The sequence below is a fragment of the Oncorhynchus nerka genome, linkage group LG4, assembly GCF_034236695.1.
Source record: "Oncorhynchus nerka isolate Pitt River linkage group LG4, Oner_Uvic_2.0, whole genome shotgun sequence".
NCBI lineage: Eukaryota > Metazoa > Chordata > Actinopteri > Salmoniformes > Salmonidae > Oncorhynchus > Oncorhynchus nerka.
In genome coordinates this window covers 87,033,345-87,155,240 of record NC_088399.1, presented here as the reverse complement: position 1 = coordinate 87,155,240, position 121,896 = coordinate 87,033,345, and the positions used below count along the sequence as shown (strand labels likewise).

General features: G+C 44.2%; 2 protein-coding genes across 5 annotated transcripts; one reads left to right on the top strand and one right to left on the bottom strand.

Annotated features, from left to right (window-relative positions):
* Nucleotides 1–6,533: 6,533 nt before the first annotated feature.
* Nucleotides 6,534–29,538, top strand: LOC115128719 (casein kinase II subunit alpha-like). Of its 2 annotated transcripts, XM_029658826.2 has the most exons (14): nucleotides 6,569–6,639; nucleotides 6,968–7,085; nucleotides 19,824–19,958; nucleotides 20,536–20,647; nucleotides 22,887–22,988; nucleotides 23,191–23,241; nucleotides 23,370–23,429; nucleotides 25,880–25,963; nucleotides 26,609–26,719; nucleotides 27,113–27,214; nucleotides 27,528–27,628; nucleotides 27,957–28,105; nucleotides 28,450–28,539; nucleotides 28,738–29,538. In XM_029658826.2, the coding sequence occupies exons 3-14, from the start codon at nucleotides 19,858–19,860 to the stop codon at nucleotides 28,848–28,850; spliced, it is 1,176 nt and encodes a 391-aa protein (XP_029514686.1). In that variant the 5' UTR covers nucleotides 6,569–6,639; nucleotides 6,968–7,085; nucleotides 19,824–19,857; the 3' UTR covers nucleotides 28,851–29,538. The 2 variants fall into 2 exon arrangements, with proteins under 2 accessions (XP_029514685.1, XP_029514686.1); XM_029658825.2 differs by lacking the exon at nucleotides 6,968–7,085 and having other exon boundaries at nucleotides 6,534–6,639.
* Nucleotides 29,539–31,323: 1,785 nt separating this feature from the next.
* Nucleotides 31,324–53,307, bottom strand: LOC115128720 (protein tyrosine phosphatase type IVA 3). Of its 3 annotated transcripts, XM_029658828.2 has the most exons (5): nucleotides 53,035–53,307; nucleotides 51,056–51,148; nucleotides 36,358–36,488; nucleotides 33,313–33,387; nucleotides 31,324–33,031 (listed from the first exon to the last, which is right to left on the bottom strand). In XM_029658828.2, exons 1-5 carry the CDS (start codon nucleotides 53,137–53,139, stop codon nucleotides 32,914–32,916), a joined length of 522 nt encoding a protein of 173 aa, XP_029514688.1. In that variant the 5' UTR covers nucleotides 53,140–53,307; the 3' UTR covers nucleotides 31,324–32,913. The 3 variants fall into 3 exon arrangements, with proteins under 3 accessions (XP_029514688.1, XP_064874069.1, XP_029514691.1); XM_065017997.1 differs by lacking the exon at nucleotides 33,313–33,387 and having other exon boundaries at nucleotides 53,035–53,223; XM_029658831.2 differs by lacking the exon at nucleotides 51,056–51,148 and having other exon boundaries at nucleotides 53,035–53,223.
* Nucleotides 53,308–121,896: the final 68,589 nt, after the last annotated feature.

Sequence of the window (121,896 nt, the reverse complement as noted above, 5' to 3'; positions counted from 1 at the left end):
CATTTTCTGTCTAAATAATGTTTACAGGTAGTTCATTTCAAAGACATCACATTTCATTGTGTTTAATGGTGTGGTATTTGCTAATCTGCTATTATACTACACCAGAGAATTAAAAAGTCCCTACCAGCAGTCCCTTCATTGTAATACTGTGGCTTATCTATTAACAAATTGCACAAAAATGGCATAATCAAAATTAAGAAACAACATCACCATATTGCCTTGCTTCAACATTTATGAAACAAATGTTACTGTCTGCCAGCAAGCTTCCCTATACTGAGGAAATGTTGCAAGATATAATAATTACCACTAGATGGAGGTGTAGGACAAAAGGTTCCAGCATTTCTCTGTTTTGGTTGGTTCTGAGTCATTGAAATGGATACACAGACTTTTCTGACATGAAAACTGATATGTAATTTCAGAATTTGTTACAATTGGTTTAGTCGGTTTGTATAGCCCTTCCCATAGGCCACTTATATTTGTGTCTGTGATTTTGACTCCAATCTACACTGAGAGGCAGTGATATCTCTCTGGTCTTCTCAGGAACACTCCGGAACATCCATGCACAAAACAAAACCTCACGTTATCCCAAGAGCAGGCTATCACAAAGGTGACAGGCAGCATGTTCTAGAACTAGTCATTTAACATCACTTATTTGGCATAGATTTGTAGATAAAACATGTTAATTCAGCTCATTCTAACAACAACAAATAATAAAAAACGTAACTTTCAGAGTGCACGGTTTACCTGTTTACCTTACACACAGTCGCCATAGTTACACCACTGTTGTACTTCCACTCTCTTGAGAAATTTGATTTATTTGACTTTCGAGTAACCAGTCTCAACCTGCCTGAGTTTACAAGTAAGTCTCGTGTCACAAGGGTGATTCAAATCAAATCAAATATTATTTGTCACATGAGCCGAATACAACAGTGAAATGCTTATGTATGTGACTCAGCTGACAAACAACCATCTGACCTGGGCTAGTCAAGACTACAAGACCCACCCATATTTACTGAGGACGATAGGTTGCATGCATTCCAATCATCCACTCTCTTCCCAACATGTGCACTTGCACACTCCCTGCCAGAGTCAGAACCAGGCCAGAGCTTCCCCTCTCCCATAGGTCGGACAACACACCCCTCCCCTCTCTACTGTGCTCACGGTTAGACTGGTCCGAGGAGATGGCGTTCATGATCTCTGTGGAAGAAGCAGAGAATTACCGTTATGAATGGGTATATTGACCACAGATTATAGATAAGACTAGGCTTACTGAGCATTGGTTGTAAAGAGTCAGACAATTTTTTAATATATTTTTTTACCTTTATTTAACTAGGCAAGTCAGTTAAGAACAAATTCTTATTTTCAATGACCGCCTAGGAACAGTGGGTTAACTGCCTGTTCAGGGGCAGAACGACAGATTTGTACCTTGTCAGCTCGGGGGTTTGAACTTGCAACCTTCCGGTTATTAGTCCAACGCTCTTAACCACTAGGCTACCCTGCCGCCCCATGAAGAGGTGATGATGCTCTTACCAGTTGGTGCTTCATCCGAGGTTGAGTCCTTATCTGTTTGTAAGAAAAGGCAGCAGTATGGTTCAGAATAAGACAGCAATGGGTCTTTCTTTACATGGGCTATTAATTGGAATGATTTTAACGTTGCACAAAGGTCAGCATAGAAGTTCAGCAAAAGAAGAACGTCGCTCAGACGTCTGTGATTACCTGTGGACATGGCTTGGGCAGCATGATCTGAAAGTATCACACGAAACACACAAGATACTGTAAATGACTAATTATTAACAATGAATTACTGTCTGCTAATGTTACTGTACATACTGTTTGATTCAGCAGCTGTGTTACTGTATTCAGTCATTATGCCAACACTTACTGCTATTAGTATCGAGGTCAGCTTGTACTAGCACAGCTGCCAGAGAGCAGAGGATGAGAAAATTCCTGGAAACAGAATTTCAAAAGAGGAATTTAAAACCAATTTTGCTCTGCAAATTGCAGACTAGATAGTATTTATTTATATTTTGTATTATTATATACACCCGATAGATAGGTGCAGTGAAATGTGTTGTTTTACAGGGTCAGCCATATAAGTACTGCGGCCCTGGAGCAGATTAGGGTTCTAAGTGCTGATCACTGGCCTTGACAGCTTCTCTATTTCAGACTCTTTCACTTTGGTACTCCATGCCTGTTATTTTAAGATCATCTGTTATTCTGAATTCCAATTTCCAATCAGACATCAAATCCTTCTAATCAACTGTCTGTTTGATGAATATTTCAGTTGAAGTGCCAGCCGAAGGACTTCTGAAATTGTCCACAACCTTTTCACATTGACCTGAGAGCGTACCCAGTTCTTTAATCAATGTAGCATCTTAATGGTGCATTTTAAATCAACGTTCTATTGAAAAACCCTACACTACCGGTCAAAAGTTTTACAACACCTACTCATTCAAGGATTTGTCTTTATTTTTTACTATTTTCTACATTGTAGAATAATAGTGAAGACATCAGAACTATGAAATAACACATATGGAATCATGTTGTAACCCAAAAAATGTTAAACAAATCTAAATCTATTTTATATTTGAGATTCTTCAAATAGCCGCCCTTTGCCTTGATGACAGCTTTGCACACTCTTGGCGCCAACCCCACCTTCATTTTTTATTTTATGTTTCATTGCAAAGGTATAGTGGCATCAAAAAGAGGTAAAATACGTAAAATAACATTCAAATTAAAGATGTAAACCTCATTAAAATCATGTAGCGTCCATTAAGACATGGCACATTCTGCATCATACATTTAATAACCCTCAAACATGCTCATAGTAATGATAATTGACTTACCTGGTCAACATGCCTTGAGGTTAGAGTCTGGATCCTGAATTGTACTGTAAAGGTGTCAATATTGCACTTCAACTGGTCCTGATGCAGAAGGGGGTGGTGATGTTTTTTATACCTATCCCAACACCCATTGGGGATGGAAGGAGGAGTGGCCTGCTTATTGTGGACAACCTGTGAAAGAGGAAAAAATGCTGACATACCTATTGGATTTCATTGTGTGGTTTAATGTAAGAATTTGTATGTCTCCTACCTACATATATTCTCTCAAAGGAATCTCTCATTACCCAAAAGGCACACATAAATATCACAGAAACCCTATTGTTACATGGGAGTATCTCAAACTTCCTTTTCCCCTCTCTTTCCTATGTGTGTTTTTTTTTTTTTATCTGAAGGAGACATTACACTACAGTCCCTTTAAAGTTCAGCCTCTACGCTACAGTTACTCTCTGAGGGGGTGTTGGGGACCTGTGCCAAGTAGTGAGGTCATAGTGGAAAGCATAGTGGAATGATTGCTAGACCTGCATCCCAAATAGTACTCTGTTCCCCATTTAGTGAGCTACTTTTGACCAGAGCCAATAAAGTAGTGAACTAAATAAGGAATAGAGTACCATTTGGTTCCCTGATGATGGGAAGCTTTGAACAGTCTCTGTCCAGATCAGACCACCTGGCCAGGATTACACTCACTACTTCTCCTGAGAAATGTGTGTACTTTCCTGCACTTGAGGCTAGTGGACAGCAGCATCTTGGTAGGGGGAATTCCCTGTTCCCAAATAGGGATCCTGGACTGGACTGAAATGTTAACCCAATTTAACAAGTAAGGCAAACCCAGACTAGGGGAAGGTCAGGATAAATGGTCTGATTTTGGGCCAAACAGTTGGTGAAATAAGGTTACAAGGGTCTGTTTCATTCTAACATAATCCTAAGGAGCTAGTATCCTTAGATGGGCTTGATAGGCTGAACCATGATTCTATCAAACTTAACAACAGGCTTAGCTTGGCACAGGCAGATTTGATTCATCATTTGGTATTCCTCTTCAAACTCTCTTCATAGCTTATACTAGTTTTTAAGTGCAGTGAACGTGGAAGTAGGATCTCGCCTTGCAATGCAGACTTTGTAGCCTCAAGGTAGCTTATATAGTCACGAGAGTTATGGAAAAGGGCCCCAGGCCCTTACTGACCTAAAGATAGCATATGCAGGCTTTTGATTCACAGATGCCAAATCCAATTGGAAGTCTGTTTTTTTTGTTCTTTTTTTAATAAGAATTATAAAGAGAGTCACAAACAAAATACATTACACACAAAATAAAATAACAGGTTCCATTTTCAGCAGCAGATACAATCGTAAAGTACAGTTAAGAATGATAACTTAGTAACAAATCCAATTGCATGTCTGATGTGTGAAAATGAGATAGCACTTTTTCAACAAAACCAGCTTTTAATGAATGAAAACCTTCTCCAGCACAATACAGATAGCAATTTCAGTGAATAAGTCAAGTATAGAGTAATAGTAGCTATGTGAACTCATTGCCCCAGTCTGAATACAACGGCATTACTCTCTGGAGAATAAAGGCAACTTTGAGCCCCAGACTGCGATAAAGTTTGTCTCATGTGCATCCAAAATAACCTGGAAAAGAACACCCCACTACCAGACAGCGTCGATTTCACAAGCTCATGCCGCTAAGACGAATGCCCTTGTAAATCCCCCTCCCATTCTCATCTCGTCCACCGTCGTCATCCGATCTGCCGGGTTATTTTGCTTTTTATCAGAAGGAACAAATGCTAATGGAAATGAATTGGCCTTCCTTAGACAAGACACGAAGTCTAACCATCTGGGTTTTACCTTTCCTGGCTTTCTATGGGGAGCCGATGCAAAAAGGAAGGCTCCTCTCCAGAGCAGAACAGAGGTTAGAGTGCTGATAAAGGGAGAACGTAGTCCCCCTGTAGTACAGTTACATCTCACACGTCCTCTTGCTTTGTTATTTAAGCCTTCTCCGGCCCAGGTATCAAAGGAGTCCTCTGTCTGCTCTCACTAAAAGGATTTCTCTCTTTAAATGTTAAAAGATAATTAGACGTTTCTCTCTCTCTTTCATTATGGAGCGGCTGATCAGGCCGTTTGGAGAGATCGTTTCAAGGCAAACATTGGCCTGAAAAGCCTTTGAAAGCTGGTAATGTCTGATTTACATGTGCATAGGGAGGAAGCCCATTGGGTGCACTGGACTACTAGGGTTCCAACCCAAGGACTGAAAGGACTGTGTCCTCACTTCACTGTACAGTAGGGAACATCGTACAGCAACAAAAAAAAGGAAGATTACCGCACTGTATATCAACGACGGGGGCAGTGAACCCTCTTGGGGAAAGTCCATGAGACTGTAAACACATTATAACGAACTCATTAACATCACTATTTTTTATTTACTGTTTATTAAACAACATACAGATCCTTGAGTTATTCTTGATACTAATGAAAAAATCACAGTTTTATTTTTCAAGACAAGACATAGTGATTCATCTCGACTTGATACATCTCGACCTGATACATCTCGACTTTCACTGTAATAATCTGTTTTGAATACGATGTGATGACATAAGAGCAAACACTCTCAGGTCTCCAGTGTCCTCTCAGATACTATTGAATATGATCGTTTGGTGCCCACATTGTAAATTGCCTATCAGCTGCCATTTCTAGAGCTCTCCATCACCATGAAGAATCAGACCCTATGACTAGCACATAACAGACAGGATTTATTCAAGTGGGGAGGGTATTGAATGTCTTTTTAATATCTAGTGTCCCACATAGGCCTAGAATAAACCTGAATCATGATGTATCGTCTTTATTGTGCAGAGGAATATCTATGGACTGTATCATTTATGGACTCACCAACTGTAATGGACAGTATAGATACGTAGGCCTACCTATCTTTCGGGTTGTGCTGAGTGACACGTTCAACACTGTTTATGAAGGGAGCACCTATAACGTTTGATATATGCAGACAAGTCAAGATTTTATATCAATAGGCCTATAGATTATCTTAAAAGTACTCATGTTGCCTTTATGGTACAGACAGAGACCACTTTGTTTAGGGGGAAATTGTGTTGTACAACAGCACTGGATTAAACTTTTATATATATCAAGGTCAGTGTAACAAGAACATTGTGCAATGCAACCACGTTCCAGACTACTACAGTCTGTCAACTGTCTCATCAGATAGAGTCCTCCATTGTCCTGACCAATGGACAGACTGAACACTTCTAACAGTTGAATGTAGGCCTACATAGGCAAAAACTTCATTCATTTCAGGATTTAATCTTATAAACAACTATATGTAATGGTGGTGTTTGGTTTTGTTTTGTGGCGCAGAGGATGCAGGTTCGATTCCCCGCTGGTTGGTACCTTGACTTGGATTGTTCTAAGCGAAGAAGAGGGGGTCAGAGGGTGAAGTTGCAGGTGGTTCAGTGAACCATGCTTGAATGATGTAATACAGTATGTCCTTGCCTGATATCTGAAGATTTGCATTAGCTCTGTGAGTGAATGCTTTAGCTTGGCGAGCTAACACAGTCTTGTGGTAATATAGTAAAATTTTAGTGTGGGGTTTACTAACATCTTTTCATGTTGTTGCATTGCCCTTGGCTCTGATCTGCTTCGCTGCTACTAGCCTTCTTGTCTATGTAGTACCCATCAAATGAGTGCTGACATGCGCCACCCCGAGGAGTGGAGGTCTTGAGTAACTGCCCTCCTTTATCGAAAACTGGTTGCTGGAGTCCAGTGTCGCCATATTGTCATCCCGAAGCTCTGAGAGGTAATATACTGTATATTTTAATCGATTTTACCAGCGTTTAATTGTCCCATTTCAAATAGAAAACATATGAATGGTTAGAGTCATTATCGTCTCGTGGAATGGATGTGATAGCTTGCTAGCTAACTTACTGTGAAGTGAGTTTTTCCCCGGCCACGGCTTGCTAGTGAGCGGCTAACTTTAGCCAGTTATAGTAAGCTATTTCTTATCGTTGTGGCAAGGCGTAAACTAAGGCATCAGGATAGAAATGACTATGAAATATCCTACTCACGTAGCTAGAATATAACACACACTAGCTTTAAAATCACTAAATGTTGACATTTTACTGTAGGGAAGCACCAGTTCGCTGGCTGTGCTTGGCTCATCGACTAATCCCAGACCCAGACTTGAGCCAGGAAAACCTGAGGCCTGTGCGGCCTTGTGACCGTGCGGTTATCAATCAATGAAAGGTGCTTTTTGGTAACGGTAACAAGAATACCACTGTGATGGGCAATGATGGCCTTAAATGTGCCTTTTAAAGATGTTACAATTTTTAAGCTATAGCTACTACCAGGAACTAACAAAGCATCGGTGAATGTCTATCTAACCGGCTAACTAGTTGATGCTGCTATCAAGTAGATAGCTAGCTACTAGTACCAACTAATATTGAATATAAATATATATTTAGGGATCTATTGATTAACTTTATTGTGTATTGTTGTAATCATTTAGTGCCTTGTACAGGTGAATGACCATATCTAGCTAGCTAGTTGGGTTTACATATTCACAGCTGACATTCTGATAAATGTTGAGTCAGTCTGAAGCTAAAGTAAAGAGGACATTTTGTTCGATAGCTACTGTAGCTAGCTAATTTATGCAATGTCTCTTGTCTTACTACTTACTACTGTTCAATTACAATAATACAAATGTTTGCTTCTAGAAGCCATTAAATCATATGAGTAATAACTCATTAATTTATTGAATGACCACAAGCTTGGCGCAAGCTCTGGCTACATCTTGTAGCTAATTGTATTACAGGGGAATTATAGCAAGGTAACTAGCTAAAGTTAGATATCACATTTTAACATGTATTTTTTTTGTCGTTTATCAGACGCTTTTACACAGAGCGAATTACAGGAGCAATTAGGGTTAAGTGCCTTGCTCAAGGGCACATCGACAGAGTTTTCACCTAGTCTGTTCTGGGATTCGAACCAGCACCTTGCACCTTTTCGTTACTTGCCCAACGCTCTTAACCACTGGGCTACCTGCCGCCCCATCTTTTTCAATTGCTCTCTTTCTGTGTTCATACAGACAGAGTAACTTCTGATATATACCTTACTCGCCCTGAGTAGCTCCTCTAACTACCATTCAAAGTGAAACCATGTTACCTGGACGGAAATATTTGTCAGCTGCTATGTAGGCTAGGTGTACTCTCACGGATCATGTCTGCCATGATCATTAGGCTAATTAATGCCCCTCTGTCTTTCTATTGATGAAACCCAGTTTTTTTGCCATGCTATCTCGGACTATGCCTATTCAATAATTTGATATTTAATTGAGACAGTCGGTTTCAAACTTTGAAAGAAAATTGAATGTAGCCTATGTTTTGATCTTGCCTAGGTCTCATACAGTACAGTCTAAAATACAGTACATTCTAAAATACTGAGATCCAGATCCCTTTGCATTGGTTTTTCCTTTGAATTTCTTGGGTATTTTAGATTTGACTCCCTAGCTTTATATTTTCCCGTTTTAATCTACGAGGTCAACAAAGATCTGCCGTTGAGGGGCTGGCACATGTCTTGTGACTGACTCATTTTGATAGAGGCATGTGACCTGAAGTTAGTTTAACCATGGTACTTACTGTTGAGCAAGACTGCTGACTTTAAGGTAGTGTGGAGACATGGGTGATTGTTGGAAGGGGGGTTTTGGAATTTCTGGAATGGTATTCATTCAAAAATGTTATGCTGCAAAACACAGTAGCTGTTGTTTCTGGTTCACCTCGTACAAATCAAATTTTATGTCAGATGCGCCAAATACAACAGGTGTAGTAGACCTTACAGTGAAATGCTTACTTACAAGCCCTTAACCAACAATGCAAGAAATTACAAAAAAAGTAAGAAATAAAAGTAACATAATTAAAGAGCAGCAGTAAAATAACAATAGTGAGGCAATATACAGGGGGTACCGGTATAAAGTCAATGTGCAGGGTTAGTCGAGGTAATTGAGGTAATATGTACATGTAGGTAGAGTTACTACAGTGACTATGCTTAGATAGTAGCAGTGTAGAAGAGGGAGGGCAATGCAAATAGTCTGGGTAGCCATTTGATCAAATTAAAATTTATTGGCCACATACACATGGTTAGCAGATGCTAATGCAAGTGTAGTGAAATGCTTGTGCTTCTAGTTCCAACAGTGCAGTAATATCTAAGAAATAATCGAACAATTCCCAACAACTACCCAATACACACAAATTGAACAAGTAATCTAACAATACCCCAACAACTACCTAATACACACAAATCTAAAGGGGTCAATCTGAATATGTACATAAATATATGGATGAGCGATGGCCGAGCTGCATTGGCAAGGTGCAGTAGATGGTATAAAATACAGTATATACATGTGATATGAGTAATGTAAGAATGTAAACACTATTAAAGTGCCATTGTTTAAAGTGGCTAGTGATCCATTTATTAAAGTGTCCAGTGATTGTGTCTCAATGTGGGCAGCAGCCTCTCTGAGTTAGTGATTGCTGTTTAGCAGTCTGATGGCCTTGAGATAGAATCTGTTTGTCAATCTCTCAGTCCCAACTTTGATGCACCTGTACTGACCTCGCCTTCTGGATGATAGCGGTGTGAACAGGCAGTGGCTCGGGTGGTTCTTGTCCTTGATGATCTTTTTGGCCTTCCTGTGACATCGAGTGCTGTAGGTGTCCTGGAGGGCAGGTAGTTTGCCTCCGGTGATGCATTGCACAGACCGCACCACCCTCTGGAGAGCCTTGTGGTTGTGGGTGGTGCAGTTGCCGTACCAGGCGGTGATACAGCCCGTCAGGATGCTCTCCATTGTGCATCTGTAAAAGTTTGTCATGGTTTTGGGTGACAAGCCAAATTTCTTCAGCCCCCTGAGGTTGAAGAAGGGCTGTTGCGCCTTCACCACACTGTCTGTGTGGGTGGAAAGTTTCAGTTTGTCTGTGATGTGTACGCCCAGGAACTTAAAACTTTCCACCTTCTCCACTGCTGACCCTTCGATGTGGATAGGGAGGTGCGCCCTCTGCTGTTTACTGAAGTCCACGATCATCTAATTTGTTTCATTGACGTTGAGTGAGAGGTTGTTTTCCTGATGCCACGCTCCGAGTGCCCTCACCTCCTCCCTGTAGGCTGTCTCGTCATTGTTGGTAATCAAGCCTACTACTGTTGTGTCGTCTGCAAATATGGTGATTTGAGTTGGTGTGCATGGCCACGCAGACATGGGTGAACAGGTAGTCTAGGAGAGGGCTGAGCACACACCCTTGTGGGCCCTAGTGTTGAGGGTCAGCTAAGTGGAGATGTTGTTTCCTACCTTCACCTCCTGGGGGCGGCCTGTCAAAAAGTCCAGGACCCAGTTGGGGAGAGGTTTAGACCCAGAGGCCTCCGGGTTAATGATGAGCTTGGAGGGTACTATGGTGTTGAATGCTGAGCTGTAGTCAATGAACAGCATTCTTACTAAGCTATTATTTTTGTCCAAATGGGATAGGGCAGTGTGATGGCGATTGCATCGTCTGTGGACCTGTTGAGGCAGTCTTCCGCATGCTCTGAGGCTTCAGTTTTTCACGATTGCTGCCATTTATCCATGGTTTCTGGTTAGGGTAGATGAGATGTTCAATAGTCTTATGGCTTGGGGGTAGAAGCTGTTTAGAAGTCTCTTGGACCTAGATTTGGTGCTCCGTTACCACTTGCCATGCGGTAGCAGACTAGGTTGGCTGTAGTTTTTGACCATTTTTAGGGCCTTTCCCTGACACCGCCTGGTATGGAGGTCCTGGATGGCAGGAAGCCTGGCCTCAGTGATGTACTGGGCTGCACGCACTACCTCTAGTGCCTTGCGGTCGGAGGCCGAGCAGTTAAAATGCACAAGTCTCTGTTAAATTTTTCTATTTTGAGGCGGCTTTGGTGTTTTTGTTTGAGTGGAATGGTCTACTTGTTTCAAGTTTTGGATTTGAAGCCATTGTGAGGCAATATGGGGTTGTGTTAGTGTTTCCCTTTGTTGCAGTAACGACAGGTTGAATGCCAGTTAGGGTTGGGCGATGTTTATTAGGATAGTTTCGGATATTGAAGATTATTGATGGCCTTTGCTGATGGTTACATCATCGTGATGTGACGAACGATGTTTAGCCAATTTCAACATGACTGGCACCACGCAGTAAAGAGCTGACTGGGCAGCCCACAGCGGGGCCATGCCAAGTGGCCTATTCCTTTGCTGTAGCCCGCATAAAGAAATATGGTAGAAACAATTTACAGAATGCAAGAGATGAATGTAAGCGGAGCTAAGATTTTCACTAAAGTGGCGCAAAATGTCCAGTCATTTATTAGTATTTTTTCTCTGAATGTCGGATGTTCTAGGCCGTATAGCTAAAGCCTATTTTATTTTTTATAGCGGACACTCCGGTGTTTAATTATTTAAAAAATGTTGTCTTTTCTCTACATTTGATATGAATATGACTTCAGTTTTTATTAGAGGTTGACCGATTAATCGGAATGGCCGATTTAATTAGGGCTGATTTCAAGTTTTCATAACAATCAGAAATCTGTATTTTTGGACACCGATTTGGCAAAAACATTTTTTTTACACCTTTATTTAATCTTTATTTTACTAGGCAAGTCAGTTAATTAAGAACACATTCTTATTTTCAATGGCGGTCTAGGAACGATGGGTTAACTGCCTCGTTCAGGGGCAGAACAACATATTTTTGCCTTGTCAGCTCGGGGGATTCAATCTTGCAACCTTACAGTTAACTAGTCCAACGCTCTAACCACCGATTACATTGCACTCCACGAGGAGCCTGCCTGTTACGCGAATACAGTAGAAGCCTACTACATTAAACTTATCTTATAAAAAACAATCAATCAATCATAATCACTAGTTAACTACACATGGTTGATGATATTACTAGTTTATCTAGAGTGTCCTGCGTTGCATATAATCGATGTGGTGTGTATCGTTGCTCCAATGTGTACCTAACCATAAACATCAATGCCTTAAGGTCAATACACAGAAGTATATATTTCTAAACCTGCATATTTAGCTAAAAGAAATCCAGGTTAGCAGGCAATATTAACCAGGTGAAATTGTGTCACTTCTCTTGCGTTCATTGCATGCAGAGTCAGGGTATATGCAACAGTTTGGACCGCCTAATTTGCCAGGATTTTACGTAATTATGACATAACATTGAAGGTTGTGCAATGTAACAGGAATATTTAGACTTATGGATGCCACCCATTAGATAAAGTACGGAACGGTTCCGTATTTCACTGAAAGAATAAACATCTTGTTTTCAAAATGATAGTTTCCGGATTCGACCATATTAATGACCAAAGGCTCGTATTTCTGTGTGTTATTATGTTATAATTAAGTCTATGATTTGATAGAGCAGTCTGACTGAGCGATGGTAGGCAGCAGCAGGCTCGTAAGCATTCATTCCAACAGCACTTTAGTGCGTTTTGCCAGCAGCTCTTCGCAAGCACAGCGCTCTTTATGACTTCAAGCCTATCAACTCCCGAGATTAGGCTGGTGTAACCGATGTGAAATGGCTAGCTAGTTAGCGGGGCGCACACTAATAGCGTTTCAAACGTCACTCGCTCTAAGACTTGGAGTAGTTGTTCCCCTTGCTCTGCATGGGTAACGCTGCTTCGAGGGTGGCTGATGTCGTTGTGTTCCTGGTTCAAGCCTAGGTAGGAGCAAGGAGAGGGACGGAAGCTATACTGTTAGACTGGCAATACTAAAGTGCCTATAAGAACATCCAATCGTCAAAGGTATATGAAATACAAATGGTATAGAGAGAAATAGTGCTATAATTCCTATAATAACTACAACCTAAAACTTCTGACCTGGGAATATTGAAGACTCGTGTTAAAAGGAACCACCAGCTTTCATATGTTCTCTTGTTCTGAGCAAGGAACTTAAACGTTTCTTACATGGCACATATTGCACTTTTACTTTTTTTTCAACACTTTGTTTTTGCATTATTTAAACCAAATTGAACATGTTTCATTATTTATTTGAGGCTAAATTGATTTTATTGGTGTATTATATTAAGTTAAAATAAGTGTTAATTCAGTATTCTTGTAATTGTTATTATTACAAATACATTTAAAAAAACGTCCAATTAATCGGTATCAGCTTTTTTGTCCTCCAATAATCGGTATCGGCATTGAAAAATCATAATCGGTCGACCTCTAATCCACAGGTAAACCTCCAATTGACTGAAATGATGAAATGATGTCAATTAGCCTATCAGAAGCTTCTAAAGCCATGACATACTTTTCTGTAATTTTCCAAGCTGTTTAAAGGCACAGTCAACTTAGTGTATGTAACCTTCTGACCCACCGGAATTGTGATACAGTGAATTATAAGTGAAATAATTTGTCTGTAAACAATAGTTGGAAAAATTCCTTGTCATACACAAAGTAGATGTCCTAACTGACTTGCCAAAACTATAGTTTTTCAACCTGTCTAGAACTAGCGGAACCCCTAGCCAACAGCCAATGAAATTGTAAGGTGCCAAATTCAATCAACAGAAATCTCATAATTCAAATTTCTCAAACATACAAGTATTAGACACCAGTTACATTTAAAAAAATCCTTAATCCAACCACAGTGTCCGATTTCAAAAAAAGCTTTTCAAGGTTAAGCAGAACATATAATGATATGTTAGGTCAGCAACTAGTCACAGAAAGCATACAGCGATTTTCCAACAAAAGATAGGAGTCACAAAAAGCAGAAATAGAGATAAAATGAATCACTAACCTTTGATGATCTTCTTCAGATGACACTCACGGGACAACATGTTACACAATACATGTATGTTTTGTTCGGTCAAGTTCATATTTATATCCAAAAACCTAGATTTGGCTTTGCCTCCAAAACATCCTGTGAATTTGCACAGAGCCACATATATTTACAGAAATACTCATAATACACATTGATAAAAGATACAAGTGTTACTCACAGATTTAACAATACATTTGTGGAGTGGTTGAAAAACAAGATTTAATGACTAACTTAAGCATATTTAAATTTCCGACTTAAACTGTATATGCAAATAGTAATCGCCGTATATGGATCTGTGCTTGGAACTGTGTTTAGGCTACAGTATAAGCGGCCGTGAGTAGGTGGGCTTGTTTTGAGATCAAAGTGAGGGCTGCATGTAGCCACCTGTGCACATTTGTTCATATTCTTCATTGCTGAATGAGTTATTGGCCCAGTTATAGCTAATTTCTAGTCAACGATGGGGGGAGCAGTTGCTTCCTACTAGAGCACAAAATGTGTACATTTCAAGCCATCTTTGAAAAGTGAGTCGGGTAAAGAGTTGTTTTATGCCTTAATTAAAACCTGTTGTGGCTAGGGGTTCCGCCGGCGGAACGTTTCAACGGCGGACAACACCCGTTGAAATTGCAGAGCGCGAAATTCAAAAACTTATTAGAAAATATTTAACTTCAATTCAATTTCACATAGAAAACAGTCACATCAACAACAAAATAATTCCTGTATGGTTGGTCCTCGGGGTTTCGCCTGCCAAATAAGTTCTGTTATACTCACAGACATAATTTAATTTTTTTTTGTGTTTTCTATCCAAATCTACCAATGATATGCATATCCTAGCTTCTGGGCCTGAGTAGCAGGCAGTTTACTTTGGTCACGCTTTTCATCCGGACGTGAAAATAACACCCCTGAGCCAAGAAGAGGTATTAAAGGGGCAGTGTTGTATTTTGAGACTGTCTTGTATTATTTTTCCCATACCATTTTATTTTGTAAAGTGGTTTCTTGTATCAAACACAACATTTTCAGTCACCTCATTGTCTGAAGGACAAGTGGGTAAACAGGGTAATGTCAAGCCCTGCATGTTTTTTTTTTCTTCAAAAGTCTCATGGAATGTAGGCATTGATCACCACACATTGGCTGCTACTGTAGGCTGAATGATAGAACTTCTATTTCCATGTTAAAATGTTACGCAGGGATGCAAACTAGTCACCTTTTGTCGAAATGTGCCATTTTGTATCCAAAATAGGTGACCTACGTGATTTGTGTAGATCCGATGAGAAAAGTGTAGGCGGAGAGGTCACTTTAGATCACTACTGGCTGTGAGCGAACAAGTGATGCACGTTTGGAGCAATACTGGCTGTATCCAAGGCTCAGCCAATCGTTCATATAACATCAGAATGCAGCAAGCGACTGAAGAGAGAAGAGACAACCAATTTGCTAGTTACAGCATCAGCGTGTGCTCTGGAAAGACAGCAGGGAGTGGAAAAGCAGTTTTCCAGTTATAGCAGCGCGTCCCCTGAACGATAACGAAGAGGTAGGTGAGAAGCCTGACCACGGAGACGGGGGTGAGAAGGTGATGAAGTGTACTTCATGAGGTGTAACTGAAAAATTGTCATTTGGAAAGTTTGAGGTGAGGGAGAAAGGATGGTGGAACAAGTATTGTTAGCATTGTTAAGTATCTTACTATCTGGATCGTATTCTCCGTTAGCTAGCCAGAGAAATGTTGAGCAACATTAGCCAACTTAACTTATCAAATAATTGAGTTTATGGTGTGAAAACTAGCTGGCTAATAAAGTCAGACAACATCAGATGAGCCAACGTTAGTAACCTAACCAATTCGCTATAGTATTAATTGGTATACGACTCCTTGCCCTTCCTCAAGTTATAACGTGTTAGTTGCTTACTGGACCCTGGCGATCTGTGTGAAATGTTAACTAGCTAACGAAAGAACCACTATCTGTGAACTGTTTTCACTCTACATTATGTGGTTAATTTTCAGAATGAGAGAATTAGGTGAAAATGAGGTGTTGCTTGTTAAACAAGTGGATTCAGGGATCAAGTGTAGCTGGAGCCGGGCCTGGTTTAAACTGGATGCCACTATAGAGGTGAAAGGAACACCACACACTTTCCCTCTTTCAATACAGTGGATAAAAGGGGTGTGCCAGGTGTTCTCTCTGTCTGAAAGAGATCAATTATGCCAACAAAGGGTCTCATGTTCTGCTGGCACATTGTAGAACAGTTGTCCACAATGTAATAACGTGCAGTGTAGCCCAAATATATGGCTTTTGTTGTGTTGAACTTGACAGTAACACTTTTGTGTGAGTGAGGGGGAATTATTACATTTTTTACTCGGTGAATGTTATTTTTGCACACATGTAGCCTTGTGCACTTGATCGATGTCTACTATAGTGGCCACTATAATAGGGCAAAAATACAATGTTTGTTTCATTCTATTTCTACTTTTTAAGATGTTTTCTCAAGTGCGATATTTAGATCTGTGTGGTCACAAGCATTCTATTATAAAGGCTGTCATGGCTAACTGCAATATTAGTGTATTGTTTTTTCTCAAGACTCGAGTGTCATTAATGTTAATTCTAGGCAACAAATAACATTGGATTGCTTTCTTTACATTTTTTAGCTGTGAGTTAGGTTCACATTAACCACTTATTTTACACACAGAGACTGGTCATGTAGATCATGTTCTTTGTTGTTTAATTAGTTAAAATCTGCATTTCCCCCTAGCAGGGTTTTTGTTTGGCATGTTTCAGTGCAAATAAAAAAAAGTCACCAATTTTCATCCCTGGTTATGGGATGTGTTTTTCTCCATTGCTTTTGATGGTAGGCCACTCTGGTAGGCCTACATTATGATCAAATAGCCACTGTAGCCTACTTGGCCACTGTTGAATTTTCATAGCATTCAAGTTTGTGCTCAGCAGACCTGAAATTTGCCCAGTGGTGATTTATTTTGTTGTCGTTGAGGGAACATTGGTCATCATGTATCTTATTTGTCTAACACGACTATCACACGCGCACAGCATGCAGAGCCTATTTTGGGTGGGATTTCTCCTGCAGCTCCTCAGCTGGTTGCTGCTGGAGTAATACATGTGCTTTCATTGCACAACAATTCTAAATGCAATCGAGGGTTAGAAACTTGGTGCCTGCTTAAAAAGAGCTACTATTTTTATTTCTTAACTGGTAATTGAAGCGCACCTCCCATTCACCATTCAGGTGCAGGCAACAGGCTGTCAGCAAGTCACCCACTACTTTACAATGTGAGCTGAATGCCGTATGCATTTTGAAAACATGCTTAATTGTTTGAAACCTGAATGTTTTATTTCATATTATGAGGCCTTGCCTTGCTTCAATGTAGCCTATAGGCAAAATCTGACCACTTGCGTTTCAAGTTTGGGGAAGCTTACAATTTATCTGACCGTTTCTACCGTTCTGCGTGCCAGTGATTTTCATATGCGCGTTTCCGTGGAACAGTTTCATTTCAATACCGATTTTGTTTCTCAAAATCATTGTCACGTGGTTAATCATAAAAAGCTGAATTAAAATGAAAAATCAAAGTCAACTAATGCGAGATCACCAGCTTCTGCCATACACTGTGATCCATTGGTGGCTAAAGAAATGAGCGCATGGAACTCATAGCCTATATGCAGGCAAATGCAGCAGTAGGCCTATAACTTCCATTGCTCTTTTCACACCGAGGATTGGTGATTATCGAGGGGGAGATTGTTAGTGACCCATTTGAAAAATCTTTCCATGTCGAATTTGGTCTGCGGGTAGGTTTATTTGACCCCCCCCCCCAGTTTTCTGCGCAAAAAAAAACATTGTTTAGCTCCAAGTGATTTTTATTTGGAAAATCTTTTCCCAAGTATTTCCACGCATAATGGACAAATGTAAGCAAGGTTTGAAATAATGTTTTTGTCAAATATATCTGTTTGGGTTTCTTGTGGTCAATTTGCAGTAATTATGTTCCGGCCCCCGACCAATCTGCTCAAGAAGAAATCAGGCTGCGGCTGAATCTAGTTGATGATCTTTAATATATTATAATTCGCAATGCATGATTTAAAAAAAACATACAAAATTCTACATTACCGCGCAGCAGTCCAGGTACTTCTATGCGTGCTGAACGCTGCAAACAACCGTTTCCTCTCCGAGATGGAGAACGGTAAATGTCTAATACACAAATTAACAGAAATGAATGTAACCAAATGACAGGGATTAACGTTACATGTAGTATTGGTGACATGAAATTAGGAACTTTTTATTTTTTAAGAATCAAAGGGCATATAATTCACACAATGAAATGATGAATGTTCAAGAATTGGCGGGAGACCACTCAGAAATTCTGGAGAGCGACTCGCCTATATCTTCAACACACCCCTCCCCTTGTCTCAACATTTTAAATTGTACTTGAGACATTTTCACATATTTTAGACAGGAGTAACTATATAATATTCCTATTGGACCCACCGCGATGCCATTTCTCTCCTGTTCTATTGGTTTTCATATCAACTTTCTTTCGTTGTCCCGAAGCCAAAGTCACAATCCTAGTCATGTTAGCAACCCATTCATCTTTAGGTTCCCCCTCTTTCTAAGTTTCTAACAGAGATTTTTATCTGTCACACATGGAACTGCTATAAGGTACACTGTTTTAGAATGGAATTTCCCCAGGTGTTCTGTTTTAGAATGGAATTTCCCCAGGTGTTCTGTTTTAGAATGGAATTTCCCCAGGTGTTCTGTTTTAGAATGGAATTTTCCCAGGTGTTCTGTTTTAGAATGGAATTTTCCCAGGTGTTCTGTTTTAGAATGGAATTTTCCCAGGTGTTCTGTTTTAGAATGGTGTTTTCCCATGAATTGCATTTTTATTGGCTGCTTCGTTCATTTCTGTTAAGATGCATTACCATAATGTAAATGTGATTTTGGAGCATACCGTGGGTGGACGACCTCGTGGATTCTGCACCCAATACATATGGGTCCAGTAAATGTCTCAAATGGCCGGTAAATTAAAATCTTCACGGTCACGTTGTCCGTCGCCACACTTTCCTAACGGAGACCCTGCAGCATACATCAGTTCGGTTTGTTTCTAGCAGAACTCAGCTAGACGAAACAAATGTATGTGCTCGCATAGCCTACTCCTTAAAGACCTTAGCTTGCAAATTTTGAAAAAAGCTCAGTTTGTCCCTTTTGAGCCACTGTAGCAACAACATACCCAGTAACACTTCCTCAAAATGGGCAGAATTAATCAAGAAATCTGTAAAAAAAAAATATATATATATATATTTTGCCAATGAGAGCTTAGTCGTGCAATTTTACATCTAAGATGTTCGGTGCAGTATTTCTGAAGTGAAAAAAATGGCATGAAATCTAGTCGTCTCTCATTGAATGGCAACAAAAACTTAATTGAAGAATTCCGTCCATAGTTCACACTCCTGGGAGTAGTACAATCACAGACAAAGGGGTGTAGACTTCGGCTGCCGAACTTCTTCAATTTTATTTGTGTGTATGAACAGCTGGAAAAAATCTGCCATAGACTAAAATGAAAATAAATTTCACAAAATGTTTTGACTGGGAAGCTAAGCTCAAGACCGCGCTACTCCCCTCCTCCCACCTTTTTAAAATGACATTGGTAGCCTCCCAGTTACCATAGTGTCAACACCTCGTAAACAGCTATTGTGTCTAGTTGCCTGGGGAACACAATGCATTCATTCTGTTGCTAGGTTAAATGTTGCGTTAACAAAACTTGTATGTTTTTTATTTCACCTATATTTTGTCTAGAGGCCATGTTTTTTCCCGGTTTATTGATTCAGGAGCTGAAATCCAATTGGCTCTGAGAGTAGGCCCAGTCAAATTTCCTGCAAAATAAAAATGTTTCCAGAGTAAATGCCCACATGGTGACCATTTGGAATGAGAGGCTGAGGCTCTAGGATAGGCTGTGATGACAAAAACACCCTGGTTTCATATCGCTCAACCTATAGTTGATATTATCTGGAGTCTGGACTCAAAGTAGGTCATAGGAGTCATTATGCCTTTAGCCATGTCGATGCAGCCAGTGAAGTGCATCGTGGGAGTTTGCCGGCTTCGCCACACTGGTCCATTCATGTTAAAGTGTGTGTGTGTGTGCTTCTCTCTCACTGTCCGTTTAATGAATTTCTATGGTTTTCTTTTCTCTCCCGCCCGACCCGCAGGTCCTGAGGAGAGAGCCGTTGCTTCCACCTGAAGATGTCTGGCCCGGTCACCAGCCGATCCCGGGTTTACCCCGATGTGAACACACAGAGACCCCGGGAGTACTGGGACTACGAGTCACACGTTGTGGAGTGGGGGTGAGCTGAGCTAGTCGTCAAGCCATCTGATTGGTCGGTGGCGGTAGCACCACACCCTTACCCTATTCGGTGTTGGACACAGCAGCAGGACCAAACAAATACCTCAAAAAAAAATTTTTTTTTTTGGGGGGTCCACAAAATGTAATGCATGGAATGGTCCTTTGGAGGAAGGGTTGTTGACATATATTTGTCATGTGTATATAAAAGCATAATTGACCATCATTTGTGAGGAATCACTACAACAGAGACTTATCAGGGTCAAGTTCAGCAGAGCGGGGCTGAACTGTGTGGAATTGGAATGTTCAGATAGAAATATATGAAGTAGAACAAACAATCTCTGAAATGTAGAACAAGGTGTCATGTGTGCTTTATTCGTGACATTTCTATCTGCAACATTCCACAACGTTTGCCTACTGAACATGGCCCTGGTGCATTGCAGGTCTAATCTAAAATGTGGAATGTGCCAGCTTTATCATCAGGTATCAGTGTTAACTATTAGTTGGGGGAATCAGGGCTCATCTGTGTTAACATTGTTGTGAATATTACTCATTGTTATATTTGTCTGTCTGTCCCTCAGGAATCAAGATGACTACCAGCTGGTGCGAAAGCTCGGCCGGGGCAAATACAGCGAAGTGTTTGAAGCTATCAACATCACAAACAACGAGAAAGTAGTCGTCAAAATACTCAAGGTACTGGCGCAGGACTTCACCCTATTGAGACCCAGTGTGTTTCTTTCAAATATATGTTTTGAATGTTTTTTTGACCCTTTATTAAGCTCTCTAGGGTGCGAGGGACGGTAGCTTCCCACCTGTCAACAGCCAGTGAAACTGCAGGGCGCCAAATTAGTAACAACAGAAATCCCATAATTAAAATTCCTCAAACATACATGTATTTTACACCATTTTAAAGATACACTTGTTGTAAATCCAGCCACAGTGTCCGATTTCAAAAAGGATTTACGACGAAAGCAACCCAAACGATTATGTTAGGTCAGAGCCAAGTCACAGAAAAACACAGCCATTTTTCCAGCCAAAGAGAGGAGCCACAAAAATCTGAAATATAGATCAAATGAATCACTAACCTTTGATGATCTTCATCAGATGACACTCATAGGACTTCATGGTACACAATACATGTATCTGAGTTTACATTGGCGCATTATGTTCAGTAGTTCCAAAACATCCAGTGATTTTGCAGAGGGCCACATCAATTCACAGAAATAGTCATAATAAACATTGATAAGCGATACAAGTGTTATTCACAGAATTAAAGATATACTTCTCCTTAATGCAACCGCCGTGTCAGATTTTTTAAAAACTGTTCGGAAAAAGCAAACCATGCAGTAATCCGAGTACGGCGCTCAGACGAAAAAATCAAGCCAAATTGATATCCGCAATGTTGGAGTCAACATTAGTCAGAAATAGCATTATAAATATTCACTTACCTTTGATGATCTTCATCAGAATGCACTCCCAGGAATCCCAGTTCCACAATACATTTTGGATTTGTTCCATAAAGTCCATTTATGTCCAAATAACTCCTTTTGGTTCGCACGTTCAGTACACAATCTAAACTCACGACGCGCAGGCAGGTCCAGGCAAAAGTTCAGACGAAAAGTTCCGTTACAGTCCGTAGAAACATGTCAAATGATGTATAGAATCAATGTTTAGGATGTTTTTAACATAGATCTTCAATAATATTCCAACCGGAGAATTCCTGTCTTCAGAAAAGCAGTGGAACGAGAGCTACCTCTCACGTGAACGAGTGTCACGAGCCTGTGGCAGATCACTGACTCAAAGAGCCCATAGAAGCCTCTCCTTTACAGTAGAAGCCTCAAACAAGCTTCTAAAGATGATTGACATCTAGTGGAAGCCTTAGGAAGTGCAACAGGACCAATATCCCACTGTATCTTCAATATCTTCAAAAACTACAAACCTCAGATTTCCCACTTCCTGGTTGGATTTTTTCTCAGGTTTTCGCCTGCCATATTTACATTTACATTTACATTTAAGTCATTTAGCAGACGCTCTTATCCAGAGCGACTTACAAATTGGTGCGTTCACCTTAAGACATCCAGTGGAACAGCCACTTTACAATAGTGTATCTAAATCTTTTAAGGGGGGAGGGGGGTGAGAAGGATTACTTTATCCTATCCTAGGTATTCCTGAAAGAGGTGGGGTTTCAGGTGTCTCCGGAAGGTGGTGATTGACTCCGCTGTCCTGGCGTCGTGAGGGAGTTTGTTCCACCATTGGGGGGCCAGAGCAGCGAACAGTTTTGACTGGGCTGCGCGGGAACTGTACTTCCTCAGTGGTAGGGAGGCGAGCAGGCCAGAGGTGGATGAACGCAGTGCCCTTGTTTGGGTGTAGGGCCTGATCAGAGCCTGGAGGTACTGAGGTGCCGTTCCCCTCACAGCTCCGTAGGCTTCTGTTATACTCACAGACATCATTCAAACAGTTTTAGAAACTTCAGAGTGTTTTCTATCCAAATCTACTAATTATATGTATATTCTAAGAATATGCATATTCATAGTTTAATATGGGCACGCTTTTCATCCAAAATTCCCAATGCTGTCCCCTACCCTAGAGAAGTTAAAAGACAGAGGGGGAGACGGGCTTGTGGGAGTAACAGTGGGAAGGCTGGAGTCAGGGGTGGAGCGTGTCTCTGCGGGGGAGAGTCATACATACATACTACCTCTAGACCACAGGCCCTGCAACTCAGACCCAAAGTTATTGAAGCTGTGGATGGGCTTCACTAAGAGATTGGCAGCTAGTCTTTTGCCTGTTATTTGGCCAATGACTGATGATTATGTATGGGCCATATAGCAGGGTTCCCCAATAGGCAGCCTATTTTAATTGTTAATTGACAGAAGCTCTGTCAAACATTCTCTTTGCCCAATCTCTCGGTCTGTTCTTCTCTCGTGCTCAACAGCCAGTAAAAAAGAAGAAAATCAAGCGAGAAATCAAGATTCTAGAAAACCTGCGAGGCGGCCCCAACATCATCTCACTTCTAGACATCGTCAAGGATCCAGTGGTCAGTTTCATCAACCTACCAATAATACATGCCATCATGCTGCTCGGTACATATCATATGACATTTTGGCTACCACTCTCGCTGAAAATCCAGCTGAATCTGGTATGAATCTGCTATTAAATGGTAGTTTATACTGATCATATTTGGTCTGTTTTTCAAAAGAAATTGTATAGTTTTTTTTAATTGTATTTTTTTATTGCAGTCTCGGACTCCAGCTCTGGTCTTTGAACACGTCAACAACACAGACTTCAAGGTAAGAAGAATCACAGTTGATTTTTATCCAGTCAAAATGGAAGCAGAAGCTTTGACCACATGCCTCTATTACTTCCCTCATGGTAGCATTCTGCTGAAATGTCTTCAGTTTTTCTTCTCTTTTTGCAGCAATTGTATCAAACGCTATCCGACTACGACATACGGTTCTACATGTATGAGATCTTGAAGGTAAGACCCCATTATTGTAACCTATAACTGGTTGTGCCTCCCAAATGGCACCCTGTTTTCTATATAGTGAGCTATAATGGAATATGGTGCAATTAGGGACACCGTCTGGGTGATTGAGACTGGAGCTTCTCCAATCCCCCCTGATTAAAAGCGTTATGTTGTTCAGGACTCCAGCTTTAAGTCGCAGCACTATAGAGTTGGGTGATTTATTAGGATAGTATCGGATACCGAAGATGATTGATGGCAATTGTCGATGGTGACATCATCGTGATGTGACTGCCAATTACAGAATGCAAGAGAACGATGTAAACGGAGCTAAGATTTTTTATTTTATAGCGGTCACTCTGGTGTCTAATTATTTTAAAAGCTGAATTTTGGCTAAAGCCTAATCCCTCCCGCCCCACACCTGCTGTTGCTGAGGGCCTCTCACTCTTCACCGTGGTGATCAGGACAGGCGAGAGAGAGGCGCCTCATATGGAGGAGATGTGTTAAAGACGAAGATTTATCTGAGTGGACAGGCCTGACACGTCGCGCCTCTCTCTGTGCTGCCAGCCACAACCCCAGCTCAGCACAGCCCATCTCCAGCCCCAGCTCAGCACAACCCATCTCCAGCCCCAGCTCAGCACAACCCATCTCCAGCCCCAGCTCAGCACAGCCCATCTCCAGCCCCAGCTCAGCACAGCCCATCTCCAGCCCCAGCTCAGCACAGCCCATCTCCAGCCCCAGCTCAGCACAACCCATCTCCAGCCCCAGCTCAGCACAACCCATCTCCAGCCCCAGCTCAGCACAACCCATCTCCAGCCCCAGCTCAGCACAACCCATCTCCAGCCCCAGCTCAGCACAACCCATCTCCAGCCCCAGCTCAGCACAACCCATCTCCAGCCCCAGCTCAGCACAACCCATCTCCAGCCCCAGCTCAGCACAACCCATCTCCAGCCCCAGCTCAGCACAACCCATCTCCAGCCCCAGCTCAGCACAACCCATCTCCAGCCCCAGCTCAGCACAACCCATCTCCAGCCCCAGCTCAGCACAACCCATCTCCAGCCCCAGCTCAGCACAACCCATCTCCAGCCCCAGCTCAGCACAACCCATCTCCAGCCCCAGCTCAGCACAACCCATCTCCAGCCCCAGCTCCGCACAACCCAGCTCAGCACAGCCCCAGCTCAGCACAGCCCCAGCTCAGCACAACCCAGCTCAGCACAGCCCCAGCTCAGCACAACCCAGCTCAGCACAGCCCCAGCTCAGCACAACCCATCTCCAGCCCCAGCTCAGCACAACCCATCTCCAGCCCCAGCTCAGCACAACCCATCTCCAGCCCCAGCTCAGCACAGCCCATCTCCAGCCCCAGCTCAGCACAGCCCATCTCCAGCCCCAGCTCAGCACAGCCCATCTCCAGCCCCAGCTCAGCACAGCCCATCTCCAGCCCCAGCTCAGCACAACCCATCTCCAGCCCCAGCTCAGCACAGCCCATCTCCAGCCCCAGCTCAGCACAGCCCATCTCCAGCCCCAGCTCAGCACAACCCATCTCCAGCCAGCAGTATTTATACCACAGCTGCTCCTCACGTGGCTGCTTTTCAACTGGCTACAGGAAAACCACTATGCCTGAGACTTCATGAGTTTATTATTATTCAGTTTACACTGTAGCCTGTATGGATGGATAAAAACCTGCGGGTTTTATAATTATTTCAATTGCATTTTTAAGCATTTACCCGTTGACTTGATCTCTGAAGACAATGGGAATAGACTTGACTTTTGTTTGTCCTCAGCATCTTTCTTGTGAAGACACCTGATGTTTAAAAAACAACAACAAACAAGGCTCTGAAAATGGCAGTACTATGGACAGGGTTCACTTAGGTTTGCTGCTCTACAACAGCTCTGTCTCAGACAGTGGTAGCAGCCTTGTTGATTCCTACTGCCAATCATGGGACAGAAAGCTGCAGATCTCCAGGAGCAGGGTTGACGAGAATCACCGGCCTATAATGTTCACGTTTCATCTGCTTTTCAGTAGGATTATTGTATGTAAAACTATGATACTTTATTAATAAAAGTCTATTTTAGTGATGTATAGTGTGTGTAGGGTCACATGCTGCCCATGGGAAAGCAAATCAATCATTACACCACTGATGATAATACCCAATAGGTGTATTAGCCAAGTGTTTTCCATTATGTTTTGGTCACTAGGACCTAATGCAGCCATAAAGATGACTCGCAAGGTCTTTCTCCACACTTAATTGGCTGGAATACGTTAGAGAGACCTGTTATCCACCTGTGAGCACCGTGGCTATGTTCAGTACGCACAAAACGCTCACAAACTGGGAGGTACTATCTGGACTTGGCCGATGAGAAATGCTTGCTTTTTTTGTTTTCCGTTGCAAAACGTTTTTCCACGGTGTGCCGTAGTGAACGTGAGCCAGTTGTCAGCTGTTTCTCCTCTCTGTTCACACCCTCAGGCTCTGGACTACTGTCACAGTATGGGAATCATGCACAGAGACGTCAAGCCACACAACGTCATGATCGACCACGAACACAGAAAGGTACTGGCCTATCTCTCCCTTTTCCCTCCCTCCCTTCTCTACTCTGATTGGCTAATGTACGTGTGGTCACAGAGACCAACTTATGGGCGGAGTATTGCCTGACAGTTTGCTGCTGTTGGGTTTAGTTGGTTCACAAAGCACTCATCTGTGATTGGTCCAATTGTGGCATACAAGAAATTTAGCCAATCGTTGACTAGCTTGTGAGTGTTTAACCACCACAGTAGAAAGCTCAACATGAATCTTTCCCCAATAGAGAACTACTCAGCACAACCCCTCTGAGGGGTCTAATGGGACCTTTTCATTCACTTGGTAGGAAAATTCATGTTGCCTCCTGAGGTAAGACAAATTTCAGAGATAGTCTTTGGTTTATTTTTCTAATATGATATAAAACATTAATCATATTTATTTACTAAGGTTCGGTCCCCCATTGTGACTATTAAACATAGAAATCTCATAAATTAATTGATAACTTATCTGATTCTGCATATACAAATGACAATTCATGCACTCCCCACACACACACACACACATTTTTTGACAAAGTCCTGAGTGTGTTGATTTAATCCATCTATATGAATATTAGTCCTGGCCGTTGGATTCTAATAATGTTTTCAAACTAACTGGATTTCATCTTCTGTCTCCTAGCTTCGCCTTATAGACTGGGGTTTGGCAGAGTTCTACCACCCTGCTCAGGAGTACAACGTACGAGTGGCTTCCCGATACTTCAAGGGTCCAGAGCTGCTGGTCGACTACCAGGTCAGTCAGGCGTCGTGCCCCATTGAACACGGCCCTGTTTTGTCAGCTTTCTTCTAAAGACGATATACTGTATTCCTACTGCATGATCTGGGGAACAATCGACTGTCGTATAGCTATGGTTCTTGGTTTACTTTCGTCCTCAGAAGATTGAATTAGATGCATCTGTTCTGTAAAATGTAGGTTTATGCCACATTTTATCCAGGAAATAAATCATGCAGTCAGAGCAGATGTCATTTCACATCTGCCCAGAACACTGTCCTGAAAAAACCCCCACTCAAAATGTAAAAGGGATAATTTTTTTGTTTTTATTAAAAATTCACCTCAATAACCTACATCTAATTTAATCTGAGTCTGATGTTTTGACACCATTCCCTGTTGACTGTCCCTGTATAGATGTACGACTACAGTTTAGACATGTGGAGCTTGGGCTGCATGCTGGCCAGTATGATCTTCAGGAAGGAGCCTTTCTTCCACGGACATGACAACTACGACCAGGTGAGAGCTCAGCCATCTTATCAAATCAACCAAACTATACATCAATCAATTGTATTTGTTTATAGATACTTTAGTTTATTTAGTCAATATTTTCTTAACTCTGCATTGTTGTTAAGGGCTTGTAAGTATTTCACGGTAAGGTGCACCTGTTGTATTCGGCGCATGTGATTATAACATTACTTTATTGTCCAATGGCATGTCTGCTGCTTTATCCCCTCTGATAGACAACTAGTAGTAGTGGTTCTAGTGATGTTCAGACAGCTGGGGCTGCCCTCTATTGTTTTATGCATGTCATGTCCTGTTTGTTTTGCAGCTTGTACGAATCGCAAAAGTCCTGGGCACAGAAGACCTGTACGACTACATCGACAAATACAACATCGAGCTAGACCCAAGGTTCAATGACATCCTGGGCAGGTAGGTTGGTCTCAAATCGCAGAAGTTGTTAGTGTTGCGTCTGTCTGTCAGTTTGAGCAATGAGACAAGGCGTAGAATCACAACGACTAGTTATTTTGGATGCAGTGTGATTTGTAGATCAGCGATTCTGCACATTCCGGCTGCAATAGTCAATCTAGTTCAGAGATTCTGCACATTCCGGCTGCGATAGTCAATCTAGTTCAGAGATTCTGCGCATTCCGGCTGCGATAGTCAATCTAGTTCAGAGATTCTGCGCATTCTGTCTGACCGTGAGGAGAGGCTGTGTCCATGTTGTGTTCTGTCTATGACCGTTTAGTCTGTTTCCCAGGCATTCCCGTAAGCGGTGGGAGAGGTTTGTCCACAGTGAGAACCAGCACCTGGTCAGCACCGAGGCACTGGACTTCCTGGACAAGCTGCTGCGTTACGACCACCACGCCCGCCTCACCGCCCGGGAGGCCATGGAGCACCCCTACTTCTGTGAGCTCCACCTCTTAAATAGCATACATACTTAACATGCATGGTCAGAGTGGAGGCCATTGATTCCTCCTACTTCTGTGAGCTCCACCTCTTAAATAGCATACATACTTAACACGCATGGTCAGAGTGGAGGCCATTGATTCCGCCTACTTCTGTGAGCTGCGAGTCATTCCTACAGTACTATATATACACTTCTTCCCATTGTTCACAGGAATGTATTGAACTCTGAGGTCACGGTTGTGATGCATAGCTGCGTTTGTGTCTGAAATATCTGCTGCATCTCTGTGGCCTTAGCTTGTTTTGCTTATCATTCATGGGCTTCTCTGTCATTCTCTGTCTGTCAGACCCCATTGTGAAAGACCAGGCGAGGATGGGCTCTATATCAGGGCTGTCGACTGGTTCTACCCCAGTCAGCTCCTCCAGTATGATGACAGGTAACAAACACAGGGTCTGATGATATGAGGTGTCTGCAGGGGTCATAACAGTATGTTGCTGTTCTGAAGAGATGATTCTACAGCTGGCCAAGGAGGACTGTTAATTATAGAAAATAGTATCAGTTCTTATGTGAATATTTTCTTCTTAGGGAAGACCCCAGACTCTTCCTCTGACCCTGTTTTCCTCCTCTTCTCCAGGCATCACTTCCATGTCCTCGTCGCAGCCCCTGGCTAACGTGGCAGGCTCTCCTGTGATCTCTTCCCCCAGTGCTTTGGCCACGCAGGTCCCAGCCGCCGGGGCCCAGCCCTGAAAGGTGCTCTCAGCCTGGGGCCCGGGACGGACCCACTGCCCCTGTCTGGCCCGGCCTACCAAGCCCAGGCAACAATCATTTTTATGTTGAGTATAACAAAGAGAGAGAAAAAAAGATATTAGGTTCCCCTTTTTTCTTTTACCATACAATAATTCTATATTGAGATCCGGGCGCACAACGAGAGACAGAAAAAAGAAGATAAAACAAACATTACTTGAGTCTGTGTCCGGATAAAAACAGTAGCTGCGTTCTTTCATAATGAGTGTCTAGAAATGCAACTACAATGTAGAAATGAAGCAAAATGGATAATAAAATGTATTTTATATGTCCCTAAAGTACTTTTGTTTGAGGTGGTTTTCTATGGGCCAGAGGTTGTTATAATTTTCTAGTCTTTTTGTTTTCTAATCAACCGTTAGTGGTCACATGAAATGACTCATGGGCTGCATGTAACACTTTTTGTTTCTTAAATACATTTTCTTCTGTTGGTCATATAGTTTCAACATTGAATTTCTCTCTATAGAACGGCACCCCCCGGTAGTTATTTTCAATGTTATCCGTAATGTTCTTATCACGAGGCATTTTCACAATGATTATGCTTGTTATTTAGTTGTGGCTATTCAAGGCTCATTGAACAACCATTTTGTACAAGAGTTAAGGTGACATTGTGTTTATAAAATGTGTTCAATAAGCCCATGTTGTTGTTTTTTACTATCCAGTGTAGTTTACTGGCTAGTTGAGACTTCACTGGCTCATTGTTTTACTTAAATGAGGAGTTGACTTGGAGAAAGTCCAGTTGGATAAATGATCATACACTTAGAGAAACCGAAGTCTGTTGGTGCTTTTCCGGAAGGTAAGATTAATTATTGAATCTTCTTTTGTACAATTTGAATAATTAAACAACCATGTAAGTATATATCAATGAGCCCAGGAATGGAATCTTTCACTCCGTAGCAAAAGGGTTATCATGAGTTCCAATTCTGAGATGAAATGGATTCATAAGAGTTATTGTGAGGCTGCAGCTCAAACAGTGGGCGAAGAAGAGTTTGCACTCAAGTCTCTGCTAACTTACTCAAATCTAAGGTAGGACTAGGGTTCAGTATCTGTCGGGTGGGGAAAAGAAGGGTTGTTCAGAAGGGATGTATTTTTTACTGGGAGCTACAACCTGAACTTATTAGATAAGTGTTTGTTTTTATAACAAAACCTTTGCTTTGGTGTACCCTACTGAATCATTACGCAGAAATCGCTCAGCCATGAACTGGTTGCAAAAATTCTAATAGTCTGCTTATTTTCAGTTTGCGATAAAACAAGTATGGCGTAGAGTAATTGTTCCATCTCAACCGCTGTGAAATATTTTCAGCTGTTTTGAACCTAGTGTACAAAGCAAAAATGTCACTTACCAGGAAGCATAGAAACAGATCTATAACTCACATTTCTATAGGGTCAGGTAGCCCAAAAAGTGACATATTGCAGGTTTAAGTGGAAAAGCCCTGGCCCACACGTGAATGTGAATATCACATTGAAAAGACAGATCTGGCGGAAAACTTGAGGTGGTGGTCAGGGACACATTGCTGATGCGATCAGGCTACTGAAACCACATACAGTGGCAACAACACTCCGCCCACAATAAAGGTGTGTTGTTGGAGCAAGAGGGACCTTTTTTCATGCCTAGCTTTTGAGGAATGTGTTTTGTGGCTTCATAAAGGCTAGCGGTTAGCTGGCTACTGCCATCAAGTTGTTGTCAGATTTAGCCTATTTCATTTACATACTGCATTTGAATATAGCGTGGGAAAAGGGCATCTAGACACTGGATGCATTTAAATATAGGTGTAGATGCATGACTTGTTCGGATTTCCATGATCAGAATACAAAAGCTGCATGAACTGTCAAGTCTAGACCTGGCGTTACAGTTGGGGGCATTCAACAGCAGCAGGGATGGGAGTCACAAGGAGGATATTGTTTTAAGTCTTCTGGTTCATTTGATACAGATCTCCTTTACTGAATCAGTTCTAAATAGCACCCTATTCCCTATATAGTATCCTACTTTTGACAGGGTGCCATTTGGGATACAGCCTGGGAATCGAAACCGAACAGTTTGGATTCCCAGGCTAGCCCAGAGTCTCTCCCATCTGGGCAAGGTTAGGAAGGGAAACATGGCCCAGGAATCACAGGGCCCTGGTCCTGCTGAAGTGGAAGAATGGAATATGAGCGTGGGCCCCTACACACAGTAGAGACTACCACATTTGAGAAAGGGATTCTTTCATCAATCAATCAAATGTATTTATAAAGCCCTTTTCATCCAATCAATCTCTGAAGGTGGTGAGTATCTGACCACAATCAATTATTTTACTCGTCTACACCTAAACATCTGGCCAAGATCAGGGGACATGTTAACACCAGGTTTAAACCGGGCTCTTGAAAGCCCTTTCCCTCAGGTCAATCCCCCTTTGTCAACCCATAACTCAAAGGCACCATCTACTTGGCAAAACAGGTATTTTTACTGTCATACTCATAACAAAATGGTTTATTATTAATACAGCTAATTATACCATATTTTGGATCGAGTCCATCGAAGTTAAATCCACACCCTGTAGCTACTCATTACGTCCAGCAGGTGGAAGCATTTCATGGGGAGTAATTAAAGTAGTGAGTCAATCAAAACAAAGTGGATGACTGCTACTGCTGTGTCATATTTTCACGCTCTTACATAATCTAATGTCTCACACTGCTCCCACTCAGCTCATTGCACCAGGAATGAGCAGTTCCATGACAAACACTTTATTTCTATACAGCTGAAGGTGGTTTCTTCAAAAGGCAGACGGAAGGCGACTTCAATGCGGCGAACAGAGACAAGGCTGTGTGTCTGGTGAGGTGTAAACTGACTACACCTGTACAAGAGTTGACCTGATAGAGAAACTGGGCTAGAAAACAAACGCAGAACGTGCATTCATTCTGGTTGGCCTAACCAACTATGCCAATGGGGGTGGGTGGGGTTAACCAAAGTGTTTTGATGTGACCCTTGAATTCAGCAACAGCATTTAACTCCCTGCGAGTAGACTCAATGCACAGCTGCCGTGTAACAAAGAGTATGGTAGAGAGAGGGACACGTATTCAGTACAGGATATGACCGTAGAGCACTTTGTAGCTTTTTGTCCCTTAGGTACAGATCTAGGATCAGCTTCCCCTCCCTAAATCCTAACCTTAACATTAGAGGGGAAACTGCAAAACTGACCCAAGATCAGAGTCTAGGGGAAATGTAACTCTGCTTCCTCCCATACACCCGTGAGCCAGTGTAAGTGAATAACCGTCCTACCTAGCCTAACATCAGTTACAAAATTGAGGTACAGTACAAATAAACATGTTGGTCATCATCCAAGTGCACCCCACCCTTTTCCTATAACCATCCCAACCCCTCTGTTCTCATCTGCAAGCCCACTGAATATTCAAGCTAGAAAGGGGCATCATGACAAAAATATATTACAGTAATCATCAGGTCATTGGAACAAGGAGTGAACAGAACAGCCCAGTACCTACTCTAGGCAGGGCAAAAATGGGCAACCAGGCACAAACATTTTTTTCTCATGATTCACATTGGTTTTTATATTCATACAGCTAAAGCTGGCTGTCTTTCAGACCATGATGAGGCGCTACTACCATTTGGTAGCAAGGGGTGTTGGAGGTACAATTACCAAGTCAAGTCATTTGCGGCGAGGCACCACCCAATGGTTATGATGGAGTTCAATGTGGCGAGAGTCAACGTCCTATTGCCACCATCCATTCCAAGCTACCTTCGCCTGGCTCTTGGATAAAAAGTCAGATTCAAGGAGGTCTTGGCTGGATCCATCAATCCCCTCAGTAAGCGCTGTCATTAGGTATCAGGGAGACATTACACCCTTCCTTTGGTGGAGCTGCTCAGCTCAGTTCATGATTTATAAATCCAATAGTTCTCAAAAGTTCAGTCACAAAGTGCATTGGCTGTGGACTCGTCCGTCGTCGGTATCCATTTGGGGTGAGATCAGTCGGTGGCAGGCAGATAATTGGCTGAGCAGGAGAGGGGGGGCGGGGGTCACATGATGCAGCACTTGTTCTTGAAGATGTGTGGGTCTTTGTAGCGCAGTCTCTGTTTGGGTCGGTACTTCTCCAGGTAGGTCAGCTGCTTGCTGTTGATCGCCCCTCGGCGCTTCCTGGAAAACAAAAAAACATGGATATTCAAGAACGAACTACAGTAAGAGAACTGAGCTCAACAGACCTCATCTGTAGAGGTTCTTATCCTCTAATAATAGGGCCACTTGTTCAAAACAGACTGATACATAAGCATTTAAATCAGTCAAAAAAGGTTTGTCTGACAGCCATGACAATGAACGCAAGAGCAACAAGTTTCATAACATGACCGCAGTAGATCAAGAGAGTTTGGCAGAATACAGAAGAGAAGAACAGTAAGATGGAAAGAGTGAGGGATACTCACTGTCTGATAAACTGGATGGCGTCCTCATATTTCATACCACTCTCGATCAGTGCCAACGCCACCAGCACCGGGGCTCTGCCAAGACAGAACATCCACAGCAGGCCAGTCAGAAACAATCACATCACTAACTGATATAGAAAGTTGACTTTCTTTCTTAGATTCCTTTCCAGATGGGATGCAAAGGGTCCAAAAGCTTCATTCAGGCCCTCCGGCACCAAAATGATCTATTGAAACCAAAATGATTTTAGGCAGGGAACAATAGAGGGGATAGATAGGGGGCTAAAGCCAACTACAAATGGTAGGGGATGCACTGCTATACCTTACTGTACAGAACAGAATAACCTGTGGCTGGATAGGACAGTGGTGACTCCTGAATACGAGGGCCAGAGAACAGCTGGTGAGTGGTGCCCTTTACTGAAACAGTGAAAGCTTGGGACGTGGAGGGTGAAGTTGCTCCTAGATGCTGATCTGGGGTCGGTTTAGCATTTCCACCACTAATGGTTATGTTTAGGATTGCGGAAGGAGAAGCTAGATCTGTACCCAGATGAAAACTTCCCTCCAGAGTGTGTGGGACATAGAAAGGCAAAGTGTGAGACAATGGCTGTGTGTGTGTGTGCTCCCATACACAACCTTCTCAAACAGAGCATCCCCTTACAAGGCACAGACAGAGCTATGTGCTTTCAGCCAGACAAACTTCCACTAACCTGTTGAATCCACAAAAGCTTTAGCTCAACACTGCTTACTAATAGGGTTAAGGGGGCTCGTTCCGCCATAACCTCAGAGTTTTGGCTCTTTTTAATGAGCGGGGATAGAGATGTGCAAGTCTCAGAATAAACCAGGGACACAATATTCTGTGAACGTTTCAAAACAAATCAAATCATGGGCCATTAAGGTTTTTACTGTTAGACACACACATCCAAAACACAACCTAAACGTAAGCCTGTAACCCCCTCTTAGTGAGCCTTCGCTCAGAGGAAAAAGCGTGCTGAAACAGTCTTTCCCATTTGAAACGTATGAAAATAAATAAGTTGGGCCAAGAAAACATTGGCACCATTTCAAAAGCTGAGGCTAGCTCCTTGGGGAAGGGAGACGTGCGTCAGAGATGGGGTTATACTGCCCCCAAACCAGACTGCCAGGGTTATACTGCCCCCAAACCAGACTGCCAGGGTTATACTGCCTCCAAACCAGACTGCCAGGGTTATACTGACCCCAAACCAGACTGCCAGGGTTATACTGCCCCCAAACCCAGACTGCCAGGGTTATACTGCCCCCAAACCCAGACTGCCAGGGTTATACTGCCCCCAAACCCAGACTGCCAGGGTTATACTGCCCCCAAACCCAGACTGCCAGGGTTATACTGCCCCCAAACCCAGACTGCCAGGGTTATACTGACCCCAAACCAGACTGCCAGGGTTATACTGACCCCAAACCAGACTGCCAGGGTTATACTGACCCCAAACCCAGACTGCCAGGGTAATACTGACCCCAAACCAGACTGCCAGGGTTATACTGACCCCAAACCAGACTGCCAGGGTTATACTGACCCCAAACCCAGACTGCCAGGGTTATACTGACCCCAAACCCAGACTGCCAGGGTTATACTGCCCCCAAACCCAGACTGCCAGGGTTATACTGCCCCCAAACCTGACTGCCAGGGGCGGCCCCCTCCCCCCCCATGTCACTCGGTTTATGACTCTACCCCTACTACATTTTGTTGGACTGTGTGTGTAATAAGAAGAGCAGAAGCCACACTGTGTGTTTACACAAAGTCTGATCAGTATAATACTGTCCTATTGTTCAAAAACATGTCCCAGTGGGGCGGTTGCTAGCTAGAATGGCTCACTTTCTCCCTTCACAGCTTCAAAACGACAGGAGGGAAAGTTAGCCTATCCCTGCTGCAGACAGGGGGGTGGATCGAGGGTCATCTCTAGTTACTGGGCTGCTGGGCTGGGGCCTGATATAAACACTAGATGGAATGGGATGGAACAGCAGATTCAATTATAGGGTATTGGCCCCCGCTCTGCTCCGACTGGGGTCGGGCCTGATCCCAGCTAAAAGGTCATGGAAGGAGCCCAGCGTACGTACAGTGAAGAGGGGACCGCAAAAACAAATGCCTCCTTCCTGTTTCGTCTTCAGACTTCACCCCCCGGTGCCTCTAATAATACTGTGGGATTAATGAATTGCTGCAGCACGGGGGCACCAAGGGGTCTGTTTGTGTTGACTTTGGCCCAGTGCTAGGCTAGCTAGCTAGCCAGCCCTCAGAGAGAAGGGGAGACAGGGAGGGGTCTAGACACCGGTCTAGAAGAGGTTGTTCAGTTTGATGGGGTGGGCAGCTACGCATTAGCCTGGTCCCATATCTTTTTGTGATTTCTTGACAACTCCTTTGGTTATTGTCACACCAGCACACACAGATCTGGGACCAGGCTACCTCATTGTGGCTGTGTAGAGGAAGAGTGGGTACTTGGAAAACTCACGCTGAAGCGCTGAGCTAGAAGGATACTCACCGCTATTATCTGTCTTACTCAGAAGGCCCCTTTTCTTTCCCCAGAGATTAACAATGGGTGTGTCCCAAACGGCACCATATATAGTGCTGCCACTTGGGACGCACCCAGAGGTGCCTATCCTTGAACCTGGAGAGGTGTGGGTACAGTGAGAATGAGCCTCCCTTGACCCAGGTTTAACCAACTGACTGGCAGATAAACTTGGTAAGCACTGTGCAAAGCTCAGTGACAGTCAACACAACCTCTTTGGATCCAGTTCCCTGTGATACCTTGTTAACCTTAAATCAAAAATGTCCCCTTGATCTGATTATAGGCAATGATATGCATGAATACTCAAACACTGTTGTCCATTCACTACAGAGCATCCTACTGGTCCCCTAATACAGAGTATCAATAATAATAATAGCCATTTAGCAGATGCATATACCCAAAGTGACTTACAGTCATGTGTGCATACATTTTAAATATAGGTGGTCCCGGGAAACAAACCCACTATCCTGGTGTTATGAGCACCATGCTCTACCAACTGAGCTGATCCCCTCACCTGCCCAGTCCAGCCACACAGTGCACAGCTACGCAGCAGCCTGGATCCTCTAGGAAACGGGACCTTAGCAGACTCAGCCAGTCCTCCACCACCTTAGAGGGAGGGGGCGCGCCGTCGTCAAACTGCCAGTCCTGGGGAGGGAGAGACTGCGGCCTTAGGGCTCAGATACACCAATAGCATTTGCTGGCTGAGAGTACTTAGCACCTCTAAACATAATTAGCGAGCGGATTTTACATGTAGAATCTTGTGAAAACGATCGGCAGATTAACACTAGATCTACTTTCGGTGCGATGTGTTCGAGCATTAATGACACGATGCTCCTGGGAAATAGTATGGTTTGGAATCTCATGCACTTTGGAATGTTGTGTTGACTGTACTGGAAGTGTTCTCTGTTGTCATTTTCTAAGCTTCACAAAGTTGTTTAAAATGAAAGTTCAGGTGACCACAGTGGGGGAAACATTGGTTTGCATGCCACTGCAATGCCAAGCACACTATGATTGGGCGGTATACCGTATATACAGTATACCAGGGTATTTGGGATGGTTTTTCAATACCATTGAAACTATTTATTTGAAGTTTTTCAATATATTTTAATATTTGTAGCTATTTTTTAAAGTAAATATCTGCAGTTAACTTGTGTAATTCATTAGGAGATAAAGCAGATTGCGTTCTTCATTTCACCTGTCACATTATGATGCTTACTTAGTTCCCCAGAACAGTTTATCCAGTCACGTGTTTGTTAGTCAATAGCACAACGGGAGAAAGCGGGAGCAGGTGAGTCCGGCTGTGTATTGACGGGGGTCGCCTTTTATGTTGAAAGTTTTTTGTTGTTGCTTGAACAGAGTGATCAGGGACGTGCAGCTATAGTTTTCCTTCACAGAAAATACATTAATGCAACACATTCAGCAGAAAATAGATTCATTTTCATCAGATGACAACAGAAGTGCAATGCTATTTGGCTGGCAGCCAAAGGTAAATGAGCTTACAATGAAAAAGCTAGCACTATGCATGTCCATCATATTTCTAATGTTTAGGCCTATCATAAACATAATGTAGCCAGCTATATTTCAAATTTTTAGCTTAAAGTTAATCTTGCATTTTACCTGAGAAATAGGCTGCCTATTAGAAAAGCACTGGAGAACAGTAGCTACAGTACAAATCAGTTAGAGTGCTGTCTGCTCATCTGAAGCACAGAATTAGTATGATGCCGAGCAGAAATTACAATAAGAAGCATTTTATATCTGTGCTTACAAAGCGCAGCAAGATACACTATATATACACACACAGTGCAATCGGAAAGTATTCAGACCCCTTCACATTTTGTTACGTTACAGCCTTATTCTAAAATTGATGATTTTTTTTTAACACAACAACCCTGCTGAAAAACATACCCACAGCATGATGCTGCCACCACCATGCTTCACCGTAGGGATGGTGCCAGGTTTCCTCCAGACGTGGTGCTGGAATTCAGGCCCAAGAGTTCAATCTTGTTTCTCATGGTCTGAGAATCTATAGTTGTCTTTTGGAAAACTCCAGACGGGCTGTCATGTGCTTTTTACGGGGTTGTGGCTTCTGTTTGACCACTCTACCATAAAGGTCTGATTGGTGGAATGCTGCAAAGATGGTTTGTCCTTCTGGAAGGTTCTCCCATCATCACGTAAGAACTCTGGAGCTCTGTCAGAGTGACCATCGGTTTCTTGGTCACCTCCCTGACCCTTCTCCCCCGATTGCTGAGTTTGGTCAGCTCTAGGAAGAGTCTTGGTGGTTCCAAACTTCTTCCATTAAAAAATGATGGAATCCACTGTGTCCTTGGGGACATTCAATGCTGCAGAAATGTTTTGCTACCTTTCCCCAGATCTGTGCCTCGCCACAATCCTGTCTCGGAGATCTACGGACAATTCCTTCTACCTCATGGCTTGGTTTTTGCTCTGACATGCACTGTCAACTGTGGGACCCTATGTAGACAGTTGTTTGCCTTTCCAAATCATGTTCAATCAATTTAATTTATCACAGGTGGACTCCAAGTAGTAGAAACATCAAGGATGATCAATTTAAACAGGATGCACCTGAGCTCAATTTCGAATCTCATAGCAAAAGAAGGTCTGAATACTTATGTAAATAAGGTACAGTTGAAGTTGGAAGTTTACATACACTTAGGTTGGAGTCATTAAAAGTTGTTTTCAACCACTCCACAAATTTCTTGTTAACAAACTATAGCTTTGGCAAGTCGGTTAGGAAATCTACCTTGTGTATGACACAAGTATTTTTCCAACAATTGTTTACAGATTATTTCACTGTATCACAATTCCAGTGGGTCAGAAGTTTACATACACTAAGTTGACTGTGCCTTTAAATAGCTTGGAAAATTCCAGAAAATGATGTCATGGCTTTAGAAGCTTCTGATAGGCTAATTTACATCATTTGAGTCAATTGGAGGTGTACCTGTGAATGTATTTCAAGGCCTACCTTCAAACTCAGTGCCTCTTTGCTTGACATCATAGGAAAAGACCTCCACAAGTAAAAAAAACACTTTGTAGACCTCCACAAGTCTGGTTCATCCATGGGAGCAATTTCCAAACGCCTGAAGGTACCACGTTAATCTGTACAAACAATAGTATGCAAGTATAAACACCATGGAACCACGCAGCCGTCATAACGCTCAGGAAGGAGATGCGTTCTGTCTCCTAGAGATGAATGTACTTTGCTGCGAAAAGTGCAAATCAATCCCAGAATAACAGCAAAGGACCTTGTGAAGATGCTGGAGGAAACAGGTACAAAGGTATCTATATCCACAGTAAAACAAGTCCTTTATCGACATAACTTGAAAGGCCACTCAGTAAGGAAGAAGCCACTGCTCCAAAACCGCCATAAAAAAGCCAGAGAACGGTTTGCAACTGCACATGGGGACAAAGATCGTACTTTTTGAAGAAATGTCCTCTGGTCTGATGAAACAAAAATAGAACTGTTCGGCCATAATGACCATCGTTATGTTTGGAGGAAAAAGGGGGAGGCTTGCAAGCCAAAGAACACCATCCCAACCGTGAAGCACGGGGGTGGCAGCATCATATTTGGGGGTGCTTTGCTGCAGGAGGGACTGGTGCACTTTACAAAATAGATGGCATCATGAGGCAGTAAAATGATGTGGATATATTGAAGCAACATCAAGATATCAGTCAGGAAGTTAAAGCTTGGTCACGAATGGACAGTGACCCCAAGCATACTTCCAAAGTTGTGGCAAAATGGCTTAAGGACAACAAAGTCAAGGTATTGGAGTTGCCATCACAAAGCCCTGACCTCAATCCTATAGAAAATTTGTGGGCTGAACTGAAAAAGCATGTGCGAGCAAGGAGGCCTACAAACCTGACTCAGTTACACCAGCTCTGTCAGGAGGAATGGGCCACAATTCACCCAACTTATTGTGGGAAGCTTGTGGAAGGCTACCCGAAACGTTTGACCCAAGTTAAACAATTTAAAGGCAATGCTACCAAATACTAATTGAGTGTATGTAAACTTCTGACCCACTGGGAATGTGATGAAAGAAAATAAAAGCTGAAGTAAATCATTCTCGCTACTATTATTCTGACATTTCACATTCTTAAAATAAAGTGGTGATCCTAACTGACCTAAGACAGGGAATTTTGACTAGGATGAAATGTCAGAAATTGTGAAAAACTGAGTTTATATGTATTTGGCTAAGGTGTATGTAAACTTCAACTGTATGTTGAAAAAAATATATACATAAAATTCGCAAAAATGTCTAAAAACCTGTTTTTGTTTTGTCATTTTAGGGTATTTTGTGGAGATTGATTTGGGGAAAAAAGTATTTAATACATTTTAGAATAAGGCTGTAACGTAACAAAATGTGGAAATTGTCAAGGGGTCTGAATACTTTCCGAAAGCACTGAATAAAAGTAATGTGGACACCCCTTCAAATTAGTGGATTTGGGTATTTCAGTCAAGCTTTTGCTGACAGGTGTATAAAATCAAGCACACAGCAATGAAATCTCAATAGACAAACATTGGCAGTAGAATGGCCTTACTGAAGAGCTCAGTGACTTTTGACATGGCACAGTCATAGGATGCCACCTTTCCAACAAGTCAGTGTCAAATTTCTGCCCTAATAGAGCTGAACCGGACAACTGTAAGTGCTTGTATTTTGAAGTGGAACAGCTCAGCCGCGAAGTGGCCACACCAGCTCACAGAACGGGATCGCCAAGTGCTGAAGCGTGTAAAAATCATCGGTCCTCAGTTGCAACACTCACTACAGAGTTCCAAACTGCCCCTGGAAGCAACGTCAGCACAATAACTTTGTCAGGAGCTTCATGAAATGGGTTTCCACGGCCGAACTGCTGCACACAAGCCTAAGATCACCATGCGCAATGCCAAGTGTTGGCTGGAGTGGTGTAAAGGTCACCAACTCCATGTGGGGGGCCCAACTCCATATTAATGCCCATGATTTTGGAATGAGTATCAGCCACAGTGGTCTGGACCCAGGGCCTGTTGATCTACAGTCACAGTATCAGCCACAGTGGTCTGGACCCAGGGCCTGTTGATCTACAGTCAAAGTAGTCTGGACCCAGGGCCTGTTGATCTAGTCACAGTATCAGCCACAGTGGTCTGGACCCAGGGCCTGTTGATCTACAGTCACAGTATCAGCCACAGTGGTCTGGACCCAGGGCCTGTTGATCTACAGTCACAGTATCAACCACAGTAGTCTGGACCCAGGGCCTGTTGATCTAGTCACAGTATCAGCCACAGTAGTCTGGACCCAGGGCCTGTTGATCTCCAGTCACAGTAGTCTGGACCCAGGGGGCCTGTTGATCTAGTCACAGTATCAGCCACAGTAGTCTGGACCCAGGGCCTGTTGATCTAGTCACAGTATCAGCCACAGTAGTCTGGACCCAGGGCCTGTTGATCTAGTCACAGTATCAGCCACAGTAGTCTGGACCCAGGGCCTGTTGATCTAGTCACAGTATCAGTCACAGTAGTCTGGACCCAGGGGGCCTGTTGATCTAGTCACAGTATCAGCCACAGTAGTCTGGACCCAGGGCCTGTTGATCTAGTCACAGTATCAGTCACAGTAGTCTGGACCCAGGGGGCCTGTTGATCTAGTCACAGTATCAGCCACAGTGGTCTGGACCCAGGGCCTGTTGATCTACAGTCACAGTATCAGCCACAGTGGTCTGGACCCAGGGCCTGTTGATCTACAGTCACAGTATCAACCACAGTAGTCTGGACCCAGGGCCTGTTGATCTAGTCACAGTATCAGCCACAGTAGTCTGGACCCAGGGCCTGTTGATCTAGTCACAGTATCAGCCACAGTAGTCTGGACACAGGGCCTGTTGATCTAGTCACAGTATCAGCCACAGTAGTCTGGACCCAGGGCCTGTTGATCTAGTCACAGTATCAGCCACAGTGGTCTGGACCCAGGGCCTGTTGATCTAGTCACAGTATCAGCCACAGTAGTCTGGACCCAGGGCCTGTTGATCTAGTCACAGTATCAGCCACAGTGGTCTGGACCCAGGGCCTGTTGATCTACAGTCACAGTATCAACCACAGTAGTCTGGACCCAGGGCCTGTTGATCTAGTCACAGTATCAGCCACAGTAGTCTGGACCCAGGGCCTGTTGATCTCCAGTCACAGTAGTCTGGACCCAGGGCCTGTTGATCTAGTCACAGTATCAGCCACAGTGGTCTGGACCCAGGGCCTGTTGATCTAGTCACACTATCAGCCACAGTGGTCTGGACCCAGGGCCTGTTGATCTACAGTCACAGTATCAACCACAGTAGTCTGGACCCAGGGCCTGTTGATCTAGTCACAGTATCAGCCACAGTAGTCTGGACCCAGGGCCTGTTGATCTCCAGTCACAGTAGTCTGGACCCAGGGGGCCTGTTGATCTAGTCACAGTATCAGCCACAGTAGTCTGGACCCAGGGCCTGTTGATCTAGTCACAGTATCAGCCACAGTAGTCTGGACCCAGGGCCTGTTGATCTAGTCACAGTATCAGCCACAGTAGTCTGGACCCAGGGCCTGTTGATCTAGTCACAGTATCAGCCACAGTAGTCTGGACCCAGGGCCTGTTGATCTACAGTCACAGTATCAGCCACAGTAGTCTGGACCCAGGGCCTGTTGATCTAGTCACAGTATCAGCCACAGTAGTCTGGACCCAGGGCCTGTTGATCTAGTCACAGTATCAGCCACAGTGGTCTGGACCCAGGGCCTGTTGATCTCCAGTCACAGTAGTCTGGACCCAGGGCCTGTTGATCTCCAGTCACAGTAGTCTGGACCCAGGGCCTGTTGATCTCCAGTCACAGTAGTCTGGACCCAGGGCCTGTTGATCTCCAGTCACAGTAGTCTGGACCCAGGGCCTGTTGATCTCCAGTCACAGTAGTCTGGACCCAGGGCCTGTTGATCTAGTCCAAGTATCAGCCACAGTGGTCTGGACCCAGGGCCTGTTGATCTACAGTCACAGTATCAGCCACAGTAGTCTGGACCCAGGGCCTGTTGATCTACAGTCACAGTATCAGCCACAGTAGTCTGGACCCAGGGCCTGTTGATCTCCAGGGAGGGCTGGCTGTCTGGGGAGCGTTTAAAATGTATCACTAACTCATACCTCTCAACAATAGTCCCAAATACAGTTCCAATCAAACGTTTGGACACACCTACTCATTCCAGGGTTTTTCTTTGTGTTTACTATAATCTACATTGTAGAATAATAGTGAAGACATCAAAACTATGAAAAAACACATGGAATCATATAGTAACCTGAAGTGTTAAACAAATCAAAATATATTTTAGATTTCACATTCTTCAAAGTAACCACCCTTTGCCTTGACAGCATTGCACACTCTTGGCATTCTCTCAACCAGCTTTACCTGGAATGCTTTTCCAACAGTCTTGAAGGAGTTCCCACATACGCTGAACACATGTTGGCTGCTTTTCCTTCACTCTGCAGTCCAACTCATCCCAAACCATCTCAATTGGGTTGAGGTCAGGTGATTGTGGAGGCCAGGTCATCTGATGCAGCACTCAATCACTCTCCTTCTTGGTCAAATAGCCCTTACACAGCCTGGAGGTGTTTTGAGTCTTTGTCCTGTTGAAAAACAAATGATAGTCCCACTAAGCGCAAACCAGATGGGATGGCATATCGCTGCAGAACGCTGTGGTAGCCATGCTGGTTAAGTGTGCATTGAATTCTAAATAAACCACTGACAGTGTCACCTGCAAAGCTCCCCCACCCCATCACACCTCCTCCTCCATGCCTCACGGTACAAATGTACACACGCGGAGATCATCTGTTCACCTACTCTGTGTCTCACAAAGACACGACGGTTGGAACCAAAAATATAAAATGTTGGATAAGACAAAAAGGACAGATTTCCACCGGTCTAATGTCATTGCTCGTGTTTCTTGGCCCAAGTAAGTATATTCTTCTTAGTGGTGTCCTTTAGTACTGGTTTCTTTGCAGCAATTCGACCATGAAGGCCTGATTTACAGTCTCCTATGAACAGTTGATGCTGAGATGTGTCTGACACTTGAACTCTGTGAAGCATTTATTTGGGCTGCAATGTCTGAGGCTGGTAACTCTAATGAACTTATCCTCTGCAGCAGAGCTAACTCTGGGTCTTACTTTCCTGTGGCGGTCCTCATGAGAGCCAGTTTCATCATAGCGCTTGATGGTTTTTGCGACTGCACTTGAAGAAACGTTCAAAGTTCTTGAAATTTTCCGGATTGACTGACCTTCATGTCTTAAATAATGATGGACTGTCGTTTCGTATTATGGTGTTGCCATAATACGGACTTGGTCTTTTACCAAATAGGGCTATCTTCTGTAAACCACCCCTTGTCACAACACAACTGATTGGCTCAAACACATTAAGGAATGACATTTCACAAATTAACTTAAGGCACACCTGTTAATTGAAATGCATTCCAGGTGAATACCTCATGAAGCTGGTTGAGAGAATGCCAAGAGTGTGCAAAGCTGTCATCAAGGCAACGGGTGGCTACTTTGAAGAATCTCAAATATAAAATCTATTTTGATTTGTTTAAAAACTTTTTTGGTTACGACATGATTCCATGTGTTATGTCATAATGATTTTTTCTTCACTATTATTCTACAATGTAGAAAATAGTAAAAAATTAAGAAAAACCCTGGAATGAGTAGGTATGTCCAAACTTTTGACTGGTACTGTAGGTGTGTCATTTATAGTAAACAGTGTGGAATTACCATAGTAACACCTAACAGAGGAGGGAGTTGGCCTTTCATGAGGAAGCAGAGACCAAGAGCCTCTTACCCCCACAAACACAACACACACACACAATCCCTACCAGGCAGCTTAGGCGGCAGCCACCACCAAAACAGACCATCTCTCATTTGGGGGTTAGGCTATTTATTTGCCTTGGGCCGTGTCTTATTGTTTTCCTCGGCTTTCTAGCATCAGCTCCTGAAGGCTAAATATTTGCAGCGTAGTACATGTTGTAAGCTGCTGCATGATGTTGGCTGAGGTAATATGGGCTCAACAACAGCAGCACTGGCCTACTCCGGAAACGAGGTATAATCACACGCGGACTCACCTCGCATGCTGGCACACACACACACGCGCACGCACACACACACACACACACACACACACACACACACACACACACACACACACACACACACTTCCGTTCCGGTCAACGTGACCTCTGAATGCTTTTTAGAATGTCATAGATACAAGATGACCTGCTCCAATACCATGCTCTCAACACACAGAACACACTGTTCACATTAACTATCCAATTATGAGACCATAGCTGTGAAATCCTGTAGCCAAGGCAACTCACTGCCTCCAGAGCATCAAATTGCAGTGGAGATATTGAATAAACATACAATTCACTATAACAAGTCACTATAATCAATTCCTAGTTAACAGCGATATCCCAAATGAGTTTACACTTCAACTGAAAAACGTCACATCACCTGTTTCTTCCCCATTACAACAGTTGAATCAGCCTTTAAGAAGAACAGCCATCCTCCCAGGTCTCCGTCCATGTGAGCGGAGTTCTAGGCAAAACACCCTGCAGGCCAGACAGATAGAGCTATGATAACAGAGTACTGCTCTATCCATCTGTATGGCCCTAGCTTCATTGTTGTTGTCAATATTTTGGGGCACTGGACAGCTGATTGCTTAATAGGGTACGAGCCCTTTGACAAGATCTCTCCAGATTTTCCCCGATATCCCTATAGAGATAAAGGAGAGGGTGGGAGGTAGCAGAGGTGTCATTCCCATAGGGGGCACGTGCTCCCTCAGATTTGTCCTGTTTAAAATAAATGTATCTGTAATACTACTAGCCACCTAGCAATTGTATGAAGTTGGCTTTAGCTAGCCCAGCCAACTAGCTACCAAGAAGCCATTTCAGGCTACTAAAACACAGGCTAGTGTTTTGGTACTATATCTCTTGACACAATGATGAAAATAATCATAGCCTCCAAACCGTCAAGCTGCATACTGGACCCTATTCCAACTAAACTACTGAAAGAGCTGCTTCCTGTGCTTGGCCCTCCTATGTTGAACATAATAAACATCTCTCTATCCACCGGATGTGTACTAAACTCACTAAAAGTGGCAGTAATAAAGCCTCTCTTGAAAAAGCCAAACCTTGACCCAGAAAATATTTTAAAACTAAAAATCGGCCTATATCGAATCTCCAATCCTTCTCAAAAAAAATGAAAAAGCTGTTGCGCAGCTTCCAGAAGATAAACAATGTACACGAAATGCTTCAGACTGGTTTTAGACCGCATCAAAGCACTGAGACTGCATTGTGAAGATGGCAAATTATCTTTAAATGGCGTCAGACAGAGGCTCTGCATCTGTCCTTGTGCTCTGCATCTGTCCTCGTGCTCCTAGACCCTAGTGCTGCTTTTGATACCATCGATCACCACATTCTTTTGGAGGGATTGGAAACCCAAATTGGTCTACACGGAAAAGTTCTGGCCTGGTTTAGATCTTATCTGTTGGAAAGATATCAGTTTGTCTCTGTGAATGGTTTGTCCTCTTGACAAATCAACTGTAAATTTCAGTGTTCCTCAAGGTTCCATTTTAGGACCACTATTGTTTTCACTATATATTTTACCTCTTGGTGATGTCATTCGGAAATGTAATGTTAACTTTCACTGCTATGCGGATGACACACAGTTGTACATTTCGATGAAACATGGTGAAACCCCAAAATTGCCCTCGCTGGAAGCCTGTGTTTCAGACATAAGGAAGTGGATAGCTTCAAATGTTCTACTTTTAAACTTGGACAAAACAGAGATACTTGTTGTAGGTCCCAAGAAACAAAGATCTTCTGTTGAATCTGATAATTAATCTTGATGGTTGTACAGTCGTCTCAAATAAAACTGAAGGATCTCGGCGTTGGTCCCTGATCTCTCTTTTGACGAACATATCAAGATTGTTTCAAGGACAGCTTTTTTCCATCTACGTAACATTGCACAAATCAGAAACTTTTGTCCAAAAATGATGCAGAAAAATTAATCCATGCTTTTGTCACTTCTAGGTTAGACTACTGCTTCCTGTCAAGGCAAGGGTTGATTTCAAGGTTTTACTGTTAACCTACAAAGCATTACATAGGCTTGCTCCTACCCATCTCTCTGATTTGGTCCAGCCGTACATACCTACACGTAAGCTACGGTCACAAGACGCAGGCCTCCTAACTGTCCCTAGAATTTCTAAACAAACAGCTGGTGGCAGGGATTTCTCCTATAGAGCTCCATTTTTATGGAATGGTCTGCCTACCCATGTGAGAGACGCAGACTCGGTCTCAACCTTGAAGTTTTTATTGAGGTGTGGGGGCTGTGCTTTGGCAAAGTGGGTGGTGTTATATCCTGCCTGTTTGGCCCTGTCTGGGGTATCGTCGGTGTCCCCAGTCCACCTGGCCGTGCTGCTGCTCCAGTTTCAACTGTTCTGCCTGCGGCTATGACCTGTTCACCGGACGTGCTACCTGTCCCAGACCTGCTGTTTTCAACTCTAGAGACAGCAGGAGCGGTCTATTTACATCTATATTTTTCATAGCTGTCTATATACCACCACAGACCGATGCTGGCACTAAGACCACACTCAATGAGCTGTATGTGGCCATAAGCAAACAGGAGAACGCTCATCCAGAGGCGGCGCTCCTAGTGGCTGGGACTTTAATGCAGGGAAACTCAAAGCAGTTTTACCTAATTTCTATCAGCATGTTGAATGTGCAACCTCCACACAGACGCATACAAAGATCTCCCTCGCCCTCCATTTGGTAAATCTGAACATAATTGTATCCTCCTGATTCCTGATTCCTGAATACCCAGACCCCTATTTTACGCTGCTGCTACTCGCTGTTTATAATCTATGCATAGTCACGTTAACTCTACATGTACATATTACCTCCAGTGCTCCCACACCGGTAACCCCCTGTATATAGCCTCATTACCCCCTGTATAGCCTCCACATTGACTCTGTAACCCCTGTATATATAGCCTCATTACTAACGGTAACCCCCTGTATGTAGCCTCCACATACTCTGCGGTACCCCATTACTAACCGGTAACCCCCTGTATATAGCCTCACATTACTAACCGGTAACCCCTGTATATAGCCTCATTACTAACCCCCTGGTAACCCCCTGTATATAGCCTCATTACTAACCGGTAACCCCTGTATATAGCCTCATTACTAACCGGTACCCCCTGTATAACCCCCTGTATATAGCCTCATTACTAACCCCCTGTATATAGTAACCCCCTGTATATATATTAGTACCTCATTACTAACCGTACCCCTGTATATACCCCCTGTATATAGCCTCATTACCCCCTAACCGGTAACCCCCTGTATATAGCCTCATTACTAACCCCTGTATGTAGTACTAAACCCCCTGTATATAGCCCCTGTATATAGCCTCATTACTAAACCCCCTGGCCTCATTACTAAACCCCCTGTATATAGCCTCATTACTAACTAACCCCGGTCAACTAACCCCTGTATATAGCCTCATTACTAACCCCTGTATATAGTAACCGGTAACCCCCTAGTATATAGCCTCATTACTAACCCCTGTATGTAGCCTCATTACTAACCGGTACCCCTGTATATAGCCTCATTACTAACCGGTAACCCCCTGTATATAGCCTCATTACTAACCGGTAACCCCCTGTATATAGCCTCATTACTAACCGGTAACCCCCTGTATATAGCCTCATTACTAACCGGTAACCCCCTGTATATAGCCTCATTACTAACCGTACCCCCTGTATAACCTCCTGTATATAGCCTCATTACTAACCGGTAACCCCTGTATATAGCCTCATTACTAACCGGTAACTAACCGGTACCCCCTGTATACAGCCTCATTACTAACCGGTAACCCCCTGTATATAGTATATAGTCTCTCACATTGACTCTGTACCCCTGTATATAGTAAACCCCCTGTATATAGTCTACCCCCTGTATATAGCCTCATTGTAACCCCTCTGCCTCATTACTAACCGGTACCCCCTAGTATTATAGTCTAGCCTCACATTGACTCTGTACCCCTGTATATAGCCTCATTACTAACCGGTAACCCCTGTATATAGTCTAACCACATTGACTCTGTACCGGTAACCCCTGTATATAGCCTCCTGTACCCCTGTATATAGCCTCATTACTAACCGGTAACCCCTAGCCTCATTACTAAACCGGTAAACCCCCCTGTAATAATAGCCTCCTCATTACTCATTACTAACCGGTAACCCCCTGTATATAGCCTCATTACTAACCCCCTGTATATAGTAACCCCTGTATATAGCCTCATTACTAACCGGGTATAAGCCCCTGTACCCCCTGTATAGCCTCATTACTAACCGGTACCCCCTGTATATAGCCTCATTACTAACCGGTACCCCTGTATATAGCCTCTAACCGGTACCCCTGTTATTTTACTGGTACCCCCTGTATATAGCACCCCTGTTTAATTATTTGTTACTTTTACTAAAAATGTAAAATGTACACCCCCTTTTTCTATTTTTTTTCTTCACTTTTTAAAGTATTGTTGGTTAAGGGCTTGTAAATTAAGCATTTCACTGTTGTATTCGGCACATGTGACAAATACAATTTGATTTGAATCTTACCCTGGAGGCAGAACTGGGCGTTAGATGGGCCAACTGCAAAGTCAATATTGGCTCTATCATAAAAATTAATGACCACAAAATTGTGCTTTTTTAAAAATCTTAATTTAAAGTTAGGGTTAGGCATTAGGGTTAGCAGTGTTGTTAGGGTTAGCAGTGTTGTTAGGGTTAGGCATTAGGGTTAGCAGTGTTGTTAGGGTTAGGCATTAGGGTTAGCAGTGTTGTTAGGGTTAGGCATTAGGGTTAGCAGTGTTGTTAGGGTTAGGCATTAGGGTTAGCAGTGTTGTTAGGGTTAGGCATTAGGGTTAGCAGTGTTGTTAGGGTTAGGCATTAGGGTTAGCAGTGTTGTTAGGGTTAGGCATTAGGGTTAGCAGTGTTGTTAGGGTTAGGCATTAGGGTTAGCAGTGTTGTTAGGGTTAGGCATTAGGGTTAGCAGTGTTGTTAGGGTTAGGCATTAGGGTTAGCAGTGTTGTTAAGGTTAGAATCAGATTGTATGACTTTGTGGCTGTGCCAGCTAGTGACCACTCTGCAGAGCTGCAGGGAAAAACCGGTTTCAGGTGTTCGAAAAATGTGAAATTCTCCAACTTCAGGACAGGGGGCCTAGCCCCACTCCAGACATCCCCCCAGCCGTTCTCACGTACTTTGTGCCCCCTCAGATTTTTGGGGTGCATGACGCCCCCGAGACAAAGGCTACCCCCTCCCATGCATTCACTTCTGTTTTTCTGGATGCTGGAGAGCTATTGCCAATTGCCATGATCCTCAATGTTTTCCAGGGCTCTGGCAGAAAGCTAAGTATGTCCTTCACGTAAACAAAAATCCGGGGTCTTGTGTTTACTTAACCTCGTCCCCAGGCTATTGCGCATGGCGCATATAAGACTGGGATATCAACGATTAAAAGTTGGCCTTAGTGGGAGTGACATAGAATTCAATGGGGGTGACCTACTGAGTAAAGTATTTGTCATCATTGTGTGTTGTGGGAGATAAAGCCAATATCTTTCTGTGTCGGGCTAACAAAGGTCCAGTTTGACACATTGGACCACCAGACTCCTCTCCCATTTGGGTGGAAGTGTCTGGCAACAAGATTAGTGCTTACGTAACTGGAGAGAGAGAAAAAAATGGAGATGTGGAGGCCGTGCGGAGTAACCAGGCTCTGCAGCTGCCATGGCAACGATGGAACGTTGACGTATGGGTAATCAGAAACAGTGTCTTCACGTTCAGATACAGATACTGGTCCGAGTTGTGTGTTTAGGGGTGACCCAGATGGGTCTTCGAAGGGGTATTGGCTGTTATCAGGATGTTGGGTGAATATCAGTACTTATGCATGCATGTGTGCCTGTGTTTACGTGCATATAAGGACCGGGTGTGCTCCAGGAATTTGCCCCCCCCACCCATCTACCTCAGCCCCCACTGAACACAGAGCAGTTTGTTTGATAACACTCTGCCCCCTCCTTCCCTCCCTCATCGTGTCTTTCGGAGGAATCAGTAAGGGAAGTCCTGTCTGAGACACTCCCCTCTACTCTTCACAGGGAAATGTGAGGGACATGTGACACTGTGGGCTGTACTCACCACCACGGTGATGCCGTCCTTCTCCAGCGGAGCCTTGTCATAGGTGACCTCACACACTCTCACCACTGTCGTGGCTCCGTACTTCTTAAGGTCCTAAGGGGGAGGGGTGGGGGCAAGTTAGGTTAAAAGTAACTCACACTGTGTGTGTGGGGAGGGAGGGGACAAGTTAGGTTAAAAGTAACTCACACTGTGTGTGTGGGGAGGGAGGGGATAAGTTAGGTTAAAAGTAACTCACACTGTGTGTGTGAGGGGGGGAGGTACGCGTATGTATACAAATAGAGCCTATATGTCTGCGTGCACATGTTCATATGGTAGAACAGGAGTAAACAAACAAACAGGAGTCTGATTTAGTTATTTTTAAGGGTTCTGCCTGTGTCGGTCCGCCTGTCTGTGCCTGTCCATCCGCCTGTCTGTCTGTCTGTGCCTGTCCATCCGCCTGTCTGTCTGTGCCTGTCTGTGCCTGTCCTTCCGCCTGTCTGTGCCTGTCCTTCCGCCTGTCTGTGCCTGTCCTTCCGCCGCGGTACACTGTGAGAGCGCACCTGTGGCCCACATGTTGTTCTGAGAAGTGTAGCGGTAGTTCTGCTATTGTCTGACCGTGCAGCACGCTCCTCTCACCGCAAGGTGTCCGAAGGATGCACCAGGACACGTCGCCATAGAAACAGAGGCTTTGTGAAATCAGGAGCCGCGAGCGCACTGTTGTTATCATCCCTCTGTACTGTTTTATCAGTGTAGAAGCAGTGTGGGGAGGAAGGGCTTGGAGCAGTATCGACATAATGTAATAGTGCAGCCAAAGCGTGCGTGCGCAGAGAGAACGAGAGAGAGAAAATGAGAGAGAGAGAGAAAACGAGAGAGAGAGAGAAAACGAGAGAGAGAAAACGAGAGAGAGAGAAAACGAGAGAGAGAGAGAGAAAACGAGAGAGAGAGAGAGAGAAAACGAGAGAGAGAGAAAACGAGAGAGAGAGAGAAAACGAGAGAGAGAGAGAAAACGAGAGGAGAGAGAAAACGAGAGAGAGAGAGAGAAAACGAGAGAGAGAGAGAGAAAACGAGAGAGAGAGAGAGAGAAAACGAGAGAGAGAGAGAGAGAGAAGAAAACGAGAGAGAGAGAAAATGAGAGAGAGAGAGAAAACGAGAGAGAGAGAGAAAACGAGAGAGAGAGAAAACGAGAGAGAGAAAACGAGAGAAAACGAGAGAGAGAGAGAAAATGAGAGAGAGAGAGAAAACGAGAGAGAGAGAGAAAACGAGAGAGAGAAAACGAGAGAGAGAAAACGAGAGAGAGAAAACGAGAGAGAGAGAAAACGAGAGAGAGAAAACGAGAGAGAGAGAAAACGAGAGAAAACGAGAGAGAGAAAACGAAAACGAGAGAGAGAGAGAAAACGAGAGAGAGAAAACGAGAGAGAGAGAGAGAGAAAACGAGAGAGAGAGAGAAAACGAGAGAGAAAACGAGAGAGAGAGAGAGAAAACGAGAGAGAGAGAGAGAGAAAACGAGAGAGAGAGAGAGAAAACGAGAGAGAGAGAGAGAAAACGAGAGAGAGAGAGAGAAAACGAGAGAGAGAGAAAACGAGAGAGAGAGAAAACGAGAGAGAGAGAAAACGAGAGAGAGAGAGAGAAAACGAGAGAGCGAGAGAGAAAACGAGAGAGCGAGAGAGAGAACGAGAGAGAGAGAGAGAACGAGAGAGAGAGAGAACGAGAGAGAGAGAGAAAATGAGAGCGAGAGAAAATGAGAGCGAGAAAACGAGAGAGCGAGAGAAAACGAGAGAGAGAGAGAGAAAACGAGAGAGAGAGAAAACGAGAGAGCGAGAAAACGAGAGAGCGAGAAAACGAGAGAGCGAGAGAACGAGAGAGCGAGAGAACAGGGAGCGATCGAGAACAGAGAGAGAGAGAACAGAGAGAGAGAGAGAACAGAGAGAGAGAGAACAGAGAGAGATAAAGGAGTGAAAAGAACAAGGGAGAAAGAGAGGGTTGGATAGAGCAGTCCTCACCTCGATGAAGCTGTTCAGGGTGGAGTTGGTGGGGTTGTGCGTGATGAGTAGCCGCATGTTCTTGTAGCACACCTCAGCAGGCGCCGGACGGTTCATACGGGCCATGTTGACAACCGTTACCCAGCTGGGGGTGTGAATGCAACACGGACGCACAGGGGACACAAACTGGTGGACCACGGACGCCACGGTAACTGGTGGGCTGAACTCCTCTTCAATCCTCTTCTCAGTCCTTTCCCTCCTTTGAAAAGATCCGCCCTCGGGTTGGTCGATCCTCTGGGGTCACTGTGGTTGGTTTAGATGAGGAAGAGCGTAGCCATGGGCTTGGGGCTGAAGAGTAGTGGAATAGTTAGTCCAATCACCCCATTACAGTTCCTGAGAGAGGCTCTTACGGTGAGAGATCTAAGGGGGCGGAGAGTCCTGGGAGGCAAGGAGCCCTTCAGTGCAGGGTAGTAGGCTGAGAAGGCAAAGCAGTGGGCATCCTCCCCTGGATCAGTCTATGCTCTGGGATGTTGCGCGTGGCAGTAGTCTCCAGTCTTCTGCAAGAACGCCATCAAAAGCACAGCACCAAGGATGTAAAACTGTGTGAAAGGGGAAGGGGCAAAGGAAGACAGAAGAGAGTTATCGCTGATAAATCTGAGACAAACAAGACATTGGCTGCCTCCCGGTGAAGGACAATGGTGTTTCCCTGCTTTCTCTCATTCCCCCAACTAGCACTATGTAAATAAACTGATTGATGATGTGCAACATCAAATAATGGTCTAATGTTTCAATGAGCAACAAGGGCATCACTTCACCTCCAGGCACTGTTTTTATTTCCCTAACTAATTTGATACATTAGATATGCTGGAAATCAACATAATAACAAGCATGCCAATTATTTAAAAAAATATCACATAAAACTGACTTTATCATCTGCTCTACCAACTACAATATTTTTTTGTGTGCAAAAAAACAAACATTTGAAAAACATGATTTACAATTGCCAACATCCATCCTGATTCAATAATAACATTTACTAGCCTACAGCTATGCATTGACACACACACACACTTATACAGATTAACTTTATATCCTCAAAATATAATTCAATCCGTGCAATCAAAAAAAGACGACAACCCCCCCCCCCACACACCAAAAAAAGGCGCACCTTTGTTCACTCCGGCGAGTTAAAACTCCCGGTGTGAACAAAACATAATACTAGTCCACATCATAGCCACATATTTAGAACAATATGGCTCTGGTCCTCATCCACAAAATCTTCCAACTGCTCCTCGAATAATGGATAGGACACAGACAGACCAAACAGCTTTCAGTGTGTACAGGGTCGATAATAAACCCTACATAACCCTCGAAGAACAAGCGCACGCTGATTATAAATGAGAAGAGACCTATGTGGCCAAACGAGTTTATGCGCCCGTCTCTACCTCTTTCTCGTTGCTCTATCCCCTCCCCGTGCCGCTTACCTTACGCAGCTCCCTGATCGGAATCCTGTTATTCCCAAGAGAATATGAGGAGGTAAACAGTCTCTACAGCCGACACCAAAATGACTTTTTTCTCAGACTCTGTTGAGACGGTTCAGACTTGATTTATGGCACGTAGTACACTGTCGCCTACTCCGCTACACTCCACCGGTCTGCAACTCCTATCACAGCAAAGCAGACACAGCCCCCTCTACCCATACGAGAGGGAGGGAGAGCCACCCCCAACTATATACTCCATCCCATTTTCATGATTCAGTTCTCATCTCAGTATTAGTAAATATATCCAATGCAAAACCGCCAAAAAGTTGCTCAGTTGCAGCACGAAATCAACACTGTGAGGAATGTCTTAAACTTTCTGCCACTAATAAATCTTGTATTTATTATTCTACTTGACGCATTCATGTCGCCTGAGTTCGTTGAGGTTATGAGAGAGTAGGGTTGCACATTTTGGGGAATATTCAGAGGTGGAAACTCTCCGTGGGAATATATGGGAATTAACGGAAATATATGTAAATTAATATTAATACAATTTTTTTTTTTTGCATTGGATATATTTCCCATATCATATGGAGACAGAAACATAAACCTTTTACCTTATAAGTAGACATAACTGCAAATGATTACATCCTTCCAATTGAAGAAAAAAAATGTAGTTATGAATTGAACATTAATTAAATGAGTTGAGTCTTCCCATGGGATGATTTCACTGAACAACAAAAGAAAGAGAATATTGAATGATCCATCACATCTCCCAAAAACCTTTTCAACTGTTTGTAAAATGATAGTCTAGAAACTAGAGCTTTGGTTCTTCCTCTCAGGCTTCCATGTCTTCTCCCTGGACCTCCTCAATGTCCACCTCTTGAACATCAGACTCTGAGGCCTCATCTTCACTGTCACTTTTCAACCTTGTTGAGGATGGCTTGTTGTCAGGCTCAAAAAGCCTCAAATTTGCTCGAATGGCCGCCAATTTTTCAACCCTTGAATTGGTCAGCCTATTGCATGCTTTGTTGTGTGTGTGTTCCCAAACAAGGACCAGTTGCGCTCTGAGGCGGCTGATGTTGGTGAGATTTGGAGGATGATGGAGGCAACAGGGGGAAGAGCCAAGGTGGTGAGACACGGTAGAGATGACACCATAGACCTTGTTGAACTCTGCACCCGCCAGGATTCTCTTGCCAGCATACTTGGGGTCCAACATGTACGCTGCAGCGTGTATGGGCTTGTATTTCATTTTTATTTCACCTTTATTGAACCATGTAGGCCAGTTTAGAACAAGTTCTCATTTACAACTGCGACCTGGTCAAGATAAAGCAAAGCAGTGTGACACAAACAACAACACAGAGTTAGACATAAACAAATGTACAGTCAATAACACAATAGAAAATATATGTACAGAGTGTGCAAATGTAGAAGAGTAGGGAGGTAAGGCAATAAATAGGCCCTAGAGGCAAAATAATTACAATTCAGCATTAACACTGGAGTGATAGATGTGCAGATGATGATGTGCAAGTAGAGATACTGGGGTGCAAAAGAGCAAGAGGATAAGTAACAACATGGGGATGAGGTAGCTGGGTGTGCTATTTACAGATTGGCTGTGTACAGGTACAGTGATCAGTAAGCTGCTCTGACAGCTGATGCTTAAAGTTAAAGAGGGAGATATAAGACTCCAGCTTCAGACATTTTTGCAATTCGTTCCAGTTGCTATGGTGATCATTGGGCTGAGATAAGGCGGTGCTTTACCTAGCATAGACTGATAGATGACCTGGAGCCAGTGGGTTTGGCGACGAATATGCAGTGAGGGCCAGCCAACGAGAGCATACAGGTCGCAGTGGTGGGTAGTATATGGGGCTTTGGTGAAAAAACGGATGGCACTGTGATCGACTACATCCAGTTTGCTGAGTAGAGTGTTGGAGGCTATTTTGTATATGACATTGCAGAAGTCAAGGATCGGTAGGATATTCAGCTTTACGAGGGTATGTTTGTCAGCATGAGTGAAGGAGGCTTTGTTGCGAAATAGGAAGCCGATTCTAGATTTAATTTTGGAGATGCTTAATGTGAGTCTGGAAGGAGAGTTTACAGTCTAACCAGACACCTAGGTATTTGTAGTTGTCCACATATTCTAAGTCAGAACCGTCCAGAGTAGTGATGCTAGTCGGGTGGGAGGGTGCGAGCAACAATCGATTGAAGAGCATGTACTTAGTTTTACTAGCATTTAAAAGCAGCTGGAGGCCACAGAAGGAGAGTTGTACGGCATTGAAGCTTGTTTGGAGGTTTGTTAGCATAGTGTCCAAAGAAGGGCCAGATGTATACAGAATGGTGTCGTCTGCGTAGAGGTGGATCAGAGAATCACCAGCAGCAAGAGCGACATCATTGATATATACAGAGAAAAGAGTCGGCCTGATTATTGAATCCTGTGGCACCCCCATAGAGACTGCCAGAGGTCTGGACAACAGGCCCTCCAATTTGACACACTGAAATCTATCTGAGAAGTAGTTGGTGAATCAGACGAGGCAGTCATTTGAGAAGCTAAGGGTATTGAGTCTGCCGATAAGAATGTGGTGATTGACAGTCGAAAGCCTTGGCCAGATCGATGAAGACGGCTGCACAGTACTGTCTTTTATCGATGGCGGTTATGATATCGTTTAGGACCTTGAGCGTGGCTGAGGTGCACCCATGACCATCTCGGAAACCAGATTGCATAGTGGAGAAGGTACGGTGGGATTTGAAATGGTTGGTGGTTTGTTTGTTAACTTGGCTTCCAAAGATTTTGGAAAGGCAGGCCAGGATGGATATAGTTCTATAACAGTTTAGGTTTGGAGTGTCTCCCCCTTTGAAGAGGGGGATGACCGCAGCAGCTTTCCAATCTTTGGGGATCTCAGACGATACGAAGAGAGGTTGAATAGGCTAGTAATAGGAGTTGGAACAATTTCGGCAGATCATTTTAGAAAGAGACGGTCCAGAGTGACTAGCCTAGCCCAGCTGATTTGTAGGGATCCAGATATTGCAACTCTGTGTGGATTTGGGTGAAGGAGAAGCAGGGGGGGGGGGGGGTTGTGCAAGTTGCTGCAGGGGGTGCTAAGGTGTTGGCCGGGGTAGGGGTAGCCAGGTGGAAAGCATGGCCAGCCGTAGAAAAATGCCTCTTGAAATGATCGATTATCGTAGATTTATCGGTGGTGACAGTGTTTCCTATCCTCAGTGCAGTGGGCAGCTGTGAGGGGCTCTTATTCTCCATGGACTTTATGGTGTCCCAAAACCTTTTGGAATTAGTGCTACAGGATGCAAATTTCTGTTTGAAAAAGCTAGCCTTAGCTTTCCTAACTAACTGAGTATATTGGTTCCTGACTTCCCTGAAAAGTTGCATATCGCGGGGGCTATTCGATGCTAATGGAGACTTACATTTCCCTCACTAACTTTAAACATCAGCTATCTGAGCAGCTAACCAATCACTGCAGCTGTACATAGTCGATCTGTAAATAGCCCACCCAATCTACCTACCTCATCCCCATATTGTTTTTATTTACTTTTCTGCTCTTTTGCACAACAGTTTCACTACTTGCACATCATCATCTGCTCATCATCATCTGCTCATCTATCACTCCAGTGTTAATCTGCTAAATTGAAATTATTTTGCTACTATGGCCTATTTATTGCCTTACCTCCTCAAGCCATTTGCACATACTGTATATAGACTTTATTGTTTTTCTATTGTGTTATTGACTGTACCCTTGTTTATTCCATGTGTAACTCTGTGCCGTTGTTTGTCACACTGCTTTGCTTTATCTTGGCCAGGTCGCAGTTGTAAATGAGAACTTGTTCTCAACTAGCCGACCTGGTTAAATAAAAGTGAAATTAAAATACAATTAAAATAATGCAGAACGCCACAGGATGTGTTTGTGCTGATCAAGGGCAATCAAGACTGGGGTGAACCAAGAGCTATATCTCTTCTTAGTTTTACATTTTTTGAATGGGGCATGCTTATTTAAAATGGTGAGGAAAGCACTTTCAAAGAGCAGCCAGGCATCCTCTACTGACGGGATGAGGTCAATATCCTTCAAATCAAATCAAATTTATTTATATAGCCCTTCGTACATCAGCTGATATCTCAAAGTGCTGTACAGAAACCCAGCCTAAAACCCCAAACAGCAAGCAATGCAGGTGTAGAAGCACGGTGGCTAGGAAAAACTCCCTAGAAAGGCCAAAACCTAGGAAGAAACCTAGAGAGGACCATGCTATGTGGGGTGGCCAGTCCTCTTCTGGCTGTGCCGGGTGGAGATTATAACAGAACATGGCCAAGATGTTGAAATGTTCATAAATGACCAGCATGGTCGAATAATAATAAGGCAGAACAGTTGAAACTGGAGCAGCAGCACGGTCAGGTGGAAGTTGAAACTGGAGCAGCAGCACAGCCAGGTGGACTGAGGACAGCAAGGAGTCATCATGTCAGGTAGTCCTGGGGCATGGTCCTGGGGCTCAGAACTACTCCAGATATAACAAACTAACCCTAGCCCCCCGACACATAAACTACTGCAGCATAAATACTGGAGGCTGAGACAGGAGGGGTCAGGAGACACTGTGGCCCCATCCGAGGACACCCCCGGACAGGGCCAAACAGGAAGGATATAACCCCACCCACTTTGCCAAAGCACAGCCCCCACACCACTAGAGGGATATCTTCAACCACCAACTTACAATCCTGAGACAAGGCTGAAAAGGATACCCGGGCCAGGTTGATTAGAAAAGCCTGCTCGCTGAAGTGTTTCAGGGAGTGGTTGACAGTGATGAGGGGTGGTCGTTTGACCGCGGACACATTACGCACGCAGGCAATGAGGCAGTGATCGCTGAGATCTTCGTTGAAGACAGCAGATGTGTATTTAGAGGGAAAGTTGGTCAGGATGATATTTAAAAGGATGCCCATGGTTACAGATTTAGGGTTGTACCTGGTAGGTTCATTGATAATTTGTGTGAGATTGAAGGCATCTATGTTAGATTGTAGGACGCCCGGGGTGTTAAGCATGTCCCAGTTTAGGTCATCTAACAGTACGAACTCTGAAGATAGATGGGGGGGACAATCAATTCACATATGGTGTCCATGGCACAGCTGGGGGCTGAAGGGGTCTATAACAAGTAACAACGGTGAGAGACTTGTTTCTGGAAAGGTGGATTTTTATAAGAAGAAGCTTGAATAGTTTGGGCACAGACTTGGATAGCATGACAGAACTCTGCAGGCTAACTCCGCCCCCTCTGGCAGTTCTATCTTGTCAGAAAATGTTATAGTTAGGGGTGGAAATTTCAGGATTATTGATGGCCTTCCTAAGCCAGGATTCAGACACGGCTAGGACATCCGGGTTGGCGGAGTGTGCTAAAAGCAGTGAATAAACCAAACTTAGGGGGGAGGCTTCTAATGTTAACATGCATCAAACCAAGGCTTTTACGCTTACATAAGTCAACAAATGAGAGCGCCTGGGGAATGGGAGTCGTGCTGGGGGATGCAGGGCCTGGGTCAACCTCTACATCAGCAGAGGAACAGAGGAGGAGTAGGATAAGGGTACGGCTAAAGGCTATAAGAACTGGTCGTCTAGTGCGTTCGGAACAAAGAGTAAAGTAGCACATTTCTGGGCCCTGAAGAATAGATTCAAGGCATAATGTACAGACAAGGGTATGGATGGATGTGAGTACAGTGGAGGTAAACCTAGGCATTGAGTGACGATGAGAGAGGTTTTGTCTCTAGAGGCACCATTTAACTTCTTATGGCTGCAGGGGCAGTATTGAGTAGCTTGGATGAAAGGTGCCCAGAGTAAACGGCCTGCTTCTCAGTCCCAGTAGTTAACATTTGTATATGATTATTATTATTGGATAGAAAACACTCTGAAGTTTCTAAAACTGTTTGAATGATGTATGTGAGTATAACAGAACTCATATGGCAGGCATAAACCTGAGAAGAAATCCAAACAGGGAGTGGAAAATCTGAGGTTGGTCAATTTTCAACCCAGCCCCTTTTGAATACACAGTGGGATATTGGTTGTTGCACTTCCTTAGGCTTCCACTAGATGTCAACCGTCTTTAGAAACGTGTTTGAGGATTCTGCTGTGAAGTGGGGGCTCATAAGGGCTGTTTGAGCCAGGTGTCTGGCAGATTGCCACAGGCTCTGAGGTGCGGTCACAAGAGAGTCAGCTCTCGTTCCATTGCTTTTCTACAGACATAGGAATTCTCCGGTTGGAATATTATTGAAGTTTTATGTTAAAAACATCCTAAAGATTGATTCCATACATCGTTTGACATGTTTCTACGGACAGTAACGGAACTTTTTGACATTTCGTCTGCAACTAGGGAACGTGCTTCATGACTTTGGATTTGTTTACCAAACGTGCTAACAAAAGTAGCTCTTCGGACATAAATGGACATTATCGAACTAAATCAAACATTCAATGTGGAACTGGGATTCCTGGGAGTGCATTCTGATGAAGATAATCAAAGATAATTTATAATGCTATTTATGACTAATGTTGACTACCCAATATGGCGGATATCTTTTTGGCTGTATTTGTTGTCTGAAAGCTATACTCAGATTATTGCATGTTTTTCTTTTAAATCTGACACAGCGGTTGCATTAAGGAGAAGTGTATCTATATTTCCATGTCTAACAATTGTATTTTCATCGACATTTATAATGAGTATTTCTGTAAAATGATGTGGCTCTCTGCAATATCACTGCATGTTTTTGGAACTAATGAACATAACGAGCCAATGTATACTGAGATTTGGCCGAATTTTTCTGTGCTTTCACTGTAAAGCCTATTTGAAATCGGACACTTTGGTGGGATTAACAACACGATTACCTTTAAAATGGTATAAGATATGTATGTTTGAGGAATTTTAATTATGAGATTTCTGTTGTTTGAATTTGACGCTCTGCACTTTCACTGGCTGTTGTCATAACAATCCCGTTAATGGGATTGCAGCCCTGTTGAAGAGCCTGTTGAAACCCCCTCGGACGGTTACGTCGGCAGACCAGTCGTGATGGATCGGTGGGGCTCTGTGTCGGCAGTAAAGGGGTCCAGGCCAATTGGCCAAATAGGGTTTGTAACCCAAGAATTGGCTGATGGACCTCTTCCGCTAGCCGGGAGATGGGCCTAGCTCGAGGCTAGCTCCAGGCTAACTGGTGTTTGCTTTGGGACAGAGACGTTAGCCAAAAGTAGCCACTCTGATAGCAGCTAGCTAGCTGCGATGATCCGGTGTAAAGGTTCAGAGCTTGCGGTAGGAATCCGGAGATGTGGTAGAGAAAATCTGCAATGTAAAGAACGGTGTGTCTGTTGTCCCTTGTGTCTGTGCTCTTGTAGAATACTGGTTGAGGGGTGGAGATGAAGTAGTTCATTATTCCTTGCCCACAAACATTAGACCACCCATCAGAGATGATTGCAATACAGTCTGCTTTCTCTGTGATTTGCTTGACCTTCACTTGAACTCTGCATCCAGCAAATGAGTAGATAAAGCATGTCTGGTTGGAGATGTGTATGCCGGGCGAAGAGCATTCAGAAATCTCTTCCAAAACACAGCTCGAACAAGACATTCATCAGCATTTCTCTGATGACGTTCCTCCAGTCAGTAAAAAAAAACAGGAGGACCATGAGCTGTTGCTATCGATAAGGTGTCTAATTCATAATTTTCACCTCAAATAGAAGTAGAGGGACTTTTGTCAGAGGTTGCTTGTTGTGAGCGCTGAGGGAACTTTATGCACTTGGCCAGATGATTCTGCATCTTTGTTGCATTCTTCACATATGATTTGGCACAGAATTTGTAAATGTGCACAGTGTTTCCTTCTACATTAGCTGCAGTGAAATGTCTCCACACATCACCCTTGGCATTTCTGTAAAGATTAGGGGGAAAGAGCCCCAAATACAATTCCATGTACAGATAAATTGTTAAGCAGTTAGATTAAACAACTAATTTGTAAGATAAATGTTTTAAAATGAAACATGTATGGAAACAGGTGAATTAACACTCCTCAGTTAGCAGGCTCAAGCAAGCTAATACCCACATGGTAGCAAAAACTAACTAGCAGAAATTGTTAACATGTAAGAAATTATTTAAGCACACTTTGCCGTAAGCTACTATTTACTAGTTAACAAAAAATAATGTATGTCATATAACATATATTCACACCACCCGGTATTGTAATCAAAACGTACCAGGAAACATGTGGTCCTTGGCTCAGACAGTGTAATACTGTGGGCTTAACAGCATCCCATTAGTGTGCAAGATCTTGAGAATCAGCTCTACATGTGATGGAAGAATGCACTGTGCATGCAGAGGATTGCAATTCCATTGAATTGGGGATAGTTTAACCAAAATATGCCACAAGACCTAGAATTGCCTTATGTGTATCCAACAAAAAAGGTTCACTGTTATAAGCTCTCTTTTTTAATGAATTTAAGCAAAATTCCCCAAATTCCAGGGCTTAACTTCCCATGGAAAATTTCAGGCAAAATTCCAGAAATTTACCAGAAAGTTTACGACCCTTTGCAACCCTATGAGAGAGTGAAGTTCTGAATGGAGAATGACTCTACATTCCCAAGCATGGTTAATATCTGTGGCAATGTCACATCAATTCCAGACATTTTGTGAATTAGATATTATTGAAAGAGGTCCCATTTGAAACATTACAAGTGCCTCTTTGGACCGAATAAATGAATAAATATCCAGTAAAGTACATTTGAAGAAGGGAGATATGACAGCTCATACTAGATTAAGCAAAATAAGGAATTGGGTTGCTTGAAGAAAGATGCTGACCCGGCATTTCATGAGGGCCCAGGGGAAAACACCCTGTCCTTAAAAAGAGCACTGGGAGTGAGCAGTAAAACAGTCAATTAAGGGGTCAGGTCCTCCACCAAAAAAAACCATTACATGTTTGGCTGGTCATTTGCACTCCAAATAAACAATGAGAGTAAAGTGATCCAACTTTCCCATCTGTGATTTTCGATGCCTCGTCTGTCCAGCAGCTCTCTCTTTCCCCCCTTAGCTCCCTGTCTAAACATCAGCCATACAGTTCTAAGGCCTGGCCTCTACCCGTCTTGCATGCCCAGGCAGCTGAACCACAAGTAAATAGAAAAACTAGTCTATACCACCCTGACAATCATGCTTGATGCTTGAGCAAACAATGAAGTCCCAGCCCTATAATCTTAAAGTGAAGTGACAAACTGGGATTCTAGGTGGGTAGATGAGCAGAACAGGCAAAATTAAACAAACAGAAGAACACAATTACAGGCTGAAGTCCCAGAGTAGGGCCCAGTTCCCAGAAGTCAGTGCAGTACAGCGGGAACTATGGTGGAGCTTAATTGTGTGTTGCTGTGATGTGTGTTTGTACCAGTTAGACTCAAGGGTCACATGCAATCAACAGGAGAGACCGAGATCAGTAAACATCCTTAGAAGGTACAAGGGTGATGGGTGCACACACACAACAGGTGGACTGACTGGCTAAATGAATAGATGGAATCTGCGGCAGAGGAAATAGTGCTACTGTCCACCCCAAGGCCGTTGTTACTGTTTATGTTGACGAAGCGGATGTGAGGAGCTTCATCCAACATGGTAAACAAATTGCAGTATATATTCTGCTGTTCTATCGCATGTGCAATGATGTCCGAGGGAGGGGGTTGTTTCACTACTAAGGATTCCAGCTTTAAGTATCTAGGGGTGTTAAACCCACATAACTAGAATGAGTTATTTTTCATTCTATTACTATTGTAGAGACACCCACTCACACATGCATTATCCTCCATTGGGCTCCTACGCCCTTAATAAAACGGACTGGCAGTCTATTCCTCCCTCAGGACAATTACCCAGCTGTTTCCCACAAGGGTAACATGAATAAATATTTACAGTGACCATTTTAAGAGCAGCTGTTGGTATCAGGGACCCAGGTATGACAGCACTTAAATAAACTTCAACGTGAACGTGTAAACCTCAAATAAACTTTAAATGAACCTTAAATAAACCTCAACGTGAAGGAGATAGGGGATTGGTGGAGGATGAGAAGGAGGATGAGGAGGAAGAGGAGGATGAGAAAGAGGAAGGGGAGGAGGAGGTGGAGGAACAGATGCATCCCTAGTGCTCGTGCACCCATGTCACATTGCTGCAACGTGTCCCTATGCAATCTGGAGATATATATTTCTGCACCTTGACGGTGGTGATGGTCACAGAGAGGCCTGCCTGGAGGTCTCAGCTCAGAATCTGTTTTCTAAATTTGGAGGACACTCAGACTTGGCGTGTGGTTGGTCCGATAGGTCGATTTGCTATTTTGAAATGCCAAGTCATATGACTGTGCCGAGATGGTGTCCTCCTTAAAATGCTGCCGTTTCTTATTATGAGAGTGACCTCTTCAAAGTGTGATGGTTTAATCGCTGTGGAGACACACGATATGAGAGGTGTAAGGACAAGTGAGTGTAGCAGCATGCGGTAGGGTGACAGTTGTACTGATTGTAAGTGGTTTGGGTGCCTGTGTGTGTGTGTGTGTGTGTGTGTGTGTGTGTGTGTGTGTGTGTGTGTGTTTTTGCAGGTATGTTTTTGTCGTGTCTCAGTGTGTGTATGTGTGTGTTAGAGGTCGACCAATTAATCAGAATGGCCGATTAATTAGGGCCGATTTCAAGTTTTCATAACAATCGGAAATCGGTATTTTTGGGTGCCGATTTGCCGATTTCTTTTTAGTTTTTATTTTAATTTTATTTTTAATACCTTTATTTAACTAGGCAAGTCAGTTACAAACACATTCTTTTTTTTCAATGACTGCCTAGGAACAGTGGGTTAACTGCCTTGTTCAAGGGCAGAACTAAAGATTTTCACCTTGTCAGCTCGGGGGATCCAATCTTGCAACCTTACAGTTAACTAGTCCAACGCAATAACGACCTGCCTCTCTCTCGTAGCACTCCACAAGGAGACTGCCTGTTACCCGAATGCAGTAAGCCAAGGTAAGTTGCTAGCTAGCATTAAACTTATCTTATAAAAAACAATCAATCGTAATCACTAGTTAACTACACATGGTTGATGATATTACTAGATATTATCTAGCGTGTTCTGCGTTGCATATAATCTGACTGAGCATACAAGCATATACATTTCTAAGTATCTGACTGAGCGGTGGTAGGCAGAAGCAGGCGGGTAAACATTCATTCAAACAGCACTTTCGTGCGTTTTGCCAGCAGCTCTTCGTTGTGCATCAAGCATTGCTCTGTTTATGACTTCAAGCCTATCAACTCCCGAGATGAGGCTGGTGTAACAGAAGTGAAATGGCTAGCTAGTTAGCGCGCGCTAATAGCGTTTCAAACGTCACTAGCTCTGAGCCTTCTAGTAGTTGTTCCCCTTGCTCTGCATGGGTAACGCTGCTTCGATGGTGGCTGTTGTCGTTGTGTTGCTGGTTCGAGCCCAGGGAGGAGCGAGGAGAGGGACGGAAGCTATACTCTTACACTGGCAATACTAAAGTGCCTATAAGAACATCCAATAGTCAAAGGTTAATGAAATACAAATGGTATAGAGGGAAATAGTCCTATAATTCCTATAATAACTACAACCTAAAACTTCTGACCTGGGAATATTGAAGACTCATGTTAAAAGGAACCACCAACTTTCATATGTTCTCATGTTCTGAGCAAGGAACTGAAATGTTAGCTTTCTTACATAGCACATATTGCACTTTTACTTTCTTCTCCAACACTTTGTTTTTGCATTATTTAAACCAAATTGAACAGGTTCCATTATTTACTTGAGGCTAAATTGATTTTATTGATATATTATATTAAGTTAAAATAAGTGTTCATTCAGGAATGTTGTAATTGTCATTATTACAAATAAATAAGTATCGGCTTTTTTGGGTCCTCCAATAATCGGTATCGGCGTTGAAAAATCGTAATCGGTCGACCTCTAGTGTGTGTGTTACAGTGTGTAACCTCCATGTTCAACAGGGTTGTTTTGACACCCGGCACTTCAGTGAGGCTATTTTGAAGAACGGGGACCTGATGCTCTCTCGACTGAAACTGAACTAAAAATAAACCTGGCAGCTGCTTTCTGATGCATTTAGGCCTGCGGGTACAGAAAGCTGAGGGCTGCACAGTATGAGATAGCATGGGAGAGTGGGGAGAGGAGTGTGTGTGTGTGCACTTGTTTTGAAATCAAAGATGCGCTCCATGAAGTTTGAGCAATCCACTGACCACTGCCTTTTGAAAAAGTGAAAATTAAGATGGCATATGCTAAACTGGGATATTAGAAAATTCATATTATTGGCATGGAAATGGAGACTCAAATGGAGGGTTAAATTAGCATTGTCAAATCCTAATTTTCATCAAATACCTAACATGTTCAGGACTAGCTACAGAATTGTAACGGGATATGCTCCCTTATGAGTAACACCTCGGAAGGAATTAAATGACTAAAATGAACATGACGATAATGTTACTTCCTCTCAACTAGGAAGTGACAATTGCAGGTGGAACGTAAGAATGTACAAAATGCTCTGTTATTAAATGTAATACATTTTTACTCCATGAGGTAAACCAACTATGTGAACGCCACCATATTGCCTTGTTTCCTATCCTCTCTTATTGATACGAAACATTCCTATCCTCTCTTATTGATACGAAACATTCCTATCCTCTCTTATTGATACGAAACATTCCTATCCTCTCTTATTGATACAAAACATTCCTATCCTCTCTTATTGATACGAAACATTCCTATCCTCTCTTATTGATACGAAACATTCCTATCCTCTCTTATTGATACGAAACAGGTGAGCTTCATTCAAAGTGACGCTAGATTTCTAAGTCGCACCTGTCTCGAGCAATGACAGAAGATCTGAAATATACAATATGGCTGGGTCGTGTGCAGAGGGGAGAGGACATTTTGAAAATGGACTTCGACTAGGACTAACTGAATTTATCCATTATGAATCCACACAGATTCTGGCCTTCTATTGCAAAATGTTTCACTATGGTGTGCCCTGCTGAACATGGCCCTGAACTGAACTAGGCCACCTAAATGCCTTATGTAACCTGTCACATGGTGGGGGTTAGTATTTTTAGTCGTTTTTACCAGTCGGGGCTCGGGGTTCAGGCGAAAATGGTTTTGGCTTTCATCCCCTCAACATGGCTCCCGAATTCCATCATCTGACATTTACATAACTTGACCCTTGACCTTTGAATGTGACCTTTCCCAACTGAGGCTGGTCCTCCACTGACTGTCATCACGAGGGCAACAAAAAAAGACACCCGCCATCGATCAACAACATACAGAACTGGCGCAAAAGACCAGCCATGGTATGTCCATGTCCTAAACAGATGAACACAACATGTCCTCCATAGTAAACGGAGTAGGCCAAGTTGGCAAGCAACCCACAGTGAAACACATTAGTCATCGTTGCTGATTAAATTACCAATGATGGGGATAGGGAGGCCATAAGTACTGATCTGAATAGGGTTGCCTTCATAGGCCCATAATGGAGATTGTCTGTAACCTGTTGTGAGGCAGACAGTGGATGCATCCAAATCATCTCTCCTACCTCCTGAAGTCTGCACTCATTCACTAATCCCCACACTATTCAACTAATTGGATTGGTGTTTACATGGGGCTAGCGGGAGTTTCCTTTCAAATCCATTAACGCAAGTGAACAAGTGCACACTTAGAAGAGAAAGGAGAGATATTCGGAACACACCACTGCTGTGAGGTGTTAGTAGCTTCTGCAGACAGGAGGGAGTTTTTAGAAACCACTCATTTACAGCAGGGATACACTTCAAATGTTCACTCCTGACACTGCAACCTAGCAGATAAGGTGACAATTCAATCTTATAACACAATCACGGTTAATATACTCCTTCCACCCAAAACCAAAACATCCTAAGGTGATTAACTAGACCCAGTTAGGATGTGCCTGACATTACACCAGGCTAAGCCTTCACATTTTTATGAGGCTAAAAACACTGGCTTAACAGCTATAGCCTAGTGGCTAATTTCTGTTTATAGCCAAGTGCCTCAGACACGCCACAGGACCATATTAAAACCTCTACCTTGGCAAGTTGGCCTTCGTCCCCAGGCCAGGAGGGCGTTTTCAGACAAAACACCTCACAATGACTGGGTGTGTGTTAAACAGGGGGGCTTTGTGCATCTAAGTGGCATTGACTTATTCAGTGTGTGTGTGTGTGTGTGTGTGTGTGTGTGTGTGTGTGTGTGTGTGTGTGTGTGATTCATTCTCTGTGTGTGACTACGTTACGTAGTCTGAGGAAAAACAGGTCAGTCAGGCTGAGTCGTGACTGAACACAAAAAAACAAGATTCACTGACAGACAGCTCTCTCTCACCCTCTATCCTCCCCTCCCCTCCCCACTCCCACCACTCTCTCTCTCTCTCACCCTCTATCCTTCCCTCCCCTCTCTCCCCACCACTCTCTCTCTCTCTCACCCTCTATCCTCCCCTCCCCTCCCCACTCCCACCACTCTCTCTCTCTCTCACCCTCTATCCTTCCCTCCCCACTCCCACCACTCTCTCTCTCTCTCACCCTCTATCCTCCCCTCCCCTCCCCACTCCCACCACTCTCTCTCTCTCACCCTCTATCCTTCCCTCCCCACTCCCACCACTCTCTCTCTCTCTCACCCTCTATCCTCCCCCTCTCCCCACCACTCTCTCTCTCTCTCACCCTCTATCCTTCCCTCCCCACTCCCACCACTCTCTCTCACCCTCTATCCTCCCCTCCCACCACTCTCTCTCACCATCTATCCTCCCCTCCCACCACTCTCTCTCTCTCACCCTCTATCCTCCCCTCCCCACTCCCACCACTCTCTCTCACCCTCTATCCTCCCCTCCCCTCCCTCCCCACTCCCTCTCTCACCCTCTATCCTCCCCTCCCGCTCCCCACCACTCTCTCACCCTCTATCCTCCCCTCCACTCTCTCTCACCTCTATCCTCCCCCTCCCACCACTCTCTCTCTCACCCTCTATCCTCCCCTCCCCACTCTCCCACCACTCTCTCTCACCCTCTATCCTCCCCTCCCCCTCCCACCACTCTCTCTCACCCTCTATCCTCCCCTCCCACCACTCTCTCTCACCCTCTATCCTCCCCTCCCCACTCCCACCACTCTCTCTCACCATCTATCCTCCCCTCCCACCACTCTCTCTCTCACCCTCTATCCTCCCTTCCCCACTCCCACCACTCTCTCTCACCCTCTATCCTTCCCTCCCCGCTCCCACCACTCTCTCTCACCCTCTATCCTCCCCTCCTCACCACTCTCTCACCCTCTATCCTCCCCTCCCACTCTCTCTCACCCTCTATCCTCCCCTCCCACCACTCTCTCTCTCACCCTCTATCCTCCCTCCCCACTCCCACCACTCTCTCTCACCCTCTATCCTCCCCTCCCACCACTCTCTCTCACCCTCTATCCTCCCTCCCCACTCCCACCACTCTCTCTCACCCTCTATCCTCCCTTCCCCACTCCCACCACTCTCTCTCACCCTCTATCCTTCCCTCCCGCTCTCCTCACTATCCTCTCTCTCACCCTCTATCCTCCCCTCCCACCCTCTATCCTCCCCACTCTCTCCACCCTCTCTCTCTCACCCTCTATCCTCCCCTCCCACCTCTCTCACCCTCTATCCTCCCCTCCACTCTCTCTCACCCTCTATCCTCCCTTCCCCACCACTCTCTCTCACCCTCTATCCTCCCCTCCCACTCTCTCTCACCCCCTCTATCCTCCCCCACCACTCTCTCACCCTCTATCCTCCCCTCCCACCACTCTCTCTCACCCTCTATCCTCCCCTCCCACCACTCTCTCTCACCTCTCTACCCTCCCCTCCCACCACTCTCTCTCTCACCCTCTATCCTCCCCTCCCCACTCCCACCACTCTCTCTCACCCTCTATCCTCCCCTCCCACCACTCTCTCACCCTCTATCCTCCCCTCCCACCACTCTCTCTCACCCTCTATCCTCCCCTCCCACCACTCTCTCTCTCACCCCTATCCTCCCCTCCCCACTCTCTCTCACCCTCTATCCTCCCCCCCACCTCTCTCTCTCACCCTCTATCCTCCCCCTCCACCACTCTCTCTCACCCTCTATCCTCCCCTCCCACCACTCTCTCTCACCCTCTATCCTCTCCCTCCCATCCTCCTCCCACCACTCTCTCTCACCCTCTATCCTCCCCCTCCCACCACTCTCTCTCCCTCACCACTCTCTCTCACCCTCTATCCTCCTCCCACCACTCTCTCTCTCACCCTCTATCCTCCTCCCCACTCCCACCACTCTCTCTCACCCTCTATCCTCCCCCTCCCACCACTCTCTCTCACCCTCTATCTCCCCTCCTCCCACCACTCTCTCTCACCCTCTATCCTCCCCTCCCACTCTCTCTCTCACCCTCTATCTCTCACTCCTCTCCCTCCCCACTCCCACCACTCTCTCTCACCCTCTATCCTCCCCTCCCTCTCTCTCACCCTCTATCCTCCCCTCCCACCACTCTCTCTCTCACCCTCTATCCTCCCTCCCCACTCCCACCGCTCTCTCTCACCCTCTATCCTCCCCTCCCACCACTCTCTCTCACCCTCTATCCTCCCCTCCCACCACTCTCTCTCTCACCCTCTATCCTCCCCTCCCCCCCACTCTCTCTCTCACCCTCTCCCTCCTCCCCCCTCTCCACCCCTCCCCCTCCCCTCTCTCTCACCCTCTATCCTCCCTCCCCCTCCCTCTCACCCCTCCTCTCTCTCACCCTCTATCCTCCCCTCCCACCACTCTCTCTCTCACCCTCTATCCTCCCCTCCCCACTCCCACCACTCTCTCTCACCCTCTATCCTCCCCTCCCACCACTCTCTCTCTCACCCTCTATCCTCCCTCTCTCTCACCCTCTATCCTCCCCCTCCCCACTCTCTCTCACCCTCTATCCTCCCCTCCCCACCACTCCTCACCCTCTATCCTCTCTCTCTCACCCTCTATCCTCCCCTCCCCCACTCTCTCTCTCACCCTCTATCCCTCCTCCCACCACTCTCTCTCACCCTCTATCCTCCCCTCCCCACACTCTCTCACCCTCTATCCTCCCTCCCCACTCCCCACTCTCTCTCACCCTCTATCCTCCCCTCCCACCACTCTCTCTCACCCTCTATCCTCCCCTCCCACCACTCACCCTCTATCTCCCCTCTATCCTCCCCTCCCACCACTCTCTCTCACCCTCTATCCTCCCCTCCCCCGCTCCCACCACTCTCTCTCACCCTCTATCCTCCCCTCCCACCTCTCTCTCTCTCTCTATCCTCCCCTCCACCACTCTCTCTCACCTCTCTACCCTCTCCCCTCCCCACCACTCTCTCACCCTCTATCCTCCCCTCCCACCCTCTCTCTCACCCTCTATCCTCCCCTCCCACCACTCTCTCTCTCTCACCCTCTATCCTCCCCTCCCCACTCTCCCACCACTCTCTCTCACCCTCTATCCTCCCCTCCCCACCACTCTCTCTCACCTCTATCCTCCCTCCCCCCTCCCACCACTCTCTCTCACCCTCTATCCTTCCCTCCCCCTCCCACCACTCTCTCTCACCCTCTATCCTCCCCTCCCCACCACTCTCTCACCCTCTATCCTCCTCCCCCTCCCACCCTCTCTCTCTCCCCACCTCTCTATCCTCCCCTCCCCCACTCTCTCTCTCACCCTCTATCCTCCCCCCCTCTCCACCCTCTCTCTCTCACCCTCTATCCTCCCCTCCCACCACTCTCTCTCTCACCCTCTATCCTCCCCTCCCCCCTCCCACCACTCTCTCTCACCCTCTATCCTCCCCTCCCACTCTCTCTCACCCTCTATCCTCCCCTCCCCACCACTCTCTCTCACCCTCTATCCTCCCCCCACCTCTCTCTCTCCTCCCCCTCTATCCTCCCCTCCCCACCACTCTCTCTCACCCTCTATCCTCCCCTCCCACCACTCTCTCTCACCCTCTATCCTCCTCCCCACTCTCTCTCCTCTATCCTCCCCACTCCCCCTCCCACCACTCTCTCTCTCACCCCTCTATCCTCCCCTCCCCCTCCCTCTCTCACCCTCTATCCTCCCCTCCCCACCTCTCTCTCACCCTCTATCCTCCCCTCCCCACTCTCTCTCACCCTCATCCTCCCCTCCCACCCTCTCTCTCCTCTATCCTCCCCTCCCCACCACTCTCTCTCACCCTCTATCCTCCCCTCCCCCACTCTCTCTCACCCTCTATCCTCCCCTCCCCCCCACTCTCTCTCACCCTCCCTCCCTATCCTCCTCCTCCCCTCTCTCTCACCCTCTATCCTCCCTCCCCCCACTCTCTCCCTCTCCTCCCCTCACCCTCTCTCTCACCCTCTATCCTCACCCTCCCTCCCACTCCTCTCTCTCACCCTCTATCCTCCCCTCCCCACTCCCACTCTCTCTCTCTCACCCTCTATCCTCCCCTCCCCCACTCTCTCTCTCACCCTCTATCCTCCCCTCCTCTCTCTCACCCTCTATCCTCCCCCTCCCACCACTCTCTCTCACCCTCTATCCTCCTCCCCTCCCCACCTCTCTCTCACCCTCTATCCTCCTCCCACTCTCCTCCACCCTCTATCCTCCCCTCTCTCTCTCACCCTCTATCCTCCCCCCCCACCACTCTCTCTCACCCTCTCCCCCCTCCCACCACTCTCTCTCACCCTCTATCCTCCCCTCCCACCACTCTCTCTCACCCTCTATCCTCCCCTCCCCACTCCCACCACTCTCTCTCACCCTCTATCCTCCCCTCCCCCACTCTCTCTCACCCTCTATCCTCCCCCCCTCCCACCACTCTCTCTCACCCTCTATCCTCCCCTCCACCACTCTCTCTCACCCTCTATCCTCCTCTCTCTCCTCTATCCACCTCTCTCTCACCCTCTATCCTCCCCTCCCACTCTCTCTCTCCCCTCCCCACCACTCTCTCTCACCCTCTATCCTCCCCCTCCCACCACTCTCTCTCACCCTCTATCCTCCCCTCCCCCACTCTCTCTCTCACCCTCTATCCTCCCCTCCCACTCTCTCTCACCTCTCTCACCCTCTATCCTCCCCCCCCACCCTCTCTCTCACCCTCTATCCTCCCCTCCCCACCCTCTCTCTCACCCTCTATCCTCCCCTCCCACCACTCTCTCTCCCCTCTATCCTCCCTCCCCACCACTCTCTCTCACCCTCTATCCTCCCTCCCCACTCTCTCTCCTCTATCCTCCCCTCCCACCACTCTCTCTCACCCTCTATCCTCCCCTCCCTCCCCACCCTCTATCCTCCCTCCCACCACTCTCTCTCACCCTCTATCCTCCCCCTCCCTCACCCCATCCTCCCCTCTCTCTCTCTCACCCCTCTATCCTCCCCTCTATCCTCCCCTCTCTCTCACCCTCTATCCTCCCCTCTCCCACCACTCTCTCTCACCCTCTATCCTCCCTCCCACCCTCCCCACCCTCTATCCTCCCCTCCCACCACTCTCTCTCACCCTCTATCCTCCCCTCCCCCCACTCTCTCTCACCCTCATCCTCCCCTCACCCTCTATCCTCTCTCTCTCACCCTCTATCCTCCCCTCCCACCACTCTCTCTCTCACCCTCTATCCTCCCCTCCCCACCACTCTCTCTCACCCTCTATCCTCCCCTCACCACTCTCTCTCTCACCCTCTATCCTCCCTCCTCCCCTCCCCACCACTCTCTCTCACCCTCTATCCTCCTCCCTCCCACCCCACTCACCTCTCTCTCACCCTCTATCCTCCCCTCCCACCACTCTCCTCACCCTCATCCTCCCCTCCCTCTCTCTCTCACCCTCTATCCTCCCCTCCCACCACTCTCTCTCTCACCCTCCTCTACTCTCCTCCCCTCCCTATCCTCCCACCACTCTCTCTCACCCTCTATCCTCCCCTCCTCCTCACCCTCTATCCTCCTCTCTCTCACCCTCTATCCTCCCCTCCCACTCCCACCACTCTCTCTCACCCTCTATCCTCCCCTCCCCACTCCCCCACTCTCTCTCACCCTCTATCCTCCCCTCCCCACCTCTCTCTCACCCTCTATCCTCCCCTCCCCCACCACTCTCTCTCACCCTCTATCCTCCCCTCCCCTCCCCTATCCTCCCCTCCCCACCACTCTCTCTCACCCTCTATCCTCCCCTCCCACCACTCTCTCTCACCCTCTATCCTCCCTCCCCCTCCCCCTATCTCTCCCCACCACTCTCTCACCCTCTATCCTCCCCTCCCCACTCCCACCTCTCTCTCACCCTCTATCCTCCCCCCTCTCTCTCACCCTCTATCCTCCCTCCCCCCACTCTCTCTCACCCTCTATCCTCCCCTCCACCACTCTCTCTCACCCTCTATCTCTCCCTCCCCCTCCCCACTCTCTCTCACCCTCTATCCTCCCCTCCCACCACTCTCTCTCTCACCCTCTATCCTCCCCTCCCCACTCCCCACTCTCTCTCACCCTCTATCCTCCCCTCCCACCACTCTCTCTCTCCCTCTATCCTCCCCCTCCCACCCCTCTCACCCTCATCCTCCCCTCTCTCTCTCACCCTCTATCCTCCCCTCCCCCACCACTCTCTCACCCTCTATCCTCCCCTCCCCACCACTCTCTCTCACCCTCTATCTCTCTCTATCCTCCCCTCCCACTCTCTCTCACCCTCTATCCTCCCTCCCCACTCTCTCTCACCCTCTATCCTCCCCCTCCCACTCTCTCTCACCCTCTATCCTCCCCTCCCCACTCTCTCTCACCCTCATCCCCTCCTCCCTCCCCACTCCTCTCCACCCTCTCTCTCACCCCTCCCCCCTCCCACCACTCTCTCACCCTCTATCCTCCCCTCCCCCCACTCTCTCTCACCCTCTCTCCCCCCCCTCCCCCCTCACTCTCTCTCACCCTCTATCCTCCCCCCCACCACTCTCTCACCCTCTATCCTCCTCCTCCCACCACTCTCTCTCACCCTCTATCCTCCCCTCCCCACCACTCTCTCTCCCCTATCCTCCCCTCCCACCACTCTCTCTCACCCTCTATCCTCCCCTCCCCCACTCCCACCACTCTCTCTCACCCTCTATCCTCCCCTCCCCACTCCCACTCTCTCTCTCACCCTCTATCCTCCCCTCCCCCCACCCTCTATCCTCTCTCTCACCCTCTATCCTCCCCTCCACCACTCTCTCTCACCCTCTATCCTCCCCTCCCACTCTCTCCACCCTCTCTCTCCCCACCACCTCTCTACCCTCTCCTCTCCCCTCACTCTCTCTCACCCTCTATCCTCCTCCCCTCCCACCACTCTCTCTCACCCTCTATCCTCCCCTCCCACCACTCTCTCTCACCCTCTATCCTCCCCTCCCACCACTCTCTCTCACCCTCTATCCTCCCCTCTCCCACCACTCTCTCTCACCCTCTATCCTCCCCTCCCACCACTCTCTCACCCTCCCTCCCTCCCACACTCTCTCTCACCCTCTATCCTTCCCTCCCCCTCCCACCACTCTCTCTCACCCTCTACTCTCTCTCACCCTCTATCCTCCCTCCCCTCTCCCACCACTCTCTCTCTCACCCTCTATCCTCCCCCTCCCCCTCCCACCCCTATCCTCCCCTCTCTCTCACCCTCTATCCTCCCCTCCCCTCTCTCTCTCACCCTCTATCCTCCCCACTCCCACCACTCTCTCTCACCCTCTATCCTCCTCCTCCCTCCCCTCCCTCCTCCACCACTCTCTCTCACCCTCTATCCTCCCCTCCCACCACTCTCTCTCACCCTCTATCCTCCCCTCCCCACCACTCTCTCTCCTCACCTCTCTCTCTCACCCTCTATCCTCCCCTCCCACCACTCTCTCTCACCCTCTATCCTCCCCCCCTCTCCTCACCTCTATCTCTCCCCCACTCCTCTCATCCCTCACCCCTCCCCCTCCCACCACTCTCTCTCACCCTCTATCCTCCCCTACTCTCTCTCACCCTCCCTCCCCCACCACTCTCTCTCACCCTCTATCCTCCCCTCCCCCCACCACTCTCTCTCACCCTCTATCCTCCCCTCCCACCACTCTCTCTCACCCTCTATCCTCCCCTCCCACCCTCTCTCTCACCCTCTATCCTCCCCTATCCTCCCCTCCCACCCTCTCTCTCACCCTCTATCCTCCCCCTCCCACCACTCTCTCTCACCCTCTATCCTCCCCTCCCACTCTCTCTCTCTCTCACCCTCTATCCTCCCCTCCCCTCCCACCACTCTCTCTCACCCTCTATCCTCCCCTCCCCACTCCTCCACCCTCTATCCTCTCTCTCTCACCCTCTATCCTCTCACCCTCTATCCTCCTCCCACCACTCTCTCTCACCCTCTATCCTCCCCCACTCTCTCTCACCCTCTATCCTCCCCTCCCACCACTCTCTCTCACCCTCTATCCTCCCCTCCCCACCACTCTCTCACCCTCTATCCTCCCCTCCCCACTCCCACCACTCTCTCTCACCCTCTATCTCTCTCCCTCCTCCCCTCCCCACTCCCCACCACTCTCTCTCACCCTCTATCCTCCCCTCCCCTCTCCCACCCTCTCTCTCACCCTCTACCCCTCCTCCCCTCCCACCACTCTCTCTCACCCTCTATCCTCCCCCTCCCCACCACTCTCTCTCACCCTCTATCCTCCCCTCCCCCTCTCCCACCACTCTCTCACCCTCTATCCTCCTCCCTCCCACCACTCTCTCTCACCCTCTATCCTCCCCTCCCACCCCACTCTCTCTCACCCTCTATCCTCCTCCCCACCACTCTCTCTCACCCTCTATCCTCCCCTCCCCCCACCTCTCTCTCACCCTCTATCCTCCCCCCACTCACTCTCTCTCACCCTCTATCCTCCCCTCCCCACTCCCACCACTCTCTCTCACCCTCTATCCTCCTCCCCCTCCCCACCACTCTCTCTCACCCTCTATCCTCCCCTCCCACCACTCTCTCTCACTCCCTCTATCCTCCCCTCCCCACCACTCCTCACCCTCTCCCCCTCCCACCACTCTCTCTCACCCTCTATCCTCCCCTCCCACCACTCTCTCTCACCCTCTATCCTCTCCCCACCACTCTCTCTCCCTCTATCCCCCTCCCACCACTCTCTCTCACCCTCTATCCTCCCCTCCCCACTCTCTCCTCTATCTCCCCTCCCACCACCTCTCTCACCCTCTATCCTCCCCCCACCACTCTCTCTCACCCTCTATCCTCCCCCCCACCTCTCTCTCACCCTCTATCCTCCCCTCCCCCATCCTCCTCACCCTCTCTCTCACCCTCTATCCTCCCCCCCTCTCTCTCACCCTCCCTCCCTCCCACCACTCTCTCTCACCCTCTATCCTCCCCTCCCCACTCTCTCTCTATCCTCCCCTCCCCACCACTCTCTCACCCTCTATCCTCTCCCTCCCCTCCCCACCACTCTCTCTCTCACCCTCTATCCTCCCCTCCCCCACCACTCTCTCTCACCCTCTATCCTCCCTCCCACCACTCTCTCTCACCCTCTATCCTCCTCCCCCTCCCACCACTCTCTCTCACCCTCTATCCTCCCCTCCCCACCACTCCCCTCCCCATCCTCCCCTCCCACCACTCTCTCTCACCCTCTATCCTCCCCTCCCCACCACTCTCTCTCACCCTCTATCCTCCCCTCCCCACCACTCTCTCTCACCCTCTATCCTCCCCTCCCCACCACTCTCTCTCACCCTCTATCCTCCCCTCCCTCACCCTCTATCCTCCCCTCCCCACCACTCCTCACCCCTATCCTCCCCTCCCCCACTCTCTCTCACCCTCTATCCTCCCCTCTCTCTCTCCCCTCTATCCTCCCCTCCCCTCCCCACCACTCTCTCTCACCCTCTATCCTCCCCTCCCCACCACTCTCTCTCACCCTCTATCCCCTCCCCTCCACCACTCTCTCTCACCCTCTATCCCTCCCCCCTCCCACCACTCTCTCTCACCCTCCCTCTACTCCTCACCCTCTATCCTCCCCACCACTCTCTCTCACCCTCTATCCCCTCCTCTCTCCACCCTCTATCCTCCCTCCCCACCACTCTCTCTCACCCTCTATCCTCCCCCCTCTCCCACCCTCTATCCTCCCCTCCCCCACTCTCTCTCTCTCTCCCCTCTATCCTCCCTCCCCACCACTCTCTCACCCTCTATCCTCCCCTCCCCTCTCTCTCTCACCCTCTATCCTCCTCCCCACTCCCTCTCCTCCTCCTCCCTCTATCCTCCCCTCCCCACCACTCTCACCCTCTCTCACCCTCTATCCTCCCCTCCCACCACTCTCTCTCACCCTCTATCCTCCCCTCCCTCTCACCCTCTATCCTCCCCTCCCACCACTCTCTCTCACCCTCTATCCTCCCTCCCCTCCCACCACTCTCTCTCACCCTCTATCCTCCCCCTCCCCCTCTCTCTCACCCTCTATCCTCCCCTCCCACCACTCTCTCTCACCCTCTATCCTCCTCCCCACCTCTCACCCTCTCTCACTCCCCACCCTCCTCCCCTCCCCCCACCACTCTCTCTCACCCTCTATCCTCCCCCCCCACCACTCTCTCTCACCCTCTATCCTCCCCTCCCACCACTCTCTCTCTCTCTCTCTCTCTCGTTTCCCTCTCCCTTGCTTTCTTTCCCTCTCCCTCTATGAATGTCAATTCAGTCAGCTATTACGGAACTGGCTCTCCATGTGCGAGCAGAACGGCAAACAGATCTCTGACACGACAACGCTCGCAGCAGCAGAGGTACCAGGGGAAATCAAATCACACTAAAATTAGAAGATGGTTGGGGGAACGCTAAAACAAAAATGCATAAACTAATAGGGAAATCACAGACGCTGTTAGCTAAATGCTAACAAGTGAAAACAAACAAACTAAATTGCAAAGACAGGCAAATCCAGCTCAAGTTATACAAGCATATCTAGTAGCTCATTTTCAGTGAGTGTGGACATCTACAAGCGAAAGTGAACCATTTTTTTTGTGTGCAAATGTACAAAGTTGTGATGCTTTTCTGAAGGAAGAGCAGCATGTGTACATGAAGCAGAGGAGAAGAAAATACACACTAGTATGAAGCAGAGGAGAGAAGAAAATACACACTAGTATGAAGCAGAGGAGAGAAGAAAATACACACTAGTATGAAGCAGAGGAGAGAAGAAAATACACACTAGTATGAAGCAGAGGAGAGAAGAAAATACACACTAGTATGAAGCAGAGAGAGAAGAAAATACACACTAGTATGAAGAAAATACACACAGAGGAGAGAAGAAAATACACACTAGTATGAAGCAGAGGAGAGAAGAAAATACACACTAGTATGAAGCAGAGGAGAGAAGAAAATACACACTAGTATGAAGCAGAGGAGAGAAGAAAATACACACTAGTATGAAGCAGAGGAGAGAAGAAAATACACACTAGTATGAAGCAGAGGAGAGAAGAAAATACACACTAGTATGAAGCAGAGGAGAGAAGAAAATACACACTAGTATGAAGCAGAGGAGAAGAAAATACACACTAGTATGAAGCAGAGGAGAAGAAAATACACACTAGTATGAAGCAGAGGAGAGAAGAAAATACACACTAGTATGAAGCAGAGAGAAGAAAATACACACTAGTATGAAGCAGAGAGAGAAGAAAATACACACTAGTATGAAGCAGAGAGAAGAAAATACACACTAGTATGAAGCAGAGGGGGAAAATGTCAGTTGTACAGACAACATGCTATTTACAAACAAACAAGTGACTGTCTCAACTGTTCTGGGGAACTACTGTAAGCTTCATAATGTAAAATAATGTGACAGGTGAAATGAAGAACGCAATCTGCTTTATCTCCTAACGCAGTACACAAGTTGACTGCAGGTACTAACTTAGAAAGTAGCTACAAATATTCAAATGTATTTGAAAACTTCAAATATTTTTATTTTTTTGTATTGACAGTACTGAAAAACCTTTGTGGCTTTTCCCAAATACCAGGTATATAAGATATACCGCCTAAGCCTACCTAGCACATCCTTTTTTTGTTTGTTTTTGACAGCCAAATCTGATGCCGATTCCAGTCATTGTTTTGAATCAAGATTGTTTTTAACCCCGTGCTCACTTGACTGTGAACTGTGTCAAAGTCAAGGCTATTGGTGCAGAAGAACAGGTCCAGAGTTACTGGCAGGCATACACACTATATACCAGACAACAGCAGAGCACCGCTTCCCCTAGAGAGAGAAAGAGAGAGCGAGAGAACGAGGGAGAGGAAGGGGTATGGGGCAAAGGGTGAAGGTATGGAGGAAGGAGAATAGAAATACAGGAAGAGGGAGAAAGAGGGGGTCGAGAGAGAGAGTGATGGGAGAGGAAAGAAAGTGAAAGAGAGATGGAGAGGAGTTATGTAGGCTAGAAGGAAAGGGCCGGGGATTTGACAATGAGAGATTTTTATCAATCTGTATTATAAAATCAAAACCTTTTTTTCTATTTAATGAATGTTTTTCCTTGTTGCTCTCGGATTCGGAATTCCCACAGTAATCAGTAGGTCATGATTGTCCCATCGTGGTTTTGGTGGGTGGAGGGGTTAGGGAGGTCTAGGGAAGGATAACCACACCACAGGAAGCCCCTCTGTCTGTCCTAGGGGAAACATCAGCAACACTCATAGACACACCGCAGAGAGACCCCCCTGAGTCCCCGCTCAGTCCCCTCTCAGACCCTTCCCTCGCCCCCCTCGTGCTGTCAGTAAGGGGTCAACAGTGCGTCCCGAGTCATCATGGCCAGCATCCCCAGAGAGCTACAGAAAGTACTGGTCGATAGGAGGAGCTGAACTCACAACAGGACTACTAGGCCTAAGTCTCCCTACACAGAGCTGCTCAGGCTTTCTTTTCTTTTTCTTTTTTTCTGGAGGGTGGATCAGCTTAATATTGAGGAAAGAATGTTGCTTCCAATGTAATTGTCTGCATCATTTCCAATCCCCCATATTTTTTTGGTAAATATATATATCCATACACGCATGCATATATATACACATATATACATAGCTATATAGACATACATACTTTTTAAAAGAATATACTTTTATTATTATTCTCCGCAAACCCTCCAATTATCCCCCAATTGGAGTAAACTAATAAACACTTCTACTTCTACCTTCAATCCATACATCTTATACACATTTTACAGACACAGTCTACTTTACAATAGTTCTCTCTTGTTTGTTCTTAGTCCTTCCTCTATTTCTGATGTCCATCCAGTTTGATTTCTATTTGTAACTGTGCTATTTCACAAACGCTCCCAACCTATATACATTCTACAGATCCCTTATGCCCTACATTGTTTATCTTGTTATTAGTCCCACCCTTCAGCTCCACTCAACCCCTCCCATCTGTCTCTCAACATCATCCATTTCAGATTTCTACTTGCCATATATTTTTCAACTGTGCTGTGATGCTTCACAAAATAATTGAACCTTCCTATTCTCATAGCTTCTATAGATTGTAAATTAAAAATAAACATTTTTGCAAAAATAATTATTATATTATTGATTGATTGACTATGGCTTTTCAAATCACCCAGTATTGCTATCTGCAGCGTTAGTTCTAGGCAAATGTTGCAATTCTTCAGCCATTCCTGGACCTGTGACCAAAAATGAGCTACATATGGACAATACCAAAATAAATTATCTAATGACTCTGCCTCGTATCAATTCATAAACCATGTGCCATGGAATGGGTACATCGAAAATCTCTTCACAACTATTTTGCAATTTATATGGCACAGCTGTCAGTCTTTTGGTCCTTAAATTAAATTGGTATACGTTTTTATTTATCACACGTTTCTTTAACCATTTATGTTCTTTAATACAGGGCCGACATACAAGTTCCTTACTTTTTTCCCCTTCTACTTGCCTCTTCCATTTTTGTGTTTATGCTGCAATTAATTGGTTGTAATTTTGGGTAGAGCAGACATTTCCATATGTCTGTGTTAGCCGCATGTGTGACATAACTCCACCAGTCCTATTTATGATGTCATTCACTAAAATGTATACCTTTTTTAAACATTTCTTCGATAAATACAGTTTTTTTTTAAATCAATTAGTATATTTGAATTTAACCACAATATTTGTTGTACTATTTGTTCTGTCTTTTCAGGTGGATTAAACTGAAATTGCAACCAACTTTCTAAGGCTTGTTTAAAAATAAAGATATTTTGGAGATGATTTCCTTTTCAAACAACCGAAAGTGAGCAGGTGTAATCTGAATAAAGTGAGCAGGTGTAATCTGAATAAAGTGAGCCGGTGTAATCTGAATAAAGTGAGCAGGTGTAATCTGAATAAAGTGAGCAGGTGTAATCTGAATAAAGTGAGCAGGTGTAATCTGAATAAAGTGAGCCGGTGTAATCTGAATAAAGTGAGCCGGTGTAATCTGAATAAAGTGAGCAGGTGTAATCTGAATAAAGTGAGCAGGTGTGATCTGAATAAAGTGAGCCGGTGTGATCTGAATAAAGTGAGCAGGTGTAATCTGAATAAAGTGAGCCGGTGTAATCTGAATAAAGTGAGCCGGTGTAATCTGAATAAAGTGAGCCGGTGTAATCTGAATAAAGTGAGCAGGTGTAATCTGAATAAAGTGAGCCGGTGTAATCTGAATAAAGTGAGCAGGTGTAATCTGAATAAAGTGAGCAGGTGTAATCTGAATAAAGTGAGCAGGTGTAATCTGAATAAAGTGAGCCGGTGTAATCTGAATAAAGTGAGGTGTGTAATCTGAATAAAGTGAGCAGGTGTAATCTGGTGTAATCTGAATAAAGTGAGCCGGTGTAATCTGAATAAAGTGAGCAGGTGTAATCTGAATAAAGTGAGCAGGTGTAATCTGAATAAAGTGAGCAGGTGTAATCTGAATAAAGTGAGCAGGTGTAATCTGAATAAAGTGAGCAGGTGTAATCTGAATAAAGTGAGCAGGTGTAATCTGAATAAAGTGAGCAGGTGTAATCTGAATAAAGTGAGCCGGTGTAATCTGAATAAAGTGAGCAGGTGTAATCTGAATAAAGTGAGCAGGTGTAATCTGAATAAAGTGAGCCGGTGTAATCTGAATAAAGTGAGCAGGTGTAATCTGAATAAAGTGAGCCGGTGTAATCTGAATAAAGTGAGCAGGTGTAATCTGAATAAAGTGAGCCGGTGTAATCTGAATAAAGTGAGCAGGTGTAATCTGAATAAAGTGAGCAGGTGTAATCTGAATAAAGTGAGCAAGTGTAATCTGAATAAAGTGAGCAGGTGTAATCTGAATAAAGTGAGCCGGTGTGATCTGAATAAAGGGGAAAAGGCTCTTCCTGAATATAGGATGAGACATTCCTACCAATTGACTAGAGAACCAGTTTGGATTTAAGTATAACTTTTGTATGACCGATGCCTTTAGTGAGAGGTCTAATGCTTTAATATTTAATCATTTCTGCCCTCCTAATTCATATTCGTTATATAAATAAGGCCCTTTTAATTTTATCTGGTTTGCCATTCCCCAAAAAATTGAATATTTGTTGTTCATATAATTTAAAAAGCAGGTCACTAGGTGTAGGTAAAACCATAAGCAAATAGGTAAACTGTGATATGACTAAGGAGTTAATCAGGGTGATTTTGAGTAGGCTTTGATTAAATTTCCAATATCCTCGCCCACGTGGAAATTAAGGTAAAATAAATATATATGCCAATTATGTGATGATCCGACCACATTCTGTCCCCTATCAACACTTTTAAACTTTTGTTGCCAGAGAGAATAACATAAGAAAGTAGTCAAGACGACTAGCTTGATTAAGCCTCCGCCATACGTATCTCACTAGGTCAGGGTATTTAAGTCTCCATATATCCACTAATTCCAATATATCCATGACATTCATGATTTCCTTAAGTGCCTGAGGGTGATAGTTTGTAGTGTGATTTCCTTTCCGGTCCATAGAGGTATTTAAGACAGTATTAAAATCCCCCACCATAATAATAGAGTCTAGTGTTGCTTGTAGAGTTGATACATTCTTATATATATTTTCAAAAAGATCATCATTATTCGGACCGTATAGGTTAATAAGCCATATCTGTTTATTGTCCAATAACATATTTAAAATAATCCATCTACCTTGAGGATCTGTTTGGACAATAACATGTTTAAAATAATCCATCTACCTTGAGGATCTGTTTGGACAATAACATGTTTATAATAATCCATCTACCTTGAGGATCTGTTTGACAATAACATGTTTAAAATAATCCATTACCTTGAGGATCTGTCCAATAACATATTTATAATAATCCATCTACCTTGAGGATCTGTTTGGACAATAACATGTTTATAATAATCCATCTACCTTGAGGATCTGTTTGGACAATAACATGTTTATAATAATCCATCTACCTTGAGGATCTGTTTGGACAATAACATGTTTATAATAATCCATCTACCTTGAGGATCTGTTTGGACAATTTGCACATTTGGATCAAAATTAATTGTTCATTAAATCCATCACCCCTTTTGAATTTCTTTGCCTATGGAAGAAGTATATTTCGCCCTCCCTCCCCAGTTCTTTTTCCACAAAACTTCATCTAAAACTGTTGAATGGGTTTCCTGTAAACAATAAATATTATATTCCTTCTCTTTTAGCCAGGTATATACTGATTGTCTTTTCTTATTATCTGCTAGGCCATTACAATTGTAACTGGCTATACTTATTTCACCACTTACCATAATGAGACACAACTTTCAATTCTATTTATCAAAATATATGTTTGTAAACGTACCATTAAAAAGTAACATGATGATGGAGTGTCTATATAGCTGTACCATGATCTTTGCCTTTCTACTAAGTAAACCTCCAATTGGTCCCTACTATTCCACCCAATAAAAGCCCTCCTCATCCTGAGTTGGTTTGTCATCCCAATGCCCGGCAGAACCTGTATCCCATAACCCATAACCGACTGGGATCCATCCTTTGGAAAGAGCACACAGTGCCATTTACAGAATTGAAGTAGATTAACTGCCAAATGCATTTCCATCACCCTCACCTCGATTTGTATTATATATAGCTGTGGACATCTTTTACTTCTTCGCAACAGTTGTGGGATACACACATACACCCACACACACTCAAGCCATACCCCTAGACAACCATAAGCTCACTTACTCAACAATTGCACCATCCCAGAGCCCAACTCAAGACAGGTCTTGAATTCCAAATGTACTCGCAGTTGCAGCTGCACGAGAAGGCCTGCAAGACCGCACAACAAATTAGGCAAAAATTAAGAGATTTTATTTACCATTGTCACATCCTAGATGATGGAGGTCAAATGTACACCTCTACCCTGAAACCCCCACAATACGGTCACCCGTATTGACCATATTCCCAAGCATCTCCATGCAGTCCAACTTTGATTCTGTGCCACTAGGGTCACAATAATATACACCCTCTCTGAATGTCCAAGTGTGACCCCCCCCCATGGGTTGCTGCAGCTAGTGTTGCCAGCACTGCCACTGCCTGGGTGGGGGCACCCCACCGGAATCCCCACCGGCTAGGTACAAGGTCGTCAAGGTTCTCATTAGCTGCTATGAGAATTTCCTTGTATAGTATTCTCTCCCTCAGTCTTCCCTGGAATTGTACCAAGGGATAGCCTTGTCACGCACCATCACAGAGGGCTAGCCTTGTCACGCACCATCACAGCGGGCTAGCCTTGTCACGCACCATCACAGCGGGATAGCCTTGTCACGCACCATCACAGCGGGATAGCCTTGTCACGCACCATCACAGAGGGGTAGCCTTTTCACGCACCATCACAGAGGGGTAGCCTTGTCACGCACCATCACAGCGGGATAGCCTTGTCACGCACCATCACAGAGGGGTAGCCTTTTCACGCACCATCACAGAGGGATAGCCTTGTCACGCACCATCACAGAGGGGTAGCCTTGTCACGCACCATCACAGAGGGGTAGCCTTGTCACGCACCATCACAGAGGGGTAGCCTTGTCACGCACCATCACAGAGGGGTAGCCTTGTCACGCACCATCACAGAGGGGTAGCCTTGTCACGCACCATCACAGAGGGGTAGCCTTGTCACGCACCGTCACAGAGGGGTAGCCTTGTCACGCAACATCACAGAAAGGCCATCAGATGGGAATTCATGTTTATTTGAAAATTAACATGAATAGAAGTTAAAATGCTTTAATTTGGTATGAATAACCATAAATATTTACATTACTAAAGGACTGGACATACTTTGAATGTTTACAATTACCAAACAACATTACTGAGAACTAAAATAGTCCTATTCCTCTCAGTGGACATGAGGATAACTCAACCTCACCAATACTTCCCACTTGCACCGGCTTTGGGTTACACTATAGCTTTGCTTCAGAAACCGAAGGAAGCGGCTCACATTCCTGCTGTGTTTTCAAGGGGATATTCCCATTCCCTGCATCTGCAGCTGGAAGATTTCAAATGACACACACAAAGCTAGGCTAATGTCACAGAGCTTCCTGTCTCAGAGAGTCACAGCTGGAGCCACTGGAGCCCCAATCTGCAGAGAAAACACCATGACTGCCATTTGGGATACACATCATGAGAGAGGGGAAAAGACCAGGACCAGGCAGCGGGGAAAATACCCTCCTCCTCAGCCCCTGTCTGTTTGAACTTCAGAGAAACATAGACATACACTCCAGTCTCTCTCCCCACAGCCTCATCCCAGTACTGCCTTGTTGGAGGGGAGGGTCACCTCAAATCTGCATTTATTCGACTTCCTCAAAATTGGCTTTAAAGATTAAGGCCAAGTCTCATTCCTCAAAGTGAGTTTAGGAATGTATTCACTTTCCTGGAAATGATCTTGAGTGTATGTATGTGTCTATACATGTGTGTGCAGTCTACTTCATTGTGCCCCAAATTCTGAGAGTTGAATTAGTGACTTACAATGCTTGGAGGGCAAGGGAGAAGGGGAGAGGCCAACTCCTCGGGGAATCCTACCAGAGCTGTTTAAATCTCCAGTCTGAGATCTCACTCTAGCGCAACACATCCTCTGTGCCACACAAACCCCCACGTTTCACTGCAGAACTTTTAACCCCAAAAATCTGACATCTAACTGTAACAGAACTTTGGTGATGGTTAAAAACACTGGGCTAAAACATAGGGCTGTCTGGCACGAGCCAGAGAGTGTGTGTTTCAAACCCTACCACCCCTCCTCTGATTGGAATAAACTAACAGACAACAATACTTCTACTGCTACTTTCAGCTATTTTCGCTCACATGTACGGTACCTGTAGTTACATAATTACACAAATATTTCCTCTTTGTGCAAGTGCTGGATTTTCACCCACAGTGGCCAATCCACCATTCATTCTGATCTGAACTCCAACTGTCTGATGTACACAGATGAACCCATCTTTCCTAGTATAATGCCATTTTGATATTTCCTTTTGCAATACATTTTTCTATGATGTCTTACGAGGATCCTGAACCTCCTTATTTGTAACATTTCAACTGATATTGCCCTAAAAATAAATACTTTATCCAAGAGTAGAGTTTATCCAATGATATTTCCCATTGACTGGTTTGGTTTTTCATATCCCCTTACAATACAGTTTGCAGGTTTATCTGAACCCTGATAGATTGGCATAACAACAATTCCTGGACCAGACTCTAAAAGAGAGACACCGATGGGACAGTACCAGAAAATATGATTTATTAATTCTGTTTCCTCGTGGCAGTCTGCACAAGGCTGACTTTTCAATGCCCCATATATAGAGCATTATTTTTGTTGCAAGTATTTTATATAATAGCATAAATGGAAACAAACGGATTGATGTGTCAATTGTTGTTTTATATGTCAGTTTATAGACCTGATGCCAAAGTATAGGGACATTAAAGACCTGTTCCATACTGACATAAATTATATATGGCATCGCTGACAAACCTTTTGACTTTAAGTGAAATTGAGAAATGTTTTGATTTATACGAATCATTTTAAGCCTTTTATGATTTTGTATGGGTGGTAGACAGACTAATTATTTAATGTCTTCTTTCATTCTGTGGCAGAGCCGTGATGAGTTCGTTATAATTTTGTATTGAGCATACACCTCCATACGCTGTTGTTAGTTGCTTGTGTGACATCATTTCACCATCTTTGTTTATAATATGTCCTTCATAAATATTTTACCCTTCTTGTACATTTTTTCCAATATGTATTTTTTCCAATATGTATTTTTTCTCTGTCAGTACATATTATTTGCTATAATATTAGATCTGCCTTTTCTGGAAGCTGAAATTTAAATTGTAGCCAATTGTGTAAAACGGAGGACACTGTAAACAGTGATCTATTGTCAATCCCCTGTAAATGTATGGTTTTCATCTTCAAAAAGGCAAAGAGCCCATTCTTAAACATACGATGGGCCTCTCTTAGTACAATACTAGAAAACCCGTTTGGATTTTGATACAATTCTGGTACAAAGGAGGCTTTTAGAGAGAGGTTTAATGTATTTCAAGTATTTAAAAAGATTTCACATAGAATTAAGATTTGAACCCAGGTCTGAATCTGATACAAGGGACGACAGGCATCTGGCCAAACTGACTGAATTCTGGAGAGAAGACAGAAGGAAAGGCTGAGCTCACCATGGAACGTTCCACTATGGTAACTGCTTGTAATCTACAGCCAGACTTTTCAACTTCCACATCCTTTCCTCTGAGCATTAAGTTATCTCCCAATAATATCTTCTTCTGCATGAAGTGTTGCACTGACTTATTCACTTATTTCCACAAATCTAAAGCATTGTCTTGGTGGAGGCACGGGATAGTCTAGGGGGAGTTCCTACCATATTGTTTCTACCAGTCTTTTCTTTTCAAATAGGCGAATGGAAGTGAAATAGTGCACACTTTGGGAGGTAGGTGAGATAATTGAAAAATAAAAAGTATGTGAAGTCTTTGGAATTACCTGGATTTATGCATAAATTGGCCACCAAATTTCATCTAAGTCACAACAATAGACAAACACAGTGTGCTTAAACTAATAACACACACATTTTAATTTGATTGTCTATATTGAATACATAATTTAAACCTTGACAGTGTAAGATGGAAAAGGTATGTGAACCCCCCGAGGCTAATGACTTCTCCAAAAGCTCATTGGAGTCAGGAGTCCGCTAACCTGGAGTCCAATCAATGAGACGAGATTGGAGATGTTGGTTAGAGCTGCCTTGCCCTATAAAAAACACTCAAAATTTGAGGTTGCTATTCACAAGAAACATTGCCTCGAACAAAATAAATCTCAGAAGACCTAAGATTAAGAATTGTTGACTTGCATAAAGCTGGAAAGGGTTACACAAGTATCTCTAAAAGCCTTGATGTTCATCAGTCTACTCTCCCTAGGAGTCACCGTCCTATAAAGATGACTGCAAGAGCACAGCACATAATGCTCAATGAGGTTAAGACGAATCCTAGAGACAGCTAAAAACGTACAGAAATCTCTGGAACATGCTAACATCTCTGTTGACAAGTCTACGGAACAGAAGTTGGGTGATGCAACAGGACAACAACTCAAAACACAGAAGTAAATCAACAACAGAATGGCTACAACAGAAGAAAATACGCCTTCTGGAGTGGCCCAGTCAGAGTCCTGACCTCAACCTGATTGAGATGCTGCGGCATGACCTCAAGAGAGCAGTTCACACCAGACATCCCAAGAATATTGCTGAACTGAAACAGTTTTGGAAAGAGGAATGGTCCAAAATTCCTGCTGACCCTTGTGCAGATCTGATCCGCAACGACAGAAATGTTTGGTTGAGGTTATTGCTGCCAAAGGAGGGTCAACCAGTTATGGGTCCACATACATTTCCCACCCTGCACTGTGAATGTTTACACAGTGTTTTCAATAAAGACATGAAAATGTATAAATCCAGCTATTTCCAAAGGGTTCACATACTTTTTTCTTGTCACTGTAGGCTGAGTCCAATAAACATGCAGCCAACCCAACGGTGGTTCAATAGTGATACCAGCCACTCATCCTCAGCCGTTGATGGTAAAGAGCAAGATGCACCAGGGACTTTGTTTAGAAAACTTTTCGTACGACGAAATACATCTTGAACATGAAATGAAAATATGTTATTTACATAGATTTAGCATTGAATATGTAATTTATAAATTAAACATGTTTATTTGTGACCAATACAACTATTTGAATGGGTGTAGACATTACATAAACTAATATTTTACTAAATGATCACACGCAGAATGTAGTTTTTATAAATCAGGCCACCTAATAAGAGCCTAGTTAAGACATTGCTTCATCATCACCACCCTAACAGCCTGCCGTATACACACACCAAGCAGCCCCAGAGGACGTCCTCCCTAGTGTCCTGTTAGGCCTTGTTATGCACGGAGTGTACCATTAACTCCGCTGGGGACAACACGGAGGGTACCATTAGCTCCGCTGGGGACAACACGGAGGGTACCATTAACTCCGCTGGGGACAACACGGAGGGTACCATTAACTACGCTGGGGACAACACGGAGGGTACCATTAACTACGCTGGGGACAACACGGAGGGTGCCATTAACTACGCTGGGGACAGCACGGAGGGTACCATTAACTACGCTGGGGACAACACGGAGGGTACCATTAACTACGCTGGGGACAACACGGAGGGTACCATTAACTCCGCTGGGGACAACACGGAGGGTACCATTAACTACGCTGGGGACAACACGGAGGGTACCATTAACTCCGCTGGGGACAACACGGAGGGTACCATTAGCTCCGCTGGGGACAACACGGAGGGTACCATTAACTCCGCTGGGGACAACACGGAGGGTACCATTAACTACGCTGGGGACAACACGGAGGGTACCATTAACTACGCTGGGGACAACACGGAGGGTACCATTAACTACGCTGGGGACAGCACAGAGGGTACCATTAACTACGCTGGGGACAACACGGAGGGTACCATTAACTACGCTGGGGACAACACGGAGGGTACCATTAACTACGCTGGGGACAGCACAGAGGGTACCATTAACTACGCTGGGGACAACACGGAGGGTACCATTAACTACGCTGGGGACAACACGGAGGATACCATTAACTACGCTGGGGACAACACGGAGGGTACCATTAACTCCGCTGGGGACAACACGGAGGATACCATTAACTACGCTGGGGACAACACGGGGGATACCATTAACTCCGCTGGGGACAACACGGAGGGTACCATTAACTACGCTGGGGACAACACGGAGGGTACCATTAACTCCGCTGGGGACAACACGGAGGATACCATTAACTCCACTGGGGACAACACGGAGGGTACCATTAACTATGCTGGGGACAGCACAGAGGATGCCATTAACTACGCTGGGGACAACACAGAGAATACCATTAACTCCGCTGGGGTCAACACGGAGGGTACCATTAACTACGCTGGGGACAACACGGAGGGTACCATTAACTACGCTGGGGACAACACAGAGGATACCATTAACTACGCTGGGGACAACACAGAGGATACCATTAACTACGCTGGGGACAACACGGAGGGTAACATTAACTACGCTGGGGACAACACGGAGGGTACCATTAACTACGCTGGGGACAACACAGAGGATACCATTAACTACGCTGGGGACAACACAGAGGATACCATTAACTACGCTGGGGACAACACGGAGGGTAACATTAACTACGCTGGGGACAACAAACGTTACTTGGACACCAATGCTCTGAAAGAAATCTGAAGAAGTTGGACTACTTGATGTGTTTTCTTTTGACACATTTGAAAATTCACCTTTTTGAAAGCTTTTCCTTTTCCTTTATGATAACCAAAATCTTTGAGTACCCTCCCCTTTTTGAAATTCACCTAACACTTAAACTTAGTGTCAAAGGTCATGTTTGGATTTGATCTCTCAACCTGTTTATTTGTTATCATCAACTCTTTCCTGCTTGGTGGAGGGGCAAGTCAATTACAGTTTCAGGGAACGGAGGTCTGACCGAAATCGTTCTTGGTTGGACGGCAACAAGTCCCGAGGGACACATTTCCCGGGAAACCATAGAGAGAGAGACCTCATGATGAAACTCAGAGAAATCATGGGACATAAGATTGTTGTCCAACCTGGTCAAGAGTCCCTGTAGGGCTAACAGTAACATAGGCTACATTAAAACCAGGTTGGAAGATCGACTCTAGGGTCGCATATGTTTTGTACTACCCCAGGGCTCACCTCCAATAAATTTTTTTTTTTACATTTTAGCAGATGATCTTATCTAGAGCAACTAGGGTTAAGTGCCTTGCTCATTGGCACATTGACAGATTTTCCATCTTAGTCAGCTCTGAGATTTGGAACTAACCCTTTGATTGCTGGACCAACGCTCTTAACCACTCTAGGCTACCTGCTGCCCTAGGGAGTTAACAACACAAAAAGGTGCAAAGTTTTGCCTCAAGTCCTCCATAGGGCTGGGAATTGCCAGGGACCTCACGATAATATATTATCATGATACTTAGGTGCCAATATGATATGTATTGTGATTCTCACGATTCTATATGTATTACGATTAGATGCTGCGATTTTATTGAGATTTGATGTTCCAAACTTATTGCTATATGTCTGCTACAGAGAGAACATGAGATTTTTTTTTTGGGGGGGGGGGGTCAGTCATAGAAGTACAAGTGCTAAAACAACATTCTTAGTTCACTATTTAAAAAGATGTTATAGGATGAAAAATACCTGAGTTTTGGCGCAGGTACAGCCGACTAGCGCTAGCTAACGCTACCTAGCAAAATAAATAAATATAATAAACAACAATAAAACATTTACAGATCGATACTTGGCGTCAAAGTATCAATATAATAACGTCCAAAATAATATTGTAATATGTAACTGTATGGACTTTCCATCCCCATCACTAGTCCTCCAGTCCAATGGCTTCCTTCTCCACTCAGCTCTGCGTGTGGCTAATCACCTCTTATCAACACCGTATCACGTAACCTCAAACGTTCCCGGGGTCAAGTGCTTTCGGATGCTAATCAGATCTGGCCGACGGTTCAAAGCCAGTGGAGGAAAAATGTTTACTTACTTCTCTTTCTGTGGAGGCCGATAGGGATCGAGTCCACAAGGAAGAAAGAGGGGGACTTTCTAAACAGATTCAACATCTGATTTTGCTATGCCACGTCTTTCCTAAAGAGAAGGGTATTGACCCAATGCCAGCACCACTGGCACCACTTCTGACATTGTGGGCACAGAGGGGCACAACGGACTCCCCTTCAGGGTCCACTGTGGCATAAGCTGGTCCCAGATGTTTGGCGTGACAATGACTATAGGAGGAGTTGGCAAGGCAGCACAAGCAGATGATGGGCCCAGGCTACCGTGGAAGACTCTGGTCAGAAAGCAAAGCAGTGAGGGCAAACTCATAACAGTATCATTAGTTATTCTTGGATAAAATAATAATGAATTAGAGGCAGGACAACAAAAGTACTGGTGTGAAAGGGAGTCCTGCCTGTATCACTTCACCTTGATCTCCACAGCAGCAGCTAGGCTCACTTTTAGATAAAAGACAACAGCTGCACAGAAAAGAAGAATAACGCCTTTGTTTTAATTCAGTAGCCTGCCTCCTTGAAATGAACACCCTTGAATGATTCATATAATGATTCATATTCATATCTAGATCATGTAAGCAGCATTTCCAGAGAGAAGTATGAGCTGTTGTATAATTTCAATTTAAAAAGTCTGATATTATGGGCGGTAAATCGGGAATTATTCATTTGATTTGATACAATTTCATCTTTGATGACCAACAGTGAAGCAACCACCACACAATATTCAACTCAACAAACCCCCCATTCTCTTGGTCTGGGGATGCTGATAATATTGTAAATTCTGGAGCATGAAAATCTCTGCCCCAAAGTTCCCATGGGTCTTCGCTTTCTCTTGGAAATCCCACTTCCCGTCTATTTGAAATGTTGTGGTTAATTTTGCTCACTGCTTATGTCAAACATCATCCCATATGTGTGCAACCATTCACATTGAATTGACACAGGAAAATTATTTGAATGCAAACGCAACTGGGGCCATGTAAATAGTTGTTATGATTCTCATTTTCCACAGGTGGCACCTTGTGTGACCATAAAAGTATGTGAGCGACCGCATGGCACATAAAAAAATGTGGTTGCAAAAGATTGTGGTCTGTCCTACACACAAGCCTTTTATTTAAATGGAAGGCTCTGTCCTACACACAAGCCTTTTATTTAAATGGAAGGCTCTGTCCTACACACAAGCCTTTTATTTAAATGGAAGGCTCTGTCCTACACACAAGCCTTTTATTTAAATGGAAGGCTCTGTCCTACACACAAGCCTTTTATTTAAATGGAAGGCTCTGTCCTACACACAAGCCTTTTATTTAAATGGAAGGCTCTGTCCTACACACAAGCCTTTTATTTAAATGGAAGGCTCTGTCCTACACACAAGCCTTTTATTTAAATGGAAGGCTCTGTCCTACACACAAGCCTTTTATTTAAATGGAAGGCTCTGTCCTACACACAAGCCTTTTATTTAAATGGAAGGCTCTGTCCTATACGATAGAATGCCCTTCACTATAGAAAAACACAAACTAACAAACCACTCTAGGGCTGTTTTATTTTAAAATCCAAAATCCATTAAACCCAGGACTGCTGTAATAACAGTGGATTCATTTGACAGTTTGATATTCAGAAGGAGAGCCTATCTTCATCTTTGGCTTCTATATGCGGCCTCCTGGTTTTGTGTGGACTGGGAGTCCCTATATTTCCTCAAGGAGCTGAATGTAGAGCAGCAACTCCACAACCAGGCTAAAATACAGGGCTGTGTTCATTAGGGCATAAGGGAAAATGAAAACCAGTGTTTTGGAAAGGTGTCTAACTATTCTATACTGTGTCTCACTATTCCATATTGTGTCTCACTATTCTATACTGTTTTGTGCCAACTGAATATGACCCTAGGCTTAAACTACAACTGCAGCAGTAGGCACCTGGTCAAGCCAAGACCTCGAACACAACCGCCAGCAGACGGCTGGAGGAATCTCCGACAACATCAAGTGGAGAAAACCATCGCTCCTTCCTCTGGCATTGGGACAGGGGGTCATGTGGAAGTATTTATTTAGGGACCCTTTCAGAGGAGAGCGATGTGGGGCTGCGGGGTGGATAGGGTGGCGGTGCAGAAGGCGAGAAGCAGCTGAATTCTCATTGGCTCTACAGATAGGACCAAAGCACTTGGTATAGTTCCTTGTGAGACTCATGAGGTCCCTCTCGTGGTGGAAGTGTAGAATATGTTATAGTAGTCAAGTTATTCTCACTGGAATGTCAAAATATGCATTTGTCTATATTTGTAGAGATCACATTTCCATATCCAAATATAATTTTCTTACTCTCTCCAGTCTCCAAGTGTTAACTATCTAAGAGCACAAGGACCAGTGGCGACCCGTCATTCAGGGCAGGTGGGGCAGAGCCTGTTAGAGACCCACATTTAAATAAATAAATAATAGTAATATTTTGGGGGTGGGCTTACATGTTATTTTGGCATTAATACATGTCACATATCAGTTTGCAAATGATGTAAAAATGTATCTTTATAATTGAGTTAATAAAGCTGCATACAACCATGGTCTCTTTTTTGTTTTCTTGAGTAAAGCAGCTCCAAAATGCAGGTGTTTCAGCCTAGCTCGGTGCATTCTGTGGTGGTGGGGCAGGCCAGCAAAAAATGGGAGTATTGCGCCGTGATTGGCTCAGTATTCTGTCACTCATGGGGACCTCGCACATTCGCCAAGCTTCAGTCCTTTAGTAATGGTAGACACCCAAAATTTCAGCCATTTGGGTCCTACCATAGAGTTATATTACAAGTGCCCTTCCAAGAAGGTTCAAGGTCATTGGCCACAGAAATGACATCAAATCACGTTATATGTACATTAGCTTTGATTGGACTGATCATGTCAACATCTTACTTTAACAATCTTAACTAGCAGTCATCATCGTGAATCAAGTCTACTGGCAAATTATTTTTAATCCTTGTCATACGAAGAGAAATAATGAAGAGAAAATATAGATAAAACGTATCGGTGCTCATCGGCCATTGGACATAAACATTACACAAGTTAGAAATCGCAACTTCAACAATGAGTTGTTTGGAAGGAATTGGTGACAGTAGCTAACCGCAAGCATTGCAACTTGGAAGTCAGACTGTGAAAATTCAGACTGTGAAAGTTTTGAATGGTCGTCTAACTCGGAATTGTAAATATTTTTCTTTGATGACAAAATTTGAGTTTGCCCCACCAAGATTTCCATGCTAATATGGCCACTAACAAGGACACAGCCAGGCTCTTGATTCGTCAGAATGTGTATTGAGAAATCGCACTCCTCCTTTTCCATAAGCTGATGCACTGATGCATTTTGGATCATTACAGTAGAAACCTTTAGAAGCGTTGTCACCTCAGAGACGTGTACAGCTATATGTTGCTCACAATTTAATATCACATTATTGCTCTAAGACTGTAACAGAATTAACAATCATTCCATACACGAGGGTTTCACAAACTCAGTTCTGGGGCACCCCCCCTGCACATTTTGGTTTTTGGCCTAGCAGTACACAGCTGATTCAAATAATCAAAGCATGTGGCTCAGTTCGTAGAGCATGACACTTAGAATGCCAGGGTTGTGGGTTCAATTCCCTCCGGGGACCAATATAAACAAATATGAAAATGAGAGTCTGCTAAAATTACTAATATGTCAATAACGAGTTGGTCATTTGAAAACACGATGGAGGATGGGAGCAATGATAACTTCCTGTTGATGCTTCTTCTGTAGTGTTTAACCAGTGCCACCACCTACTGTAGGTAGCGCTCAACACTTGGGGGACTGGTGCAACCAGTGTAAAATGGCTAGCTAGTTAGTAGTGTGTGCTTCAGCAATTCATTTGGTGATGTCACTCGCTCTGATACCTTGAAGTAGTTGTTTCCCTTGCTCTGCAAGGGCCGCCGCTTTTGTGGAGCGATAGTTTGAGCCCAGGTTGGGGTGAGGAAAGGGACGGAACAACTCTGTTACAGTGGCATTTAGAAAGGAAGCTTTAGTATTGCTTCAAATATACTTACAGTAGCCTATATTATGCGCGGACCAACTGGCAAGTGTCTTCACTGACATTTTCAACCTCTCCCTGACTGAGTCTGTGATATCTACATGTTGCAAGCAGTCCACCATAGTCCCTGTGCCCAAGAAAGCGAAGGTAACCTGCCTAAATTATTACCGCCCTGTAGCACTCACGTCGGTAGCCATGAAGTGTTTTGAAAGGCTGGTCAAGGCTCATATCAACAGCATCCTCCCGGATACCCTAGACCCACTCCAATTTGCATACCGCCCCAACAGATCCACAGATGATGCAATCTCAAATCACACTCCACACTGCCCTTTCCCACCTGGACAAAAGGAACACCTATGTGAGAATGCTGTTCATTGACTACAGACCAGCGTTCAACACCATAGTGCCCACGACACTCATCACTAAGCTAAGAACCCTGGGACTAAACACCTCACTCTGCAACTGGATCCTGGACCTTCTGATGGGCCGCCCCAGGTGGTAAGGGTAGGCAACAACACGTCTGCCACGCTGATCCTCAACACTGGGGACCCTCAGGGGTATGCGCTTAGTCCCTTCCTGTACTCCCTGTTCACCCATGACTGCATGGCCAAACGCGACTCCAATACCATCATTAAGTTTGCTGGCGACACACCAAGACAGTCATGAAGAGGGCACGACAACACCTTTTCCCCAGGCTGAAAAGATTTGGCATGGGTCCCCAGATCCTCAAAAAGTTCTACAGCTGCACCATCAACAGCATCCTGACAGGCCCAGTACGCACTACGGGCCAAGCTTTCTGCCATCCTGGACCTATAAAATAGGTTGCGTCAGAGGAAAGGTCAAAATATTGTCAGAGACCCCAGTCCATAGACTGTTTTTCTGCTACCGCACGGCAAGCGGTACAGGACCGCCAATTCTAGGTCCAAAAGGCTCCTTAACAGCTTCTACCCCCAAGTTATAAGAGTCCTGAACAATTAATTAAATGGCCACTGGACTATTTACATTGACCCCCCTCCATTTGTTTTATACACTGCTGCTACTCTGCATAGTCACTTCACCCCTACCTACATGTACAAATTACCTCGACTAACCTGTACGCCCGCACATTGACTCGGTACTGAGTCAACATAGCCTCGTTATTTCTATTTTATTGTGTTACTTTTTATTATTTTTTACTTTAGTTTATTTGGTAAATATTTTCTTAACCCTTCTTGAACTTCACTGTCGGTTCAGGGCTTGTAAGTAAGTATTTCACAGTAAGGTCTACACGTGACAAATAAGGTTTGATTTGATTATACCAATGGCAAAAATGCAGGCTATTTTGGGGCATAATCAACACATCATTATTCTACTTAAACAGTAAAAAAAATTGGGGTCTCACTTTGTGTCATCCTCAATTATTGTAAATGCATAATGTCTACATGTGGTTGGATTGTGTTTTTAGACTGGCAAATACATCAAATTAAAATCACAACAAATGTAAGGTATTTATAGAAACAACAAAAACAGCCTGCATCCTCTAGCTGGCTGTGGTTAGCCGGAATTTGAGATTAGGGAAATTCCTTGCTATTTTCTTTAAAATAAACTCATGGCTAGATGGCTTGCCTAGGGCTTATAGCTGTTCTCGGAGTGGAGGCTAAATGCCAAATATGCAAATCACGTCTTGTATGGCAACTCCATTTGCCCGCTGGCGGTAGAAAGTTATAGCTTTGGGCATAGGGAAAGTGGCAAATAGCAAGCGAGAGGAAATGTTTTGCTATCTGGGTTGCTGATTGGCTGAATACCTGGGGCGCTAGGTGGTTGGAGTTGTCAACAAAGCAGTAAGACAGAAATATGAGGCCAAGTTATCGAACTAACGTTAGTTTCTTTGAGAAGATATACAGTGATTTCAGATAGTATTCACACCCCTTGACTTTTTCCATATTTTGAAAGTGTTAGAGCCTGAATTTAAAATGTATTAATTAAATTCAGATTTTATTGGTAGTGGCCTACACACAATTCCCCATAATGTCAAAGTGGAGTTGTGTTTTTAGAATTTTTTACAAATTCATTACAAATGAATAGCTGAAATGTCTTGAGTCAATAAGTATTCAAACCCTTTGATATGGCAAGCCTAAATAAAGTTGGACTCATCTGTGTGCAATAATAGTGTTTGACATGATTTTAAAATGACTACCCCATCTCTGCACCCCACACATACAATTATCTGTAAGGTCCCGCAGTCAAGCATTGAGTTTCAAAACACATATTTAACCACAAAGACCAGGGAGGTTTTCTAATGCCTCACGAAGAAGGGCACCTATAGGTAGATGGGTAAAAAAAGCAGACATTGAATATCCCTTTGAGCATGGTGAAGTTATTAATTACACTTTGGATGGTGTATCAATATACCAAGTCACTACTAAGATACAGGCGTCCTTCCTAACTCAATTGACGGAGAGGAAGGAAACCGCTCAGGAATTTCACTTCGAGGCCAATGGAGACTTTAAAACAGTTACATAGTTTTCTCCTATCACAGCCATTAAACTGAGGAAGGATCAACAACATTGTAGTTACTCCACAATACTAACCTAAATGACAGAGTGAAAAGGAAGCCTGTACAGACTAGTAAATATCCAAAACATGCATCCTGTTTGCAATAAGGCACAAAAGTAAAACTGCAAATAATGTGGCAAAGAAATTAATGTTATGTCCTGAACACAAAGTGTTATATTTGGGGCAAATCCAACACAACACATCACTGAGTGTATGGTGGTGGCTGCATCATGTTATGGGTATGCGTGTCATCTGCAAGGATAAAAAGAAACGGAATGGAGCTAAGCACAGGCAAAATCCTAGAGCAAAATCTGGTTCAGTCTGATTTCCAACAGACACTGGGAGACAAATTCACCTTTCAGCAGTACAATAACCTAAAACACAAGGCCAAATATACACTGGAGTTGTTTACCAAGACAACATTGAATGTTCCTGAGTGGCCTAGTAACTGTTTTGACTTAAACTGGCTTGAAAATCTATGGCAAGACTTAAATGGCTGTCTAGCATCATTCAACAACCAAATTGACAGAGCTTGAAGAATTTTAAAAGAGTAATGTGCAAATATTGTACAATCCAGGTGTGCAAAGCTCATAAAGACTTACCCAGGAAGGCTGACATACAGTGGGGCAAAAAAGTATTTAGTCAGCCACCAATTGTGCAAGTTCTCCCACTTAAAAAGATGAGAGAGGCCAGTAATTTTCATCATAGGTACACTTCAACTATGACAGACAAAATGAGAAAAAAAAATCCAGAAATCACATTGTTGGATTTTTAATGAATTTATTTGCAAATTATGGTGGAAAATAAGTATTTGGTCACCTACAAACAAGCAAGATTTCTGGCTCTCACAGACCTTTAACTTCTTCTTTAAGAGGCTCCTCTGTCCTCCACTCGTTACCTGTATTAATGGCACCTGTTTGAACTTGTTATCAGTAAAAAAGACACCTGTCCACAACCTCAAACAGTCACACTCCAAACTCCACTATGGCCAAGACCAAAGAGCTGTCAAAGGACACCAGAAACGAAATTGTAGACCTGCACCAGACTGGGAAGACTGAATCTGCAATAGCTAAGCAGCTTGGTTTGAAGAAATCAACTGTGGGAGCAATTATTAGGAAATGGAAGACATACAAGACCACTGATAATCTCCCTCGATCTGGGGCTCCACGCAAGATCTCACCCCGTGGGGTCAAAATGATCACAAGAACGGTGAGAAAAAATCCCAGAACCACACGGGGGGACCTAGTGAATGACCTGCAGAGAGCTGGGACCAAAGTAACAAAGCCTACCATCAGTAACACACTACGCCGCCAGGGACTCAAATCCTGCAGTGCCAGACGTGTCCCCCTGCTTAAGCCAGTACATGTCCAGGCCCGTCTGAAGTTTGCTATAGAGCATTTGGATGATCCAGAAAAAGATTGGGAGAATGTCATATGGTCAGATGAAACCAAAATAGAAATGTTGGTAAAAACTCAACTCGTCGTGTTTGGAGGACAAAGAATGCTGAGTTGCATCCAAAGAACACCATACCTACTGTGAAGCATGGGGGTGGAAACATCATGCTTTGGGACTGTTTTTCTGCAAAGGGACCAGGACGACTGAGCCGTGTAAAGGAAAGACTGAATGGGGCCATAGATCGTGAGATTTTGAGTGAAAACCTCCTTCCATCAGCAAGGGCATTGAAGATGAAACGTGGCTGGGTCTTTCAGCATGACAATGATCCCAAACACACCGCCCGGGCAACAAAGGAGAGGCTTCGTAAGAAGCATTTCAAGGTCCTGGAGTGGCCTAGCCAGTCTCCAGATCTCAACCCCATAGAAAATCTTTGGAGGGAGTTGAAAGTCCATGTTGCCCAGCAACAGCCCCAAAACATCACTGCTCAAGAGGAAATCTGCATGGAGGAATGGGCTAAAATACCAGCAACAGTGTGTGAAAACCTTGTGAAGACTTTGACCTCTGTCATTGCCAACAAAGGGTATGTAACAAAGTATTGAGATAAACTTTTGTTATTGACCAAATACTTATTTTCCACCATAATTTGCTAATAAATTCATTAAAAATCCTGGATTTTTTTTCTCATTTTGTTTGTCATAGTTGAAGTGTACCTATGATGAAAATTACAGGCCTCTCTCATCTTTTTAAGTGGGAGAACTTGCACAATTGGTGGCTGACTAAATACTTTTTCCCCCCAATGTATATATACATTTTTTTAACTATATTATATATATATTTTAGCAATCATAAGTGTTGGGTAAAAAATAATCACACCTCGCCCCCCCCTTAATGGGCGGGCCACCGCTGGGTAGGATCTACTAGTCTTGTTGCTGAATAACCTGCAAGAACTGCCCTGCTTTTGCCTTGACTGACAATGATTGTAACAATGTCATATATAGCCTAATCAAACACTTACAGACTATACATGGTTACAAAGTAGCTAGACATTCATTCCACTACCCTTCCAATGTCACATTATCGCACTACTGCTATAGTTACTTCGACAAACTGGATGACAGAACTAGAATGCCGGTGTTGTCCGGCATCAGCCGCATTCGAAAAGTCGTGATTTGGAGCTCGTGCGAGTAGGCTATACAATCTCAAATGAAGTAGCCATCTAATTACTCTGTATCATTTCAGACTTGCTTGCCAACAATAACTTACTGGGCTACAGCTGTTGCCAGGCTACCCTGCTTGGCCAAGCAGCAGGAAGACACACCCTGTGCAGATCGCATGGCGATGTCTTTAGTGCACGGCTGCTGGAAATTGTCATCATACCGTTATATTTCGAGCTAAATGCACCAGTTTGACCTGCATTAGACTCTTTATTCACAGTAGTGTCTAAACAAGTTATTAGCGTACTGCTGTAGGTTTATGATTAGTAGTCTACTCACCAGTCGTTTTCCTGCCGATCAAATCTGGGCTGAAACTACCGGTAGGTCCATTGGTTAACAATACCAAGGCGGACGGAGTAGTGGGTTCATGTGCACTGAAGTTCCTCCCACCGGCTACGTGCATCAGGCAGGACTCTGAGAGCGTGATGTCGGGACAAATGGGTAGGGCCGGCCCTAGTTTTGGGGTGCCATGGACGAGATGTGGTTATTATTTGATGACTTTTTAAAATGTCATTCCAAGTCATCAACTCATCTCGATAGAGCTGCTGCCCGTGCTGTCTGACAAATTCACTATTTTGTAGTTCTTCAAATTAAATAAGGCATACTTTTATGACTACTGAATACCACCTATCAATCACTAAGATAATGTATTTTCAGGTACACATACCTCACAAAGCAACAGCTGCTCTTCAGAAAGTATTCAGACCCCTTGACATTTTCCACATTTTGTTACGTTACAGCCTTATTCTAAAATGTATTAAATAAATAAAAATCCTCAGCAATCTACACACAATGCCCCATAATGACATCACAATGCCCCATAATGACAAAGTGAAAACCTTTTTTTTTTATGTTAGCAAATATGTTAAAAAACAGAAATACCTTATTTACATAAGTATTCAAACCCTTTCTACAACTTGATTGGAGTCCACCTGTGGTAAATTAAATTGATTGGACATGATTTGGAAAGGCACACACCTGTCTATATAAGGTCACACAGTTGACAGTGCATGTCAGAGCAAAAACCAAGCCATGAGGTCCTGATACAGGATTGTGTCGAGACACAGATCTGCCCCAGGACTATGCCCCAGGACCGTGCCCCAGGACTACCTGACATGATGACTCCTTGCTGTCCCCAGTCCACCTGACCGTGCTGCTGCTCCAGTTTCAACTGTTCTGCCTTATTATTATTCGACCATGCTGGTCATTTATGAACATTTGAACATCTTGGCCATGTTCTGTTATAATCTCCACCCGGCACAGCCAGAAGAGGACTGGCCACCCCACATAGCCTGGTTCCTCTCTAGGTTTCTTCCTAGGTTTTGGCCTTTCTAGGGAGTTTTTCCTAGCCACCGTGCTTCTACACCTGCATTGCTTGCTGTTTGGGGTTTTAGGCTGGGTTTCTGTACAGCACTTTGAGATATCAGCTGATGTACGAAGGGCTATATAAATACATTTGATTTGATTTGATTTGATTTTGGAGAAGGGTACCAAAAAATATCTGCAGCATTGAAGGTCCCCAAAAACACAGTGGCCTCCACCATTCTTTACTGGAAGAAGTTTGGAACCACCAAGACTCTTCCTAGAGCTGGCTGCCTTGGCCAAACTGAGCCATGGGGGGAAAAGAGCCTTGGTCAGGGAGGTGACCAAGAACCCGATGGTCACTCTGACAGAACTCTACAGTTCCTCTATGGAAACGGGATAACCTTTCAGAAGGAGAACCACCTCTGCAGTATTCCACCAATCAGGCCTTTATGGTAGAGTGACCAAACGGAAGCCACTCCTCAGTAAAAGGCACATGGCAGCCCGCTTGGAGTTTGCCAAAAGGCAACTAAAGACTCTCAGACCATGAGAAACAAGATTCTCTGGTCTGATGAAACCAAGATCGAACTCTTTCGCCTGAATGCCAAGCGTCACGTCTGGAAGAAACATGGCACCATCCCTATGGTGAAGCATGGTGGTGGCAGCATCATGCTGTGGGGATGTTTTTCAGCGGTAGGGACTGGGAGTCTAGTCAGGATCGAGACAAAAATAAACGGAGCAAAGAACAGAGAGATCCTTGATGAAAACCTGCTCCAGAGCGCTCAGGACCTCAGACTGGGGCAAGGTTCACCTTCTAACAGGACAATGACCCTAAGCACACAGCCAAGACAATGCAGGAATGACTTCGGGAGAAGACTCAAAGTCCTTGAGTTGCCCAGCCAGAGCCCGGACTTGAACCTGATCGGTACATCTCTGGAGAGACCTGAAAATGGCTGTGCAGTAATGATCCCCATCCAACCTGACAAAGCTTAAGGGGATCTGCAGAGAGAAATGGGAGAAACTCCCCAAATACAGGTGTGCCAAGCTTGTAGCGTCATACCCAAGAAGACTTGAGGCTGTAATCGCTGCCTTAGGTGCTTCAACAAAGTACTGAGTAAAGGGTCTGAATACTTATGTAAACGTAATATTTCAGTTTTATTTTGACTAAATTTGCAAAAATGTCAAAATCTGTTTTTTCTTTGTCATTATGGGATGTTGTGTGTAGATTGATGGGGGATAAAACAATTAAATCAAGTTAAGAACAAGGCTGTAATCTAACAAAATGTGGAAAGTCAAGGGATCTGAATATTTTCCGAAGGCACTGTATATACCCTCATCATCGCGCATTCTTCTGTCTCTCCTGTAACAGGTGTAAAAGAAGCACAGGCAGGACAAGTGGATGCTCAATGGATTATGATCATTGCAGTTAATTATCACGTTTTTTGCGCTAAACTATGTAGAATATTGGCCAGTTGTAATCTATAACTCCCTTTGTTGGTCAACTACTTGTTTAAAAACAAGAAAATAACCAACATTTCAGTTAGTCGCACAGCCCTACAAGATACAGGCAGGGTGTCTTCAAAACAGCGCCCCCTGTCATTCATCTAGTGTATATATATATATATGTCATTGGTTGAGACCTGACTTAGTTCCTAAAAAAAATGTTTGGTGGCCCTAGGCAATGGCCTGTCAATCAAATCAAATGTATTTATAAAGCTCTTCCTACATCAGCTGATGTCACAAAGTGCTGTACAGAAACCCAGACTAGAACCCCAAACAGCAAGCAATGCAGATGTAGAAGCACAGTGGCTAGGAAAAACTCCTTAGAGAGGAACCAGGCTTTGAGGGGTGGCCCAGTCTTCTGGCTGTGCCGAGTGGAGATTATAAGAGTACATGGACATTAAGGCCAGATTGTTCTTCAAGATGTTTAAACATTCATAGATGAAAAGCAGGGTGAAATAATAATCACAGTAGTTGTAGAGAGTGCAACATGACACTAATGTCTGAAAATGGGAAAAGCATGAAGTCGCTTGAGCTGGAATTGGAATGGCTGGTTGGACTGGATTATTATGTGGGCCAGATAAGACTCGAAGCGGACAATGGATATTTACAGTAGCTGTATCTGTAAATACAGCCGAGTAATGTGATGGGTTCAAGCCGGTTCAAGACATTTTTTCCTAGAGCTTTCCAAAACACAATCTTCATAGTCTTGAAAAATGAATCAATAAATAATGTGAATGAGTTATAGACTGGACGTCACTGCAGAGTTGGCCTTTCAATCAGCCTATAAAACATCTCAGTATAGGTCTATTATTTAGGTTCATTTTGGCTGATTAGTTCATCTCCTGTCCTTTCCTACATTTCTATCTCGTGTCACACCCAATAGAAAAGTCAGAATGGAGAAGACTATATGGGTCAGGATTGTCTAAACTATCCAGGCAAGAAGCCAAGCATTTTTAAAACTGTAATTGGAGTAAATGTATTTAGACCTTCTACTATGGGATTCAAGTATGAATGAGTGTCCAGCCAGCCAGGGTGAGGCAGCACTTCACAACATTTCAATGTTATAATCCTGTGAATCTCTAATACATATTTAGTGGATGCAAATGCCAAAGAAGCCCTTGTTGTAGCTAAATAACAAATAACCTGGGACAATGGCAGAGATGAGTGAGGTGAAAATTGTTAGAATGTGCACCACTTCTTTTTTTCTTTTTTTGCTTTGTGGAAATTAGCAGACGAACTAAATGAAATCATCCATTTGATATTTTTCTAGAATGGAAGAAAATAAACACAATTTGAGAGGATGAATACATATTACAAGTATTTCGCTACACTGGCAATAACATCTGCCAAATATGTGAATGTGAATAATAATTGATTTGATTTATAAATACTTCTTGTGTTCTTATAAAACAGTAGGCCTAGGCTACATAATTTTTTATGTAAACCTTATTGAAAACATTTTAACAAGTTAAAAGTGCACAATAATAAGTGAAAGGTACTTTTTACAATCTAAAAGTGAAAGATACTTTTTACAATCTAAAATGGTGATCATCATAAGCATATGTAGGTAGGCACAGGGTTCATCACATAACAGATAGTTGAAGGGTTGGCAAAACGAGGAGCGACGCTGGGTCTGGAGTAGATCAGGTAGGAGGGCTCAGCACACACTCGTCTCTTCATGATGGGTCTTCCACCATCATCACCAATGAGACCATAGACTGTGGCTCCCCCTGTGGCGTAGCTGGGGAAACCGACACCTTTACATGGAAAAATGTGTATCTCCCCCGGCGGAGAGTCCCAGCTCATCCTCTTCTTGGTTCCAAGGCCTCTCTCCGCACGCAATGGCAGTTGATCTGGTGGCGCGCTAGACACAAACGACCATGGGGTGGGTTTTGGACACAGAAGAGAAGTAATGTCTCTGTTCAGGATGGATTCGATGGAGAATGGTGGACAACTTGCGGAACTGGTCCATTAATGCCCTTTAAGTGGCGTCACAATTCTTTTGCTTTAATTAGACTCTCGTCTACTTTCCAGAAGTTATTCTTTGAGTGTGGCATATATGGACTGACTAGAACCTGAAATAGATAAACATGTCTAATGTATGTTGACCTCAGGGTGATTTAATGAAAGAGACTAGAAATAATGTCTGATATAGGCCTAATAATTGTTGTGGACATACAGTACCTTGACAAAACAGTCGTTGGATGATAAGCAGACCCTGATGTTTCACATGCGATGACATCACCTGGTTTCAATGATGTTTCTAGAGACAATATCTCTTTCATCATCACTCAATACCTAGGTTTACCTCCACTGTATTCACATCCTACCATACCTTTGTCTGTACATTATACATTGAAGCTATTTTATCGCCCCCAGAAAACTCCTTTTACTCTCTGTTCCGGACGTCCTAGATAACCAATTGTCATAGCTTTTAGCCGTACCCTTATCCTACTACTCCTCTGTTCCTCTGGTGATGTAGAGGTGAATCCAGGCCCTGCAGTGCCTAGCTCCACTCCTATTCCCCAGGCGCTCTCTTTTGATAACTTCTGTAACCGTAATAGCCTTGGTTTCATGCATGTTAACATTAGAAGCCTCCTCCCTAAGTTTGTTTTATTCACTGCTTTAGCACACTCTGCCAACCCGGATGTTCTAGCCTTGTCTGAGTCCTGGCTTAGGAAGACCACCAAAAACTCTGAAATCTCCATCCCTAACTACAACATTTTCAGACAAGATAGAATGGCCAAAGGGGTGGTGTTGCAATCTACTGCAGAAGGAGCCTGCAGAGTTCTGTCCAACTATCCAGGTCTGTACCCAAACAATTTGAACTTCTAATTCTAAAAATCCAACTCTCTAAAAACAAGTCTCTCACTGTTGCTATAGACCACCCTCTGCCCCCAGCTGTGCTCTGGACACCATATGTGAACTGATTGCCCCCATCTATCTTCAGAGCTTGTGCTGCTAGGTGACCTAAACTGGAACATGCTTAACACCCCAGCCATCCTACAATCTAAGCTTGATGCCCTCAATCTCACACAAATTATCAATGAACCTACCAGGTACCACCCCAAAGCCGTTAACACGGGCACCCTCATAGATATCATCCTAAACAACTTGCCCTCTAAATACACCTCTGCTGTTTTCAACCAAGATTTCAGCGATCACTGCCTCATTGCCTGCATCCGTAATGGGTCAGCGGTCAAGCGACCTCCACTCATCACTGTCAAATGCTGCTCCCTGAAACACTTCAGCGAGCAGGCCTTTCTAATCGACCTGGCTGAGGTATTCTGGAAGGATATTGATCTCATCCCGTCAGTAGAGGATGCCTGGTTATTTTTTTTAAATGCCTTCCTCACCATCTTAAATAAGCATGCCCCATTCAGGAAATGTAGAACCAGGAACAGATATAGCCCTTGGTTCTCCCCAGACCTGACTGCCCTTAACCAACACAAAAACATCCAATGGCATTCTGCATTAGCATCAAACAGCCCCCGTGATATGCAACTTTTCAGGGAAGTTAGAAAGCAATATACACAGGCAGTTAGAAAAGTCAAGGCAAGCTTTTTCAAGCAGAAATTTGCATCCTGCAACACAAACTCAAAAAAGTTCTGGGACACTGTAAAGTCCATGGAGAAAAAGAACACCTCCTCTCAGCTGCCCACTGCACTGAGGATAGGAAACTCTGTCACCACCAATAAATCCACTATAATTGAACATTTCAATAAGCATTTTTCTACGGCTGGCCATGCTTTCCACCTGGCTACCCCTACCCCGGTCAACTGCGCTGTACTCCGCACAGCAACTCGCCCAAGCCTTCCCCATTTCTCCTTCTCCCAAATCCAGTCAGCTGATGTTCTGAAAGAGCTGCAAAATCTGGACCCCTACAAATCAGCCGGGCTAGACAATCTGGACCCTTTCTAAAATGATCTGCCGAAATTGTTGCAACCCCTATTACTAGCCTGTTTAACTTCTCTTGTCGTCTGAGATTCCCAAAGATTGGAAAGCAGCTGCGGTCATCCCCCTCTTCAAAAGGGGGGACACTCTAGACTCAAACTGCTACAAAGTTAACAAACAGATTACCGACCCTTTCGAATCCCACCGCGCCTTCTCCGCTATGCAATCTGCTTTCAGAGCTGGTCATGGGTGCACCTCAGCCACGCTCAAGGTCCTAAACGATATCTTAACCGCCATCGACAAGAAACAATACTGTGCAGCGTATTCATTGACCTGGCCAAGGCATTCGACTCTGTCAATCACCACATCGTCATCGACAGACTCGATAGCCTTGGTTTCTCAAATTATTGGTTCACCAACTACTTCTCTGACAGAGTTCAGAGTGTCAAATCGGAGGTCCTGTTGTCTGGGCCTCTGACAGTCTCTATGGGGGTGCCACAGGGTCCAATTCTTGGGCTGACTCTCTTCTCTGTATACATTAATGATGTTGCTCTTGCTGCTGGTGAGTCTCTGATCCATCTCTATGCAGACGACACCATTCTGTATATTCTGGCCCTTCTTTGGACACTGTGTTAACAACCCTCCAGATGAGCTTCAATGCCATACAACTCTCCTTGCGTGGCCTCCAACTGCTCTTTAATACAAGTAAAACTAAATGCATGCTCTTCAACTGATCGCTGCCTGTAACTGCCTGCCCGTCCAGCATCACTACTCTGGACAGTTCTGACTTAGAATATGTGGACAACAACAAATACCTAGGTGTCTGGTTAGACTGTAAACTCTCCTTCCAGACTCACATCAAACATCTCCAACCCAAAGTTAGGCTTGTTAGGCTTCCTATTTCGCAACAAAGCCTCCTTCACTCATGCTGCCAAACATACCCTCGTAAAACTGACCAATCCTACCGATCTTCGACTTCGGCGATGTCATTTACTAAATTGCAGTGCCATCCGTTTTGTCACCAAAGCCCCATATACTACCCACCACTGCGACCTGTACGCCCTCGTTGGCTGGCCCTCGCTTCATACTCGTCGCCAAACCCACTGGCGCCAGGTCATCTACAAGACCCTGCTTATCTCAGCTCGCTGGTCACCATAGCATCACCCACCTGTAGCAGGCGCTCCAGCAGGTATATCTCTCTGGTCACCCCCAAAACCATTTCTTCCTTTGGCCTCCCCTCCTTCCAGTTTTCTGCTGCCAATGACTGGAACGAACTACAAAAATCTCTGAAACTGGAAACACGTATCTCCCTCACTAGCTTTAAGCACCAGTTGTCAGAGTAGCTCACAGATTACTGCACCTGTACATAGCCCATCTGTAATTTAGCCCAAACAACTACCTCTTCCCCTACGGTATTTATTTATTTATTTATTTAGCTCCTTTGCACCCCATTATTTTAATTTCTACTTTGCACATTCTTCCACTGTAAATCTACCATTCCAGTGTTTTACTTGCTATATTGTATTTACTTCGTCACCATGGCCTTTACCTCCCTTATCTCACCTCATATATATATGTATACTTATTTTTCTACTGTATTATTGACTGTATATTTGTTTTACTCCATGTGTAACTCTGTGTTGCTTTGCTTTATCTTGGCCAGGTCGCAATTGTAAATGAGAACTTGTTCTCAACTTGCCTACCTGGTTAAATAAAGGTGAAATAAAATAATAAAAAATGTTGTTCTTGATGTCTTTTCTGTCTCCTACAAGGAATGTCCCCAACTTGTCCATCAACTGCAAATGATAACATTCCATATTAGCACTCATCAATACCCACCAATATTCATTTTTACATCAGCACTGAAATTATACAGTGGTTGTAAAAATATATTAGTTTTACCTGACTAAATGTCAGCATCTTGTCTTGAGAGTCCTGAATGACATAAGCAATCAGTCCCAGATAGATAGTGTGCTTCTTCTTTCCCTAACGTTGGTTCTACCTTTGCTGAACACTGTTGGATGGAGCCTGGAAAGGTAGGAGAGTTCCCATGATGTCCTGTGTCATGATCGCCATCTTGTTCGTTGAGTTCTTCTCACACCAAGTCACACATGGAGCACTGATATCAGAACCTTCCTCAGTAGAACTGTGGATCTAGAATGATGCAGTCCCAAACCTCTCAATATATGTCCTGCTGAAACAATACCAGGGAGAAGGTGTTCAACAGGACAGGGCCCTGAGGGGTACATGTCCAGTTTGTCCTTCTCTTTAGAATCTTCTTATTTTTAGTTAATCAGTCTTATACTAGAATTTTAATTATTACAGTGCCTTGCGAAAGTATTCGGCCCCCTTGAACTTTGCGACCTTTTGCCACATTTCAGGCTTCAAACATAAAGATATAAAACTGTATTTTTTGTGAAGAATCAACAACAAGTGGGACACAATCATGAAGGGGAACGACATTTATTGGATATTTCAAACTTTTTTAACAAATCAAAAACTGAAAAATTGGGCGTGCAAAATTATTCAGCCCCTTTACTTTCAGTGCAGCAAACTCTCTCCAGAAGTTCAGTGAGGATCTCTGAATGTTCCAATGCCAAAATCTAAATTGCACATGGGCTGGAATAATAGATGATGGCCTTTCTCTTGCATTTCAAAGATGATGGTACCAAAAAAATACAAAAAAACATGTTTTTTTCTATGTATTATCTTTTAGCAGATCTATTGCGTTTTATTCTGCTACATTCCCTTCACATTTCCGTAAACTTCTAAATGTTTCCTTTCAAATGGTACCAAGATTATGCATATCCCTGCTTCAGGGCCTGAGCTACAGGCAATTCGATTTGAGTATGTCATTTTAGGAGAAAATTGAGGTTAAGTACTTGGTTCTTACATTTTGTATGAACTTTTCCTAAGCCTGTCCAAGATATATAATGTCTATCAAACATTTTGTATCCCAATGCTTTTTTTCTTACTCTGGTGATACACACACATCTATAAAGATTAAATCTCCCCCCCCCTCAAAAAAAATATTAGAATGTATAGTGTAATTCACATATTCAAATATGAAAATATAGTGTATGGGGCCGTTTATAGTCTGCCCACCCCACATTTAGTCTAATTTGGGTAGGCCTGCAAAAGTGACATTTTTAAAAAGTTGAATGTGAGATCTATCGGAGGGCTTTTTCTTTTCTCAAGCAGATTTAAATTGAAAGATATTCGGGATCACTCAACACCTATTGGAAAGCCATTCTGGTATGTCTTTGGTATTCACATTTGTGTTCTTATCCTGCTGGGTTCTCTATCCCAGGGTTAGGTATTCAGAAGACTGATATCTTTTTAATTAAAAACTACAGGCCTGGTTCAATACAACACAACACAGAGTGAAACACTATATTTTCAAGTATTGTGCTGGCAGCGTCATGTTATGGATAAGTGCACTTTGTTTACATACTCATCTCATATGTATATACTGTATATACTGTACTCGATACCATCTACCTGTATCTTGCCTATGCTGCTCTGTACCATCACTCATTCATATATCTTTATGTACATATTCTTTATCCCCTTACACTGTGTATAAGACAGTAGTTTTGGAATTGTTAGTTAGATTACTTGTTGGTTATTACTGCATTGTCGGAACTAGAAGCACAAGCATTTCGCTACACTCGCATTAACATCTGCTAACCATGTGTATGTGACAAATAAAATTTGATTTGATTTGATTTGTTCCAAGAGATTTTGAGTGTTTTTGAGCAGTCCACTCTCAGTCCTGACTGAAATCTGCTTGAAAATCAGATACATGATTTGAATATTGCTGTCCATCAATGATTTCCAACCAAATGTACTGAGCTTGAGCAATTTTGACAAAAGCAATGGATACATTTATCCCTATAAGAGATGTGCAAAGTTGGTAGAATCTTATTCACAATGATTCACAGCTGTAAATCAAATCAAATCAAATCAAATGTATTTATATAGCCCTTCGTACATCAGCTGATATCTCAAAGTGCTGTAATGGCTTTCACTAGGCACGTCGTGTGGGAATGAGTTTCAGTACTTGTCCTCTCAAAATGTAAGTTTATTTTACTAAACTAACTGCTAATACGGAAACGATACTGTACTGAACCACCAGTTTAAAAAATGTTGTGATTAGGGAAATTAACATATGGTGTGCTGCACGAGTTTAACGATTTCAGATGGTCACACCCATATTGATCAGACCTCAAAGCATGTTGAAAAACGGAGCACACTGTTTTGGGTAAACATGTAGTTTAGTACAAAGAGTCAAGCCACATAGCAAACTGAGGCGAGCCAAACCCACCCCCTGGTTGGTTCTTCCATTTTCAACAGTTGCAACAGAAATTTCCCAGCGCAATAGGGACATTTTGTCTGATTGAATTCATGAACTCAAATTTCTTATGAGGATACTGACCTCAGTGATACAGAATGTCTGCATGTGATAATCATGTGCAAAATAAAAAACAAAATTACAATAAGACCTATACACCCGGACCAAGTGCGTAACGACCTGTTGTCCTTCAATTAGGCTGTTAAGATATTATAGCCTCCATTTATTTTGTAGTATGATCAAACGTCTTATTTCGCTAATTGTCCCTAAATACTAAAGAAAAAACGGTAATTAATCTGGTTGGGTTAGATTTAGGCCAAGCTGTGAATTACAAACATTCCATGAGATAACCTGCGTTAATGTAATTAGCATGACGTTTTAAGTAAAGAATATTCCCCAGGACATAGACATGTCTTATATGGGCAGAAAGCTTAAATTCTTATTAATCTAACTGCACTGTCCAATTTACAGTAGCTATTACAGTGGAAAAATACCATGCTAATGTTTGAGGAGAGTGCACAACAAAAAACTTTTATCACAGCAACTGGTTTGATAAATTCACCGCTGAAGGTAAATAATGTACTTACATTCAGTAATCTTACTCTGATTTGTCATCCCGAGGGCCAATCCATCTAGATGTGTGAAGGTTAGAGTATTTTCTGTAGGGAAGCTAATTATCCATCATTCCTGGGAGAGTGTAAACTTAAATGTATCAATTGACCAAGTCGGCACATTTGGTCAGACTAGATACAGCATTTTGAACAGTGATGCAATGGTTCATTGGATCCGTCTAAAACTTTGCAAACACACTGCTGCTATTTAGTGGCCAAAATCTAAACTGCGCCTAGACTCTTAAGTGATATCATGGCCTTTCTCTTGCATTTCAAAGATGATGGAAAATGCATGTTTTTTTCTTTGTATTATCTTTCACCAGATATAATGTGTTATATTCACCTATATTAACATTTCCACAAACTTCATAGTGTTTCCTTTCTAATGGTATCAAAAATATACATTGCTTGCTTCAGGTTCTGAGCTACAGGCAGTTAGATTTGGGTATGTCATTTCAGACGAAAATTGAAGAGAAGTGTCCTGTTTTTTTTTCTCCTGGAAAAATGGAACTGATAAATGGGGTGAGAATCATTGGAATGTGTGTAGGGCCTTCAGGCTACATTAACAAACAACTTAGTTTGCGGAAAATAGCCTACCCAAATCACATCATCCCTGGGATTTGAGGAGGCTGTATTGGTATAAATATACTATTTTACACTACCACTAATTTGGGATCAATTTCTAGGCCTAAATGCCAAAAAGGGGACATTAAACATCAGCATACTTCATCTCATAACTCTATAAATTCTGGATTTATTTGCCTTTATTTAAGCAGACAAGTCATTGAGAACACATGGGTCATGTTCGAGAGGATCAAACAGCAGTGTATTATGGGTAAATTGTGAGACTGACCAATACAAATAATAATTCAATGTTATTTATGATGCAAGAAGATTTGTAGATCAGTCAGTCGGCAGTCGCCTGCAGTCGTTTTAATGCTCTCGTACACGGCCGTTCTCTTCTACATTAATGACCTGACCAAGAGTAATACATCTTGCAGCAAAGCAGCTAAACTGATGACATTGGGTTGAAGCAACCGACTGCAGAAGAAAGTTGAAGAGTGAATTGTGGTGCATGGCTTAGTGAAACATGGTAGTGTTCCCATTGTTTATAAAAGTTTTACTTTGTAATGACTCCCAACCGCATATCACACATTCACAGACTGGAAAAATACAATGAGGATACCAGCCATTAGGAACACCTTCCACCCCCCCATTAATCTGAATTAATGTAAACATTCAAGTTTTGAAAAAGCAGCTTTTAAAAAAAAAGTGGTCTCTTGGCACAGTTTACCCCATGCCTACCAATTTCTGTACTGAATTAAATATTACCACTTCCGTTTTAAAACAATGTCTATCTTTATTTCCCAAACACAAATCAACACAATCACTTTTAATCATATTTTAATACAGGTTTATGTCACACCCTGAACATAGTTTGCCTTGTATGTTTCTATGTTTTGTTTGGTCAGGGTGTGATCTGAGTGGGCATTCTATGTTGGATGTCTTGTTTGTCTGTTTCTGTGTTTGGGTCTGATATGGTTCTCAATCAGGGGCAGGTGTTAGTCATTGTCTCTGATTGGGAACCATATTTAGGTAGCCTGTTTGGTGTTGCGTTTTGTGGGTGATTTTTCCTGTCTTTGTGTTTGTTGCACCAGATAGGGTTGTTTCGGTTTTCCACGTTTTCTTATTTTGTATTATACATTGTTCAAGTTATCACCTTTATTAAAGATGTTTCTAAATAACCACGCTGCGTTTTGGTCCGCCTCTCCTTCACAGGAAGAATCGCGTAACAGCTTAACACTTAACAAAGACTTTATTATTCTATTCTACTGAGCCAGTTACTTTATGTTCCTATTCTACTGAGCCAGTTACTTTATGTTCCTATTCTACTGAGCCAGTTACTTTATGTTCCTATTCTACTGAGCCAGTTACTTTATGTTCCTATTCTACTGAGCCAGTTACTTTATTATTCTATTCTACTGAGCCAGTTACTTTATTATTCTATTCTACTGAGCCAGTTACTTTATGTTTCTATTCTACTGAGCCAGTTACTTTATGTTCCTATTCTACTGAGCCAGTTACTTTATGTTCCTATTCTACTGAGCCAGTTACTTTATGTTCCTATTCTACTGAGCCAGTTACTTTATGTTCCTATTCTACTGAGCCAGTTACTTTATGTTCCTATTCTACTGAGCCAGTTACTTTATTATTCTATTCTACTGAGCCAGTTACTTTATGTTTCTATTCTACTGAGCCAGTTACTTTATGTTCCTATTCTACTGAGCCAGTTACTTTATGTTCCTATTCTACTGAGCCAGTTACTTTATGTTTCTATTCTACTGAGCCAGTTACTTTATGTTCCTATTCTACTGAGCCAGTTACTTTATTATTCTATTCTACTGAGCCAGTTACTTTATTATTCTATTCTACTGAGCCAGTTACTTTATGTTCCTATTCTACTGAGCCAGTTACTTTATGTTCCTATTCTACTGAGCCAGTTACTTTATGTTCCTATTCTACTGAGCCAGTTACTTTATGTTCCTATTCTACTGAGCCAGTTACTTTATGTTCCTATTCTACTGAGCCAGTTACTTTATGTTCCTATTCTACTGAGCCAGTTACTTTATGTTCCTATTCTACTGAGCCAGTTACTTTATGTTCCTATTCTACTGAGCCAGTTACTTTATGTTCCTATTCTACTGAGCCAGTTACTTTATGTTCCTATTCTACTGAGCCAGTTACTTTATGTTCCTATTCTACTGAGCCAGTTACTTTATGTTCCTATTCTACTGAGCCAGTTACTTTATGTTCCTATTCTACTGAGCCAGTTACTTTATGTTCCTATTCTACTGAGCCAGTTACTTTATGTTCCTATTCTACTGAGCCAGTTACTTTATGTTCCTATTCTACTGAGCCAGTTACTTTATGTTCCTATTCTACTGAGCCAGTTACTTTATGTTCCTATTCTACTGAGCCAGTTACTTTATGTTCCTATTCTTATTTTTAATTAGTTCATATTGTTGTTGCATTGTCGACAAGGAACCTGCAAGTAAGCATTTCGTTGGGCGATGCTTACCATGCGTATCCTGTACATGCAACTAATAAAACTTGAAGCCTGTACTTTTTAAGACACTTTTAACACAGGTCAGGCCCTGGTCTTACCTCATATGTCAGCGATAATGCCTTGTATTTTGCCTGGAAAGAAAACACTTCAATTTGCTCAACTTACCCCATGGCCATTGGCTCAACGTAACCTAAGGCAAACATGTTGAGTATATTACCCCACACAGATAAGTACAAGGCACTTCTATGCTAGGTTTAGGACCTCACATTAAAGCTTATAGAGACCCCAATTGAGACCCCAATTGATTTAAGATTATTGACCCCTGCCTGCTCTGACCCTGAGACTGCCTCCGTCCTTTTGAACCCTATCTATTACTGACCTCTGCTTGACCTGTTGTTTTGCCTGCCCCTGTATTAGTAATAAACGTTTGTTACTTCAACACTGTCTGCATCTGCGTCTTACCTGAAACGTGATAGTAAAAACTGGCCAGCAGACTAAAGTAAAGACTGACACAGCAGACTCAGATCAACTGCACAATGCTGTCTCCCTGCAAGGAGCCACCATTGGAAGACACAAGGAGTTACTGCAATACTTATTTTCCACCATCATTTGCAAATAAATTCTTTAAAAATCCTACAATGTGATTTTCTGGATTTCTTTTTCTAATTTTGTCTGTCATAGTTTAAGTGCACCTATGATGAAAATTACAGGCCTCTCTCATCTTTTTAAGTGGGAGAACTTGCACAATTGTTGGCTGACTAAATACTTTTTTGCCCCACTGTATAGGGAGTAGATAATAACATGGCTACAGTTGAAGTTGGAAGTTTACATACACCTTAGCCAAATACATTTAAACTCAGTTTTTCACAATTCCTGACATGTAATCCTAGTAAAATTCCCTGTTTTAGGTCAGGTAGGATCACCAATTTACCAATCACATTCCCAGTGGGTCAGAAGTTTACATACACTCAATTAGTATTTGGTAGCATTGCCTCTAAATTGTTTAACTTGGGTCAAGCATCTCGGGTAGCCTTCCACAAGCTTTGACTTTGTTGTCCTTAAGCCATTTTGCCACAACTTTGGAAGTTTGCTTGGGGTCATTGTCCATTTGGAAGATCCATTTGCGACCAAGCTTTAACTTCCTGACTGATGTCTTGAGATGTTGCTTCAATATATCCACATCATTTTACTGCCTCATGATTCCATCTATTTTGTGATGTGCACCAGTCCCTCCTGCAGCAAAGCACCCCCACAACATGTTGCTGCCACCCCCGTGCTTCACGGTTGGGATGGTGTTCTTCGGCTTGCAAGCCTCCTCCTTTTTCCTCCAAACGTAACAATGGTCATTATGGCCAAACAGTTCTATTTTTGTTTCATCAGACCAGAGGACATTTCTCCAAAAAGTACAATCTTTGTCCCCATGGGCAGTTGCAAACCGTAGTCTGGCTTTTTTATGGCAGTTTTGGACAGTGGCTTCTTCCTTGCTGAGCAGCCTTTCAGGTTATGACGATATAGGACTCGTTTTACTGTGGATATAGATACTTTTGTACCTGTTTCCTCCAGCAACTTCACAAGGTCCTTTGCTGTTGTTCTGGGATTGATTTGCACTTTTCGCACCAAAGTGGTTTCATCTCCAGGAGACAGAACGCGTCTCTTTTAGAATGCATAAGATACTGTATTTACGATAGCACAGCTTCTCCCTTTGTCCCTCAGCCTTCCCGCTCTTTCACTCAAACCCAGAGTCTTTTCTTTTGTGTAACCAGCTGTCATATCTGTTCCGCCCGCTAGGGACGTTTTCCTTTATGACGTAATTTGTAATCGAGGTATGATTAATTCTGCGTATATGTAATTCTGTTTTGGAAAAACTGGTCTCGTGACAAGAATTGTATTCATCTATGTCCCAGTAATTCGTCCACTCAAGTCCTTTGACCATTTAGTCAAAAGGTGGGTGTGGCCAAAACTGTAAATTCCAAACGTTCCAATGTTATAGCCCTGTGAAAAACATTTACATATTTACTGCATGCAAATCACACAGGTAGCATAATCACTAAGCCTGTTTTAACTGTTGAACCGATAAATGGGGTAGGACAAATTAAAATGAATCCATAGATTAAGTCTTGATTCAATCACAGGGCCTATACAATGTAGTTCAAGTTAGTTGGCCAACACCAATTCCCTATGCTAACATGTTCTATGGTTGAGAATACTATTTCAGTAGGCCTATTCTGTCTTGTCATGTGTAATATGCCTGGCCTATTTACCTAAACTGTAACTGCATCTAATATGATTAACCACTAGATGGCAGTAGTAAGCCTACTTGAAGACTTTACCACAACCTTCAACAAAGCCCTGGCAGAGTATGCTATATATTTTTAAAGTTGGTTCAGTGATAACGTAAAGCAAGTCCTTTGGCTTAAAAAAAAGAACAGCATTGCCAACCCGGATGTTCTAGCTGTGTCTGAATCCTGGCTTAGGAAGACCACCAAAAATTCTGAAATGTTCATCCCAAACGACAACATTTTCAGACAAGACAGAACTGCCAAAGGGGGCGGTGTTGCAATCTACTGCAAAGATAGCCTGCAGAGTTCTGTCCTACTATCCAGGTCTGTACCCAAACAATTTGAACTTCTACTTTTAAAAATCCACCTCTCTAAAAGCAAGTCTCTCACTGTTGCCGCCTGCTATAGACCACCCTCTGCCCCCAGCTGTGCTCTGGACACCATATGTGAACTGATTGTCCCCCATCTATCTTCAGAGCTCGTGCTGCTAGGCAACCTAAACTGGAACATGCTTAACACCCCAGCCATCCTACAATCTAAGCTTGATGCCCTCAATCTCACACAAATTATCAATGAACCTACCAGGTACCACCCCAAAGCCTTAAACACGGGCACCCTCATAGATATCATCCTAACCAACTTCCCCTCTAAATACACCTCTGCTGTCTTCAACCAAGATCTCAGCGATCACTGCCTCATTGCCTGCATCCGTAATGAGTCAGCGGTCAACCGACCTCCACTCATCACTGTCAAACGCTCCCTGAAACACTTCAGCGAGCAGGCCTTTCTAATCGACCTGGCCGGGGTATCCTGGAAGGATATTGATCTCATACCGTCAGTAGAGGATGCCTGGTTATTTTTTTTAAATGCCTTCCTAACCATCTTAAATAAGCATGCCTCATTCAAGAAATTTAGAACCAGTAACAGATATAGCCCTTGGTTCTCCCCAGACCTGACTGCCCTTAACCAACACAAAAACATCCTATGGCATTCTGCATTAGCATCGAACAGCCCCCGTGATATGCAGCTGTTCAGGGAAGCTAGAAACCATTATACACAGGCAGTTAGAAAAGCCAAGGCTAGCTTTTTCAAGCAGAAATTTGCTTCCTGCAACACTAACTCAAAAAAGTTCTGGGACACTGTAAAGTCCATGGATAATAAGAACACCTCCTCCCAGCTGCCCATTGCACTGAAGATAGGAAACACTGTCACCACTGATAAATCCACTATAATTGTGAATTTCAATAAGCATTTTTCTACGGCTGGCCATGCTTTCCACCTGGCTACTCCTACCCCGGTCAACAGCACTGCACCCCCCACAGCAATTCGCCCAAGCCTTCCCCATTTCTCCTTCTCCCAAATCCAGTCAGCTGATGTTCTGAAAGAGCTGCAAAATCTGGACCCCTACAAATCAGCCGGGCTAGACAATCTGGACCCTTTCTTTCTAAAATTATCTGCCGAAATTGTTGCCACCCCTATTACTAGCCTGTTCAACCTCTCTTTCGTGTCGTCTGAGATTCCCAAAGATTGGAAAGCAGCTGCGGTCATCCCCCTCTTCAAAGGGGTGGACACTCTTGACCCAAACTGCTACAGACCTATATCTATCCTACCCTGCCTTTCTAAGTTCTTCGAACGCCAAGTCAACAAACAGATTACCGACCATTTCGAATCTCACCATACCTTCTCTGCTATGCAATCTGGTTTCAGAGCTGGTCATGGGTGCACCTCAGCCACGCTCAAGGTCCTAAACGATATCTTAACCGCCATCGATAAGAAACATTACTGTGCAGCCGTATTCATTGATCTGGCCAAGGCTTTCGACTCTGTCAATCACCACATCCTCATCGGCAGACTCGACAGCCTTGGTTTCTCAAATGATTGCCTCGCCTGGTTCACAAACTACTTCTTGATAGAGTTCAGTAGGTCAAATCGGAGGGTCTGCTGTCCGGACCTCTGGCAGTCTCTATGGGGGTGCCACAGGGTTCAATTCTTGGACCGACTCTCTTCTCTGTATACATCAATGATGTCGCTCTTGCTGCTGGTGAGTCTTTGATCCACCTCTACGCAGACGACACCATTCTGTATACTTCTGGCCCTTCTTTGGACACTGTTTTAACAACCCTCCAGATGAGCTTCAATGCCATACAACTCTCCTTCCGTGGCCTCCAACTGCTCTTAAATACAAGTAAAACTAAATGCATGCTCTTCAACTGATCACTGCCTGCAACTGCCCGCCCGTCCAGCATCACTACTCTGGACGGTTCTGAC

Coding starts and splice junctions, on each gene's coding strand:
- LOC115128720 (XM_029658828.2), bottom strand. CDS start 53,139: ATGGCCCGTATGAACCGTCCGGCGCCTGCTGAGGTGTGCTACAAGAAC. Junction 33,388..36,357: donor TGTGTGGCTGGACTGGGCAG/GTGAGGGGATCA, acceptor CTGTCTTGGCAG/AGCCCCGGTGCTGGTGGCGT. Junction 33,032..33,312: donor GCCATCCAGTTTATCAGACA/GTGAGTATCCCT, acceptor TTTGTTTTCCAG/GAAGCGCCGAGGGGCGATCA.
- LOC115128719 (XM_029658825.2), top strand. CDS start 19,858: ATGTCTGGCCCGGTCACCAGCCGATCCCGGGTTTACCCCGATGTGAAC. Junction 22,989..23,190: donor ACATCGTCAAGGATCCAGTG/GTCAGTTTCATC, acceptor TTTTTATTGCAG/TCTCGGACTCCAGCTCTGGT. Junction 28,106..28,449: donor CATGGAGCACCCCTACTTCT/GTGAGCTCCACC, acceptor TCTGTCTGTCAG/ACCCCATTGTGAAAGACCAG.